This window comes from Haemaphysalis longicornis, unplaced genomic scaffold, assembly GCF_048455015.1.
Source record: "Haemaphysalis longicornis isolate Haplotype H1 unplaced genomic scaffold, Haemaphysalis longicornis Haplotype H1 scaffold_6, whole genome shotgun sequence".
Classification (NCBI taxonomy): domain Eukaryota; kingdom Metazoa; phylum Arthropoda; class Arachnida; order Ixodida; family Ixodidae; genus Haemaphysalis; species Haemaphysalis longicornis.
In genome coordinates, this window is record NW_027526407.1 from 30,618,953 (window position 1) to 30,763,131 (window position 144,179).

The following is a 144,179-nucleotide window of genomic DNA, read 5'->3' on the forward strand; positions in this document are numbered from 1 at the left end:
TCAGCATGGTGGGGGTGTTTTGGATTGGAGTCGTGCAGTTACCATTTATGCCTGTCGAGAATTGCAGTTCAGCGACGATAGATGTACTAGCCGCGACGATCATTGCCGCACAGGAAAGGCAAACGACATTTCCACTTGTGTGGCTTAAGATGTTTGCGAGAAAGGTTGCGGCTGCGCTCTGTTGATCAGTTTGAGCAAGAAGGTGAGAGTGTCAGTGTCTCACCGTATTTATTCTTTAGCGTTGTTGGCTAACTAAATGTTTTGGTTTATTTATAACACACACACAGAGTGAGACAGAAAGAGTGAGAAGGAGACCGAGAAGGAGAAAGAGTCAGAGCTTTACTGAGTGAAATTTATTTAAAGTTGTTCGCCCCTGTGCATATCCTTGAATATGACCACGTAGCGTAAAGAGGGTGGGTGTTTGCCCTTATTTAGCACAGCTTAAGGTTATGTCGCGCGTTTCGTGCTTGAAATGTTCTCCCATCTAGACTTTTGAATACATGTATTTGGTTGTATTGTCACGAAGACAAGGACGACGCAGTTATCTTGTAAGAGAAACAAGTTTATTGGAGCGAACCTGTGCTCCCCTAACAACTCAAAAGAATACAGAGGCGGCGAAGCAGCGGTCAACAAAGTGACTTGCGTAGGCGAGCGTCGCAGAATCGAATGCCACGGCGTCTGCTGTGCAGGCTTTTATCTTTCGGCGCGAGAGTTTCTGGAACCGTCGATTCGCATCCAGAACATTGTAGATCACAGAAGATTATTCTGGGCTAGCGGCATTAGGGCGATACACTCTGCTTATCTGAAATGAGATAGCCCGTGCGGCATAAAAATAAAGAATGGAACACGCGCTTCGCATGGGGCACAGATAACAGAGCCGGGCGCGGCCGGGCATTAAAACAAACAATAAATAAACAAACCCGTACATGGTTCGCGGCACTACCCCCCTCTAAGAGTGCATCGACCCGATGCTAAAATAAAACGACAGTCCGAACAAACCGCCACAACAAAACAAGAACAAAAAGAGTTCGTCATCTTGCGAAGTACGGTTTGAGGCGAACCACGTGGACGACTTCGGGCCGCGTGCGTCGTCGTGATGTGCCGGAATCACCACTGGGGATCACTTCGTAGGTTAATTGGCCAACACGTCGTAGAATCTGGTAGGGCCCGAAATACCGTCGCAGTAGCTTCTCACTGAGTCGGCGTCGTCTAATGGGAGTCCAAACCCACACACGATCCCCTGGTTGGTACTCGGCGTCTCGGCGACGGAGGTTGTAGCGGCCGGCATCCACCAGCTGTTGGTCCGTTATACGAACTCGAGCGAGCTGGCGGGCCTCCTCCGCACGTTGAAGGTATCCTTGGACGTCGGCGTTGAGGTCGTCGTCTTCTACATGCGGAAGCATCGCGTCGAGCATCGTAGTCGGCCGTCTTCCGTAGACAAGCTCGAACGGTGTCATCTGCGTAGTTTTCTGCGTCGCTGTATTGTAGGCAAACGTGACATACGGGAGGACTTCGTCCCAAGTCTTATGTTCAACGTCGACGTACATGGACAGCATATCCGCAATCGTCTTGTTCAGACGTTCCGTTATTCCGTCGGTTTGGCGGTAGTACGCCGTCGTTCTTCGGTGATCCATGTTGCTGTAGCGTAATATTCCTTGCATCAGCTACGCGGTAAAGGCCGTTCCGCGGTCCGTGATTAGGACTTTAGGGGCTCCATGTCGCAGCACAACCTGGTTTATAAAGAACTTGGCGACTTCTTGTGCTGTGCCCCTCGGAAGAGCGGCGGTCTCTGCGTAGCGCGTCATGTAGTCTGTCACTACGACAATCCCCTTGTTCTCTGATCGTGACGTAGGGAACGTGCATACGTGCCAAAACTAATCATCAGAGCACAAGCGAGCGACCCCTGGTTTACGCATGAAGTTAAGGCAGTTTTAAACGAAAAGAAAAGGTGCTATAGAAAAGCAACGCGGTCTGGGAAGCCGGAGGATTGGGTGCAGTACAAAGAAGTAGCAGGCTGACTGGAAGCCAAAATTTCGGAAGCCGAAAACAAGTATTTTAATTTTACTCTTTTTAGCATGCTTCAAACTAATCCCAAAAAGTTCTGGCGCACCATAAACCCTAAATGCACAGCCAAAATTCCCTCTTTAGAAAGCAATATAGTTACCTCTTTAACAGATGTTGAATGTGCTGAACGTTTTAACTTATATTTTAGTGGAGTATTTACCACTGAACAGCCATTAGGAAATTCTATAACCACTGAGCAAATTCCGATAGCCTTCCAAGATGTTCCCGTCGTTGTCACTGAAAATGGTGTAGCTCGGGCGATTCACCGCCTACCTCACAGCACAAGCCCGGGTCCTGATGGTATCAGTTCTAAATTGCTAACATTTACGCGTCATCTTTCGGCCCCTATACTTACTCTAATCTTCCAACAGTCAATCGACACAGGATGCATACCTGAGGACTGGAAAATCGGCCATGTAGTCCCGATTTATATATCTGGTGATAGCGCCCAACCCAGTAATTACAGTCCTATATCACTAACATCGATCTGCTGCAAGCTACTCGAGCACATTTTTTATCACCACATCATGGCTCACCTGAACAAAAATAACCTTTTGTTTGAAAACCAGCATGGGTTTAGGCGGGAGCGATCATGCCAAACACAGCTTTCCGAGCTTTTGAATGACCTTCACCGCTCTTTACATTCTTCACGTTACGTCGATGCTATATTCATTGATTATTCTAAGGCCTTCGACCGTGTGCCCTATAAGTGATTACTGCTGAAGCTCTCCGCTCTTCAGCTGGACAGCCGCACAACAGAGTGGGTCGAAGGATTTTTAACTAACCGTTTTCAGTCAAACTCGATAATCATGTATCTAATCGCATGCCTGTAAAATCCGGTGTACCACAGGGTTCAGTTCTAGGCCCTCTACTCTTCTTAATATATGTAAATGACATTGGTCATAATTTAGCCTCAAACGTCCGCCTTTTCGCAGATGATTGCGTTATTTATAGAGAAATAACACATCCGGCTGATATAACTGTGCTCCAAGCAGATTTAGCTGGTTTGTCAGAGTGGTGTTGCACCTGACAAATGGAGATTAACACAGATAAAACTAAGCATGTAACGTTTACTTCCTCTAACGATTTCACCCCAAATCAGTACACTATTTCGAATACCCGTATAGAGTCAGTGCTGTCATTTAAGTATCTGGGTATATTTCTTAGTTCAAACTTGACCTGGAACACTCATATAGAATACCTAACATGTAAAGCTTTTAAAAAACTGGGCCTTCTAAAACGACGCTTACACCTTGCAAACTCCGAAACTAAACTGCACGCATACTGTTCTTTAATTCGTCCTTCGTTAGAGTACGCTTCTATTATATGGCACCCGCACCAGGAATATCTAACAGCCTTACTCGACTCAGTACAGAACAAGGCTGCTCGGTTTATTCTTTCGTCATATTTCCCGCTATACCACTGTTTCGGCAGTAAAAGCGTCCCTCAAACTTCCGCCTCTCGCAATTCGAAGAAAATACTGCCGCTTATCATTTTTCATGCTCTTTATCACAACGGGTAATTGCCTTCAAGCAGTCATGTTCATCCAGCAACTTACGTATCAGCACGCATCAATCATGCGCATAAAGTCAGGCCCATATTCGCGAAAACTAACAAATACCAAAATTCACCATTACCGCTTAGTATTGCCGAGTGGAATCTGTTGCCTGCCAGTGTGGCAAACCTAACCGAGCTGTCCTCGTTCCAGAGTGCTCTGTTAGCGTTTTCAGAAAATGAACATCCGCTCTAGTTTTGTATCCATATTCTCTTGTACTTTTCTCTTGTACGACATTTATGTTTTGTACTGGCTTTTCACCCTGCAATCATTTGACACATGTGACTTGTATGCAATTTTTTGGTTGATGTGCAATCCCCCCCTATGTAATGCATTTTCGGCCCTTAGGGTATCTCAATAAATAAATAAATAAATAAATAAATAAATAAATAAATAAATAAATAAATAAATAGGGAACGGGCTTAGAAGGTCCATTCCAATCAGTTGAAAGGGCCTCGGCGGGACGGCGATCGGTTGCAGAAGTCCGGCGGGTCTTGTAGGCGGCGTTTTTCGTCGCTGGCAGTCACGGCAACTCCGAACGTAGTGGGTGACGTCCGATGTAAGAGGGGGCCAGAAGTACTTCGCCTTGATTTTCGCAATAGTGCGAGCTGTGCCGAGATGTCCGGAAGACGGGTCGTCGTGGGACGCTTCCAAAATTTCGTCACGAAGGTCTGCGGGGATGACAAGCAGATAATTCGTTCTCGTTCCGGGGCTGAGATTCTTCTTCACGAGGACGGAGTTTTTAAGGCTGAATGCTGGTAAGTTCCGCTTGAACGCTCTAGGCACGACGACGTTGCGTCCTTCGAGGCAGTCGATCATTATGCGCGAGTCGGGGTCGGCACGCTACTGGGAGGCAAGGTCGCTCTCCGTAACAACTCCGAAGAACGCGCTGTCTTCATCGGAGTCTTGTGGTGGTGGGTCGACAGGGGCGCGGGAGAAGCAGTCGGCGTCGGAGTGTTTCCTGCCGGATTTGTAGACGATTGTATTGTCGAACTCTTGCAGGCGCAAACTCCACCGCCCAAGACGGCCAGAGGGGTCCTTCAAATTGGCGAGCCAACACAGCGCATGGTGGTCTGTCACAACCTTGAAGGGTCTACCATACACGTATGGGCGAAATTTTGAAATGGCCCATATGATTGCCAGGCACTCTTTTTCGGAGGCAGAGTAGATTTTCTCCTCCTTCGACAGACCACGGCTTGCATAGGCGATTACCTTTTCGCACCCGCTTTGCTTTTGGACGAGGACGGCCCCAAAACCTATATCGCTGGCGTCCGTGTGCATTTCTGTTTCGGCGTTTTCGTCGAAATGAGCGAGCACGGGCGGGTTTTGCAGGCGTTGTTTCAGCTCGCAGAATGCTTTTTCTTGTGCGTTTTCCTAGGCGAAAGAGGTGCTATCTTTTGTCAGGCGCGTGAGTGGCTCTGCCATGCGTGCGAAGCTTGCCACGAAGCGCCGGTAGTATGCGCACAGTCCGAGAAATCTTCGCACGCTCTTTTTGTCTTTCGGTCTTGGAAAGTTCGCTATGGCTGATGTTTTCGCCGGGTCAGGCAGGACTCCCATGGCGTTGACGACTTGTCCCAAAAACTTGAGTTCCTCGTAAGCGAAGCGGCACTTTTCGGGCTTCAGCGTTAACCCCTACGTACGGATGGCCTCGAGTACAGATTCCAACCTTGCAAGGTGTTCGTCGAAAGTCCGGGCGAATATCACAACGTCGTTGAGGTATACGAGGCAGGTGTGCCACTTCAGGCCAGCTAGCACAGTGTCCATGACTCTTTGAAACGTTGCTGGCGCCGTGCACAGCCCAAACGGCATCAACTTGAACTCGTATAGGCCGTCCGGGGTTATAAATGCGGTCTTCTCTCGGTCTCTCTCGTCGACCTCAATTTGCCAGTAGCCGGTCTTCAGATCCATCGATGAGAAGTACTTCGCATGGCAGAGGTGGTCGAGGGCATCGTCGATTCGTGGCAGGGGGTATACGTCCTTTTTGGTGACTTTGTTCAGTCGCCGGTAGTCAACGCAAAACCTTAATGTGCCGTCTTTTTTCTTCACCAGTACAACCGGCGCAGCCCAGGGGCTTTTCGATGGCTGTATAATGTCGTCGCTGAGCATGTCGTCGACTTGAGTCCCGATGGCTTCCCGCTCGTGGGAAGAGACGCGGTACGGTGACTGTCGGGTAGGTCGGGCTCCATCTTCGGTTATTATTCGGTGCTTCGCTAGAGGTGTCTGACGTAGTTTTGAGTTCGACGAAAAACGCTCCCTGTAGCGACGCAGCAAAGCCAATAATTTGTTTCGTTCTGCTTGCGGTAACGTCGGATTCACGTCGAAGGAATTGGGAAGCTTGAAGGTATCTTCGCGTGCGCGTTCAAATTCGGCAACCGCAATCACGTCACTTGCTTCTTGCGTTTCTTCGAGGAACGCAATTGAAGCGCCTTTGTTTAAATGCTGGTACTCCTCAGTGAAATTGGTGACCAAAACGTGGCATTTGCGCTGCTTAAACCGCGCAATGCTTCTTGCGACAGACACACTGCGGTCTAGAAGCAACCTTTGGTCACTCTCCACGATAGCGTCAACGTCAGGAGCAGCACCTTCACAGTAAACGCTGATCATTAAACTTGCGCGGGGTGGCAGGGTGACATGATCATCGGCGATCCTTACAGCTGCACGGTGTTCGGGGTTCGGTTCCGGCGGCATGGAGTGATCGGAGGAAAAAGTTATCGACTTGGTCTGGAGATCAAGTATTGCGCCGTTGTCCGTCAAAAAGTCCATGCCGAGAATTACGTCGCGGGCGCAGTTAGGCAAGATGACGAATGCGGCAGGGTACGTCGTGCCGTCTATGGTGACGCGGGATGTGCACGCTCCACTTGGCGTCACGAGGTGCCCTCCTGCTGTGCGTATGTGCGGACCGTCCCATCTGTTCATAACTTTCTTCAGCTTAGACGCAAATGGTCCGCTCATTACTGAGTAGTCGGCTCCCGTGTCTACGAGGGCGACTACGTCAAAGCCGTCGATGGACACCTTGACGTCGGATGCCGCCTTCCTCGAGTTCCGGGTTCGCCGGGGCGTCGCATCTCGGCTTGTGTGTGTTGACGGTCGGGCACTGTTCGTCGTCGTTGTCGTCGTCTTCTCAGCGGGTGTCTCGGTCAGGTCGGGTACGCGTCGCGCCGTCTAGCTGTCGTCGTGTTCGGGAGTCTCGTCAGGGTTAGGTCGGGTCGTCGGGATGTTGGCATGTCGTGAATCACTGTCTTCCGTGAGTCGTTGCGTCGTTGGAGGGTTTTCATTTTTCCGCGATCGTGCAACTTTACCTCCAGAAGTTGCTGCTTTTAGTTTCCCCCGCGTAGGCTGGGGGACCTTCCACGTGCGAAATCAGCACTGCTACGGCGGTTGGGTGACTGCTATGGGTAGGGCGACGGCGATCGGTTGAAGCGGGCAGGGCCTCGGTTAGTGTTGGACAGGTATTCGTCGATCTCAGTAGGGCGCTGGCCGGGTCGGGGGCGTGGGGCGTCGACGGAGAAACCACGCAGTCCGAGTCTCCTGTACGGGCAGCGACGGTAGGTGTGATCGGCCTCTCCGCAGTGGTAGCACAGCGGACGATTATCGGCGGTTCGCCATACGCCCGTCTTCCTCGGCGCCTGGTTTTGGCGTGCAGGGGATCGGGCGGGCGACAGTGGACGGCGGTACGGCGGGACTTCTTGAAGACGGGTTGGAGCAGGGCGGGGTCGTCGAACAGCCGCGGAGTAGCTCATAGCTTGAGGCTCATGTGGTACTTCGGGAGGCGTGGAAGTCCCTAAAGCGAGTTGAATTTCTTCCCGAATCACGTCGCTCATAGAGGTGACTTGGGGTTGCGGCGTTGTCGGGAAGAGTTTCCGCAGTTCTTCCCTGACGATAGCGGGGATTGTATCACGTAGTGTGTCAGAGCTAAGAGCCCCGGCATCGATCGTGTCCGCAACTAGCGTATTGATGGGACGGTCGTACTGCCTCGTGCGCATTTCCAACGTCTTCTCCATGGCAGCCGCCTCGGATACGAATTCGGCCACCGATTTGGGGGAGTTGCGGACAAGGCAAGCAAAAAGTTCTTGCTTTACTGCTCGCATCAGAAACCTGAGTTTCTTTTCTTCCGTCATATCCGGGTCCGCGCGACGAAATAGTCGCTTCATTTCCTCAACGAAGATTACGACTCCTTCGTTCGGGTGTTGCGTTCGAGTTTCCAGTAAAAGCGCAGCTCGTTCTTTTCTCACCACGGTCGTGAAGGTCCTAAGGAACTCGCTTTTGAATTGCGTCTAGTCGGTCAAGGCGCTCTCGTGGTTCTCGAACCAAGTTCGAGCAGCATCCTCCAAGTAAAAGAAAACATGCCGGAAGGTTTCTTCATCGTCCCACCTGTTGAAGGTCCGCACGCGCTCCAGCTTCTCCAACCATTCCTCGGGGTCTTCAGCGGGGGCTCCTCGGAACGGTGGAGGTTCCCGGGGCTGCTGCAGGATGATTGGCGACGTTGTTTCTTGCACCATGGTGTTGGTTGCAGCGTTTCTTCGCTTGGGCCCTTCTGGCATAAGACTGAACTCGGGTAGCAATCCTTGCAGTCGGCGGCTTTCTCTGGTTGTACTGGCTTGGCGGCTTCCAGATGTCGTAGGGAGCATAAAGGGTGAGTACTCAGCACCTCCACCAGATGTCACGAAGACAAGGACGACGCAGTTGTCTTGTAAGAGAAACAAGTTTATTGGAGCGAACCTGTGTTCCCTTAACAACTCAAAAGAATACAGAGGCGGCGAAGCAGCGGTCAGCAAAGTGACTTGCGTCGGCGAGCGTCGCAGAATCGAATGCCACGGCGTCTGCTGTGCAGGCTTTTATCTTTCGGCGCGAGAGTTTCTGGAACCGTCGATTCGCATCCAGAACATTGTAGATCACATAAGATTATTCTGGGCTAGCGGCAGTAGGGCGATACACTCTGCTTATCTGAAATGAGATAGCCCGTGCGGCATAAAAATAAAGAATGGAACACGCGCTTCGCATGGGGCACAGATAACAGAGCCGGGCGCGGCCGGGCATTAAAACAAACAATAAATAAACAAACCCGTATATGGTTCGCGGCAGTATCGTGCGCCTACTTTGCAGTTATTCGGCGCTTAGATCCTTGTGTGGCACCGGAAAGGATGGTGTCCCTAGGCGTAGGGCGAGGAGAAGTTGGAAATATTTGTCGGCAGGGGAAGTGTGGGAGTCGGGGTCAACCTGGAGCACTGTATGCGAGTTTGCGTGGATCATCGTCGGTTGCATCAAGCCCTTCCAGTCCACTGTGTGCTGGTTGGAAGTGACGTTAACTTTCATCTTCGAGGATTTAAGAATCCTCCTCAATTGTTTAGGTGCTCTGCCTGCAGTCAAGAGACTAATTACATTTTGAGAGTGTTACGATGTTTATGCATAGTTCTGTTAGGCGGATTGTAAAGACAATGTCCGCTTTCCCTTTCCTGTGTGTGGAGGGTAACGAAGTCACAGCGACTGAGACCGTAGTGGAGTACGACAATTGTTGCCTTCATCCTTTCAAGCGTCCCGGCGCCGGCGTTTACTGTGTTTTTATAGTTTTCGACCTTTCCTCGAAACAATTTGAACCTAGCTTTTCGTCTTTTCTTTTGTAGGTCTGGGTGTATGTTGTTCAGTAGAGGGAGGGCTTTATAGTCACCGCTGGACATATCGATCACGGCGTCCAGATCTTTTCTGACTGGAGGTGCGGCATATTCCATATGTTGGCCGGTCCCAATTTTTTCCCAGGTGCTCCTTCCGTGCTCGGATAGTGTCCTGTCAGATATATTCAAACCTACTACAAGAAAATTCAGGACCTGTGCGGTGATCTTGAAAATGAAGATTCAGGCTAAGACCAAAGCCTATAGTATCGTTTATTATACCATGGCGAAGTTTTCTAATGTGAGTACTTCAAAAGGCGCTGGCAGGGGCCTGCTGGCAGCACTATAAAAATGACCGTACCCAGGAGCTCGCGCAGGGGCATCTCACCGGCATCACTTTACTCAAAAAACAGCATGTATTCTACTCTTCCCAGCAAACCACTAACATCTCTGCGACGTACCAAAAATATCTGAACGTGTATGTCCAAGCAGTATCTCTATTAGACATCCGTAAAACGTGCAATTTTTTAATGAAAATTTGTGGATGTTAAGATAACGTTGCTGGTACCTTATATTCGGACGTTCTTTCAGCTATGCTAAAGACGTACTCTCGATATTGCTGCTGCTTCATTTGTGGACCCTATTTAGACATATTTTGCTGACGTTGTTCAGATGTTGCTGGTATGTCAGTTTTTTACTTCGTACATGTCTATCGCAGTTACATTTATTTTAGCTATATCTGCTATACTTTCTTTTCACTCCCCGCAGGCGTACTGTTTTGAAGTTACCAAGGGGTTTTGTGTGTGTTTTGTATGCGTTTTGTACCGAAGGGTTTTCCGCGAGTTTTGCAATCCACCAATACTGCTTTTACGGAAATATAAATGCGGAGGACATAATAAATTAATTAGACTCAACATATGCCTGAAAAAAATTTGATGGTCATAGGAGTTTTTCTTCAGTGAAACCTCCATTTTACTTGGTCGTTCGACCTGCGTAATGAAAATACAAATGCTGGCCTGACAATTCGCTGGCGACAATATTCAGCCACATATGTCAACAAAAAAAAAATTCCCCAGCTTGTACAGATGGTGAAAGGCTGGAGGAACATGAGAGGTGGCGGGCTCTCCCGCGGTCAGTTTCCTCAGAATACGGACATCTTACCCCGCAACGGCGGAAGAGGCGGCAATAGCACTTGTCCGCATCACCAGCATGCAACCACACATTATAATCACTTATTCGAAGACGGCCATTCAAAACTTCATTCGTGGTAGCGTTTCGGCTACGGCACTCAAGATTCTCCAAAACCCCCTACTCAACCAGTCTACATCGTCTGGACCCCGGCCCCGACTGGGGAGGGAGGCAACAAGGCGGCCCACAAAGCAGCACGAGAACTAAATAGCCGTGCTGGGCTCGCTCCTGCTCTCTAACACAGTGCCCGGTCGGCCCGCGATCGTCTGCTCTCGTACCAAGAAGCCACGGAGCATTATCGCGTCTCCCGGCGCCGTTATCTCACTGCCCACACATCCCTCACCAACGCTCAGGGGCGCCTATGGCGACTCCTTCAGACCAACTCCCTCGCCCGTCTATCCCTCCTCCACAAGACCTATCCCTCTGAGTTCCCGGCGCCAACTGTCCCTTCTTTGACTCCCTGGACGCACTAAGCTACGCCATGTGGGCCTGTCCTCTTTACCCATTCCACCGAATCTCCAGCACCGAGCAGTGGGAGGACGCGCTTGGCTGCTCGCAACTGGGGGCGTAGCTACTTCTGGTTGACCGAGCCGCCACTGCCGCCGCCAGCCTTCGGCCGGCAGCCACCACGCGTTCCTACCCAACTTGCTTGAAAAATAAAGTGATTTCTCTCTCTTTCTCTCTCCCTTCGTCGGAGACCCAGCTGTTGCACCTGACATGGATTTCCTAACTTGCCCCTGAAAGCTCTCCATGAGTGGCCGACGGGGATCGTTTCGTCCGTTTTCTTTAACATATTTAACAAGGTGGACCGTGTTAGCACGCGCTCGAAACGGCGGCTACCGGGTTCGCGAACTCAGCGTCTGCAGCGCGAACTGGTCGGTGCTGTCCACTTCTGGTCCGGGCGTACGTGAACTGGCGAGTAGAACAGCACGCGAGAGATGACGTCACAAACGCTGGGCAGAGTGTTCTAGAAGGGCAAGTTGGATGGTGCCGTGTGCTCGTCCCGAGGCGCACGATTGCGTGCACTCGGTAATTTGTTTTCTTTTTTGTGCGCCCCTCACGTGGCGAAAGCCCACAAATGCCTGTATGATGCCGTGCGCTCGTCACGTGATTCACGATGACATGCGTGTATTTTCTGCGCTCAGTATTTTCTTTTTTGTGAGGCCCTCACTTGGCGGAAGCCCACAAAGGCCTGCATGATGCTTGATTGATTGTGAGGTTCAACGCGCCGACGCAACGCAGGCGATCAGGCGCGCCGTAGTGGAGGGCTCCGGATTAATTTTGACCACCTGGGGATCTTTATCGTGCGCCGAAATCTCGTACACACGGGCGTTTTTGCTTTTCGCCTCCATCAGAAAAGCGGCCGCCGCGGCCGGGAATCGAACCCGCGACCTTGTGCTCAGCAGCGCAACGCCTTAGCCACTGAGCCACCGCGGCGGGTCTGTATGATGCCATGCCCTTTCATGTTTTGAAAGTAACCATGTTTTGAAAAACGCTTTTTCATGTTTTGAAAGTAACTCCAGCAACACCCAGCCGAACCTACGGGCTTGAAGGCAGGTGAAATACCCTGTTTGAAAAAGGCACGGCTGAATTTAAAAATTCGCAGACCTTCAAGGTTAGCAGTTACTTTAGAATTTTGTAACTTCAGAGCATTTATGATTTGTTGGAGTTAATTGTAGTCCTCAGCTTTACTATCCCACTTCTGGAGCCTCACAATTCATACTACAACTTTGGAAAGCTCATTGTCCTTAAAATTGTTCCGTGTCCTTAAAATTGTTTTGACCACTAGGTCAAAAGTCTCGTTGTTTTCTTCTCCACCTCGGTGTAAGCTACAGGGATACCGTTTATCTTATGGTGATGTTTTGGAAAAACTGAAAGAGATTTTGTTAGTATTCGCCGATTTATATCATGCAATTTTGGCGAACAATAAAAATAAAGCTTGAAATCGTATCACATGTCGATTATCCGCACAGCATACTAGTGATAAAGCTACAAGAATACAAGTAATCATTATCATAGAAAGCGTCAGAGTTTATATTTATATTTGTACCGACAGATGTCAATAGTTGAGGGCTTTTTAGTTCTTCAATTGTATTTTGACTTTTTATTAGGGAAGTAAGGGACGCGATGTGATAAATATAAATGGAGAATAAGAGGAGTGGATGAAACGTGTGGCAATAAATAAATCATGCTCTAAACAACAAACAATACCTGAAGTTTTGGCATCAAAGAAGCCCGTGATTCCGTTAACCATAGTTATTTACAGAAGGTAGAAAAGTATGTATTTAGAGGAAAATGTTTGTTTCTCCGTAGCTTTCCTAGCGGGCCGAAGCAATTGCTAAAAGTAGGCAACACTGTCTCAAAATTCCAACCAATGACCTGTCGTGTGCCTGGGATGTCTTTCAGACCAATAATTTTTCTTTATATATCAATATTTCTTTCTTAACACCTGTACACAGCCAAACTATTATGTTCTAAGATGATTGTTTAATTTGTTCAGGGGTAATCATCGAACAAATGAACAAAAAAGGGGGAATGCTGATGTATACACACCAAAGTATTGGTTAGTGCACGTAGAGGATACTGCGAAGTTAGGGGGAGAAAGCCTAACAACAATAAGCAATGCATTGGATCCGCATCGCTTTCTCGGATAATAATGGTTGAGAGGCAAACGACTAACATAAAGTCTTCCAATTAAAATATATATTCTCTACTCTTTATAAATTAGGAACAAACAATCTGAAGTGTGCTTAAATGGCTATCTTGTTAATAAAAAGTAGTTAAACACAATTAACGATGTATTGCTTTTGATCCTGGTTTGACTTCAAACAGCACACCATAAACATAATCAAAGAGTTTAGTAGTGCATGTTATGATTAATTCAGAGCCCGGCGTTGTTGTCCTCTACAAACAGCAAAAATGTTGAACTCAAAAATTACAAAGTAGCTTGCATGCGTGAAATATTTTCCATCACACGAATGTGTAAAAACCATTCAGTTATTTCATGTGCCCCATAAAACACCAAATGTTTCACGTTTTCGTTTCCTTGTTGCAGTTGTGCACAGATAATGTGCCAAACGAGCTACCGCTTATTTTGGATCCGCTATCATGAACTATTTGGCTGGAAACATAAGACTGGATGCCGATTTCAAAGGCAGCATCAAACAATGAATTTGCTACAACGTGTACATATAAGCCTTATAATCAAATATTGCATAGTTTTGAGATGACTGGGTTTTAGCTATACGCGGGCAAATTATGTGTTCTAAAATTTCTTTGTGATTGCAAAAGTTACTGGAATTGACCATTCAGGGTCACCCTTACACTCAAGATTTTGATCAGTCTGCAGCTTTCCGGGGCCGTTACCTCTTTCAACCTTTTTGTGTAATAATTTTCTCTCGTAGAATGAATTCGAGATCAATTCTGAATTGACCTGACTCTAAAGACAGATGTGATAGAGCCCACATGATTGTTGTTTTCTGCAAATCATCTTAAAAAGTATTTTCTTCTTGAAGGATGCGTACGAACTGCTAGACCAGCAAAAGAGAGGCCCGGTAGGCTTGTATAGCTTTGCACGACAGCCCCCTCATACGGGCACGATTGCATTCGCCCTTCCTACACATATAAAGTTCACTTATTTACGGTAATGGCATACGATGGAACCTGGTGCGGATTAAGTTAGTTGTAAATATATTAAAAGCATGAGCTTTAGTAACCCTGGTTGGGAGCACGGGACGAAAGTTTGTTATTTGTGATTGATGGACACACTGTTTGAAGTCGTTTTGAAAGGCGATCTTGAACGTTCGTTCTTGCGTTATGCTAGATCTCTTGCTATCACACTTTGTACAATGTGCTTTACTAAGCACTTATTTACTCTTCAGTAATAGAACGACCCACTGAAAGTATGCAGTTGCCATTTCCTATCGGCGTTGAGATGTTTGGTCTGCTGAACCCTTTGTCACTTTTTTGCTTGATCTCATCCTTAGGGTGTTCTTCTCTTCTCTCACGTTCATTCTTAGCCCTAGTCAGCCTAAATTATGCATGAAGCTAGCTTATTTGCAGCATGGATGGGGAGAAGGTTTACATCACGTGTTGCATACCTGGTTAATGTTGTATTTTGAATACCCCAGAATTCGCAAGCGGTTTTTGGCCTAACAGAATTTTGACAACTGCATCGTAAGTCGAAGCTGCCCGGCATTAATCTTCACCATCTCATGCAGGTAAAGATTCAAAAACCTGGTGAAGTATTTTAGGGTCTCGTGACTATCTTAACTTTATAACGTAATTTATGCCTATTTGCTTCAGTTTCTCACGCACAGGATGCTTTACTGGAGGCAAATTTTGCCTTTCAGCAAACTGTGGAGGCATAAAACCCAAATGCGCATTAGGAATCTCTGCACAAAGTAAAGATTTTGAACTAGCAATGCTGGCTTGATATTTGTTTTCTAATGATATATAACAGTATTTGTAAAACAAACAAATGACGACAAGATGCTAAGAATATGGGTCGCACTTATTTTCAACCCCCTAACTCATAACTAGTTCCCATGTGCACGACCGCACTTCGGTTGAGTTGCTAGTGGCCTTCACTCTGATGCCACTTCAACCCTACAATAGTGAGGAACAGAACAGAAAATTGAAGCGTGCACACGACTGTGACGGACTCTTCCAGACGAGTATAGCAGGTAGAAGAGAACACACTGTGCTGCCTTCTTTGAGCAGCGCGTTCACGATCCTTTTCTTGAATGCGGCAATGCAGGAACCATTTTGGTAAAATAAGTCGACAGCGCACACCATCAGTAAAAATTGGAGGAGATATCTGATTCGGTTACATTGTGGTTCCTTAAAGGCCGATCCACACGGCGGACCAAAACGATTATTTGGACCGCGGTCCGCGCATCACGTGTTAGGACGTCACTAATTCTCGCGGACTGCCCTTGGACCGCGCAGGACCATGGCGCTCGCGGTCCAAATATTCGCTGAGGCTTTTCGGTCTGCAGTCTCGACGATGGACCGCGACATCAATCAGCGTGGCCTGGCAGATCCAACGTCGCGTGAGTGGAGCCGGGTCCAGTTGCGCCAATAGAGAACGGCGCGGGCAGCGCGGTTGTTTCGAAGCGCTCGAACGAGCCTGTCAATCACCCCCGGTGGGATAGGCCACGGACTAGGCTTACAATCGCGACGGATTCTTTATCCGCGCTTTTACTAGCAAATACTATGGCTCCTAATAGTGCGATGCTAGCCATCATTATCACATTGTTTCACGCATGTGGACCCCACTTTACGGGAAGAGTTCGGTTCCAGTGAGCGGTCGGTGACGGGCCGTATGCAACCCGGACCGTCCCGCCATCGCCGCTCGTCGAGTCGCCTTCGTGCGAACGACGCCGGCAGCTGCGCGAACGCGCCCGCCAGGTTAGCATGCGGGTGGCTGTTGTGGGGATGAAACGTTTCGTGCAGGCTTGTGCGTTACAACATGTTGTCGCAGCCAAACGGCGCCTGTGTTCAACCTTCTAGCTTGCGAGTTCAGACGGTCGGCCATTCGCGGTCCGCTCAGCCAGCCCGCTGCGTGGGTGCGCTCTGCTTTGGATCGGACCGCGGCGGACCGTGACGTTTCATCACGTGACCGATTGGACCGCGGGGACTCGGTCCGTCGTATGGATCGGCCTTAATGGGGGTCCGCGGACTTCGAAATCTTTTGGGTGTGCGAGTCTGTTATGGTTACTCCCTTTTTGCTGCCTTTATCCAAACCTTGACGCCAGGACGTAAAAGAGGGGACGCTTAAGCTTTGCGTTTAAATGTTGAACTCGATACCTTTGTCGTGCTCAGCGACGAGGAATACTCTGTAGAACGTTCGGTAGAGCTCTACGGCTGCGTATTCATCCCGCGTGTCAGGCAGAGTTATACCGCTGGACGCCGGACTTTCCTCTATCTACCCGCCTATTTCTTCTTCTTTTTAAGGAACTATATCTACCTTATAACCGGTCATGAACGATTTGCTCATTATTTCTACTGTCTTAAGATTATGGGGCTCAGCGCGCCGAAGCTCCTTCTTTTTCTTTTTTTTAATTTTCTCCGCTGCACGTATTACTCCGATAATCCGAATTAGGACATTTTGCTTCCTGTTTGCTTACTTTACCTGCATTTCTTTCCGACATTGTAGACAATTCTGCGACACGCAACTTGCTTGTTGTCGAATGTATTTCTTACCCTAAAACTTGCCTTTTCTTTTAAAAAAAAATGACTGGGCTTTTTAGTCCCGTTAGTTTTTATTGGCTTTTAACTGCCACACTTTTACTGAAGCTAGTGTTGTTCCCCACTTCATTTTAGAGCGAAGCTGTTAGCCTCTAGGTGGTCGGAAAATATAGTGTCGTAAACAAACATCTTTGGGAGGACCCAGAAGTTCTCGCATAAGAATGCAAGAGCATGGGTTAGGCTAATCAGGCAGACATATAGAGGTCAGAATAGCTTAATGGAACCACAAAACAAGCACAGATACCGCATTATGGATCATAAGGTGTCTGTATAAAATGGGAACACACCAGCATTCGTTCCTGGTAAAGACTGTGTCTGTAGAATATCTTTGAAGGCTAGGCAGGACTATTGTCACTAAGTAGCCAGGACGCGCAGTGCATCCTCCAGGCCAAGCAGAGCTTAGCATTACCGCCACAGATGCCGAGCGGAAGCGACAATCCTGCCGAGATGACCAGAAACATTACATACCCTCCTCTATCACTGTTTGTAATGGTTTACAACAGCTTCGCTGGACATTCACTTTTGCGGGGAGCGATGGCGACCATTTTTATCTTTTTATGGAGGACACAGATGTTTAATATGCATGGAAAAGGCTGCGCTAAAGTTTCATTTTCCGGTCGACCCATTACATTTAGGTGGTCTCCCGCAGAAACCATGTGAGCTTCCCAAGCGATGTCTCGCCGCACAAGTAAAGAACAACTCGGCAACCGCCCGGAGCAGTACAGCGACCACACTGCCGGGGAGCCCCACGATATAAACAAGGCCCAGCGGCTCTTCGGATGCGGGAAGATAGCGTTCCAGTTGTGAATACGCGGATTCACGCCCTGTATAATCCGCCTGCAAGGCGCTTGCTGTATCCCAGCGCTATCGGTGGGGTTCCTTTGTGGCTTTTTATAAGAAAACAGGAAAATAATTCACAGTGGAGATGTTCCGCCGAATGTGGAACTTTTTATTTCCCATTGAGGGGATATACATCCATGGTTTCTGCTCAGCAATGTGCATAGCCTAATGTAAGAAATCTCTAATGTTACGAAATCTAGTCTCACTAGGATTCTCACTTTATTGTTTTCTTTTCCTTTGTCTCCTTTGTAGTTGCGGTTTCATAGTTGTGTTTTTGCACACATGGCCGTAAAGAATTTCATCAGTATTGCCTTGGCACTGTCCTTCTTCGAATTCAATTATGCAGTAACCACGAGCCCGAAGCACTCTATATTGATCTGCTTTCACCCATACTTCACACCAAAGTCGTCTTGTGCCATCTGAAATATTTGTATACATAAGTATCACTGATATGTCAACAACAACACCCGAATGTCACTACAATGTGTTCTAAAGCGAAGCTTTGTGTGGCTATGTTTGTGTAAATTTTTCATGCATACGAACAAAACCTGCGGAGGCTTCATGCGTCTTCGAAGCATCAGGTGTTTCACAGCATGAGTTGTTGGAGAAGAAATGCCCGCGTTCGTGTTTTCCAAGCGTTAGGGCACACCCTTTCCGCAGGCCGTTCAAAACATAATTTCTTACTCAATCTCGTACGTACCATCACTGTCTGCTTTCGTACCGCCTGTTTCTGTTGTAACCCAAGCGCATGCGTGTCCAGTTCCTTACATTTATTCGTGAGCGCGGTCTACTTTCGCACCGGCCTAGTTTGTTTTGTGTTTTAAGCAGCTGCCTGTCTAGTTCACTCTAGCTCTTCAAGGCGGCGTTCCCGCCTTCATAAAAAGTTACCATTCTCTGTTTTGAATTTCGCGTTTCTCTCGTCTAAATGGGAAGGCCCCGTATACGTCGTACTACAGACTCCGTGTTTATGTACGTCCCCATACTGGAATGCCTCATTATTTTTTAGCGCCTTTTAAACATTTTAATGATGTAACATTGCGTAACAAATGTCCGCACATGAGGGGTTGGTCGTGAAGTAATGGTTACTTTAAAGTGAAATAAGGCAGTGTGCCACAAAATAATTGTTATCATTTTGTAATGCTAAGCATATTCTTGCCATAGACTGACTGGCTAATTCTACCAGTGTATAGACCAGCATTGAAATACAAAAGATGTCGGCTGCCTAGTTCAGCAAACCCGGGATACGCAATTCGAAAGCCTGGCTTAGCCTGGCTGACTCACTTGGTTAACATTTGATTTAGATGTAATTCCTACACTATTATACCAAAATCTGACTGTGTCAACGGTTGTGGGCCGCTTCCGGAGTTTTCGAAGCCCAGCGGCTTGCTCTTCCACAGTCTCCGACACAAGCTTCCCACGCCTCGCATTCCATTCAGGCAGCACGCCGGGCGATTTTAGCCGTCGTCTCGAGGCGACGCCATTTGCGACAATTGCCCCAAGCCCCAGCTCCCACGAACGCTCAGAGAAAAGCAGGTGGCCCAGCACCGAGCCATCTGTGGCCAAGTTCGAATGCACGCGGGAGAGTCACGTGGCGAGGCGGCGACCCAGCTGCAGAAGAGTTCACAGGCTATGCCGGGATTGGCGTAGGCGCCGGGTGGCTAGCGTACGCGGCTGTCAGCGGAGCGCGGCCCGGCGAGTCACGCGATGCATTTTAATATGTTTCGCGCAGCTGCGAACAAATGAAGGTCAAATTCTACGCAACGGTGAAACCGCTTCACGAGATTAGTAAAGCTATGCTCTAAATGTTTGTTTCCCCAGTTGAAATGCATTTTATTGGGCTGTGTGTTTGACATGACTGAGGAAATAACAAATTGCCGTATGCAATAGTTTATTGCAGAATACCAAGCACGCTCTTCGCTCTGGATATTTCACAAATCACACATTTTAATAGACACAAAAAACAACTACAAGAATAAATAACCACCTGTGAACAGTTTATATTGTCACCAATGTTCTGCTATGGTAGTAAATCAAACGTAAAGTTAAAAATGTGTTTTTTCGGGGACACCAGACTTTTTCTATATAGCCTAATTACCACATGTGGTTGATTTTCTCCCTACCAGATTGCGTGACAGTTGGAGTTTTTTCTGCGGTGACCCCATCCCTTTCCGCCAAATTCGATGACTTCCGGATCTCGGGATACCGCTGATACCGCAGTATGCAAGTTATCCCAGGGCTTGCCATGCGCATGCTGGCATTTATCTTTGTGCAACATGCTTAAATACGGAAGTGTACCTTGCTGCGCGCAAAAAGGTATCCAAGAATTATCAAAGAAAGAGTGTAACTGTGCTAGCTTCGGGTGCTTTTTTCTTCCTCAGCTTAAGCACAGGGTCAAGCCTACGACAAGCCGTTCGCTAGTGCCGAGTGCTTTTCGCGGAGAAATAATTATGTCGCAGGCGTAGTCCCAAAGTAAATAACATCTGAAAGAATAAAAGGCCCAAATGGGAGCAGTTTTTTGCCTTTGTTCGCCGCAGAGCTCTCCTGTCTGCTTGTAGTCGCGGCGCCATGCATCTGCGATGTTGTGAGCTAGAGAGAGAGAGAGAGAGGGGGGGGGGGGGCTCTTTAATGTCAACTGATGAGATCAGCCGTGCTAGTGATAAGGCTTGCTGCGCCAGATGGGGAATGGCTACAGGGATGAAAGGTGGATGCTGGACATCACAGTTACAGGAGCGAAAAGACAAACAGGAATTAAATGTTAAAAACGAGAAACAAGGAAATGCTGTTAGCAAAGTTCAGAGATAAAAATAAATTGGAACAAGAAATCGTTAACGTGAGCTCTGAATAAAAAAAATTCCGCCATCTCCACGAAGTGAACTATGATGAGAGGGGCGAAGCTCCAATGCTTATCGGTAAAACCGTGAAACATTCGCTCGCACATCATTTGAAGAGTCGATACGTTGTTGTACGGGTGTTTTTATGCACACCTATATACATGGTGTTTATTATTTCCATATCGATGCAATTATACAGACTTATATAAACGAAAGATGCAATCATTTACATATTGATGAAATTATATACAAGGATTACATTACTGATTACAAAGCTGTGGAAAGCGCTTTCCTTTGAAGATTATAATTTTGTGGTCGGTGAAGTACGTGGCGAGAGGATCTTGGATGAGAGGTTGTATTTGGAAGTTGGAGAAGGCGTCGATGTTTGCGGTGGTTATGTAGGGGTTATTTTAGACGATGAGAATCTCCATGGGTAAGTTGGCGAATTCGGTGTGTGACATTTTAGCCACCTTTGCGTCGCCTTCTGCAGAGCGTCTTGTGTCGTGTACTCCCGGTACGTGTCTTGAGCTCGCAGGCGATGAACGACAACCTCTTCCTCTTCCTGTTCTCCTTGTTGGGTAGCAACGAACGTGTTGAACGTTTTGTCGTCTTCGGCCAATCTTTGGTTGGCCAATCCCCAGGGGGATCCTGCCACAATCATCATTAATGTGCTGTGCCGTATAAAACGGCAACGAGGGACGTGACAGGGCCAGAGCAAGGGGAGCTTCGCCCCTAAAATACAAAGTAAACGGGGACGCCATAGAAAGGACACCAACCCAGGAAAAAGAAATAGATAAAGACCACCGCTCGAGAAAGTACATTTCTTGAGACACTCGCACTGTTTTCGATCCAAAGGGATTTGTCCAGCTGAGAGTCTTGCAAGAATGGGAGCAAAACTCTTGTCCCCATTGCGAGTTTCTGTGAACACGATTCGCCCAAGGCCACTGAAAATAACAAATGTCGAGCCTGCTGCATGCCCTACATTTAAGAGGGAGCTCGCTGCAGTTTTTCGCGCAGCAGGGAATCGAGGGCAGGCGCTTTTGTAACCGGGCATCCTACCGCAGTCCTCAAGGTTGTGACTCGCATCCTAGCTTTTCATCGATGTTGGGCATTAGCCATTCCGACGCTGTCCCCGCTGTTGGGACTGGCCATATCACCACAGCCACCATGGTTGTGACTGGCCATCCGAGCGCAGTCACCGGTGTAGCGGCGTTGCCTTGCTCCGTCCGCAATTTACGCGGCACAGAGCAGAGTGATGAAGTTATCGAGCCGAAGAAAACTTGAAGTAACATTTATATACAGTATGATCAAGGGTAAGCAAATGTTACATGACTCGCAAAAAGGCGACAGCACCTCTCCACTCGGTGCCGCCAAAAAGTGCCGCCGCAGAATGCCGCTGAAGAAGGCCGACTATAAGTGCCTCCAGGGTTTTTATACCCACGGAAGTTCGTTGGAGTCCCGAGAAGTTTGAATGGCTCCAATCAGGACTTTTGATGGCCGAAGCTTGGAATCCGACGAATGTAAACGAAACGGTTTCGTCAACCGAGAAGTCACGATGGGGAAAGGGACGGCGACGCCCACGCCGTCTCCGCGACGCCGCCTTCAGGCAAGTAGCAGCCTGTCGGTAGCCGGCCATTCACCCGATGCATGACTCGGCCGAGCCGCCGCGACGCAGAAGGATGAGGCGACTATGCAGCGGTGCTTGTTTAGCTTCCTTCCTCTCGGGAGAAAGGAAGCTGGGTCATGTTCCGCAGAAAATGGCTTTCGCTGGCGCGTGCGTCGGATATAATGTTGCTACAGACACATCAGAGCGAGAGGCTGGAAGCTCCGCTTTAGTGAATGAAACTGTACCAAGTGCAGAATGTGCATGAAGCTTAAGTATTGTACACGAGGCAAGGCAGTGAAGAATTGTAGGATAAATCCTTGTCAAGCAAGATCACAAAAAGTTCAAGTTGAATCACTCAGCTTGTAAAAGAGTGAGATCTAAACTTGACAATTTATTGTACCTGTTTTCCATGCTCAGCTGATGATTGGTGGACAAGTGGGGACAACAACTGGCAGAAAGGGCCGTTAACATTCAGTTCATGTGTGTATGTAAATAAAAGTGCTGGAATGAAATTTTCGTGTTTCGTTTTTGTCATTGCTGTGGGTGCTCACCAGCCCAGGAATCATTCAATGGAACATTAGGTGGTCGAACGCAGGGTGAGTAATTATATTGAAACTTGTTGATTAGTGCAAAATATGTCTAACTCCCCCATTTTCATTCCGGTGTCATCGATTTACTCGGCGCCGCTCAGGGGCTCCTCCTCACCACCGCTGACAGCTCTTTCACAATTATCTTCCGCCTCGCCTCCACCAATGCCCCCTTGCGAAATCACGCAGTCGGCAGCTAAGGGCGGTAATCGGTAATCAGATGATTTCGAAAAATAAACAGAAGCATGGATGAGTGTAGAAAACGCACTGACGATTACTACACTCCGTAATATTGAATTTGTGCGCAGCACGAGCGGCAGTCTTCTCGGTCACAGCTCATTTCTGCTGCGTCTCGGGAAGTGTTCGCGTGATCAGCGAACTTACGGCGGCGTGCGCTATTCTGCTGCTACCAGCCAGAATGTTGCAATCGTGTTGGAACCTTCCACGCAAATGTCACGTGGTTCGAATTAGCCCCGTACAAAGAAGCAGCAACCATGTTGTAGCATATCGTGTTGGAACCTCCCACGCAAACGTCACGTGGTTTGGATTAGCGGAGAATGGAACAGCTTCAGGAGAAAGTGTTAGGGGGAGGGCGTTCCTTGCTGGCGAAACATAAAACGTGCGAGGGCAAGGCAGTGAGAGCGATGACGCCGTAGCCGCACGTGTCGTACTCCACTTCACACTTCACTAGACGCTCCTCTCGGTTTTCTTTCTTTCGTCGCTACTGCGTTCGCTCAATCGGTTACGTGGACATGAACAGACGCCGCTCCCGCAAAGCCCAGGTAACGGCTGCCAAAGGGCTGCCCCCTAAAACGACCTAAACCCGCCGTCGCCGTTTCAACTGAAATTCACTTCGCCAAGTATCTGCGAAACCCTACCCGTAGAAGAGATATTTTCCCAGTTGGAACGCCGGCTTGAGCCCATATTTATGTGTCTTCTAGGAATGCCTTCCGAGCGACATTTTCGCCGGTGTCTTGCATGCCTAAGTATTCGCTATCACCTGTTACCGGTTTATGCGTTCACGGTTTGTGGGGAGAAAAAGGGGGCGTGCACGCACAGCTAGAACCGGCATTTCACCACTACCGATGAAATGCCGGTTGTACTGGTATTTATTTGTCGAAATTTACATGGCTCAATGCGGTTAGTTGGCAGTCTTCCTTAACCGAGTGTTTGGTGTTTGGCAGTCTTCCTTAACAGTAAGATACATACGAAGGGAAGGAAAACGAACATGTTTGTATGCGAGAATAGAGCTCAAGGGCTTCCAGCTTTTAAATCGTTATGGGACCGATGCATGCCGTTCGTTTGGAGGAAAAAGAGCCAGAATCCAAGCAATGGCCCGAGCGCAAGCGCGAATGGATGCAAAAACAACAGAAAGCTGCTGGCGCCGCCGTTACCGCCTCAAGTGCAGCTGGTGGAGTAGCGGCGAAACCCTCCCGGATGAACAGCCCGCTTGTAACGCTTGCGTGAGTCAGTATCACTTCTTCAGAGGGCTTTCAGGGGATATTTTGGATGGCGTCTGTCAATTCTAGGAGCGCGCACATGACCGGCTGCCGATTTATACGTGCCCAGGTGTAGTGGAGAATAGTGGGAGGAAGCAGGCGAGGCATGCAGGCGCAGCTATACGTTTCATGCCCGTGCTGGTGGATGGCATGTCCGTTTTACTGGTACAAGATTCAAACGCAAATGTTAAACGTCCCAGTGGGACCCGTCGGGAGTCGTTAGTGGTAGAGCGGATTAGGTTTGTGTGTTAGGCTATGGTGAGATTACTGATGCAAAAACCACATCGTGATATATGGGCGTAAAAAAACAGCAATGTCACGCAGTTCGGGTGGCTGAGACGTGAAATGACGTCATTCTTTAAAGTTATTACGACAGTTGTCGCAACAGTCTGAACCCGGCCTTACACAAACAAGAAGATGCTTACGACGCATTAGAGACACAGATTGTTCCATGTTTATCTGAAAAAAACAAACCTTAGATTCATCAGAGGTTCATTCAGCTGATTGTCAAAGAAATATGGTCCATCGCAAATTACAATAAATGTATTTTATTTCGTGCACCCTTTGGAATGCATCCAGCTTTGCAGGTCATCCTTCTTCATAGATTGGAAGGGCACTAATTTTTTTGACATTTTTGGCTTCAACAAAACGAACACCAAGACGGCCGTCATTAGAGAATGGCGCTTTCGTGTGAGTGTTCTCGTTGCATCATGGTCAGTCTGGGCGCGCGCGCTAGAATGAGCAAGTGCGCCCAGGCTGGCCCTGGTCACACGCGCCCGAGCTACACGATATCAATCCTAAAACTGTGACGTTACTCACAAGGAAGTGCAGCGTGCACCATCAGCAGCCAGTGTGTTGGCTGTCACTGGAGCCCTAATGTCAGGAGGTTGGGGCAAATTGCATAGCGAGGCACTCCACGCGTCTTGCATATGCCACTCTCAAAAGGCTATTCATCCGGAGCTTTCTTGTGCATGCAAAGATTAAATTTGATTAAAAATATGTTATACTGAATGGCTGCAATTAACGTCTTCATATACAGAGGTAACATTTTGCATAATATTTCAGCTTTTATATTTCGTATCAGTGTTCCTTAAAGTAGAGCCTAATCATGCTATGAACGTTTAATAGTGCTACTCTTAAGGCATTTTTTACATGATATAAGCTGACTTGTTTTGAGTTTGGAGTTAATAGAGACCATAACATTCTGTCCGCCCATTCCTGGCCATCAGTATTTCTAAGTCGTTCTTCAAAACAGCTTTTGCTCTGCACTTCTCCGAAATGTCCACGACACCTAAGTGAACTTAGTCGTGATTAATGCAGTATCATGGAAAGGTCGAGTAATCTCCACCCTTGCACTACACTGGCAGAGCATCATCCTGACATCAGCACAGGGTTTTGTTTTGCCGAATCTTTGCCACTTCGAACCACTATAGAACTTGCTGCCCACATATGGGTGCTCTTCAGCTAAATGAGCCTTAGGTGTCACAAGAGTGAGAGTAATAACTTTAAATAGTGTTTAGAAATAAGCACTATGCAATAGCTCTCTTGTTTAGAAGGTCGACCGACCTCATGGCGACTGTAGGATGTGACTTGTTTCCTTAGGGGCAAAATCATAGAAAGAGACGGCCAAGTAAGTCATCGCTACACGACAGCTTCAGCGACGCCCAATTGGGGTTGCCCGCAATTTACGTGCAAGCAAAATTGTATGCAAGATGTTTACAGTAGTTTTGCCCGGTTCAAAGAGACTACTGCTATACAAAATTTTGAGGAAAGCTAGAGTTGGTCGTATTTTCATTGGTATTAGGGTTTTTAGTGAAAATGTGCCAATTTATTATTTATTTTACACATTTTAACTGCTACACGAACGTTAATTTGTAGATGCGGCTTTTTCATGTATTTTATGTGCTATATTTATTTATTCAAGATACCCTTATGGCCGCCCGGACATTAATGGCGGGTGTGGGGCCTCAGCATATTAAACTAAGAATAATAACATAATAGAATTCTGCCATATGCGTACAAGAAAAAATAAATGAAAACAACACAGCAGAAACATCACTGTCCATACGATTACTAAAAATGTACACACAAGTAACACAATAACAGTATACTTTGTTTAAGCTATTTGGTAATTTGAATTTTGAATTAAGGTCTCCTAATGAAATAAGTGCAATGCTTGACCGGTTTTCAAACCGCGATTTCTCAGAGTTCTCAAAAAGCTTCTGGATGCACTAGAACGTTTGTGCTGGGCACCTCTGGTACCTGTCATCTTCTTTAGCTGTTAAACTGGGAATAAATAAAACTAAAAACTTGCCCCTTCATTTGGTATATTCCTTTCACATTTTGCAAATAAAATAGTGCAGGAACGTTGAAATATAGTGGAGGACAATATACGAGCACTTGCACGTCGTCATCTCCTGGTCACTTACCTGGTATTTGTGCTGTAGTTTAAACAACTGCCGGGTAGTCAACACCCACAACCATTTCAAGTGGCACCCCTCAAGCTAACAGTTTATAATTCGTTTGCCCGAGGAACATTTCAAAGGCTATCACAAGAAGACATGATAGATTGGTATGCAACACTGCAGGTTTTTTTACAAATCCAGTTTCTAAAAATTTTGACTTATTTAGTACTGGTCTTGACATCTGCTCTTGAGGCGTGTAAGTTGGAAGGAATCTAATGCTTCTCTACATCGGTTACTACAAAGTGCTATAGTGTCACAGCAATCAAGCATCTTGTAATAACACAAACTTGGTTAGGTCATCTATAGTCAATAAATGGGCATTTTGGAATGACCAGATAAGGAAACTGCCTCGTCCTATCTCATCCTCATCCTACGATTTTTTAGTTTATATTTGACACACTGTACAAGCAAAACTGCTATTGCGATTACTGTTCTCCCCGGTATACGCCCGCGCTTCTAGAAAATCTCGCAGGTCTGCAACGACTTTTCCTTCGATTTTCTCATTGTTCTCGGAAGAAGCAAGGAACATAAAATATGATTCACTGCCGGAGAAATAATGAATGAAACGTCCTCCAAGTCTGATGATTGGTTGGTGTGGCAGCAGCAATATTATGGGGATATGAAGGCAAAAACTAAAGGCATAAAGGAACCACCAAAGGACAAACTCGGGCAGGCACGCTCCGCATTCGTAAAACAATATCGTAAAACAAGAAAGGCGTCAAGACTGAATTAATTACAAAAAGAAGCTTTATCTCCAGCTGTTTCTTACGTAGTCTGCTGCTAGACGCCGGTATCAGCTCCTTACAGGGAAATTCCTAGGAGGCGACGCCCGAGGCTACAACAAGCCCGCTCGCTTCAACAACAAATTCCCTAAATGTCCCCAACTGTTGTTCCCAACTGACAGTGGTTTTAGGAGCCAATAAAAACTTGGAATATTTTCCTCCTTTTAGCCGCATGCCCACTGAGCTATCTCACCCACTTATAAACGCCCGCTAAGAATTTGGTATACTTACCTAAGCGTCAACGAATATTGTTGCGTGTGTCTTGTTTTGGCTGTATTTTACACATTCCGGCAGTTAAAGCGCTTGTTTCTCACGCAGCACTTTTGCTGACAAGGCCAAATATGCTAGTGCTACAAGCGATTTAGCCATAGCTCCCTATTTGACTGAAGAAAAGCTATCGCAGATCATCCCCGATCTCTTCTACGCAAGTCACGGTAGCCACAAATGAAATGAACTACGCCGCCAGTTTAGTAACACTTGTTTGTAATGCACCGATCTTGTCAGGCCACATCACGCTAATTAACCCCTTGTGTAAAACGACTGCTGACAGCAGCGAAAACCTCTGTAGTTGTATAGTACATGCGTATATTGCAGGGCAAGCGACGAGCGAAACGAAAACCGTAATGGGCACATCAAACAAGTACTTGGGCAACAGCGACGAGCGGAAAAAATGTTACAGGCCGTTGCCAGCAGCCCATGTAAAAATAGAAGATATAAATCCTGCCTACACGCCCTCAAATACATCTGTACAGCCTATTAAGTTTGTTTCGAACGAAAAGCAAACAAGGCTGCAGCAATCAACTGTGCTTGCCTTGGTATGAGCCAAAGGATATGTTGACATCGGTATTTGGTAGGGCTTCTCTGATGGCTGTTAAAGGAAAAATACAGTGTGAACAGTCAGGGCACAAACGTGTGCATCTAGCGTCTATCATACACTGTTTGATAGCGTCTATCAAACCTGCTGTTATCAGGAAACAAATACTTCACAGTGAACAGTTTGGCTGTGCATGGTACCGTTCATTAAAAAAGAAAGCAGAAGGTATGGCTAGTCCCTTCTTGTTATGTTTAACAGTTTGTTGCTTCACCCCAGTGCTTTTATGTATTAAGCATGTCCCATCAGCCCCTGTTTTCAAATACTGAAATTCCTGTTGGAGCGTTGAAAGTTTAAACTCAGGGATTTCTTCAACTCCCCAACACTCCACTAGAAGAATTTTTAACACCCCCAAAACAACATTCTGGATAAACTCTTGTTTAAACTCAATTTAGGCATCTTCCAGTAAGCTCCATAATAACATTCGCTGAAGAAACAAGGGATGTTAGTTACACTGAAAATGATAAATGGTGCATTTTAGTTTTAATCTGTTGTTAACTTATAACGTCCTCGATCAACACACACCGGGTTTGCCCCCAAAAACGGCATAATGCATAGTGCCCTGTGGCGGTGCGCACCGGCACGGAGTGTTGATTGGGAACAAAGTGAGCGGTTCTAACCAAGTGCCAACTCTTAAACTAAGAAAACAACTCATAAAAACGCTCAAAAGTAGCAATACAGCAGCGTAACATGACACAGAGCTACTCGAAAGTGATATTTTTGAAGACCAATTATTATGTGTACATACAACCCATATCCGTCACACATGTGCGACAACATACTTTCACCGCTTCCACTAAACCTCTACATACAAGCTGCCTGTCATCTTCATTGCAGCCATAATACGAGCGCCTGTTTCGTTCCACCCTTCCGCAACAGCAAAGCATGTAGGTCTTCATGGTCTAGGCACTCCAGTGACCGTTCATGATAATTAGGTCTTCATGGTCTAGGCACTCCAGTGACCGTTCATGATAATTCAATCGAACGAAGCGAATGCCAATCTCCAACTGGCTGGCAATTCATTCAGCCTTCTTTGCAGTACAAGAAGTTCGCGTCCTCATTTACAATCTCTGGCCGTTGTTGCCACCCATTCGGAGCTTGTCGCATCGTTGCCCGATGAATTCGGAAGCAAGTCATCCTTCTCAGCAACAACATACAGCTCCGTCCACCTTCACACAAGTGCATGGATGCGCCGTCGCCACTGTCGCTGCAGCAGACGGCAGATGAAGCCGTTCTCCGGCATCGTTCGCAATGTATCTGGGGATTGCATCCCGGAGCCCCGTCGACTCCCTCAGTGTGCGGCAGAGCAACCAAAAACTTCCCCCCCGATGGTGTGCCTCAGTTGATTGAGGACAGATGGTGCACACCAGTGCAGTTTATCGACGATGAAAAGACGCACTGTTGCACCCCGGGGTGAACTGGTGCAGTTCATCGAAGATGTTGTTAGAAATCCCTGAGTGTGTTTTTACGTGTCGTGTATAAATGGCAGCTAATAATGCTGTCAGTTCACTTTGCAGCAGAGTGGAAGTGCTGTGTATTTACATTGCCCAGTCTAACATAGGGTTACTGAACGGTTGGCTAAGCAGTCTAACAAATAGTCCAAGTACCAGTTCGTGCCGCGTGGCAGATATACAAATACCTGCTGGTGTGTATGTAGGGGGGATAGGGTTAACAGATTGAAGAAGTAGACGGAGAGGGTATGAATTACAACCTGACACACACACAATAATGACTAAGAAACAAAAATATCTCACGGCTAACACGGTGTGCAGCAACCCCAGCAACACTCGCAAAAGTCATTGTGCACAAAATTTCTTTCAAGAGGTGCGACAGAAAAAAGAGGTGTAGAGAATGTACGGTGTCATCTACCAGAAATTTGTAAGCAGTTGTGAACGGGTACAGCAACACCGCAAAAGAGAACTTTCCAAAGGAAGACATCCACCTTTCCTCTAGCTATGCACACTATTGGGTGGGCAAGCTCTTTGTGCGAATAAAGCTATCACAATGACTATGGCTAAGAGATGCAACAGGAAAAAAAACAAAGAGTGTAAGGGGGGGGAGATAGCATCGCGACATTTACAAGCAGGCTGTGCGCAGTTGCTGACAAGCACAGATGAACACATACCCAAGAACGAAAATAAAGGCAAACTTAAGCACCGCCCTTATTCCGAAGGGCCAAAAAGGTTACCCATGAGGATTAAAAAGTTTGGTTGCTCAGTATCTTTTTTTTTTGTTGATATGACAAAAAATGCTGTATTCAATGACCATATTTTGTACAGAGGGCAACACCCTTGTTTATAACACAGCTTTGGTAATTATAAGCTTATCTTGCCTCGGCCAAAAATCATTTCAAGAAAACTACTGTGTCATTTTGAAGTACTGAACATATATTTTGACGTCAACTTTTTTTGGGAAAAGTTTGAGTTCGCAGTTTCGAGAGGTAACCAGTTGAAGTTGAACTCAGTGTTATAGACAAGGGTGTTGCGCACTGTACATACTCAATTCTCATTGTTGCAAACTGGACGGGGCATTGGAAGTTTGTTTAATGAGCAGAAGTCATCAGCTATCTCTCTGGGAAAGACAGAAGTTCACCGTATGTTTGGACACAGATTTTAATGACATTTTCTAGTATTTTTACGGCTAAACTACACAAAACAAACTTTAAGCAGAGGAGAAAAGTCCTCAAACAGTTAAGTGGTCTTCTACTGCTGACCACCCCTTTCAGGGCCTATAAACAAGATTGGTCAGTTTCAACTAATTGGGTAACGACCAAAATAAGGGTTTTAGAAAATGACCGAACCTAATACGGTCTGCTTTGAATACTGAGTAAGGCTAAGAACAATGCTCTACAATAACGTTTTTCTTTATTTTGAACGTTTGTTTAGTAGCAAAACCTTCTTTTATGAAGCCTTGACATTATTATGTTAAATGTTCAACCGTTTATTGATATTTGGACACAAATCTTTATCTGTTGGTAATGAAGCAGTAGATATTTTCTACTGTGCACAAGCGAAATTTATGAAATAACTGAATGACCGAGTTCGAATTATGCATCCTGTACAAACATTGACAAAAGAACAGGTTAAACAAGAATTTGAATTTTGTTTAAGTAAAGCCAGAGTGCAAGGTGTCAGCGTTTGTACTGTGCATTTTTTGTACTTGTTGACAAGGCAGAACACATGTTGTATGCAATATGTTACAGAAACCACAGGGCACACTGGGCAGATGTGTGCGATATGTCACACGTCATAAGAATACCTTTAAGACATACTGCAGATATTCTGCGACTAATCGTTGAAATCTTTATATTATAAACATATTGTCGATTTTTTTTACATGTCGTTCGACTTTACGCGATATCAGACCTTTATGATGTTGGAGCACATCGACATGTCAAAGAAGGCCTTACGATATCAGACATGTCGTAACACTTATTTCTTATGTCGTTGAAGTCTTTGTGACATCGGACCTTAATAATGTTAGAGGACAACGATATGCCATTGAAATCATTTCGATGTCAGTGACATGCCATAGAGCTTCTTAGACATGTCATTGAAATGTCGGCGACATCGAAGACGTATCATTGAAGTATTCACAATAACATTCATGTCGTATTGATATCGATGCCTTATTTTAAGCAGGGATGATGATGATGATGACAACAAGAGGTTATACCATTGTATCTCAGGGCACGAAAACACTATACTCGTAATCAATATAATGATGGTCAGATTTGTAAGCTGTTGCCAAGTTGCTGTTTTCATGCGCCGAACTTTATAGGAGCGGAGGGCCTCAGCCGTTTCAAATGTTACAGAGTTGGATGTAATAACGACCTGCGTGAGATCAAAATTATACCAGACACGTCTTTGTCAACCGCAACCACCCCTCATAATCAGCATCAGACCCAGCTTCAGCCTCAGCGGCCCATTTCCTCGGGCCGGGAGAGAAGCGCTTTGCCTAGCCGCAGCCTGCGGGCACTCCCTGCAGGTACACGGGCCTATACTGCCATTGAGTTGCACATGCAGTATTAAGTACGCGATGCCACACTGCCTAATAGGCCACCAATAAAAAAAAACAAAGCACCCTGCTTATCTCCATGTTTACACAAGCAGAAAATTGTATTTCGACAGTGCTCAAAGGTGGTCTGGAAACATATCCATGGCACCGAATATTATTTGATGGCTGGTGGGACATAGGGTATTGCACGGCTGTGGGAAGCACCAAGAACTCCGCAAGAGACATTTACCGGGCATTATTTTCCTTTCCATCTACAGCTTAATACCATTGAAACCATAAATATGCTGTAAATAACTGCAAGCAAAGCTTACATTGCAGTTCCAATTTTTTTCAGCCTACCTGCATGTCCTGGTACCAACTTTAGTATTCATGAATACGTCAACCTGGGGGAGCAGAAAATGCAGGCAATTTTAGACAGTTGCCACCTAATACAGGCGCATTCATACCCCGCTCCTCTTCCGAAGGTTTTTTGTACGAGAGTTGCGATGTTTAGTAAATCTAGATACTTTTGTCCTATTTTAGGATACTTCATGAGGCCTGTCTTTGCTGGCAATATTATTTACTTGCTTTGTCTTTTGTTAGGAGTAATTTACATTTACACTAGTATAAGGATAAATTTGATAGCTTTACCAATAAGGCATTCTGGTGCACATCCAGTACATTGCATGGTTGGTGGGGGGCGGTATTTGCCAAAGGATGTTTTCGCATGTACATAAGTAATAACCAATTGAATATCCCTATCCGTACTAAGGTAGGATGCGGCATTGGGTTATCTTAATTCGGGTGACATCGCCACTTGAACACAAAGTACAATAGCAATACAAACGTCTCAAAGCAAGGCTGAGGTTTAAATATTTTTTCATTCCAAGCATTCCACTTTCGACAGATACCCGCATTGGAAATCGAGAAGAAACACAACATCGCCTGTCGTGTGCAAAGCTCCGCGCTTCCTTTTATTTTAACGTTGTCACTTTATGCCACAGCTTGTAAATATTCGATGCACTGAGCCATACAAACATTTTACGTAGTTCTGAGAGAAAGTACTAAGAGACGCACACAATATGCGCCTATATGGGGATGCTCCGTGAGTAATGCAGGCGTCCTCCATATTACAGCCGGTTATTTATTGAAGCAACCGACACTGGAGGTACTGCAACATACTTCACCATGTGCAGTGCTGAACTGTTTCGTTGCTCATCGTGTGGAATTGGGGGGAAGGGAACTGACACAAAATACAAAGGCCCAAAACTATGAGCAATTGTCTACTGGGAATTTCGTTCAGAAAACGGTAATATATAGTACAGGTTACCCCGATATTTGGTTCATACAAGAAATAACAAAGTATAGACAAGAATATACATCGTGCACTGGGCGCCGTTACTGATGACGACGATGATGCTTAGCGGCTTCCCCTTTGTAACGGGGTGGCGTTGCACAGCGGCCGTAGTCGTAATGCCACTGTACAATCACTTCGCTAAAAAATATAAACGAAAAGTATAAAAATACAATAAAAAGAAAAAAATCAGTGCCCTACCACTCTGTGAAGAAGGATGACGTGCCAAACTGGACGCATTCAACGGAGTGCATGAAGTAAAACACATTTATCGTAATTTGCGATGGAGCATATTTCCTAGCCAATCATCTGAATGAACCTCTAATGAATCCAAGCTTTGTTTTTTTATATAAACATGGAACAGTTTTTGTCCGTAATGCGTCGTAAGCATCTTACTGTTTTTGTGAGGCCGGGCTCAGACTGTTATCCCTACTGTCGTATTAACTTTAAAGAATACATCAATTCACGTCTCAGCCAACCAAACTGCGTGACAAGGCAGTTTTTTTACATCCATATATCATATTGCAGGTTTTGCATCGGTAATCTGAACAGAGACTAACACACAAACCCAATCCGCTCTACCACTAACGACTCCCGACAGGTGCCATTGGGCCGTTTAACGTCCACGTCCAAATTTCAGCATAAAACATATAGCTGCGCGTGCACGCCTCGCCTCCTCCCTTCCACTATTCTCAACTAGAAACCGGCGCACGCATAAACCAGCAACCGGTCATGTGCGCGTGCTTAGAATTGACAAGCGCAATCGAAAATATCCCCTGAAAGCCATCTGAATAAGTGATATTGGCTCAAGCCAGCGTTCAAAGCTGGCTGTTCATCAGTGAAGGATTCACCGCTACTCCAATAGCTGAATTTGAGGCGGCAACGGCTCCGCCAGCAGCTCTGCGTTGTTTTTGCATCCATGGGCGCATGTGCTCCGGCCATGCTTCGATTCTTGCTCTTTTTCCTCCAAATGAACCGCATGCATCCGTCCCTTACAATTTAAAAGCTGAGAGCCCTTGAGCTCTACATGCCATGCCATCGTTTCTCTTCCTTTTCGTATGCATCTTACTGTGTGTGTAAGGTGTCTGTGTAACACATCAACCCACACACCAAACACTCCAGCCAACTGTCTGGCTGCCCTGCTTAGTTGGCTGTCCTCCAGGAGGAGAGCCAACTAACCGCATTGAGCCATGTAAATTTCGAAATTAAATACCAGTACAACCGGCATTTCATCGGTAGTGGTGAAATGCCGGTTCTAGCTGTGCGTGCACGCCCCCTTTTTCTCCCCACAAACCGTGAACGCATAAACCGGTAACAGGTGATAGCGAATACTTAGGCATGCAAGACACCGGCGAAAATGTCGCTCGGAAGGCATTCCTAGAAGACACATAAATATGGGCTCAAACCGGCGTTCCAACTGGGGAAATTTCTTTTCTACGGGGAGGGTTTCGCAGATACTTGGCGAAGTGAATTTGAGTGGAAACGGCGACGGCGGGTTTAGGTCGTTTTAGGGGGCAGCCGTTACCTGGGCTTTGCGGGAGCGGCGTCTGTTCATGTCCACGTAACCTATTGAGCGAACGCAGCAGTGACGAAAGAAAGAAAACGGAGAGGAGCGTCTAGCGAAGCGTAAAGTGGAGTCGACACGTGCGGCTACGGTGTCATCGATCTCACTGCCTTTCCTGTGAAACATGGTCACGTAGCGCGGCAAAGACGGCACAAAACTAAGACCACACAGGACTAACGCTAGACATCAACTGAATTTTTTACTACACACATCAAAAGATATACGGGAAGGGCGCATACGTGAACATGCTTAGAGCACAAACAAAAAAGGCAATGTCAAGTGTGCATTTTTTTACGCATGTGGCAAGTTCGCATACAGATAATCTATTTCTTTTTTGGTTCCACTAATAGATGATGTGCTTACACACTTTTCACCGGCTTTAATGATTCGCCACGCTTCAAACTATTCACGGCTGGCTTGGTCCTTAAAACAGCGCAATATTACTGTCTTCTCGTGGAACGCACTGGCAAGCGGCGGCAGTGGTGGCAACGGCGGCAGTAATATTGCCCTGTTTTAAGGACCAAGCCAGCCGTGAATTGTTTGTAGCGTGGCGCATCATGAAAACCCGTGAAAAACCCGCCGCGGTGGCTCAGTGGCTAAAGCGTTGCGCCACTGAGCACGAGGTCGCGGGTTCCATTCCCGGCCGCGGCGGCCGCTTTTTTGATGGAGGCGAAAAGCAAAAACGCTCGTGTGTACGAGATTTCGGCGCACGATAAAGATCCCCAGGTGGTCGAAATTAATCCGGACCCCTCCACTACGGCGCGCCTGATCGCCTGCGTTGCGTCGGCGCGTTAAACCCCACAATCAATCAATCAATCAATCAATCAATCAATCAATCAATCAATCAATCAATCAAAACCCGTGAAAAGTTGTGTAAGCACGGCATCTGTGAGTTTATCAAAAAAAGAAATAGATTATCTGCAGATTACTTGCCACGTGCGTAACAAAATGCACAACTTGACCTTGTCTTTTTTTCTTTTTGTTTGAGCATGTTCACGCATGCGCCCTTCCTGTATATCTTTTGATGTGTGTAGTACAAATTTCAGGGGATGTCTAGCGCTAGTCCTGCATGGTCTCTACTTTTGTACCGTCTTTATCGCGCTACTTGGCCATGTTTCACAGTTCGAACCAACTAGCCCACATTTACGCGTTGACACTGCCTTTCCCTCGCACGTTTCATGTTGTGCCGCCAAGAAACGCCCCCTTCCCCACCCCTGACACTTTCACCAGAAGCTGTTCTATTCTCCACTAATCCAAACCACGTGACGTTTGCGCGAAAGGTTCAAACATGATAGGCAACAACATGTTCGCTCCTTCCATCTGCGGGGCTAATCCGAACCCCGTGGCATTATCGCGGGAGGTTCAAACACGATTTGCAACATGCTGGCTTGCGGCGGCGGCGTACTGCGAGGTAGCAGCAGAGTAGCGCACGCCGCCGTATGTTCTCGGATCACGCGAACACTTCCTGAGACGCAGCAGAAATGAGCCGTGACCGAGAAGACTGCAGCTCGCGCTGCGCAGAAAATTTCATATTATGGAGTGTAGTAATCGTCAGTTCGTTTCATATTAGGGAGTGTAGTAATCGTCAGTTCGTTTTTTTACGCTCATCCGTGCTTCTGTTTATATTTTGCAGTCATCTGATAACCTCATACCAACCTTAGCTGCCGACGACGCGATTTGCCACAGGAGCATCGGTGGAGGCGAGGGGGAAAATTGTTGTGAAAGAGCTGTCAGCTGTGGTGAGGAGTACCCCGGAGCGGCGCCGAGTAAATCAGTGACACCGGAATGAAAAGGGTAGGGAGGGGGGGTTAGAAATTTACTGCTTTGCAGTAATACCTTTATAAAAATTTTTGTGCTAGTCTGACTTCTTCGCATGTACTCTCAGATTGTTCTGTGCTCTTTCCCCACAACATTCTAACCCTCTTTTACTAACCTCTACAGCTGTCCAGTTCACTTTTCCGTAGCTTCCGGTAGCTGGATGGCTCCAACACTGAGGACTGGACGGATACTTTTGCACTCCGTTACAATATGTCGCATGGTTCCTGGCTTATTTCCGCAGCCTGCACACAGTTCTTCCTGTACCGGCTCACAGACAATCCTTTTTGCCCTTAAGCAACCCGCCCGGACTTCAAAAAGCAATGCACTCCCTTGGGTATTATCGAAGAATTCTTTCCTTGTGATCTCGTGCATTCCGATCTTGTAGATATCTAGGGACTTCTTCGTGTCCATTCTCTTTTTCCAGGTCACTGTCTTTGAGTCTTTCACTTCATTTTTGATAGCCTTTTTCGTTTCCCCTGCACGTCCAGGTTTTATATAATTTGTCCTGGGTCTGCTGGTTCTTCTCCTCCACTGTGCGTCCACGCTTTTTATGTAGAGATACCGTACCACTTTGGCCGCGCATCTCTGGTCATAAATATTTCTAAGACGCCCTTTAACACATATTTTGCTCTTTGCTTCTGTCACTTCAAAGGAGGCCCATTCCATGTCTTCCTCTACGGCCTCATTTGTTGTTTTACTGTGTGCTCCTAATGCCAATCGTCCTACGGCCCTCTGATTTACTTCTAGCCCTGATTTAATCTCTGATTTGACACACACTGCTGCGTTTGAAAAGGTGAGTGCTGGTACCATTACTCCCTTTCAGATTACCCACACTACTTGATATCTGCTATATCCCCACAGTGCTCCATGATTCATGATAGAGGCGTTTCCTTTGCCGTTCATTCCTAAATTCTCCTCATGAGTTTTCAGATACGCATGACCTTCCTTAATTCATATGCCCAGATATTTGTATTCCTTTACCCACGATATTGCTGCTTGTTGAACGAATACCGGTTCGTTTCAAGCGCCGTCATTAAATACCGCAACTTCCGTCTTTGCTGTGCTAAAGTCTAACCCCACTTCAGTGGCTTCTTCCCCCCATATATGTGCGAATTGTTGCAGACACTGCTATTTGCTAGTAGTACTATGGCATCTGCATATATCAGTCCCGGGATATGTTGTTCCACTTCCTGTTCTTTGCGGCTATAACACAGATTGAATCCTATAATACTCTCTTCAAGCTTTCTTTCTAGTCTTTCCATGTACTACATGAACAGCAATGGCGGCAGGGGACAATCCTGCTTTAAGCCTCTATTTGTGACTACCGGTTCCGGGCACTTTTGGTCGTCCTCGCAGGTAATTTCCACCTCGCTTTCATTGTAAATTTCCTGCAACAGCTGTATAAAGTCCCGGCCTAATCCTTCCCGCTCAAGTATGCTCCATTGAAGTTCTCTATCTACATTGTCGTAGACTCTCTTTATGCTATCCACAGTGGTCGCTTCTGAGCCATTTACACCTCTATGCATTAGGTTAGGAAAAATAAATTGTCCTCTAAGCGCCTGTCTCGCCGGAATTCATTTTGTAGTTCTCCTTGTATGCGATTACCCACTATCCACGCCTGCTATTCCGCTTTTATGGCTTGCATTGCCAGCCTGTATGGAACTGAGGTAGCTGTAATAGGCCTGTACGAATTGGCATCAGCCCTATCTCCTGTACCTTTATATATCATCTTCATCCTGCTCTTGCGCCAATTGTCCGGTTCTTGCTTAGTTTTTATCACTTTTTCGATTGCTCGAATCAGTTGTGCCTTGCTTTTTGGACCCAGTAGGTTGACCAACTGTATACGAATTCAATCCGGCTCTGTTGCCGTATTAGCTGGAACATTTTCTTCGGCTTTTTTTCCAGTTTAGATACTCCAACTTTCTCTCTCTATCTGTACGCACCTCAGTTGCCCCACTCCCTAAATGCTGTAGCCCTCTCTCGGTTCTTCTGAATTTCTCTTGTATCATTGAGTATATGTGAAAAACCGTCTCTTCCCCTTTTAGTACCTGGCCTTTACCGTTTACGACATGACGTTGTACTTGTTCGGTCTTTTTCCTTAGTTCCTTTACATGGTTCCAAAACTTTCTCGGTGCACCTTTATCCTTTGCCCGTATATCCGAGACCCATCGCTCACTTTCTCGTTTAAGTTTTTTTCTGTACAGGTTATTGTACTTCCAGCCTTTTTAGGTGGTACCAATTCCACTTCCAAGGTATTTCCTCTGCTTGCATTCCCACTCGCATGGCTTCCCTGGGCCCTCTCGATGCTTGCTGTCTTTGTGTCATAGCTTCCTTCGTTTTCTTGTTCTACTAGCCTATTTCTTATCTTTCGTTGAATGAAACCAATCGGTTCTCTGTATTCCCAATTTTCCGTAGGCTGCTCGATTTGCGTCTCCAGGCTTTTCGGAATATTAGCCATTTGCTGATCGTTTAATTTCACGTCGTGTACCACCATTTTTCGGTTTTGACCATCCATTTTTGCAAAAGTCAAAGTTATGCGTTTATGGTCACTTCCTAAGCTGTGGGCACCTATTTCATCTATTTCCATTAGAGCCAACCTTTCATACTCTCCTTCTGAAATGAGGCTGTATTCTATACTGGACTGCTTTTCCCCTCGTTCCCAAGTAATTTGCCCCTCACATTTATTCTCTATGTTTACTACAATGGGAATATGTTCTTCACACATATCTAGTACGAGTTTGCCGTTGCAGATTGTGTATCCGTCTAGGTCCCCAATGTGGGAATTGATGTCTCCCACTAGAACCCCTCTCCCGATTGTCTTAACTGATCGAGGTCCCGCTTGATGCAGCTTACCACTTTTTGATTCTTTTCTCTAACCTCACTATGATCCCCTGAGCACAGATAAGCGACTCCAAACAGCGTTTCTCTTGTCGCTATCGGGCCCTTAACCGACATATGCTCTTCGCCGTTTTAGTTCACTCTGTGCCAATTTGCTCCCATTTGAATTAGCATGCCGACCCTCCTCCTTTCCTAGCACCTACGGTTCTGTTACAACCTTGCCGTATATATTCATGCATTAACGATGGCTCTTTTAAATCTCGAAGAAAAGTTTTCGTATAGGCATATATTTCAGTTTTTTTTTTGCTAGTTGACTGCGAACCTCTAACCATTTTTCCCGTGATCTTCCCCTGTGCATATTTATGTAGGGTAATCTTAGCCACTCATCGCTTTTTCTTTCGGTTAATTCTTTTCCAATGTATGGAATAAGTGTCGGTCACCGGGGACACGCCGCTTGCCTCTTCGCTCGCCTGCATTGCTACCACATGCCCTTTTCTAAGCTTTTGTGCATCATCTGGGCTCACTTCAACACTTTCCTTTGCGCTGTACCTCTTACCTCGATCGAAATCGCTTGCCCTGCCGCATTTTCACTCTACCTGTTATTTAGTCGAGCTTCCCGGTTGCTCTTGGCGCCCATAAAACGCTACCGCCCTAGTCGCCTCCCCACGTGGTCCGCTACACACTCAGTGAAATGTACTCCATCCCTAACAAACGCTTGGCCCGGTCCGCGCGATGCACTTCCCGGGTGAGGTCACCCACTTCAAAATTCATTGTTTTAGCGAGTGTCCAAGTTACCTGGGTTCTCTTCTACCACTACCTTTTATATGTGGTCTCCCGTACCCTCAACCTCCGGCACCATTAAGACCACGATTTGGACGTCGTCCGAAATCAACCTGTGTTCATTGAGCCCCTTCAGTGCCTGCTTCGCTACTCCTCGTCCTCGTACCTGAAACACGTCATTTATTCATCCCATTATCATCGCTTGGGGTCTGTGTGTCACTGTCTCTCACACATGTTCTTTCGCTTTCGCCATCACTACGTTAATCGTCTTCCTTCCCCTACCTTTTTTGTTATCACCTGCTCTGCCCTGCACATGTTAGAACCGCCAACAATGGTGACTCCACGCGGCCTTGGTTCTTTTGGCTGCGCAAGTGCTTTTGAAGCCCGGGCTTACGCGCTTAGTCTCTCTGCGTTGCTCTTGCCCAGAGGCGACCCTTCCCTTCTTCCACAATAGCGTTAGGCGCCTCTCTATGACCAGCGCCGTCATTTCCGCCACCGGCCTCACAAGCAGCAGCCCTGGCCTTCCGCTTTCCTGCCTCGGAGCCAAGCACACTCAGTGGGCTTGCCCCGTGGCGTGCGCCATTGCTTTCTGGAAATGGCATCCTTCTTCATACGCGCGCTCTCTAACTGCGCTAACCATGCTTCTAGCACCTCTCGCTGCTGGCTTTTGGTTTTTCGGTCCTCCACCAACTCGTCAACCTGTGCTCTAAGGTGCTGCTTCTCCAATAGCCGGTGTAGACACGACTCTGTCACACAAATCCCTCACATGAAGTCCTGCCCTTCCACCTCCTCTAATGAATGTAACCTTGTCTCCTCGAGGGGCTACTCCAACAACTACAAGAGGACACTAGGACAGCCATGAAAACAATGCCAGAAGAGGGCGACCTGCAGCAAGCAGACGCCCGACTCTTACACATGGTGGAGGCAAAGAACAGCCTACACAAAAGACTGGGCTCCAAAAAACACAACATAACTTTCGGAAAGAAAATAGCACCAATAAACAAGCAAATGGAAGAGCACGCAAACAAACTGTCGAGACAAAGCTGGCACGTCATTTGCAACAGCATGGACTCGCAGATGAGCTCAGCAAGAACCTGTTACATTTTCAGGCGCCTAATTAATCCATAAGGCAGCAAAAAGGCACAATGAGAAAACATAAAGAAGATTATTCACCTGCCCGCAGGCACAGATGAGGACCTAATCAAAGGCATCCAAGAGAAATATTTTCAAGGAACCTATCAACTCAAGAGCCACGATGGAAAATACCAAGGCGCACCGAACTCCACTCTCCCTAGACCAATTTCGGAGAGTGAGGTCAGGACGGCCATCCAGGAACTCAAGCCGAAATCGGCGCCGGGACCGGACGGCATCACGAATAAGATAATAAGAAGCATGAATGACGGCTCCATGGAAGCACTCACCTAATTCTTCTATCAAGTTTAAAACCAGGTACAACTCAGGGAAACGGAGAAGATAGCCAACATATTATTGATTCCCAAACCCGGGAAACAGTTACATCTCAACAACAATAGGCCAATCTCGCTGACATCGGGCCTCGGAAAGCTCTTCGAGCACATAATGCTTAACAGACTCAACAAATACATGGAGTCAAACGGCCTTTACCAAGACACGATGAGTGGCTTTAGAGCAAACCTCTCGGCGGAGGCCATACTCTTACAACTAAAGCAAGGAATCATTCAAAGAAAAGGATAATCTATCTTGGACACGAGAGCCCTTTTAGTATGCGGCATCACCAAAGCATTCGACAGGGTCATCAACGAGGCGATACTAAATTCCATCGATAAACTCGAACTTGGAGAAGAGACTTTCAACTACATTACAAATTTTCTCAACAACAGAACTACCAGCTAAAGATTGGAGAAATTGAATCGAAAGGACTTCCACATGATTAACAGAGGAAAACCGCAAGGCTCGGTGTTATCACCTATTCTTTTTAACATGGCGATGATAGGCCTCCCTGAGAAGGTTAATACAACTAGAATCTCAACCACACCATATATCCGGATGGCCTCACATTATGGGTGGCAAGAGGCAGTGATAAGCACATACAGAGCTTCATTACAAGAAGCTATAGACAAGGTTGTGGAGTTCTTGCCTTCGAGAGACCTGGAATGCTCCCCGATAAATCAGAACTACCGGTTCAAAAGTACCGAAAATCGAATAAAGACACGCCAATGGAACATGAAATGATCATGGTCACTTTACAGAACAGACCCCTTCCAAAGGTGAACGCTATCAAAATATTAGGCCTCGGAATACAAGAGAACGATTAACACACCGAAGCGGTGAACGCGCTGGAGAGGACCGTAAACCAGACCATCACGCTCATATCCAGGGTAACCAATCGACAGCAACGGGTCAAAGAAGGCAGGGAAATAAGACTCATACAAGCATACATAATATAAAGAATTGCGTACACGACTCCCTTCTTCAAACTGAAAACAGGATAACCAAGGTAAACAACCTCATTAAAAGAGCGTACAAAAGGCCATAGGAAGACCGATCAGCACCTCAAATGAGAAGCTACAGGCCCTTGTAGCACACAACACGCTGGATGAGATAATTGAAGCGCAACAACCAGCACAGAACAAGAAACTCTCAAGGAGCAAAACAGGTGGATACAACTTAGACGAACTAAACATCGGAACCAGAGTGCAGCAGGAGGTACCCAAACAAGAAATGGACACAAGGATCCGAGAGACCTTCATCATAGCCAGTAGTCCAACGAACATGCACCCAACTTAAAACCAAGAAAACAAACATGAGAGATCGAAGGCTCTCCAGAAGAACTATGGCAAACTAGAAGGTATCCAATACACAGATACGGCACTGCAATAAGGACCTCAAAGAAAATCTATGATATGTGTGGTCGTGAACAATACGGGATCTCTTGTGACAACCTGCACGGTTGGGACCAAATTCCGGAGATCGGAGAGAGGCAGCAATAGCCCTCACCATGGCCACCCGAAAGGCAAAGAGAATAATTAGCGATTCGAAAACAGCAATCCTAAACTTCTCAAGAGGCTAAATCTCGACCACCTCATACAATATTATTAGAGACATAAAACGAGCCCCCGAAGCCAAAGCTGCATTATTATGGACTCCGGTGCACTCCGGAATGCCTGGCAATGAAGTCGCACATGAGGCTGCTCGAGATCTCGTCTACCCAGCCCCCCTACCCCATGCGGACACACTGCCAGATGAAATAGCGAATGACAGAGACCCGCTCACAACATATAGAGAAATCTTGTACCACTAAAGATGCAGCGGGAAAAGGTACCCGGAGGCACGCGACAACCTGAATAGATCCTAGGCCATCGCTTGGCGACAAATACAGACAGAAATTTTCCCTAACCCACTTCTGTATTGCTACTACAACCCCGGGACAGTCAGCAAAACATGTGGCCAACGAACAAACCTCAAACACATAATATGGGTACGCACAGAAAAGCGAAAATCAACAAAAAGAATAAATATCTTTAATCAGGAGCAATGGAACACAGCGCTGCTAAGCTCCAAAGACGTACTTCAGCAAATACTGATCCAAGAAGCCCAAGAAGCCGCCAGAGGTCAAGGACTCCTGGCCGACGACTGAAAATAAGGGCAGATGAATCCCACTCCTCCCCCTTCTGGCTTTCTGGGGAAAAAATAAAGTTGTTTCTCTCTCTCTCTCCAACTCGCACCTCATGCACGCAACTCCCGGCTTCTTCATCGGCGGCATGTTTCGGAGATACCTGACTGCCGTCCACAAAGTTAGTACTGCCACTTTCTCCCGCACGTACTACTCTCGAAAAGAAAGGACAAACACTTTGCGATGCTTGCCTACAGCCTGTTTCCTTGTTTGTGCGATTTCAAAAAGTTGCTTTAACTCACTACTACCACTAACTAAACGTTGCTTCTATTTGCTCTAGGACATTAGCTCCCTAAGACAAGAAAAAACTCAGACATCGCTTTCGTCGTCTTGCCGTCATCGGTCAGCTGAAAAAACACGTCCGTCGTCCACCACAACTCAACTCAAGTTAACATTCTGCGAGAATTGACGTCGCCTTGCTGTGACCGCACCCGTTTCCGCCATGTTGGGGAATTTCCTGATCTCCTGACACTGCTGAAACCGAAGTATGCAAGATACCCTAGGCTGTACGCTGGCATTTATAATTGTCCAAGATGCCCAAGTACTAGGGTGTACCTTTCTGACACCAAAAGAGTCCAAGAATAACGAAGGAAACTAGGTGAATGGGCTACCTTCGCTCACTTCTCTTATTTCCACACCGAAGAACTGGGTACGGCCGAAGAGAAGCCGCTGGCTCTTTGCGAGATCACTACGACAGTAAATATTTCATTGCACAGTTCAGTGGCAGGTCACAGCGGAAAACCTCCTCAGCGACCATTTTCTGATTCATCTTTCCATATCCGTTTCCCACATCCCGCGACGTCGCCTCGTCACTCACATTGACTGGGACACCTTCCGCACGGCTCTGGCCTCCCACTGTTTTGCGTCGTATGAGAACTGGACGTCGGGCATTGCCGCTGCGCTTTCGAGCAGCAGTCGTCGTGCTCGCATCCGTCATCCAATCCAAGACCCTGACCCTCACTTTCTCCGTTTATGGCGCCGGCGTAAACGACTGCAGCGCTCCTTCCGCTCTCAACCCCAAAATACTCAGCTCGCTTCCAGAATCGCTGCTCTACGAGACGAGATTGTTGCCCACTGCGCTTCTCTCGAACATTCTTGATGGAGTGCTCTCTGCGATAATCTTGACTCTGCTTTGCACTCACGATCGCCATGGTCTCTTTTTAAATCTCTCCCAGGCACTAAGCCCACGCTTGCTCCCACTTTAGCTAAAGCTCTTGCTCAAGGAACAGCCTCCGACCTCTTCAACCAACTAGCCTCTCTTTATCTCCCGCCCCCTCTTACTTCTAGCTATATGGACTACTCAGGTGAACCTAATTCTGATCTGGACCGCCCTTTCACTCTCCGGGAGCTCGAGGCGGCCCTGGTTGGAAATGCTAAGCGTTCTGCTCCTGGAGAAGACGCCATCACATACACGGCTCTCCGCAACCTCCCCGACAATGCGAAAGAGTTCCTCCTCAAGATTTTTAATCAAGCTTGGGACAGTGGCAGCCTACCTAGCTCCTGGACGTCTTCCCTTATTACCATGATTCCCAAACCTGGAAAACCTCCTTCCATCGCTAACCTTCGGCCTATATCCTTAACGTCATGCGTTGATAAGACCCTTGAGCATATGGCTCTGACTCGCCTCTCTGAATTTCTCGAAAAGAGGGACTTCTTCCCTCATTCTCTCATCGAATTCCGTCGCCGTGTCGGTGCTCAGGATATGTTTTTGCTTCTCCAGCACACCTTTCTCTCTTCCACTCCCACCCAAATCCACGCTCTGGTGACCGTCGATGTCCGTAAAGCCTTTGACGGTGTATGCCATGATTATATCCTGGCACAGCTTGCCGCAATGTCCTGCGGCTCCCGTATGTACTCCTATCTCCGCTCCTTTCTCTCTCACCGAGTGGCTCGCTTTCAAGTCGACTCTCATCTGTCCGACCCCCACCACATCACTCGAGGCACTCCTCAGGGTGCTGTTCTTTTCCCCACCCTTTTCAATATTGCTGACTCCTCTGGCTTCCCAACTATCTGAAATCCCTGATCTTCATCACACTTTTTACGCCGACGACATCACCCTTTGGTGTTCATCTCGCTCCCCGGGCCATGTGCAGAGCACCCTGCAACGTGGCTTGGATCTCACCGACTCTTTTTTCACCGCTGTTGGTCTTTCTCCTGCTCCGGAAAAGTCCGAGCTTCTCCTTCTCAACCGTTCCTCTTACCAGCGCGCCCACAATTCCCTCATCTCTCTCCATATTTCTGGTTCTCCCATTCCTGTCGTCACCAAATGCAAGGTTCTTGGTTTTCCTTTGCATGCAGCCAAGAACATACAAGCCCTACACAGCGCCGTCGCGACCTGCCACTCGGTAACCCACCTTCTACGTCGTGTGGTCACTCGACGTGCGGGTCTTCACGAAGCTAATGCCTGCAGGGTTGCTCACGCCCTCGCGCTGAACAAGTTCTTATACTTTATCCCTTACATCTCCTTCACCAACAGTCAACTCAATACCCTTGAGACCGCCTTGGTGGGACTCTACAAAGCAGCACTGAACCTCCCTATCACCACTTCTACAGATAAGCTTTTTGCCACGGGCCTCTTTCATTCCCTTCGCTCTCTCCTCAATCTCCATCGAGATTCCCAGATTTCTCGGCTCTCCCTTACCCGTCAGGGTCAATGGTTACTGGTTCAGGCGGGTATATCTCCGATTCCCCTCTCCCCCATTAGCCCTCCCGACGCAATTTCGGCGCCCAACCTTCGTATTCTCCCTCTCCCATCAGACATGTCCCCTGTCCTTCATGCAGGTCGTCGTCATGCGGCCGCGCAGCATCATTCTCCTCTTTTCATGACCCAAGGAATTGCTTACACAGATGCCTCCTTTGTGGCGCCTCGAGGCTCGTGCGGTTACATTCTGTACCACCCTCACCTTGCTGAAGCAGAAACCCACACTAGCAGCCCTTACCTTCACCCTCCGGAAGCAATGTCTCTTGAGGTTCTCGCCATTGCCCATGCCCTTCAGTCCTTTGCTTCTCTCCCCCCCCGTCCCCGAATACACAGTCTTTTCTGACTCTCACGCCGCTATTAAACACATACAAAATCGCTCACTACCTTCTATCCTTCAACAGGAGGTCGAACGAGCGGTGTCCGCTCTACAGCCATCCATCGTTTTCCTCCGTTGGGTCCCTGGACATTCCGGGATTGACGGAAATGAGTTGGCGCATCAACTCGCCCGCGAAACTCTTCACCGGGCACCGTTGATCCCCTGGCCCGGGCCCTCGGAGGACGGTGCGAGGCTCTCCCTTCGCGGTACCATCAAGGAGGTCTACCTTCAGCTCTGTCTTGACAAACGCCTCTACCCGCCTTTTCACCCATCACTCACCGTAACGGAGGCTCGACTCCTCCGGCACATCCAAATGAATGCCCTGATTACTCCCTCCCGCCTATTCCTCTATCGCTATAGACCAGACCCCTCTTGTCCCAACTGCACCACTGCCTACGCTATTCTACTGCCCGGTGGCTCAGCTATCCGACTCCTATCCCTCCCCATCCCTTTCCATCACCACCTGGACCGACTGGCTTGGCTCTGAAGGAGAAGAACAGCGCAGACTGGTCGCCGAGGCGGTGGACATGCTCGGCCTGTAACTTCGGCCGAATAAAGGTCTTTTCTCTCTCTCTCTCTCATTGCACACGTAGTCACGGTATAAATACCATGTAAAAAAATAAAAATGCCCCAAATGGGACTATTGCTTGGCCTATATTTCCCACGAACCTCTGCACTATGCCGTGGTTGCACCACAGCTTCATTGCTGCTGCTTCCGAGGGAGCTTAGCATCAACGATGGCCACGCGGCCATCTAAACTGAAGCTCTGGGCTAGGATTGCGGCAATGCGTGGATTCTGCATACGAACTCTCTGTTCACAGTCCTGCTACAGTTACAAACCGAAATTACATGAAAAAAATCTTCGGTATAGCCCAGGAATTTAACCATTTTTATTTTCTGTTTTGAGGTGAAAATTCTACGTAGTTGCCTTGTTACTTTTACCATTCATAAATATGAAGCTAATATTAATAATGCACAAGATGTGGCCCCCCTACCATATGATTATAACTTTTACACGCTATAATATGTCGATTATATTTCCAATCCCATTCAGAGGCACAGCGTTGGGTGAGTGACTCCATTTGTAGTTATATCTCGCCAATGCAAATCCAGCCCCGTGTTTTAAAACGCGCGAATGTTGCACCTATAAACAAAATCGGGTTCAAGAGGAAGTACACAAATAGTAGTCGATATCACTAACAATACTTAGTGCTAGGCATATCCGGACATTTGTTTTTGTCTGTCATGAAATATATTGAAGGTGATGCTTTTCGCCATCGCAGCATGGTTTTCGTTCTGGATTATCATATATGAAGTAACCAACGGAGTTTGTTTCCGATGTCTTCATTATCCACCCAAACCTGTCCGAAGATGCAGTTTTGTTGAGGTTGGAAGGCGTTTGACTCATTATTACTACACAACCTCACATTGTATAAGGTATGGCTTTCGGTCAATACTAGTCTCGCTCTTGGCCAGTTGAAAGGGTATGTCATCGCATGTGAGGGACGTGTATTAAAAAGTAGTTCTCATCATCGCCCTATAAATATTCGTCCGGCGTGCCCACAGATCAGTATTTCCGCACTTTTTACGTTTTGTAAATGGATGGTTTAGGGGTATTCGTTGAAATGTTAGGTTCAACACCTCTTACCTTGTGTTATACTTTTCTGTCACAATTATTGACAACTCATGCGCGTTGATATTAGATTTGTACAGGTGCGGTGTCAGACTTGTGTACGCAATGTTAGAGAATTTGAACATAGCTAAATTCTGCCCCGTAAAGTTCAATAATAAGAAAAAACTCCGCATTGCTCTTATCTGTAAAGAAATCTTGTATTACTAACTGTAGAAGTGAAATCACTCGCGGTAAAAGTTACCTTTACGTGAAACTTGACAGACCATGTTCATAAAACCGCTGCGAAATCCTCTAGGCTGTAGTTCTTTTTCAATAAACTGCCGGTGGCTTCCATTTCTTCATGTACAACTTCGAGCTGCTGCTAGCGACAACTCGCAAAAAAAATTTTGTGAACTTGATAATTTACTTCTTGCGTAAGTTTAAAGCCCCCAACATTACACGACCCATTGCTGGGATAATAATATTAATAAATACATTAATCAAGGAAACATAAACTACATCACCCCGATTAAACCTTCCATCCGCTCTCATTACATACGTATATATGCTGGTGTTGACGCACTCTGCGAGTGAGAAAAAGGTCCCGGTGATATTATTTTTTGTTAAATAGAACTGTGATTGCTCTTTGTAAAAGTGCAGGAACGCACTGCAAGAAAGCAGAAGAAATGGTTATAATGAAAATAGGCGTGGTAAGGTTAGGGAAAAGTGTCCATTGGTACTACAGCTTTGTCATTGGGCTAGTTCATGCTGCACCTTATGAGCAGAAAAAATGCGCGTAAAACACAGCACTAGGACAAAGGGAACAGGACGGGCACAGGTCCGGTACGTCTCCTTGTTGTCAGAGCCCGTCCTGTGCCCTTTGTCTTAGTCCGTCTTTTTACGCGCAGCGTTTCTACTGATAAGATGTACGTGATTAACCGAGGCGTCAGGTCACAATGTCCAGTTTTTCCCACCGATGGTGCCAATTTGCTTTTTGCTCAAGCATACAAATTTAACACGCTACATCGTCGTTATTATCACAATCGTAAACAGCCCATTTAGGTCCAGGTCCGCTGCATGAAGCAGTCCTCTCCAATTGTCCTCCACCCGTTCCTGTCCTGCGGGGCACTCTACAATGACAACAGCGTTACAATAAGGGAGTAAATGTATGCATGGTATTTAGGCTATGCTTTGAAGGTGCAACGCATTTTCACTGGCTTACCGGCGTTAGAAGTAAACTTGAGCACACCGCACCGGTCTGCCTTTCCAACGAAAAGTAGGAAAACAGAGTATACAATTCTTGCATCTGAAAAAAAAAGAAGTTGTGCATGTCACATCTTGCAATTAAATACGTGAACACGAAAAAGCAAGCATTTAAATTAATAAATCAATTTTTAATTCTTATAAAATTTAGGGTCCGTCGCAAGAAGTTATATCTTATCAGTTTGTAGGTATTAATTATTGTCATATTGTTAAAGAGACGGTAACAAGAAAATGCGGGTTTTCACATACTCTTTGCACCCTGCAAAGGAAAATTGGAAATAAAAAGTCCTGTAAAACCTTTTTCTCGTGTGCGAAAAAAAGTACCGAAAAGTTTCAATTTAAACGTGACCCACATTAGATGACTAAAGCGCTAAGTTGGGCGAGCTGGTTACTAAAGAATTCACTGTAATAGCGAACATCAAGAAGGGACAACAATAAAGAGGAGGAGAAACGCACGCTCGAACTTTCACTCAGTTTATGCCACAAAAATAGGGAAACACAAATTTTCCGCTATTTCAAATGGTTATGATAAAAACTCACCGAAAACAATCAAAACTGTATCGCTCATATCAATGGCCACATTGCGGAGCCGGCCCATATCACATGGTGTTAATTGAACCCACACTTGGGTACAGAAATTTACCTATCGCTCATAAGCAACCACGTTCCCCTCTCTCGAAAAAATTGAATTCCTTTGCGGACAGCGCCAAGGACGGTGCGCTGAAGCACATTTCCCCTTCTCTGCCTATCAAAAAAGGCTCAGCGATTTCTCGGTATGTTAAGAAGGAAGACCTCTACACCATGCGTGTCTGGCAGAAATCTGGTGTGCAACCCATGCACATACGGCAATAATCAGCCAGGTGCCCTGCCCCCATCTGCGCATTCCCAGCCGTATAGGGCTCTTTGAGCCTTACATTAAGGCATATGCCAGTTTGGCCAACGCAGGACTTTTTGCATGAAAGGGTGATCCTGTATACCACCCCAATCGCACATTCCCCAAACCTACTTGTGTGCTTTTTGACACAGCTGGGCTTGCTGCAAGAGTTTTTGACGGATTGGAAACCAGCGAAAAAAGGACGCAACACACAAGGAGAGGTTGGACAACACAACGCTGGACTAGCAACTGGAATTTTACAGAAGATACCGATAACCCGTTCGAATAACAAAATCAACGCATGCGCCAACACGTATGCGTTATTCGATTAAAAGAAATGCTATTGTTCAGCTAACTTCTGCTTCCGTATTATACGCCTCGAGCGCGGCCTGTAGGGGCGCCACTGAAATCCCCCTAGCGGCCCGTTTCGAAAGCAGGCGCGGGAGTCCCCCGGCCCGCTCTCTACTGTCGCCGTTGCTTTTGGGGCTCGTTCAAGACAGCGATTTAACGTTTGTCCGCGTTCGAAATACCGAATAACGTAGAGCAGACACTGTTTGCAAGCGTGCTGTGTTCACGAGAGTATAAACGTTTATGACGCGATCTTAGTGAGATCTATATGAGCGCCGGGCATGTGTCACAGGCCGGCGTCCCGAAGCCAGCATTTGCATCAGCTGATTGCAATTCCGCTGCCCTGAAATTCAGTAAGCAGTGTTTCCTCCGATGGTCATGTTGCGGCCATACACACTATGATGTAAATCGACTTTCTGCACTTACAAAATCCAGCGGAGCACTCATATCTGACAGCACGCAAGTTACGCCTGCCAATATCACATATCAGATATTGATCAGTACCATGAACAAGCCAATGCGGCATAAATTTCACAAACATTGTACCAAAGAAGTACGATGGATAATGCAAAATTACACTCCGCAGTCAGCAAACGACGACAAATTTAATGCTGGGTCGCCTTGTCCCGAGGTGAGCGCTCGAAAAGATTCATCTGTTACATTTATCCTCCACGAGAAGCGCGAAGATGGGCTTATAGAGTAATCCGTGTCCGTGACCAAACTCTTCTTCGAAACATCGCCATATGACACAGGGAAACTGCAGAATCTAGCATAAACCGAAATTAGAGACCCTTATCAGATACGACACTCTTCCAACGAGCCCGTGTGTACGAGATTTCGGCGCACGTTAAGGATCTCCAGGTGGTCAAAATTAATCGGGCGCCCTCCACTACGGCGTGCCTCATCGTCTCCGTTGCGTCGGTGCGTTAAACCCTGCGATCAATCAATCAACTCTTCCAACGACACCTCGTATCGCTTGTGAACTAACTGCCTACCTTGTATTCATCAAAAAATGTGTCCGCCGAGTGATCAGCCGTTCGTTGAAGGCGAAAAACAAACAAAAAGTGAACACGGAGCTTGTGTGTGTGATTACTAAAACATTCATTCGCTGATTTCGCTCCGAATTTGTAAACAACGATAGTTGAGCGTCCTCCTCTCCCCCCCCCCCCCCCCCCGATGTTGCGAAATATCAGTGCATTTCGCATCTAGTTGGTCTGGTGAATAGTACCTTGCTCAAGAAAACGTCTTTAGCATTTCAGAAGCTGCACTCGGTTTTTTTTTTATTCCAGTACGACTATTCTATTTATGCCTGACTTGCAGACCATTCATTTTCCCCTGGTTTCATTAACATATACCTTGGTTCTTACTATAAGGCATGAGTCGGCAGATATCTGACAATGCACAGCCTTTGAGTGTACTTAACATTTTCACGTGGCTTATGTTCCCATAAAAGGCACAAGTTTTTGTCAGCTATTGGGTTATCACATCCCCGAAACATATTTTTCTACGACGTACATATTCGAAGCAAAGCCGCATTTGTTGTCTGCGCCGCAAAACGAACCAACCTATTACAGTGCCAATATCAGGTCTAAACGAGGCGACAAATAAATAGAATTCACTTGTGCTGACGTGTTCGAAGTTGACAGCGGTGACTGCTGCCGTCGCCGACGCCCGCAAGAGCGGCCAAGAAGCGCGCAGAACCGCCTCCCCGGGTAGCTCGTGTTAGCGTTAGAGCACTCTACCAATACGCAACTGTTTTTTTTAAGTGCCCTAAACGTGCAGTTAGCTTACAGACGTTACCATAACAAGTTGTTTAGTGCGCGGAAAGGCAAAGAGAAGCGAAAGAGAACCAAAACACTGCATGACCACCTATCAGCCACGCAGCGCTAATCCCGCAGACGCCGCGGAGAAGCGGCGGCAGGCGGCGCAGCGATCGCGAATCTCGAGGCGTATAACCGCCCAATTTTGTAGGAACCCGATTTCTTCATTGCTGATGGAAATAGACGGTGCGCTAACGTAGTCGCCTTCCTGCTGTTGTCTGATGAACAATCATTTAACTATTTCTTTTTCATTTTTGGTTGATTGATTGATTGTAGGGTTTAAGGCGCCGACGCAACGCAGGCGATGAAGCGCGCCGTAGTGGAGGGCTCCGCATTAATTTCGACCACCTGGGGAACTTTAACATGCACCGAAATCTCGTACACACGGGCGTTTTTGCTTTTCGCCTCCATCAGAAAAGCGGCCCCGCGGCCGGGAATCGAACCCCCGAACTCGTGCTCAGCAGTGCAACGCCTTAGCTACTAGACACCGCGGCGGGTTTTCATTTTTGGTTCTGCCTTTCCCAAGGATCCTCACACTATCAAATACTGGTTCGCACTTCCGCTGTCGACAGTTATAGCCCAGGTGCACGCTCATTGAGAACTAAGGCGCAATGCTCCCTCATTTGCTCATTGATGCATTGGCCCGGTTTATCGATGAAAAGCTTTCTGCACTTCACCGGAATTTTGTAAATGACCCTATGCTTATGTAAATTACCCTGTGCCAACTAGAAAGTTGCGCCAATTTTCTCTTCTGCCCTCTCTGGGTCACCTCGACTAAGCAGCCTCTTCAATTCTTTATCGAACAAACACCTTTGTAGGGATGTTGCGTGCGCGTTTGCACCAAGTTCGTAGGTCGTTCATCAACGTAAAGTAAAAAACTGCGCAAATTTTGGACGGCCACAAAAATGGGGGTGAGACAGGACAGGCGCAGACTTGCAACTAACATTTATTATGCCAACGTCACGTATAAGTACACCAGGAAACACCCCCACTGCGCATGCGCAATACAAAAACCGATGTCACTTCGCATAACAATAATTAAAAGCAACAAATCAAACACCCTAACTCTGGTCATCAATAAATTTCATCTCACTATTGTGCAACCACATCGACGTTTCGCTGACGCACTGATGACCCAGCTTTTTTATGTAATATGCTTCGCGTATCTACCTCGCCCGGCCAACACGGCAACGACACATTACCTTAACCTCCTTGAAGAGTGGCTTACACGGTTTACACGTGCATGCCAAGGAGGGAGTGCGTAGATACCCGCTCGCGCTGTTCTGTAGCGATAATTCATGCTCTCGCAATCTCACATTAACGCCTCTTGCAGTTTGGCCCACGTAAACATTGCCACATGTCAGCGATATTTGATAAACTACCCCGTGCATCAATCAACGCAGGCATATGTGTGCTTTTTTCTGCACCCTTTTAGTCCAGCTCGACTTTCGCCGATGCGCAAGCATATCCCGCCTAGCTTGACCGGTGCTGAAGATTCCACCCGAACGCCATACCGTTTCATGACCTTCTTCAAATTGTGGGACGCTATGAGCACATAAAGCACAACTTCCCATTTGTTATTCACGCGTTCTCTTTCAAGTTCAAAATTGGTATTCTAGGCTTTCGTTTTCTTTAGCACCACCTCCACCACTGCTGACGCCACCGAATTGGAGAATCATGCCTCCTCTAACCTTGCAATCTGTGCATTAAAGCTTTCGTGCACTTTGTGCGAGCAATGATCTTTTAACACCTAACACGATGCACTGGGTAGCATCGCCCGTTTCACCGTTTTCAAATGTGCCGATTCATACGGCAGCAATTCATTTTTGGCCCTTGGGTTATATTTCCAGCACAAATGACTGTCACAGTAGGTTATGGCGATGTGTACACACTGAATCATGCTGTCTTTGTTAACTCATGCGTAAAGGTTAGACCTTTCTCATGTCACTGAAAGACATGATAAGCATCTGTGATGGCGTCGTCATACTTTGAAATGTCTCGCTTTTTAAAAGTACAAAAAATCATCAACATAACGAAAAACAGTAAGTACCTGGTCACTGTCTAGCCCTTCGCTGACTGTTTTGTCAAATTCAGATAAAAAGATATTGCACAACAAAGCAGCAACACGGAAACCTATGCAAATACCTTGTTTCTGCACGTGATGGGCTTCGTCAAACTGAAAAAAAGTAGATGTGAGTAAAATTCTAGCAGCTCTAAAAACCTATCTACCCTCATCCCGGCTAAATTCTGAAAACTTACTTCTCCTTTGAATTCAATACATCTTATAAAAGCCTGAAACAACTGAGCATGATGGGACAGTGCAAAATAAATCTTCTACGTCAATGGAAAAGCATGACCAATGTCATCATTCGACTGAAAGAAACTAATAACACTCTCGGAGCTTTTTTTCAAACGGGTCGTACACGTCTAAGTCCTTCAAATACTTCTGCAGAAACCTGCTAACCTCGTACTGCGATGTGCTTCTTTCGCCCACAATGGACCGGAATTCATCTTTGTGCATCTTCGCGGTAAAAAACACATTCAAGCAGTCTCCTTCTATTTTTCTGACCACGGAAGCAAATTTCTGCAGTTCCATTTCCTTGCACAAGGGAAACGGCCTTTGCTTTTATCGTTGCAGTCTTCACCGACACACGATTGGAGTTCTTGCTGACGGTGGCCGAAGCCTTGTCGTAAAAAATCTCCGATGGCATTACGGCAAAACCTCCTTTTTTATCTTGCTGCAGTAATTTGAGGTTGTCGTGTTTAAGAAATTGGACGATACCTGAATGGGGTCGTTTCGCTTTGACTGGTCGCCAGACTTCCTAATTGTCTTGGAGAGGCTGTCCACGCCATCCAGTAAGCACATCTCTTGGGCCTCGGCCTCTGCTTTGTTGACCAGTGTCCGGTTGAGGTTCAGCTACTAATGAGCTTCCAGAGAGATTTCAACGTTGAATTTGGGACCTTTCCCTAATGTGGTAAACATTTTGTCGGGAACCAAGGCACCACCAAGCAGCATGACGTTCCCAGCAGTGTCCGTCTTCACCTTGCCGTGCCTTACGTGCCTTAAATGCCTTCATCTTACGTGCAGAAACAAGGTATTTGCATAGGTTCCTGTGTTGCTCCTTTGTTGTGCAATGTCTTTTTATCTGAATTTGGCAACACAGTCAGCGAAGGGCTTGACAGTGACCAGGTTCTTAATCTTTTTCGTTATGTTAATGATTTTCTTGTACTTTTAAAAAAGCCAGACATTTCAAAATATGAAGACGCTTTCGCCGAGGCATTTCATGTCTTTAACCGCCATGGCAAAGGTTTAACCTTCACGCATGAGCTAACAAATGACAGCACGATTCTGTTTTTAGACATCGCCATAACCTTCTGTGAGAGTCATTTGTGCTGGATATATAACCCAAGGTCCAAAAAGGAATTGTCGCCGTATGAATCGGCACATTCGAAAACGGTGAGTGATAGCTACCCTGTGCATCGCGTTAGCTGTTAAAAGATCATGTTCGCACAAAGTGCACGAAAGCTTTAATGCACACATTGCAAGATTAGAAAAGGCAGGATTCTCCGATTCGGTGGCGTGAGCAGCGGTGGAGGTGGTGCTAAAGAAAATGAAAGCCGAGAATACCAATCGTGAACCTGTAAGAGAACGCGTGAATAACAAATGGGAAGTTGCGCTTTATGTGCTCATTGCGTCCCACAATTGGAAGAAGGTCATGAAACGGTATGGCGTTCAGGTGGCATCTTCAGCACCGGTTAAGCTAGGCGGGATGTGCTTGCGCATCGGCAAATGTCGAGCTGGACTAAAAGGGTGCGTTAAAAAGCACACATATGCCTGCCTTGATTGATGCACGGGGTAGTTTATCAAATATCGCTGACATGTGGCAATGTTTACGTGGGCCAAACTGCAAGAGGCGTTAATGTGAGATTGCGAGAGCATGAATTATCGCTACAGAACAGCGCGAGCGGGTATCTACGCACTCCCTCCTTGGCATGCACGTGTAAACCGTGTAAGCCACTCTTCAAGGAGGTTAAGGTAATGTGTAGTTGCCGTGTTAGCTGGGCGAAGTAGATACGCGAAGCATATTACATAAAAAAGCTGGGTCATCAGTGCGTCAGCGAAACGTCGATGTGGTTGCACAGTAGTGAGATGAAATTTATTGATGACCGGAGTTAGTGTGTTTGGTTTGTTGGTTTTTATTGTTGTAATGCGAAGTGACATCATTTTTTGTATTGTGCATGATCAGTTGCGGTGTTTCCCCATGGACTTATATGCGACTTTGGTGTATAAATGTTAGTTGCAAGTGTGCGCCTGTCCTGCGTCTCCTGCCTTTTTAGTGGCCGTCCAAAATTTGCGGTTTTTTTACTTTACCTTGAAGATGCACAAACTCGCCCAGAAACCACTATCTTAGGTTTTTCTTTTCAAACAAACGTAGTAAAGGTTCTTAGAAAATTTGTCTGGAAGAGGCTGCAGGATGTTAGTGTACTCTAATGTTTCTCCAACCACCCTTGAGCTGAGCCTTCTACTTGATTGATAGTGGGTTTTAATTCGAAGACGCAACGCAGGTGATGAAGCGCGCAGCAGGGGATAGCTGAGCCTTCTAAATAAAAATACAAATGTTCGAGCGGTTCTTCATCCAGTCTGTTAACAGTCCGGCTTCCTGATTCTCCTACAACTTTTCCGGATCATCCGGAGGGGGTCCTCTGAACATTGGAGATTCCTGTGGCTGTTGCTGGACCATGGTTAAGGTTCCTTCTAGCAGCATGGTGCTACTTGCGGTCGTTCTTGTTCCAGATCCTTATGGAAGGAGACCAAACTCTGGCGGTAGATCTTCGAGTCGGCGGCCCCCTGACGTTAGTGTGTTGGCAGAAATCTCAAAACAACTTAGAGCGGCGCCTTCAAAATAGCATATCGCATTTTTTAGGGGTTCTTCTAATGGAGAAACCCTACTTCAAACACGATTATTCGAGTCCAGTGACGACGTGGTTCACTGAAATACACTCCATATCAAATAACATAGCCTGTGCTGCATACAAAGGAATGAGAGGGGGACACGCCCGTCTCTTCGAAAACAAATAAGACAGCCAGGCGCTGCCAGATGCTGGAAAAAAGACTTCTGTAAACCACAATCAACAAACTGTACGCGGTAATACATTGTACCCTCTTATCTGCAATTAGATATTGCGCTTGCTTCTCATATTTATAAATTGGTTGCATTGTACCCCTTGTTTTCTTTGTAAAAATGAGAAGCAAGTTTTTTCTGACTTCAGGTAAGAGGTGAACCACATGAACTGCCTCTTGGGATATTTAGAAGACTCTTAACTGGGCGGCTATAATAGGCTATAAAATGCTTTTGATTGTAAAACAATGCAATACTTTTTGTCAAAATGGCAAAAGAGGGTCTTTGAATTACCTGACAAGTGTTTTTTCTCAGACATTCAAATTGTATAACAGAGGTTGGATTTTCTCCTTCGAAATATTGAAAACTTTCCATAAGTTGGGCAAAGTGTTCCTCATAACCTGCTTGGCCACAGTCCCTAATCCCTCTTCCCCAAAAGCATTATACCAAATCTTTAATCCGCACCTCTGAACACTACTCTAAAATGAATAAATAAATAAATGGAACCCACCGTGGTGGCTCAGTGGCTAAGACGTTGCGCTGCTTCGCACTAGGTCGCGGGTTCGATTCCAGGCCGTGGCGGCCACTTTTCTGATGAAAGCAAAAAGTAAAAACGCCTTTGTGTACGAGATTTGGACGCACGTAAAAGATACCCAGGTGGTCAAAATTAAACCGGAACTTTTCACAACAGCGCGCCTCATGGCCTGCGTAGCGTCGTCGCGAAAAACCCTAGAATCAACTAATCAATCAATCAATCAATCAATCAATCAATCAATCAATCAATCAATCAATCAATCAATCAATAAAAAAACAAATGTATATCACTTACCACGCAAAAATAAAACAGCAGATTTCACGGGCACTTTATTCTTGTTAACAAAGAAGCTGTAGCGTTCTCGATACGTGATGTTTGCTATTTATTTGGACAGTGGGCTGTGCTTGGTCTTTTGTTTTATCCTACATGACAAGGGGTATTCCTTCTAACCACCGACTTTATAGAACAAACCGCTACCCTAGAGATTACGATGCATGAGTGATACAATATTTGAACTGAAACACCACTCTAGAGAAAACAATGCACCTGTAATAATATATTTAAAAGAACGTCTCTTGGAATTCAAGGACGCTGTCGTTTGCTCAGTTTGGAAGTGCTTCAGAACTTTCTGTCACTTGTGCAGGAATACGTATATCCCAAAAAGGTTGAAAGGTGCAAAGGTATAACGATTTAAATCGCATGTAGCCGTAAATTATGTGATGCATACTTCATTTGAAACTCAAAACAGAAAGGTAAAGATGTAACAGGCGCATTGAGGACTAATAAAATCTTTTTGAACAGTCTTCCAATTCTTATAGGCAATGCCAGAAATTACATCAATACCTTTAAAGTATATCTCTCTGTAGGTTCATCGAATGTAACCTAGAATAATTCTCCACTATTTACTAAAGGAAAAAACTGCTGCATCGTTAATATACATATTCTATAGCAAAACCATCACTGAAAAGAAAGGCATTTATTAGCACCTTGAAAATACACCACCACTTTGTCTCTCGTCTGCGATATGCTATTTTTACAACGGTGCAATATTTCTCCATATCAGAAAATTTTTATACTGGTGTATTTGTTGCTCAGGTGAAAGTCTAAGACTTCTTGTGTGGATAACATTGCAACTGCTTGCCTTCGTCGGTACGGCGAAAGACTTGTAAAATATACGGTTGTTGCTTAAAGGTGTCAATTAGATGGGCGCATTTTTTAGCTGACTGAAGAGATCACGTCTCCGAATAAATGAGCACTGTGCAAAGAAGAATCAGTGTTATGTTACTCATCCAACTACCGTTATACATAGTATACACATGCCGTCGACCATGAGGGCAAACTCAATTTTTTTAGATTACTGCTGTGCCTTTCAGGAAGCTGCTCACGGAATAATACCGTAAAGCTTAAGCATAATTTCTATCCCAAACTTTCTGCATCTTGAATAGCAACGTATTTAACTAGCTGCAAGAAGTGTGTTGATGCTGACGGCCAGCATTAGAGCTGTCTCCAAGCAGCACCTCAACTGCCACATGGAAGTGTATTCGGTTTCTAGCTTTGTATCTTTTAGTTTAGTAACATGCACGCTCAGTGTCAATCGCGTGTTCACCTTTGGCGCAGCCAAGAAATATATCCTGAGAAGGAAAACTTGATATCCACCAGAAATGCAGCCGTACAGATACAAAGAAAAGCCTTACAACTTTCTCAGAAACTTTGCAGTTCAAAAAGAAATTTGTCCTGGCCCGGGATTTGCACCCGAGGCCACTGCCCCTCCAGAACCGGCGCTCTACCAACTCAGCACACCAAGAAGCTGGGCTGTTAAAGCGCGAGACCGAGGAGATCAATAATTCGAATTGAGGGAACGTGCTGCGGTAAGAAAGGGTGGATTTCCGCTAAATCTTGTTGAATAACGCATAAATATACCTGGCGTATTGATAATATTCCTTGCGCTCATGAAACAGCCGTAATTATACCAAACATAACGTATAAGCTGGCAGAAGAATGGAACATTAAACGTAATACCTACAACTCGGCCGCCCTTCCAGTACCTCGCAATCACCCCTTTGTGAGTGCCGAAACCAAGTTATTTGCTTCTTGAAGAGTTATTTAAATATGGTTACAGTATTTAAAAGGGATGGTTACTAAACACCTGCTCTTGAAACTATGTATTAGTTACATCTGTTTCTCTGCATTTAGAGACGCACTGGTACTTAAAACATGAACTTATAACTTTCACAACCTGACGCTAAATTGCGTGGATGATTAGCGATAAGACGCTGATGCTTGGGCGAGTTGGTCTTCCATATTCTTGATTTCACAGTGCACACAACCAACAAGGACGATAGGGAGAGCGAGTCACACAGGCGCTGACTTACAACTGAAGTTTAACTGAAGTTCAACTGAAGTTTATTGCTGTTACATCTCGAATATAAATACAGCAAAAATATGGGGAACAAGGAACGGCTGAAAAAAAAATAACGAATCTGCCACGACATCACTACCACAATGTGCTTACACACTGTCTAGATAGATGATTTCATTTGCTGATAGCGCGACAGAAGAACGCTTACACAGTTTTCTTCTTGTTTTCCCTATTTCGTGAGCAGTGGTCAGGTTATGCTTATTTTTATATAATATTGAGGTACTATTAAAGATAGGCTCGCACCCAGCACAGTCTCTACAATGTATTTGTAGATGACCGCTTTTCCACATTTATACGTGTTAATTGTGTTCTTTCAACCTACCGTTAATGCATCTCCACGTCCGCTCGATGTATTTTGTGCCACACAATAAAGGGAAACAGTAGGCTACGTTTGTTGCCCATGACCTGAACTGTCGTAATGCTCCTTCCTACAAACTGGAAGACAATCGCTATCACTATTACGCGCCTACAAAGACTCGAAAACGAATCAGGAGCAGAAAAAACAACACTCACATGGTCACGCTGAGCAATCGTTTTTAGATTATGTGAAACCATATGTATGTATGGCAATGCTGCAATCTTCCCTTTGTTTCGTTATTACCATTACTTTTTGCGTGGTCTTCATTTTCTTCAATAAACCTTAGGCAACGGACGTGAATAGATGTCTGGGGTAACCTGCATTAATCAGGCGATTAACTTGGTTCATGAAATGAAGTCGCATCATATGGACGCATGACTTAGCAAGTGAATTTTTCAGGCACAGGTAAGCACTTACTATTTAAATAGATTAGAATGCGCCGAATCATACGCAAGGAGCGACTTCTTGCCTCGAGGTTCGTACTTCCAGCAAATGTGCTCGAGATTAACAAAAAGGAAACGTGAAAACACCAGCATACCTGAAATTTTAGCTATTGATGCCCAGCGTAGTAGGTCCTAGTGTTCACAGTATGTTATCAGTTATACTAAAGTAATGGAAACCGGAGAAGACGTAAAAACTTTGCTAACAAGGGCTCCAGTGCTTCGTCTGTATTCTTGTCTTTATTGATATTGACAATTTCTGTCTTTGAATTTTCATTTATTTTATATTTTTACTATCTTTATGTTGTCCCATTTTGCATGAAAAAAAAACGTTAACAAGATATTTTTTCAGCATTGCTGAATGGCGCGCTACATGTTTTGGTATTTCTTGTAATGAATCCCTGAAAACTCCCGGAAAGAGGTTTTGCAATAGGTCGGTGTTCACATTTTCAGATAAATCAATGTTGTAGGAACCACCCCCTTGAATAATTTTCATTAGCGATGCCGGTTAGGACATATGGAGCGGAAACGTCGTGCCTTATAAACAGCGAGAAACCAAACTTAGGTCGGTTAAACGGGCTATGGAACGAATCATTATCGACAGGAAACGAGCTTCCTGGATTACGGAGCAAGCTGAGGTAGATGATTCCACAGTTTAAGCAAAGAAAAAGGAATGGACTTGGACAGGCTATGTAATAAGACGTAAGGAGAGCCGTTCGACCTCGAGGGCTGCAGAGTGGATACCAATAGACGGATCTACAAGGCAAAGGCCAATAACGGGATAAAGGGACGGAATAAGGAAATGTGGGGCAAAAAGGATTCAAAGGAAGGAAGGAATACATTTTTTCGTTCATCGGGATCAGGTATTGGGGGTGAATGAGGCCCATAGGGCCGCCGCAACCGCCCGGGCCTCGGAGGTGGTCAGGACATGGCCTGAATCCTCCGGGTCGCGCAACATCTGCTCCTGGAGGTGAGGGGAGGGAACGGGGGGTACGGGTCTGCGGGGCATTCTTAGATGGAATAGTAAGGAGCGTCGAGTGCCCCGCAGGCTGGACAGGTGTGGATTACTGTGTGTCCATTATGTTCTGTGTGGGAAGGTGTGTGTTTGTAGGACGCGCAGCATGTGGCCTGCCTCCTGAGAGAGGTGTGGGTGCGAGGGTGGGTATCGGCGTTGGAGAAGGCGGTAGTGCAGGGCAATATCCCTGTATTGCAGGAGGGAGGTTGGCTTGCCTACAGGGGCATCGCGTGGAGGCATAGTGAAAATGGCTACCCGTTAAATTAGTTGGCGACACGGTGTAGGAAGGAGAGGTGACTGAAAGCGGCGGGCGAGCGCGGCGAAACTTGGTTCGGCGCGGACGTATGCGCTCGTAGGTGGCGCTGCTCGAACGAGGGCCATGTACTGCGGGTTTTCGGTAGCCACGGGCATGGCTTGGATGTCAGTGGCAGGAATTTATGTTCGCTTCAAACGAAAATACCGTTTCGAAAGAACAGAGGTTCTTAGGGACGTCTCGGGTTAGAATGTGAATTTTAGGGCCGAAGCGCATGAACACTATTTGCGACGCGACAGTGACCGTAGCTTCAACACTTCTTTGCGAAGACGCAGCCACCTCTGCGAGTAATTTAAACAGCAGTATGGGCAAAAAAAATGTTGCGGTGCACCAATGCTATCCACTACGGTCACGGTGACAAAGGCATACGAAGGCAATTTTAATTTCGCTGAACTCGGGCACACATTAATCAGATATCTATTTTAGTTTTGCGTTGTTACTTTTTGCAACATGTTTTTACAATAATTCATGCCTAATAAGCTTGTTCGAACATATACATGTTTATTGCACTGTTTTACACAAAAATGCCCCCAACAAGAAATATTGAGGAAATCACACACCATCAAACAGCAAACTCTGTTTAGGGCGCTTCCAACTTTTCCAACTTTTGATTCATAAACACAATAAACCCGCCGCAGTCTTTGCTAACTATATATATACGAATAAATCGGGATGGAAGCGTGCAGCAAGATACAATACTTGCCTTCCATATAATGCATTGCTAATAATGCCTGAAGTACTTGCGTTATCAGAAGAAAGCAACGCACACAAACGCAGAATGCCAAGTAATTGCAACGTCTTCGTCATTACTTTATAAAATCACAGGTTCCTTTCCATGTGCGGTGGCACTCATTTACGCAGCCGTTCTCGCAGGGACTCCGCAAAGTGATAAAAAAAATTCTGTTCTCACTGATTTTGGAAGAAAAAACAGGGAATAAGAAGTCGTCAAACACGAGTGAAAAACACAATGATACTGTCACTGATTTGTTACATAAGATACGGTGATAAAAAAGTCGCTAAAAAAACAAAATAATGAACAATTATGTTGTTTAAGTGCTGCAAATATCTCAGCCAATATTTAATACATAAACCGATGTTTTTTTTTTCTAGCAAGGCTATAAAACCACCGCCTTGCCTAAAATAACGCAGAATCGCGAATAAGGACATCTGTAATAAATAGGTACGAATTGCGTGCTTGCAACCACCCCGTAAACAACGCGCTCCGCCTAAAGCGCTTGCCGAAATTCGTCTTTGTACCAAAACACCCGTATCCCGAAAGGTCCGTGTCCCGAAACGCCCGTGTCCCGAAACGACCGTGTCCCGAAAAGTCCGTGCACCGAAAGACCGTACCGAAACGCCCCGTACCGAAACGTCCTGTACCGAAAAGACCGGAGCCGCCCTAGCACACACCGTCCGCGGCTCACATGGCCCCGATACTCCTAGCACCCTCTGGTAGAAAGAAGGCGAACCCGAACAAGTTCTCCATGGAGCTGCTCTGCTGCGCCTCCGAGGCGATCAGTCACCTCTCCTTCGTACACCGTGGTTGGCGAGCACGTACGTGCACCACTTCATTAGCGCCTCTGCCTGTGTGGGCTAGTGTCCACACGCCGAGCTGCATGGAAAGTTGGGTGCATGTGGGGAGGAATTGAGCGGATTCGGATACTTTTACGGATGGGAGGTGGAATGGGGAGGGGGGATTGGTATGGTGGGTGGAAGTACGTTTATAGAGTTGAGTATGTAGTGCCATGTAGGGGAGGACGCAAGGCGCGTGAGTTGGGAGATGTGGTGGGCGTCTAGGTGCTCCGGTATGGTGTTGTCTATGCCGAGGTCGAGTAAGCGGTGCGTTGGTGCGTATGGGGAAACCAAGACTGCATGCCTATACGTCTTCCGGAGGAGGACGTCAAGGGAGTCGAGTTGTGTGGATAAGGTATGGTAGGCGGAACAAGATACGGTTGAGTAGAACACTGTGTACGAGACTGAGCCGGTCCTGTTCCGTGATGCCATGGTGTTTGCTCGCGATCCCTCTAATGAGATGCGTGGTTTGGGTAGCGCATTTCTTTACGTGCTGGGGGGTGAGTGCGGGTGATCTGTTGTGAGTTAGGGTGAGGCCTAAGACTTCAAGTTTCGGTGTGTGGGGTATTGGGTCAGAGTGTATAAAAAGTTGGATGGCAGGGGGATGTTAAGAGGCGGTTCGCTGCGAGGGGGCGGGAAAGTTAAGACTGCGGATTTTTGTGGAAAGCACTGGAGCGCCAAAGGTTCAATGTGGTCTAAAGCTTGGTTGAGGCCGTGTTGGAGTGTTGTTCCAATGTGTTGGTCGGAGGCAGAGTGAACCCACAGTGCAATGTCATCTGTGTACAGTGTGCTGCGTAGTGTGGGTTTAGCGAAGAGAGCAGGAGAGTGGGATAAGGGCGAGGTTGAAGACTGTGGACGAGAGTACGGCTCCTTTTGGCGTTCCGCGGTCTGACATGTGGAAAAGATCAGACTGGACATGGCCAAAGCGGATGGTAGCAGTACATTGTGTAACAAAGTTATAGATATAGTGATAGAAGTGTAGGCCTAGGTTTTGGAATGGAATTCCTGAAGGTTGCTATGATGTGAGACATTGTCAAAGGCTTTTTGAGGGTCCAGTCAGAGAATAGAGGTGTGGTCTTGTTGCGGGGGGTGTTGGTGGAAATCATGATGGTACTGTATAAAGGCGTCGTGAGTGGATACGTTGGGTCGAAAGCCGATCATGTTTGGGGGGGCGGTAGGCTTGAGTGTGTTCAAGGTGTGCATTAATACGATTCTGCAGTACCTGTACGAGAAGTTCGCAAAGGCAGGAAGTAAGGGAGATAGGGCGTAGATTGAGTATGGAGGTGGAGGGGGGTTTCCAGGTTTGGGGATGAGGGTGATGTTGGAGTGTTTCCAGCTGGAGGGGAGGGTGTCGTAAAGGCAGTTTTTTCTTAAAGTAGCACAAGGCCTGAGAGCCTATCGTCTAGGTGCCGTCAGAGGGTGTTTGTGATGTTGTCATGTCCTGGCGCGGTGTTACATTTCAGGGCTTGGATCACCGCATGTAGCTCTGCAAAGGGGCATCAAGGTCTGGCTTGGGGTTGGCAGTGTATTGTGGTAAACCAACAAGGTGTGGTGAGGGCGGTGGAATGTAAACGGAGTGGAGGCTGTCACATAGGGCAGTGGGCGAGAGTTGAGTGTCCGCTATAAGTTGAGTGTTTTCGTTCCGAGATTGGGTCTTAGTAGAGCGCTGGTTTGTAGACACTCACCTAGTATGTAGAGATGCACCTCCGTAACCTTTGGGAGGCTTACACCAGCATAGAGGAGCGATGGCGAAAACATAAACACCGACGCAACATTCGCTTCAAACTACAAACCCTCCGTACGACGATCGACGCACACCCACTCACCTTAGCCAGGAGCCAATGGAATAACATTTGCGACGAAATGCGCGGCCAGCTCTCCACTATGAAAGTTTGGCACATCCTCCGTGCCTTACTCGACCTGATTGATTGATTGTAGGGTTTAACGCGCCGACGCAACGCAGGCGATGAGGCGCGCCGTAGTGGAGGGCTCCGGATTAATTTTGACCACCTGGGGATCTTTAACGTGCGCCGAAATCTCGTACACACGGGCGTTTTTGCTTTTCGCCTCCATCAGAAAAGCGGCCGCCGCGGCCGGGAATCGATCCCGCGACCTCGTGCTCAGCAGGCCTTACTCGACCTGCGGGCAAAAGAATGGACTCTAGCAGGGCAGGACCGAAGCGGTTGGAAGTCAGCGCCAGTGGCCTTCATCGTGCAGTGGACCTAAGTAGCCTGCTTCTGCACTTTATGATGATGATGATGAGCATAAAAAGCTCTATTGCAAATTAAAACAGCGCATTTTCGGTCACGGCTTTCCGTCTCTTTTCGCTTACTCGTAAAGCAGCGCGAATGCTCTACTCGGATACTGCCAATGATGCCTCGCTTCCAGGCAACGTCTGCCCCAACATCCCGTTGCACGCATCTACAACTGCGATAGTACTACGCAGCAAGCGTCGCTTTGTGGCGGGGTGGTCTGACTTTGTTCGTTCACTTTGCGCCGTTTTTATTTAAAGTTCCTCTTATGACTCACTCGGCTCACGACTGGAAAAGCTGATGGAAGGAATGAGCCGGAATTTTTATGTTGGAAAAAGGGTTCACAGCGCGGGAGACAGCGACGACGAAGAACACAAGACAAGCGCGGTCCTGTGAATGGAATGGATGACTTTATTATAGGAGGAGGCCAATAGGTCCTGCTGTGGGATACGGGGAAAATGGGAGGGGAAGATTGTTCATATTGCCGCGAACCATGCATTTGGTTTATTTATTTGTGTTTTGCTTTTACCTCCCGGCTGCGCCGGTCTGTGCTATCTCTGTGCCAAGGGAAGCGCGTGTTCCATTCTTTCTTTCTGTGCCGCACGTGTTATCAGTTCTGATAGGGAGAGCATTCCGATCTAACGTGAACAGCCCGGAATAATCTTCTCGGATCTACAATGTTCTCGATGCGAATCTACGGTTCCAGAACCACGCGCGCCGAAAGATAAAAGGCCGGCAGAGCAGACGCCGGGGTATTCGATTCTGCGACGTTCGTCGACGCACGTCACTTTGTTGGCCGCTGTTTCGCCGCCTCTGTATTCTTTTGAGTTGTTAGGGGAGCACAAGTTCGCTCCAATAAACTTGTTTCTTTTCCAAAACAACTGCGTCGTCCCTGGCTTCGTGACATCAGGTGGAGGTGCTGCGTATGAAGGGTGCTACCCAGCACCTACCAGATGTCACGAAGCCAGGGACGACGCAGTTGTTTTGGAAAAGAAACAAGTTTATTGGAGCGAACTCAAGTGGACGAGAGAGACCGAGAGAAGGCTGCATTTATAACCCCGGATGGCCTATACGAGTTCAAGGTGATGCCTTTCGGGCTGTGCACGGCGCCAGCAACGTTTCAACGAGTCATGGACACGGTGCTAGTTGGCCTGAAGTGGCACACCTGCCTCGTATACCTCGACGACGTTGTCGTATTCGCCCGGACTTTCGACGAACACCTCGCAAGGCTGGAGTCTGTACTCGAGGTCATTCGTACGTCGGGGCTAACGCTGAAGCCTGAAAAGTGCCGTTTCGCGTACGAGGACCTCAAGTTCTTGGGCCACGTCGTCAACGCCGCGGGAGTCCTACCTGACCCAGCAAAAACTTCAGCCGTAGCGTACTTCCCAAGACCGAAAGACAAGAAGGGCGTGCGAAGATTTCTCGGGCTATGCGCATACTACCGGCGCTTCGTCGCAAGCTTCCCACGCGTTGCAGAGCCACTCACACGCCTGACAAAAGATAGCACCTCTTTCGCCTGGGAAAATGCCCAAGAAAAAGCATTCTGCGAGCTGCAACAGCGCCTGCAAAACCCGCCCGTGCTCGCTCATTTCGACGAAAATGCCGAAACGGAAATGCACACGGATGCCAGCGATATAGGTTTGGGTGCCGTCCTCGTCCAAAAGCAAAGCGGTTGCGAAAAGGTAATTGCCTACGCCAGCCGTGGTCTGTCGAAGGAGGAAAAAAACTACTCTGCCTCCGAAAAAGAGTGCCTGGCTATCATATGGGCCATTTCAAAATTTCGCCCATATGTGTATGGCAGACCGTTCAAGGTTGTGACAGACCATCATGCGCTGTGTTGGCTCGCCAATTTGAAGGACCCCTCTGGCCGTCTTGGGCGGTGGAGCTTGCGCCTGCAAGAGTTCGACGTTACAATAGTCTACAAATCCGGCAGGAAACACTCCGACGCCGACTGCTTGTGCCGCGCCCCCGTTGACCCACCACCACAGGACACCGATGAAGACAGCGCGTTCTTCGGAGTCGTGACAGAGAGCGACCTAGCCGCCAAGCAGTGTGCCGACCCCGACCTGCGCGTCATGATCGACTACCTCGAAGGACGCAACGTCGCCGCGCCTAGGGCGTTCAAGAGGAACTTACAAGCCTTCACCCTCAAAAACTCCGTCGTCGTGAAGAATTTCAACCCCGGAACTAGGAAGAATTATCTACTTGTCATCCCCGTAGACCTTCGTGACGAAATTTTGGAAGCGTGCCACGACGACCCGTCTTCCGGACATCTCGGAACAGCTCGCACTTTTGCAAAAATCAAGGCGAAGTACTTCTGGCCCAGACTTACATCCGACGTCACCCACTAGGTTCGGAGTTGCCGTGACTGCCAGCGACGAAAAACGCCGCCGACAAGACCCGGCGGACTACTGCAACCAATCGCCGTCCCGTCGAGGCCATTTCAACATATCGGAATGGACCTTCTAGGCCCGTTCCCTACGTCACGACCACAGAACAAGTGGATTGTCGTAGCGACACACTACATGACGCGCTACGCAGAGGCCGCCGCTCTTCCGAGGCGGACTGCACAAGAAGTCGCGAAGTTCTTCATGAACCAAGTTGTGCTGCGACATGGAGCCCCGGAATTCCTAATCACGGACCGCGGAACGGCCTTCACTGCGGAGCTTATGGAAGGAATCTTACGCTACAGCAACACGGACCATCGCAGAACAACGGCGTACCACCCCCAAACGAACGGACTAACGGAACGTCTGAACAAGACGATCGCGGATATGCTGTCAATGTACGTCGAAGTTGAACATAAGACTTGGGACGAAGTGCTCCCGTATGTCACGTTTGCGTACAACACGGTTACACAGGAAACTACGCAAATGACGCCGTTCGAGCTTTTCTACGGAAGACTGCCGACTACGATGCTTGACGCCATGCTTCCGCATGTAGAAGACAACCTCAACCCGGGCGTCCAAGGATACCTTCAGCGCGCGGAGGAGGCCCGCCAGCTCGCTCGAGTTCGTACAACGGACCAGCAGCTGGTGGATGCCGGGCGCTACAACCTCCGACGCCGAGACGTCGAGTACCACCCAGGGGACCGTGTTTGGGTTTGGACTCCCATCCGACGACGCGGACTCAGTGAGAAGCTCCTGCGATGGTATTTCGGACCCTACAAGATTCTACGACGTGTTGGCCAAGTTACCTACGAAGTGATCCCCGATGGTGACTCCGGCACATCACGACGACACACGCGGCCCGAAATCGTCCACGTGGTTCGCTTAAAACCTTTCTACAGATGATGAGGAACTTTTATTTTTATTTGTTCGGACTGCCGCTTATGTTAGCATCGGGGTGATTCACTCTTAGAGGGGGGGTTATGCCGGGAACCATGCATTGGGTTTATTTATTTGTGTTTTGCTTTTACCGCCCGGCTGCGCCGGTCTGTTATCTCTGTGCCAAGGGAAGCGCGTGTTCCATTCTTTCTTTCTGTGCCGAATGTGTTATCTGTTCTGATAGGGAGAGCATTCCTATTTAACGTGAACAGCCCGGAATAATCTTCTTGGATCTACAATGTTCTCGATGCGAATCGACGGTTCGAGAACCACGCGCGCCGAAAGATAAAAAGCCGGCAGAGCAGACTCCCGGGTATTGGATTCTGGGACGTTCGTCGACGCACGCCACCAGGCATGGAGGAAGAAAAAGTTAGGAGACGGCGCCGCCGGAGAAACGTGAAGCCTATACATAAAAAGTAAAATCGAAGTCGGCCCAGGCGTCACTGCACCACGTGACCCCACCGCACCGCCTCTGTATGGGCCGCCGCGCTCTTCAATTTCGTCTGCTCGAAACTGCTCTGCGGCCCGTTGTCGCGAAGCCTGCTATATGTTGGTTTTTTTTCCCACGGCTTTTGTCTTCCGCACGTACGCGGCACTCCTGCCCGCACACGGGCATGAGATCGCCGAGCAGACAAATGCAGGAAGGACGGGGAACAGCTACCGCCAACGAAACACGAGAGATTCCCCGGAGTCGGAGAGCGCCGCCGCCGCCGGCCCACCCGACCTTGGAGGGCCGACTGCGGCGGCTTGAGAAAGGGAAACGGCGGAGGGAGCGGCTTCAACGGACCTGGGCTTGCGAAGGCTAGCTGCGTGACGTCATGCCGTCTCCTAACTTTTTTTTCCTCCATGCCACCAGGCCTCTCAAGCTTGGACGTTCCTTGGTTTCCCTATAGGCGGCGTAAAAATCGACACCAACCTACAGCGGCAGTTTTCCTAATCAAGTCCACCAAACGGCGCAACCGAGAGGTTACTTTTGGTAGAGAATACAAAACATTCATTCCGTGACTCAGAGAGCCAACAAAGTTCGCTTACAATGTGTTGTTTAAAAAGATTATTAACAAGTTCCGCATCAAACATCTGTTGAGCAAAATGTACGCAACTTTTTACGAACAGCCGACTGGTGCACCACCTCGCTTGTGAATTCGCAACCACAAAGCCAAGCTAAGCCAAGCTGGATTGCGGTTAACTTATTCTCTGTGGTCTTGTCAAATCTAGTTTTCTTGAGTATTTCTGCGCTGTGAACATGCAGTAAGTGTGATACGTGCCACCGGGAAGGCTCAGCGACCCGCGTGAGCCTGTTGGAGCCCGTGTTAGCGGGGCCGCTGTACCGCCGCATCGACTTGTTGTGATGGCGCATCTAGGCCTATAGCCAGGCTGCGACTCATCACTCTTCGTTTTACGGACTCGCCTCGGTCCAGACCTCGCCAAACGTACGTGTTGCTCCTCACGACGGATGCGCCCGTCTGAGCGTGCTCGCCACTACAAGTCTGTCTCGCGCGCTGTGCACGGAGTTGGTTCCCACCACCTCGCTGAAGCATCGCCCCAAGGTATGCCGCCACATGTGCGCACCCCTTCCTGGCCGCCCGACAGTCACGTTGTGCCTCTTGCTCGCTGGAGACATTGCGATCAATCCCGGCCCCAAGCGCACGTCGTCACGTCCTACTTGCAGCCGCTGCGAAAAGGTTGTGCATGACAACGTCGCCGCTCTCCAATGTGATGGATGCGGAAGGTGGGCACATCGCACGTGCGAACTGATGACGCTCGCTGTATACCGCCGCCTTTCATCGTCGACTGAGTGCTGGTTGTGTGCCCTTCGTTCGAAATCTTAGCGCAAGTGAACGAGTTGTTATGGCACAAAAAAAAATGTCACGAAAGCGACTGCCCCTGTAAACTTGCAGATGTCAATAAACGATTTATTCTCACTTGCTGCTCACTGTGGTCTGTGCCAGTAGAGGCCATCTGGTCACCTGGCGTAACATCACTTCACTAGCGCGGCGCAAGTAAACACGCGGCCAGCCAGCAACCAGCAGGAGCAGCAAGCCGGCGGCTGCCGTGCGAGAGCAGCCATGTTATTAAGGAGCTCAAGCGGCCTGTGCAAAAAGCATCCGCCATGTTTACAAAGCCTTGTTTCAGCGGCACCAAGCGGGCTCCCACCGTAGTTCACGACGCCGCCGCTACGATTTTTCTGGCACTACAGGCAAAGCTAGACCTTTGCTTCTCTAAAATCCTCCCTGTTCTGTGACGCAACTTTGTTGACCGCTGTTTCGCTGCCTCTGTATTCTTTTGAGTTGTTAGGGGAGCACAACTTCGCTCCAATAAACTTGTTTCTTTTCCAAAACAACTGCGTCGTCCCTGGCTTCGTGACAATATAAAGTCTGCACTGCACTGTGAGCATTCACTTAGCACGATATGGACAGGTGAAGTTGTGATGAGGACACTCTAATACGACCATGATTGGGGCATCCACAAGGAGCCGTTCAGGAGCCACAAAGGGTGTGTTTGTGGGGATATCTAGAGAGTGGGTGAACGATCCGCCATCATACTACTTTGTAGAGACCTGTTTTGAGACCGAATTCTGTAATTTTGTGCAAAATGTCGGGGTTGTTTCTGACGTGTTGGACATGTTCTTCAGAAGTCGTCGGTCGTACTTGCGTTGTAAGGAACTGTTCGCGGTCAGTCGAGTAAGCTGAACAAGCCCAGATGAGGTGGAAAAGGTTCGGTGTATTGTTGCTGCCACAGTGGGGGCATCGAGAACTAGCAAGGTGCCTATATATGCGTTGTCCATTTGGAGACGACGTCCGGAGTTGTTGTTTCGGAATACGAATTTGAAATAATTGTTTTTTTACCATTGCTCCCATTTTTAAAATGTAATAAAACAGTTTAAATATCATGCTCACCTTCGTCTTTGAGAAGAACTCCATTTGTACTTTCCACAAATTCTCCTTGAAATATACCTAAGCTGTCGCAGAGGAAAAATTTGGCATAAACTGTTGCAAATGTTTGCTGCGTTCAAGGTTTTACTTCAATTATAATAACTGCTTAACTAAAGGCAGTTGTACTGGTTTAATTTACTTCTAATGGTACTTTTGAGAAAGGCAGATAAATTTATGAAAATGAAATGGTTTCTAGAAGTTTGATTTTTACGAAAACAAACGCGGAAATTGCTTTACCTTTTTAACACCTCAATGCCGGCAGGCTTCTAACACGCACAGGTGTATTTTCAACGATAATAGGAAATGTGTAAGTACGCACTAAGACGACAACACATTGCAGATTTTGGGTCACGGGAGGGTACTGGTACTAGAAAAAGATAACAGTTACTCAGTTGCTTAGATTTGATGAACATAGCCGTTTATATCGTATGAAGACGACACGGGTAACTAAGGTGTAAGCTGGTTTGGTTGTAAAAACCCCAAAACATGCACATGAACCCCTCCTCTACAGGGAACAGGGTTGCAAGCGAAACGTGCAATATCGTATTACCGCAATCCAGTCCCTCCTAAAATCTCTGTCAAAACAGACACCCAATTCCTGCTTGCCGAACTCCTTCAGTGACACGCAGTTGGCGTCTCTCCTGGCTTTCCAATTGCTGAAACTCAGGGTCGGCTTGCCGAGCACGTGCACGTTAATGAGCCAGTGCCCGTTGCCATTCTCTTTGTACTGCCCGCTCATCGGCGGAGCGGTCAAAGCGCAGCCTCCACATGGGCAGATTGGCGGCGAACTAGCGGCAAACAGGGTGCGTGCAGGGAGCTAGACTCCCTTACCCTCTTTAGATCGAAAAAAAGAGCCGGTGATTGGCAGAGAATATATCGTCAACTGACCCGCCACCTCTGTCAGCGGGTGGCTTCCGCTCACCATCTGCTTGTGAGGAAGTAGAAAAGGAGGTGCGAAAGGTGTTTTGGGGAACTACGCCAACAGCAACACGGACGGCGACATGATTCAGCCAATAAAGTCCCGCTTGAAAAACGCAACAACTAAACCTGGAGTGTAGTCGGGATTTTTCAAGATTAATTTATTGTAGACTTTCTGAACGAATAGCACGACTAGTCGTTTTATTCAGCTTCTCTACGACGCCACAAAAACTGGAATTGTTTGACTACCGGTTTGATTACCTCTCTTTCACCACCAAACGAGTCAGCCCGTGTGTTTAAAAGGTGAGGCAGTGCGAAATTTTACAAGCCTACAACAACTCCCTAGACACATGCAGGATTCTGTGTTTCATCAGTTTAGTTTGTCTCCAGGCCGGTTGCCGAAATAAATAGCGCGAATTAATGAGATTAAAGCGTTACATTAGTATTTACTTGGCTCTGAGGTTAGATTAGGCCTGGTAACTCTGTATATTTATCAAATTAATTGCTGGGGTGATTTCTATAAGGAAAAAGTCAGAATTCCGCGCCGCCGTTTAGAAAAAAACCTTGGAAAGGGTCGAAAAACCAGGGACAGCAACGACAGGGCATATGGGATAACTTGTCGGGATAAGCGAGAATTGAAAAATTGGGGTGGGTGGCTTGATATTGGGTAATTACTTGACACAGTGAGAAAGGTTTTCATCACGTAGCAGCGGAGCACAACCGATTGGGCAACAACGTCAGAACTATTCAGAACGGGCGTCATTGAACCCAGTTTACATATCCCTCAAGTTTGGTTTGGAAATGAGTAAACTATGAGTGGAGGGGCATTACTATTTCGCCGAACATGTGAGAATTTTTTTAGAAGTGGGCCTAATCCACAAAGCGGCACTGAATTGTATAAAATTGCACTGGCAAGAAATCCTCGGCAACTTTCCCGTAGAAAAGAGCTTGCCACAAAATAGGTCAGACAACACCTCAAAACATGTTATGAAGAACGTATTTGTAACGAAAATGAGCCTGTTCCTGCAGTGGCATGAATCAAAACGAGCCAAATTCATTTGCTCAAAGGGAGTTCGCCTTTGGTGTGACTGTACGACCTGTTTTGTGGGTGTTTTGCTGAGTGCGTTTGCTTCCTGGAGCTCGGTTTAGGTGAATTTGGACGGCAACTGAGAGATCGGCGAAAGATCTGTCCCCAGATGTCAATGCCAAAGTGAACCAAAAAAGGGAATGAAGTAAAACAGAGATATAAAATAATAATTTATTCCCGTTTTTCCAGCCTCCACGGAGTGAATCAGGTTAATTTTTTATTTGTTTTGCCACTATATTCTTCATTACATTACTAAACAGCGCCGTTTACAGGCCCTCACAAATCACCCTCCGTTTGTCTGCTGGTACGGGCCACTTAATTACAGTGAAAAAGAAGAGGATATGACCAGCCTTGTTGTGGAGTGTTTTAAAAATTTATGGCAATACAATGAAGAGCTTGCTTACTTCGTGATTCTCTTCGGGCGTGCCAGAAAAATGGTCCCGAGGAAGAATTCAAACAGAATTACTTATGCTGCCAAGAGGACTAACCAGCCCTTTATGTACACTGTTAGTGCTCTTGGAGCCTTGTTGCATATTTTTATAGGCTTCCACCAAACCTCCATCACACCATTCTTGAAAGTCATTTAAAAATCAGGCTTTAAATAAACAGATTTAGGAGAAACCCCCAAGATGGAGTAAGTTTCTGCGAAGCAAAGTTTTACATCCACCTCAATGCCGCCATATGCCATAAAAGGAAAGCTATACAGGCTCTTCAGAAACTTCGCAGTTGAAAAAGTCGCCCTGGTACAGAATTTGAACTCGGGACCACCGCTTAACCGCAGCAGTCGCTGTACCAACTGAGCTAACCAGGAGGCTAGTCGTTCGTAGCGCGAGAGCGAATTGATAAACAAGTCCAAGTGATGCACACCAAGTGCATTGAAGTGGATGTCAAACTTTGCTACACTGAAACTTACTCCACCTTGAGTGCTTTCCTTAAATCTGGTCGTTTAACACCTGTCCAACTCTTCGAGTTGTTGGTCAATTCGCTCTCGCGCTAAAAACGACCAGCCTCCTCGTTAGCTCAGTTGGTAGAGCCGCTGCTCCAGTTAAGCGGTGATCCCGGGTTTGAATCCTGGACCAGGAAAAATTTTTGAACTGCGAAATTTCTGAGGAAGCTGTATAGCTTTCCTTCATAGCCGTACCGCTGCATTGGGGTGGATGTCAAACTTTCCTTCACAGAAACTTGCTCCACTTTAAGGGTTTCCCCAAACATCTGGTCGTTTAACACTTGTACATCACTTCGAGTTGTTGATCAATTCGCTCTCGCGCTACAAACGACTAGACTGCTGGTTAGCTCAGTTGGTAGAGCGACTGCTCCGGTTAAGCGGTGGTCCCGGGTTCGAATCCTGACCCAGGAGGAAGTTTTCAACCGCGAAATTTCTGAGGAAGCAGTATAGCTTTGCTTTGTAGCCTTACGGCTGCATTGAGGTGCATGTCAAACATTCCTTCGCACAAATCTGGCTTCTAAGAATGCCGCCTCAAATTCTGTGCTTCAATTCAATACGAGCCAAATCAAAGTAATCGTCCCAATATAGGAGAAATCCACCGCATAATATTTAATTACTTGTGGCCGTAAACTTTCCCTACCTGACATTGAAAACCACCATGTCGTGTCTGCGACAGCATCGCATTTATGCCCGGTAATAAGCTTTGGCTTTATTCACAAATTTTGCTTCGGTGGACGTGACTCACTTCGAAAAAAACTCCTCCTATGGAGGCAAAGGAAAACTTGGTATTCCGAACAGTCGATAGCCACAGAAGGTTCAGAAGGGAAACATGTCTGATGAATGATGTAGTAGTTTAGTGATGCTGTCAGGAAAATCAAACTAGGATAGGTAATCTCCGACGCTACGCAGAGAGAGAGAGAGAGAAAAAGAGAGACGGGGGGGAAGGAGGAGAGTGAGAGAAATAACTTTATTATGTTCATTGGGTATTGCGACGTGGTGGGTACCCCTACTCAAGGGGTTTAGCCACCAGAACGCCGGTGGCTTCTCTGACGAGCGTTCGGCACTGCTCTTTGTAGTCGGGGCTAGAAAATGCCTCCCTCCACTGCTCCTCTGGTATAGAGTGTTTGCGAATTTCGTGGCACCCTGCGGCCGTATGGTAGAGGGCGGCTAGTTGGTTGTACTCGGAACACAGTTTCGAGTGTATGGTAGAAGGCGGCTAGTTGTCTGCACTTGGAGCCCAGCTTCGGGTGTGAGGTAGAAGGCGGCTAGTTGGTTGCTCTCGGAGCACAGCTTCGGGTGTATAATGCAGCGCGGCTAGTTGGTTGCACTCGGAACACAGCTTCGGGTATGTGGTAGAGGGTGGCTAGTTGTTTGCACTCGGAACACAGCTGCGGGTGTATGGTAGAGGGCGGCTAGTTGGTTGCACTCGGAGCATAGCTTCAGGTGTATGGTAGAAAGGGGCTATTTGTTTGCACTCGGAGCACAGCTTCGGGTGTATGGTAGAGGGCAGCTGGTTGGTTGCACTCGGAGCCCGGCTTCGGGTGTATGCTGGATGGCGGCTAGTTCGTTGCACTCGGAGCACAGCTTCGGGTGTATGGTAGAACGCGGCTAGTTGGTTGCACTCGGAGCACAGCTCCAGGTGTAAGGTAGAGAGCGGCTACTTGGTCGCAGTCGGAGCACAGCTTCGGGTGTATGGTAGAAGGCGGCTAGTAGGTTGCACTCTTAGCACAGCTTCGGGTGTATGGTAGACAGTGGCTAGTTGGTTGCATACCTGGCACAGCTTCGGGTATTGCGTTGGATAAAGTATGTGTAATCGGGAGAATTGTGGGAGGTCTTCGTTTGAGTTGAACGGAATGCTGTTTGATCGCGCCTTTGCAACTTGGGATGAGGAGGTGGGAGTTTTATTCGGGTTGCTTTGTAGTAGTTTAGAATTTTAGAATATACGGGCATAACAGGGTTAGGAAACTCTGCTTTAGGGCTTGGTGGGGGAAGAGAGGCGCCAGCCCAGGCGGGAGCCTGCTGATTACCCTCTAGGGCTTCATGGCCAGGGGCCCATATGATTTCGATTGGATGATTTCATTTGTAGCAGATTGGTAATGTGTTGAGTGTTTCCCCGATACCCCCTCTCTTCCATTGCCTGGCGGCGTTTTGGGAGTCAGATAGAATGTGCATTCGTACATACTGTTGACTTGAAATGATAGCTAGAGGAATTGCCGCTTCTTCTGCTTCGAGAGATGATGATGTGCGCAGGCTATCAGTTATGGTACGTTGCTGTATTGGATTGTGCGCACAGGTGGCGGCTGTGGCACTGGTTCTTGTAATGCCAGCATCGGTGTACCACGTGTACGTTAGAATTCTCCTATATTCTTCGATATTAAGGCATCTGTCTAACCTACTGCCGTGATTGTGGTGTAGTGTTCATGGTTTTAGTTTAGTTCATAGTTTAGTTTAGCTGGTACTTTCATGGCCCTCGATATGCAATTAGGAATCTCTTGGGTGGTTGTATGAATGGTGTCATGTATTCGGTAGCCCAGTCGCCTTAGGGTTTCTCTGCCCGTGTGGCAGGTTTTGATTTTTCAAACTGGCCGATTCTATGTGCCTCGAGTAGTTATTCGACTGTATTGCTGATTCCGAGTTCGTTTATTCCGTGTCGACATTCATTCTGTTAATCGTAGCGCTGTTTTGATTGCTTAAGTGCTTTGTTGAGTGTTTTTATTTTAGTGGCTGTTACAGTATGTTACTAGTTAAATTATGAGAGCATTGAAATTTCTAGAATGTCCCCTTCGTTCATCCTGTTCCTTCTGTTGGTTACTCGGTAAATCACTGGTACTGTTTGTTCTTTTTTTTCATTAAATTCTATAGGGCTGTTGCGCAGCCATTGTCCGGCTGTAGTCTAAGCCCCAGCACTTTTAGAGTCTTTACTTCTGGGAAAGGTTTACCGTCTTGGTTGATGGTAATGTGAGTGGGCGGTACGTTAGTTTTTCCCGCCGTTCTTTTTAGGATTTGGAGTAACCCTGATTTTTCTACCGAGCATTGTCGTCCGCACTAGGAGGCATGATCTTGCACGGCCGTTGCTGCTTTTTGTAAGGCTTCTTGCTTTTGTCCATCTGACCCCATGGTTGTCCATATCGTTATATCATCGGCACACGAGAGCGGTGCACATGCAAATGAAGAGACAGCGTAGCTCCCTCCGAAACGCGGAACCTACGGGAGCGACAGCTGCGCGGATTTTGATGACCCGTTGGAAAAGACAGGCACTCATTACATGAACGTGCCAGATTCTGTCAGTCAAGGGGTAAAGCGAAAAGGTTGGGTGAGGGGAAGTGGTCTTTCGAGGTACGTACGTCATCAGAACGGGGTACTTCTTTAGAAATGGTATATCCAGTATCTATAGTGAACCTGTGCAGTTTAATCCACTTATAACAATACCATGTATGATATATCGGTCATTACGACAAGAGTTTTTTTTATTTTTCATTAATTGTATGTAAAATAAACCATGTGTAACTACAATTGTCGGTGCCGATAATGATGCGATAGCCTTCTGGCCACGTAGCCGCAGTCCGCACCTAAATTGGTCAGAGCATTTTACAAATATGGAACACTTTGGAGAGAATGACACCAAAACTTGTCGCAAGTACCATTCACGGACCAGGGAGGAGAAATTTGCAAGGAGGCTTTGAGTGCACGCGTGGGATTCAAGCGGAATGGTATTTAAATCGCGGGGAAGAGGGGAGAAAAAGGACTGCTCGGAGGCAAAAAAAGTTTCACCATAGGAACGGCTCGTGCGGCAGCCGCAGTGCAACACCTAGAAACACTTCCAAACACGAGTTTGCGCTGGTTTCTACGTGAAATCTACTGACGATGGCCATTATTTTAGGCGTTGGCTCCCATGTCCTAAAAACCATTACGCGGTCCCTTCTTTATGTCATTGGCTTCGTGCAGAGGGAAGGACAGCTGCACGAGTACGCGGAATAGTGGGAGGTACTGCACACAGCGATTGTGAAGCTACAACTGCCGCTACAACAAGAGTTAATTTCAGACATTTAGCGCTAGCTTAATCAGTAATCAGGCGTTATGTGCATCCCGTAGTATATTGTTCCATACTATGACTAGAAATATTCGAACGGATTCACTCGTTGCCGGCGGGAAGCTAAGAACATTAATGAGGAAATAGGCGTGTTCTTGTTTATTGCCACTCGAGGTGAAATGACAATCGGTTGTACCGATCGTATCTTGTGATTGGGTCAATGTCGTTATTGTAATTTTTTTATTTCACGATAATACGGAAGGCCCTCTGCCGAGGGTTTTATACGGGGTCAGGAGGGTAACATTGGTGTCCCAAAAACTACAAACAAAGCAAAATAAACAGGCCTAATAACGTCAAACAATACATTGCGTGAGTGTAAAGAGGAAGAAAAAATCAATAGGACAGTAATCACCCTCATCGGTACACTAACGAAAGTAAGGTACATGGAGTATTACCACATGGCATATTAGATGTCATTTAATAGCGCAAAAACTTTGTGAGACTAGGCAGTGAAATGATATATATCATACAATGATATTTGTGCTCTAAGCATTAGTAAATTTCATGTAGTTCGGTCCAGTAACAATGCGTGATGGTAGATTATCCAAGTCTATTGTGGTTCGAGGAACAAATGATTGGGCAATTGCAAGAGTGCGACACATGATGCGTTTCACTTTGCATGAATGTTCCCGATGTGAAAAATGGCTGTGGGTTCACAGATGTAGTCGTAATGAAGGGGCACATGATATTAAAGGAGTACTGACACCAAATTTAGAGGCCTAAATAACGATATAATTGGCTTCAGTAGTTTGTACAGATTACCCACAGAAATTTTTGGAGCGATCCGCGGCTGGAAACGCATCAAAAATCGATTTTAATTGCCCTGGCCGCGAACTATTACAAATCGGCAGCACTAGCGAAATCGCTTAGGGTGTGACGTCAGGCTATCCGCGATTTTGCGGCCGATTCAGCATGACGTCATACAGTTGTTTCCGGAACCGGAAGCGATAGCCTGCGCTGTTGTTGTGGGCGGTCTCGCTTCGATAGGAGGTTTGGCTTGGCTGCGGTACCGCTGTGAGCAAGGCTTGCGAAGTGCGCACTTCACGTTTCCGCGCAGGTATTGCCATCTCTCGACCGGTCGGCGCACCGCCCGCCGCGCGCCGCGGGGGGCCGGTCAGCGTATACGCTTGCATCGCGGCAGATATCTGATCGCCGCTTTTAAAATAAGCCCTGATAACAATCCCAAGCACAATTTTTCACCACACTAACACCTACTTTCTCGCATGTGGAACTTCATTTTAACGATCAGATTGATTCAGAAGAGCAGCGACAAGCGGTTGCTACCGTCTTGCTACCGTGGTCTGCGCCGGATCGAGCCGCTGAGTGTCCGAGCTGGCAGGCGCGGCCGGCGTGTGCGCGAACTGTTTCCGAAGGCAGGAAACGCTTCACGATTGCCTGCTTTATCCATTTTTTGCGATTAAACGCGCGGGATCTACAAATTCAGCTCAGCGATAGTCGTAGTTGACCATGGAGCAAAAACGGTGGGCGGAGCGACGCCGACGACGCATCGCATGCACGCATCGGGTCATGTGTCTCAAATTCACGCGTACGACTAGTCGTGGTGACAGTCGTAACGATCAGTCGCATGCGAATCGAGTGTACAAATCGTACATGTGTCCAGCGCTTTAGTGTGAACCGCGTGCAATCCGTAGCAGACGATGCAGCGAACGTCCCTGACGTCACGGAGACCATGACGTCACGGTCCGACGTCACGGAGACCGTGACGTCAGGCAGTCCGCTTGCAGGCTCTCCTTCGAACGGCCATTTTCCCGCGCGGCGACCGAATTTGAAAGTGGTTGCAATAAACGTGCTATAATTAATTATATGTTGGTGGCTGACGCCTTTCGGTTCGATTTTCGTAATTACTGGGACCATAGGTATTCTTTACAGCATAAAAACTGAAAGCGAGAAATTTCGTGTCAGTACTCCTTTAAAGTTTATGAAATGGTGTTAAGCGAGATACGTTACCGCGATGCGATAAGGCTTCTATCTGAGCACTATCAATAATGCGGTTACTCTGGTATAATTTGGGAAATTAGAAAAGATGAAGTGCACAGCACGGATTTAAAAGGCTTCCATGTCATTAATTAGATATGCCTGATAATTGTCCCAAATGGCCGATGCGTACTATAGTGAAGGACGTATTGGCGTTATATATGCCAACTTCCATAAACATACGGAAACATATCTGAAGTTGCGCTTGAGGAAACCAAGAGAACGGTTAACAGACGCAATGTTATGGTTATGCGATAATTTCATGTCAAGTTCCGTTTAGATGCACGCCATGGTATTTATAGGCAGAAAGTTTCCCCACCGGGCTGTCTTTTAATATGTAAGATGCTGCATTTTGGGAGGCCTGATCAGTAAAAGACACTAATTTTGTTTTAGCAAGGTTTAGAAGCATTAGCCAGGTTAAGCACCATTTGTATAAACTGAAGTTTGCGGTATAATACGAACTCATCAGACAATAGTCTGGTATTGGATTTAATGCAGTCCTGTAGATTGTTCATTATGTGAGCAGTTTGTGACATTAGTGAGAGTGACTGCTACTACAGTTAGCTAATGGTCGCCATCCCACATCTGATCTTCCTCTCATAGTCGTCCTCACTTTCATCTTCTATCTCATTGCCTCGTGGTCTTCCTCTTCACCTTCGGCGTGTTCTGTGATGGCTGCTACGCCTAATAAACGTCTTGCCCGTAAAATCCCGTACACTGGTCCCTCAATGCTGGTACTAATCAAGTTGTGCTAGAGCCGTCGGGATTTTGCACAGTGGGAGTTTTAATATAGGGAATCCGGCACCACATCCTGTGCGCCCTATTGTATTGTTGCGTGCGCTCACGAACTCATTCTAGGGAGGGGTTTCCTCTCGCCGGCATCTGCTGTCGTCTCCTGCCAAAACCAGGACATTGATATCACCCCCACTAAGCCTACAGACAGCATCCGCGACGTTCCGCTGTGTCACTTGGTGGCGAGTGAAGTTTTTGTTCTTAGGCCTGGCTGTGAGACCAGAATTTCGATTTGTGGTGGCCATTTCCCCGATGTACACACGCTCCTAATTCCTAGTGGTCTTTTTTCTCAAAAGGAATCGTTGTCAAAATTTGTCTTGTCCGCTTCTCGCATGGGTCTGCATTGCTAGTCGCCATGAACAATATGCCGAAAACCATCCTCCTGTGTCAAGGCACCAGGATCGCTACCGCTGAAGACTCCGAAGCGGTCTTTGTTCTTCTGCTTTGGTCTGTTTCCTCCACTTCCCAAACCCGCGCTAATTAAGTCCACCCACCATGACCTTGCAGGGACGATCAGTTCCGACTTCTCCCAAATGCAAACCGATTCTTTATTGATTGTCCTGCACAAGCACAAAGATATATACCATTGCCCTACACTTGATCAAACACCGGTGCCAACGCATCAAATTGCGCCAGACGGAGCCCGTACTATTCGCCGCCGCCCATACCGGGTATCCTCATCTGAGCGGAAAATCATCAGCGAAAATGTTGCCGAAGTGCTACACCACAAATATATACGTCCATCTAAGCGTCCTTCGTCATCCCCGGTTCTCTCGGTACGAAAAAAAGAGAAGTCTGTTCCATTTCGCATTGGTTACCACGCACAGAATAAAATCACTCGGAAGGATGTACAGTATATCCAATGCATCGCACTAATAATGCTTTGTGTTGTCTACAAGGAGAAAAATATTTTTCTAGCCTCGATCTCCGGTCTGGGTATTAGCAGATTCTAATTCACGAGTCAAAAAAATAAAATGTAGCCTTTGCCACCCCTGATGCACTACACGAGCTCAACATAATGCCATTTGGAGTTTATCAAATATTTTTTCTGTTATGTCTAGGCCGAGGTGGGCAATATCGCTTTTTCAAACAGAGAGAGAGATAGAGAGAGAGAGGAAAGATCTTTGTTCGGGAAGAAGTAGCTGATTAGAGGAAGTGAATAAAGAGATGCAGGGAGCTCCAAGGTTTAGTATCAGTCTACGCCACAAGATGCTACCGATCATTTTTTTGCCCTCTCAATCAGCTCGCGCTGATCTTGAGGTGACGATGTGGTAAAAGCTGCCTCCCATGTCTCTAGAGAAGTAGAGCATGTACTGTTTAGGTAGTTCTCCCCTGAGAATAACCGCGGGCTTGACTAGGTTACAAGCAAGAGGGTGGATGTTTCCCCCATTTTAACAGAGTTTTATTTAATCTCTGACGTTCCCACCGAACAAATTGGCACACATAGATTTTCAGATGCTTATGTTGGTTTTTCGTCCACCGAGTTCGGGATTCTTCGGAACTGCAGCCTTGTTGTAAACAGAAAAACCTTGTCCGGCCTTATCAGCTCTTCTTGGGTGGAATTGCATACATATTTTTGGTAGAGGAGACATTTAATGCGGAGTCGCTGGATTGTTGCCATGTCAATCATGCCGTGCAGAGAAAGATGAATGCGGTGGAGATCAAATTAGGAATAACCGTCCAATGCCCACTGCCTGTTTCAACCGACATCATTCAGTGTACCAACGTTGTTGTCCATCAGACATCCTGTGAAGATCAAAAGGTCTCAAAACTTTTGAATCCTTTCTGGGATCCTTAAATGCAGCGGAGTCAACACCGAAGTAGAACGAGCGATGAGCAATGATTTAGAAGTGACAAATTTTGAAGACATCTGGAAGAACGGCAAGCGGTACGAAGTCGCGTTACTATGGAAGGAGAGGGTCGATCTGACCGATAATTACGCTGTTGCAACCAAGCGTCGGCACGCTTTGATGAAAAGCTCAGCAAATGCCCTGAGCTTGCAGAACGATACGACTCGAATAATCGAGAGTACCTCAAGGAGGAATCTGCGGAAAGGGTACCACCAACAAAAGAGCCCTCTTTTGTTGGTGGTACGCTCGTGAACGGGCTAGCAACGACCCTGTGGTAGCTGAAGAGTTGAGCAAGGAATAACTTCGGCGGAAAAATCCATTTGCTCACCCTCTAGAACTCTTAAAGCGCTGAGACTCCATTGGAACAAGCAGTCGGACACCTTTTTTTGAAGCCGTAGTGCATCCGTCATTTCATCTAGGAGCATCAGTGCCCCAAACGCTTCGTCCTTCAGGCGATGGCAAGGATCTAAGATACCCTTTGGTTTTGTCATGTTTTTCAGTGGGGAAAAGCTTCCTACAAGATTTCTGGAGGGAAAACCTCGACTGGGTTGGCCCTTTACCACCGAAGGTGTCTGCTGTCTTGCTTAAATGAAACAAGGAGGTCGCCATGCTAGAAGACCTTCAGATTCCTAGGCTCTTAGCATCCGGTAGAGAAGGCCCTTGAAAGAAATAAGACCTTCCCATCTTTTCGGACGCAAGTCAGTCAGCTTACGGGGCTGTAGCCTATCGCCGCACAGTCGACCCCACCGGTGCCCTCAGCACAACGTTACTGTTCGCGAAGACGAGAGGTGCGCCGTTGAAGCAGGCCACAATGGCTAGGTTGGAATGAATGTAGGCTTTGCTTGCGTCGGGCATGTGCGACTACATCGTCAAGAACTTTGACCTCGGCATCGATGGCACAGCATTTTGGTCAGAGTCACAGGCAACCTTTTACTGTAAAAGCAAAGATCCCACAACATGGAAGGCGTTTGTGCGAAAGCGCATGCCACTAATCCAAACGTTAGCAGATAGCACAGGGTGGAAACTCACACGAGGTTCGTCGTCGCACAAACGCAGCCGGTCGTAGTTGTGGTGGCATGGACCTGGATGTCTTGCCAGTCCTTATGCTTTCTGGTCGGAGTTTAGTGAGGAGACATACCTCGAAGACGGAAGCTTGAATGAAATTGAGGCGTTACCAGCAGTAATGTCTACGCCTCTACTTGCAGACTGAAGGCGCCATCGCTGATTGATTGTGGACAGTTGAGCAGTCGCCAATACTTTTACGGGTAACAGAACAAATAACGAGATTTGTCAAGAAGCTAAAGGAAGTGACAGAGGTTCGGATCGGTCTGTGGAAAAAGTTCAACAAGCGGAGCGCTACTTGCTTCGCGTCGAGCAAAGAAATCACTTCAGCATTGATGCACACTCCATCTAAACTTGAAACCGTCCCTCGCGCAAAGTCCCATCGAGCAGTTGAGAGTGTTTCTCGGCGATGACGGGCTACGTAGGGTTTAAGGAAGGGCAGAGAATGCTGACGACTGTTAGTGCTCTCGACATTCAATTCTACGACCGAAGAACTCTCACCTGAGAAAATTAATAACTCATCAATTTCACATAAATGTCTTCCATGGAGGACGCCGATATACTTTGACACATGTATGGGAGCAATTTTGTATTCTGCACGCGAGGCAGTATGTGAAGAATAGAATACGATGGTGTGTCATCAGTCAACTCCCCAGAGCTAAACCAGTCGAGCAAGTGTTTCCGTCACTGCCCAAAGAGCGCTTTAAGCAAACTCCTCCGTTTCTGGTGACCGCATTCGGCCCTGCGGGACGCTGTACCCCAAATCATATTGCGGGAAACGCTCTTATGTCGCCATTTTTTGTGCGCTGTAACAAGGGCTCACCTGAACAAGGGCTCACCTAGACCAAGGGCTCACTTGGACTTAGTGGCAGACATGACGATGGAAAGTTTTCTGTGCACGCGGTGCAGCTTCATACCCCGACGTGGTCTCTGTCAAGCATTGTATACAGGGTGTCCTAGCTATCATGCACGAAGATTTAAAAAAGAGCAATGGCGTTACTCAAAGAAAACCTAGTGCGTAATGTTTGCAGTAATCTGAAGAAGCGGACAGTATTTTTTTCGTTATTGATATTTAACTAATTAATTCCAAATAATTATCCAACTCAAGAATTACTGCCCTAATCACTAAAGTGTCAATGAGGCACTTGTAGGTACCCACGAGGGGCATCTAACTGCGGTATTTTCCGCGCGGAAATAATTGCGTACTTATTTATTCTGACTGATAAAGAAACCCGGTGAAAAAATCTTCCACCTCCTCTCGCGGGAACCCCTGTGTAGATGCGACGCATAGGGGGTTTACGTTGCACGTCGGACAGCGGAGGAACGGCGCTGGAACGATGGAGCGGAGCGGCGCAGGCACCGCGTTTTATAGCGCGCATAACGGTGAGGGCACGCTGCGTCTGTCGCGGCTATGACGCAACACAATCCAACACAATCCACTTTAATCCAAATCCAATCCAAATCCAATCCAATCCAAGCCAAGCCAAGCATAGCCAATCTAATCCAATTCATTCGAATCCAATCCAATGCCCCTCGCGAGAGAGTGTTCGCTATCGGAGAGGAGAGGGGGTGAGCGGCGGAGAGCGCAGCTCACGCGGCGAGGAGAATGGGGGAGGAGCGGATGCCGACAACAACGCCGACGCCGGATGCAGGGACAAGGCGAGTGAACGAGATGCAGTCGCATCTAATATGAAAACTACCACGTGAAGGCGCTTCCGCGCACATTGTAAAGCAGCGTCCCCAAATAAGCTGATTGAAAGCAAGTGCTTCGCCTGTCACTCGTCCGAAGAGACAGCGCATCACCTTGATAATGACATGCATGGAAGGAGCAGCAACAACAAGATTCGCGGGGCAAGTGTGCAGAAAAGGTAGAAACTCGGTCGGGATTTCTTTTTTCTTTCTATTGTTTATTTCATTCTGGATAACTCAGAGGCAGACTGTTTGAGGGCATTCCTTTACGATGCGCGCTAATGCGCGCGCAGGTACCATGACATGGTAGTTTTCATATTTCTCGGGTTTTCTTCATCCGTCAGAATAAACGATTACGTAATTTGTTCTTCGCTGAACATACCGCAGTTAGATGCCCTCGTGCGTATCTACAAGTGCCTCATTGACACTTTAGTGATTCGCACAGTACTTCTCGAGTTAAATAAGTATTTAGAAATATTTATTTAAGTCTTATAAACGAACAAATTGCTGCCCGCTTCTCTACAGTACTGCAAACATTATGCACTAGGTTTTTTACGAGTTGCGCCTTTAATCTTTTTTTAATCTTGGTGCATGACAGCTGGGGCACCCTGTATAGTAAAGCAGGAGCATTTGTCAAGACGTCCAATGAGCTTCAGAAGCTTTATAGAAAGTTTAGAAACCCTTTCGTGCTTGCCTTCTTATCATCGACAACTGAGTGGAAACTCCAATGCCCGAGTGCTCCCTGGTGGGTGGTGTTTACTAAAGGTTCCTGCGGTGTGTAAAAACCGTTTAATTGAAGAAGCTTGGACGACGGCTTGTTAACAGATAGAGTTGGCTACGCTACTAACAGAAGTTCAGGCCTTCGTGAATTGTCTGCATTTACCTTACGGTTTCAGTGAACTTGAGCAGCCATATCCTTTGTCTCCAGCAGAATGTCTCGTCGGAAGGCCACTGACAGTGTTACCACCTTACGACCCAGCGATCAACACCAACTCGAACACCCATCAACTAAAGAATCTTTGACGTGAACGAGAAGATGATCTGCAATCCTTCCGCTCCCTAACTACTTCTTAAGCGCCAAAAACTACAGGGACATAGAATGAGACAGGGACACGCGCTTACTTCCAACTAAATTTTATTGAGCAAGCGTGAAATATATACATGAAAAATAGTCTATAGGAGATACAGAAAAAAATTACACACAAGGGATAACAGATAAACTCGGTGCTGTTCCACACGTGTCAGGCACTACCATGACCAGTTCTTTTTCAAGAACACTGCTTCCGTTAGTTCAAACACCGCCTTAATGAGCTTCGAAATTTTGCATCCAACAAAGCCACAAGGGCAGATTTACTGAAGAACAGTATTGTTCTACTAGGTCAATGACAGCATCCAGGACAACTATGAACCTTGGCACGAATCGAAGTGTTCATCGGCCGACGACAGGGTGTTATAAAGTCCTCTTATCTGCGTTAGCCCTGCGGCACTACAGCAAGGCGTCACGTACAGATATTGTACCCTTTTTAATCCACCTAGCGTCATCTGTCGGTGGGGAACACTGTTTGGACTTTCTTTTCCTTACCGAACCCTTCATCCGAACAAGACGTGTCGCTATAATAATTGAATGTCGCGCTTCAGCTAGAGGACCCATACGTTCAACAGTGCTGCTTGCGGCGAAGCGGGGACCCACGCAGCAGCCACGGCCACTTTGAGGCGAAATGTTGCGGCGCTGATATCCAAGACGGGGATGAACACACCGCACTTTCAGCCAGCAAGATACAGGGCACCTGTATAAGTGACATGAAAAATGCCTGAGATTAATGGGATCTTTTTAACACAATGTCGGAAATAAGAATTCTCGAACCGCGCTACGTCCACGCACATCCTTGCTTGCGTCAGAGGCTTGATCCACAATGGTATGCCTCATGGTGTCTTCATACTCGTGTTTTTACACTATCACGCCATTATCAATCCGATTTTGGTCTTCCAGGTGTCATAGGGAGCCACCTTATAACCTGTTTGTTTTAATTGGGATGTTTATACCATGGAGGTGTCGATATGCGATAGGCATGCCAAGCAAATTGGATCGATCAACTCGGTTTTCTGAGAAACTTCTGCGTTTGTAGTTGTGGGTATACTTTTTGGACTAACCTCATTAGATTGTATCTCTTTTGAACGATCTGTGCGTTTGCCCTATCTTCAATGTAATCGCGCGGACCCAATTTTCTGGTATTTTCTTGTCTACAATATTATGTAATGTACTCGGCCTGTCGTTGTTTGCGTGTGCTCTCTTTTTTTGTTCTCTTCAGATTGTTTAGCTTATGAAAGTATTGCATGATTGACTGGAATGTGGAGGAACCTTAGGGAGCTAGGGGAATATTTCGCAAACAATGTGCGCTCATATATAGTGTTGATGGGGCACAATTGCAGCCTCCGGACTGGTTGCATTAAAGCGGGCTTGCGCCTGCCTGGCTTCTAAGGTATGTGTGAGAAATCATTGCGTCGTTGTGGATAAGGTGTGACCTTAAAGATTTTTGGCTAGTCTTCTATGCAATAGAGAAAAAAAAGGGATACCACAGTTGGTAGATCACTACGCAGTTACTACGCAGACCAATGTTTTACATCTCAAGGGATCAAAAATGTATTAATTATGATTTGCAGCATCGAAGATTTTGTTAGCTGGACAACAACAAAAGCAAAAATAAGCGGGGCTTGTTTGCAGAAAAGGTACTTGAGCTTTTGGACTATAGTGTGAAGTAAAGGAGAAGTACGCCAATATTGACCGTGCAGCCCTATTACTGAGTGTAAGGTCCCTTTTTTCGACCTTTAAGTGGTGGAATACATTTTCTGGAAAGAACAGAGTTGCAGACACAGTGGCGTACTGCTCTAAGTTCTTTATCTGGCTACAATTCTGTCAGGTGTACAGAAACTCCAGTTAAACAAACCACGTCGCATGGTGACTTCAGCAAAGTTTCCTGAATATTTTTCTGCGTTTAATATCTGCCCATGTTTTCTATGTGTAGGACATGGCGATTGAAGACTCATAAAAATCATCTAGGATGATTTCTTTGCCCATCATAAAACACTGTTGGGCTACATCAGTACGCCATATCAGAAGAATCGAATTTCAACAAAATAAACTGTTTCTTCCTGTCGAAAATTACTTGCTCCACTTACCCCTTACTCGTGGAGAGGCGCACCAATTGAAAGTCACTTGTGGTGTCGCTTGGATAAATATAATACAGTCTGCATTTGTCGGGATTTTCCTCAGTGGTGTAGTACATGGAGAATATGCTAGGTATTTTTAGAAACTGGAAAAAAAAATAATTAATAAATTTTCAGTAGAGGGTTTTTTCCCAAACAAATTACTATCCAGTTGTTTTTAGGCGTTCAATCCTGCACAGCATGCAGAATCAACAGGATTCTTCTTCGTTGTGTTTTTCAACCACATGCTCCGTTTAGCCGCATTGCTCAGTGTGCTGTGACAGCATGCAGATTTTTCTGTCGTGATTCTATACCTGTCATCCTCGAAGTTTTTTAAAGTTTCAGACATTGGAGAAAGCCCCTTGGGGGTGTGAACGGAAATACGCTTTATATTATTGATATTCATTTCAATACGGTATGTTTCTGTCTCTTCCAATACGCGCATAATCACTTACAGGTACTAATATAAAAACGTTTTGTGAAGTTGCAGCATTATATGCAATTGCTGAAGGCTTTCGATAATACATTCAGTATCTATAAGCATGTATACGTTAAATCGGTAATATGGCAAAAAATATCATCTCTTCCAGTGCGTTCACTCTATCATTAGTCTTTCCTGTACCGAAAAAGAAAACCAAAAATTTAGTACCATTTTACTCAGTGAACAAAAGTGACCTGCGAAGCCGGACAAGGTCCCTAGAGTACAAAAAAATACGTTTGTTTGTCACTTGCGATCGAGAACCCTTTCCAGTCAAGTAACTGAATCAGGAGTTGAGCTTTTCTCAACCAGAAAACGTAGAGTTGCCTGTTGCTCTCAAGCATCCTGGATATCTCACTGTCTGTGTTCTTCACCAACCCAATCCGTGCGACCACTTAGAACCCCTGCACGGGGCACCTTGGGTATTCTTGGTGACAATATTGGTGACACCGCGGGCCCTGAGACCCGATACGCACGCTGTAACCAACCGTGGTAATGAGTTTTAATGCGAAGGGAAGAAACCAGAAACGGTGGCCGTGGGAGGCGTGGCGAAGCTCCGGCGAATGGACTCACCCTAAAATTACAAAACACATCTCCTAATCCTACGCATAGTAACACCATCCTTCCCTATACCAACATAAGCATCTCATTGCTTAAGGTTAGGAAAATCTGCTCAGGGTGCAAGCTGTGACGGTCGTGTGTGTGCCCCGGCTACTCCAAACCAGATAGATGGAGCAACTTTCGCCGCAGTACGTTTTCCCGAGGGAACGCGCGGCCGCTTCGCTAAAGACATAAGGTTCCGTTTTGCCTCGGGGCGAGCCAGGCTTCCCCCTGCTCGACGCTCCCTTGGCGGGTGCAGACAGCCGCGTCTTCCACCGCCGCTTGAAGCAGGCCCATCTCCCCCTTTTCCCCGCCGCTGCTCAGAAGTGGGAGGGAAAGGAGATAAAGAGGAGCGAATGGAGAGGATCAGGCCAGCTTTGCGGTGACCGTCTTGCTATCCGCAAGCAGCCGTAGGAGCAATCCGAAAGCGCGTCCCTCCCAAGAGCCCGAGCTCGCCGAGCTACCGGTCCCGCCCAGCTTTTCCTTCCTGACCGCGGCCTACAGCTCGAGGTCGCCGAGCCACCGGCCCCACACTGCCGCCATCTCCGGGCCCCGAGACCCACTTGGGCCGTCGGCGTCCCGTCGACGATTCACAACCCCTGCAACCCGAACGATTCCGTCCAACCTGGTGAGGAAGCCGGCAACACTGAGGCACCCCACTGAGGCACTAATTGTTAATGTTTTTCGCCCGCCTCAGTGTGTCTCATTTACTCCAAGCTCTGCGTTGACCCACCTTAATATAAGTTGTGACACCAATTAACGAGCGTTACACATAGTGGCAGCGGTGGGATGGATCCTTCCTTCACGGGAGACGGACACATGGTGAACATCTGTGACATTTTGCATGTCCTGGAGGCAGTGGGACGTCTGGGCGGGTGGTCTGACGCGCAGTTGGTAGGCATTGACGCTGTAAGATGGTCGGTGCAGCATATGATTTTGCATAGCATGATCAGGCCACGGCCGCGGCTAAAACCTACGCTGACTTCAAGGACGGGCACAAAAGCGGTTCGACACTGAGCCCGAGTGAGGAAAAATTGCGCAAATTTATGTGCGCTAGTCAAAAAGACGCTGAGGACGTGCAATCGTTCGCGGCGAGGCACCGCACGTTGGGCAACGCGGCTATGGGCGGACGTGGTGGCGTCGAGCCCGAATCGAAGCGCGAAATCCGCAGAGAGCTCCTCGACGAGCAACTCCGAACCCAATTTCTAAACGGGCTCAGCGATCCGATTAACAGGTTCACGCTCTCACGAGACCCCAAGACCAGGGATGAGGCGGTCGACGCAGCCGTACGAGAGGAGAGGGACGAACGGGCGGTGAATAGCGGTCATACGCCCGTACGCAGCGTGCGGGAATTCCACAGGGAGAGACGAGCTGCGTGCGCGCCTTGAAAGGGTCGAGCGGCTTTTGGAGACTAGCATCAAACTTCAAAACAAACAAATGCGTGACTGCAACACCCGTAGGGGGAGTGCTCAGCGACGGGGGGCCTGTTACAACTGCGGGAAGTACTGCCACTTTTCGAGGAACTGTAAGGAGAACAGGCGCGCTGACGGCGGCACCCAAGCAGGGGGGAACCCAAACCAAGCGCTTCCGAGACGAATCAGGGAAACTTTAGGGCCCCCTTCCTGAGATAAACGCGTGGAGGCGGAAAACAAAGGGGGCGCTCAAACTGCTGTTATAAACATTTGTGGGGAGGCACGCCCGATTGTAGAAGGCGGCTCGAATGGAGCTATGTTGAAATGCCTAATGGACACTGGTTCCAAGGTCAGCCTTTTAAGATATAGCGCTCTCGATGGGGCTATGCCGGACTGGAAGCAGAAACTTAGGCGGGTAGAACAGAGAGCGAACCTAGTCGGCATCACGGGCGATACCTTAGAAACGGTCGCCTGGTGTGAAGTGCCTGTGTCGTTCGGAGATCGCCATTTCACCGCAAGGTTTTTGGTTTGCACGGAAAAAGCCATGTTGTCGGTAGCCGGCCTATCAGAGCAGGGAATAGACCTGTTGCAGAGCAAGGGGACACTAAGCTTAGACGGTGTCGAAAAAGCCCTTGTTAATTGGGCTGGTAAGGTCGACAGGACCAAAACTCCCCGAGATTGGCTCACGACGGAGAGAACCAGAATCCGCCTTGCAGAGGAAGGCATACTACCACCGTTAAGCGAGTGTGTGCTGGCAGGCAAGGTCGCCTGTGAACCGGCGTATGGGCGCTTGGGGGTCGCAGAAACTGACCTAGTAGATGTATCTGTGCTCGCCGGAGCCTACTCCTTAGATGTTCCCAAGATGGCCGGCTGCCGGTGCGCATTGTAAACACTACGCTTGAAGAAGTCAGATTACCTCGCAACAAAGCGGTCGGGGTCCTCGCTCCCGCCGTCTTGACCGAACAGCCGGTGGAGGAGGCAGTTTGCAGGCTTAGCACGGCCGACTTCTGCAATAATTTGACCTTTCCCACGTCAGCGAACCCGAGAAATCCCGCATTCAGGATCTGATCTCTGAGTTTAGCTTGGCCTTTTTTACGGGAAACACAGATATTCGGCAACTGCGAGGAGGTAAAGCACCGGATTCCTACTAACGACGCCGCGCCTGTCTATCGTAGGGTCTGTCGTAGGGTACATTTTTAATATTATTTTTTTTTTCTTCTCTTTTTTGTGTGTCCGTACCGGCGAAGCGATTGGCCTCGGTGCTGCCAACTGCCGGGCACTGCCCTTCAAGCCTTCTGTGGCTTCGGCAGGCCCGCAAATGTACTTTGTATATTGCAATAAACATATATTATTATTATTACTATTAGTATTATACCTGAATTCCTTATGCAAAGAGAGACGATATGGACAAGCAGGTTAACGATTTGCTGGACCAGGGGATTATTGAGCATTCTACGTCTCCGTGGGGTGCGACGGCGCTGCTGGTCGAGAAACCGGACGGGTCATATCGTTTTGTCATTAACTACGGCGATTAAACCGTGTGGCTCGCGTCGACCCGTACCCGCTACCGAACATTTCTGAGACGCTGTCAGAGATAGGCTCCGCAAAATTTTTCACAGTCGTGGATATGGCTTCCGGCTATTGGCAGATAGAAATGCACGAGAATAACAGGGGAAAGACCGCTTTCAACACGCCGTCGGGGCATTACCAGTGGCGACGTTTGCCAGAGGGTTAGTTAACAGCGCCGCCGTATGGCAACGCCCGGCCAACGTCATCTTGGCAGGACTGTTGGGAAAGGGCTGTCATGTGCATTTCGATGACATTATGGTGTACAGCAGCTCATTTGAGGGCCACCTGACCGACCTGCGGAACGTATTCCAGAGAATACAGGAGGCGGGCCTTAAACTCAAACCTTCCAAATGCCAGTTCTTTAAGCCACAGTCAAATACCTCGGACATATTCTATCGGCAGAAGGCGTGCGTCCCGACCCGGGTAAAGTACCTTGCGTGCGTGAGTTCCCGGAGCCCAAGGCAAAGACCAAGGAGCGGCAATTCCTGGGCCTTTTGTCCTACTATCGGCGGCACATTCCCAAATTCGCAGCGCAGGCTCGTCCGTTGACACAACTTACCACCAAGAAACCGTTACACTGGGGTGAAGTAGAGCAGACGGCCTTCCATTCTATGAAAATGAAGTTGACCGAGGCTCCAGTGTTAGGGTTCCCAGATTTCAGTAGACCATTCACGCTCGCGACAGACGCGTCGAAGGTGGCTGTAGGAGCGGTGCTGTCACAGGAGTTTGAGGGGAAGGAACATCCGATAGCATACGCTAGTCGCCAGCTAAGCTCCGCGGAGCAGACGTATGGAGCCACGGAACAGGAATGCCTCGCCGTAGTATGGGCCGTCCGTCATTTCCTGTGTTTTCTGTATGGGCGGCACTTCCGCATTGTCAATGACTGCTAGCCCTTAAAATGGCTGATGAGCGTACGCGACCCGAACTCGAGGCTAGCGAGATGGAACCTGCTCTTGCAGGGGTACGACTTCTAAGTCATTCACAGGGCAGGGACAGCGAATCAGAACGCCGATACATTGAGTAGGGTAGTCGGGTAGTCGAGGGTTTCGCGCCGGTAGTTGAAGATGCCTGTATAACGCGGGAACAGGACGACGACCCGCAGCTGCAGCCCATACTCAAGTCACTTCAGGCTGGCAGTCGTGATACAGAGTACTATGGGGATGACAGAAGACTACTCCGGTTCAGAGACAAACCAGACGATACTAAAGGGCGTCTGGTGGTACCGGCCTCCATGAGAGGCGAGCTGTTACGACTTCACCACGATGCTCCGTAAGCGGGTCACCAAGAGGCGCGTAAGACGCGTCAAAGGATTAACAGGGCGTAATTGTGGCCCGGGATGCGACGAGACGTTGTGTAGTTTTGTCGCAAATGCCTCCCCTGCGCCGTTCATAAAATTCCCAAGAATCTGAAGCGTGCTCTTTTCTAGGTGTTTGAGAGGCTTAGCACCCCATTTCAGCGCACGGCGATGGACATAGGGGGTCCACTGCCGACTACCTCAGCGGGGAGCAAGTACATATTGGTCTTCGTGCACCATTGGAGCCGCTACGGGGAAGTTGTTCCTTTATTTGACCAGAAAGCAGAAACGGTTACGAGAGCATTTGTAGAAAAGGTATTACTGCGACATGGTGTGCCTGAACAGCTGCTGATCGAGAAGGGTACAAACTTTGTCTCCCGGGTCATGAAATTGTCTACGATCTCCTAGGTATAAAGAAGCTACAAACGACCGCGTATCATCCTGAATGTAACGGCCCCGTAGAAAGGCTGAACCAAACGTTGGTGCGTTGTCTCATTTTGTCGCTCATGACCAACGAGATTGGAATCAGTGGCGTTCTTTCGCGATGTTCGCTTACGACAGCGCGGTTCATGAAGGCACCAACAAAACCCCCTTTTTCCTCCTTCACGGGCGCGATGCAATGACGCCGAGCGTCGACGATGAAGCGGCTAAGGTTCAATACAACACCATGGAGGACTACTGCGCGGAACTGGCTCAACGTCTCTTGATATCACACCGGCTGGCGGCCGACGCTCTCATCAAAACAGCAGAAAAGAGAAAGGCGCGCTCTGACCTAAAAGGCCAACCCAGCTGTTTCGAGGTAGGCTACAGAGTTTTCGGGAAGGTAGAATTCCGGACACCCGGACTGACCAAAAAACTTTCGCCGAAATGGAAGGGTCCGTTCCACGTGGTCGAGAAGCTCTCTGACGGCACGTACAGAATCCGTGGAATTCAAATGAAAGAGAAAATTGTGAATGTAAAGGAACTCAGAATTGCTGTGTGTGAAACCGGAAATGAGGAACAGCCGGTAACGATGGCTGACATGGACAGGCCACGACCCCCGTCCCATGAATGCAGTAGCCCAACGGCGAGCCCGTTCGGGGACATGCCGCCCAAAGCTGTGATCGATTCCATCCAATCGTTCCTTCCAGCCGCGGTAGGCGGCCGCCCTCAGCCATTCCACGATTATGCCTTGCGAAGCATGGGTGCTGCACCATACCCTCCCTAACACGCGATGGTGGGTGATGCTTCTGGGACAAAAACGCGAGCTTCCACAACCCGTACTTTTTGTTTAATTTTTTTTTGTACTTGTACAGTTGAAGTTTTTGCGACGATCGCTAGGGTCAAGTTTATAGAGGCGACAATGCGCCTTGTTATGTGCTTTAGTGGCGCCTCTTCCCCTGTGTCTTTATTGCCCGACCTGCAAACTGTGCCGTGCTCCACGACTGGACTTTGCGGTTCGTATAATGTGTATGCCTACACGGCTGCGATTCAAGACTTTTGCAGTGGCAAAACTCTTCTCCCAGAGAGGGCGGATGTGACGGTCGTGTGTGTGCCCCGGCTACTCCGAACCAGATGGAGGAACTTTGACCGGAGGAAGTTTTCCCGTGGCAACGCGCGGCCGCTTGGCTAAGGACATAAGGTTTCATTTTGACTCGGGGAGAGCCAGGCTTCCCCCCTGCTCGACGCGCCCTTGGCGGGTGCAGACATTCGTGTCATCCACCGCAGCTTAAAGCCGGCCCTTCTCCCCCTTTTCCGCGCCGCTGCTCGGACGTAGGAGGGGGAGAAGATAAAGAGGAGCGAATGAAGAGGATCAGGCCAGATTTGGGGCGACGGTCTTGCTATCCGCACGCAGCCGTAGGAGCAATCCGAAAGCGCGTCCCTCCCAAGAGCACGCATGCTGCCAGCGTTTCCTGCCCCGGTCTACTTCTCGAGCCCGTCGAGCTACCGGTCCCTCCCAGCTTCCCTTTCCTGACCGCGGCGTACAGCTCGAGGTCGCCGAGCCACCGGTCCCACACTGCCGCCATCTCCGGGCCCCGAGACCCACTTGGGCCGTCGGCGTCCCGTCGACGACTGACCACCCCTGCAACCCGAACGATTCCGTCCAACCTGGTGAGGAAGCCGGCAACACTGAGGCACAGCATTAAACTAATTGTTAATGTTTTTCGCCCGCCTCAGTGTGTCTCTTTTCCTCCAAGCTCTGCGTGGACCCACCTTAAGTTGTGACTAACCAATTAACGAGCGTCACAAAGCCAACACTCTTATCCACGAATCTACGTAGATTGGCGAAGATGCTTGGTAGGAAATGTCCGGCATCCTAAAGACAGCGAAACACCCACTCTCTTCAGCGAAACTAGTCATATCAAAGGATTTCCTCAGGGTTGAACAACTCAAAGATAATATATTCAACGTATATCAATACATGAGAGGCTGCTCTGATTAGCTTGACACCTCTAAATCATCGTGAGCTCGGGGCCCGGGGATTCCGTCCACCTTATAGGGTCTACCATCTCTTTATCAACCTTGCCTACACTTTCAATAAATCTTACTCAACAAATATTTTCCTACCTTCCTCCCGCGCCCCTCCTCCTGTCTGTCTTATAAAAAACCGAATTGTTATATCAGGCCACAGGATAAACACTTTTAAACTTTGACGCTGTCCTTTTCTCTGGAACGGAGCAAAACTCCGCCGCACAACTTTTCATGCCCATATAATTAGCCAACCAAGCTTAGATGTCCTCCTAGTTTCATGTGCAGCGGTGGCTAAAACCACTGCGGTTAGCCTAGCTCTCGCCCTGAACTTCACTACTTGGAAAGCATAAATGATAAATGCAGCATCTACATTGCAAAACGATCCCTTGACAGTGGAGTGACGCTATAGGGTGTATTCACAGGGCTTTAGGCCGCCCGGCGGCGCTACCTGCGCGGCGGCGATGACGCCATATTTGAGGTTGCACTCCGCCGCGCGGGCAGCGCCTTTCCCGACGCGAAACGTGGTTTGCAGCGTGCTGCTGGCAAGAACGTGCGTGTGGACGGCGTTTTTTCTGCCTGATTCGGGGGTTTGCGAACGCCTCTTCCTACCGAGTAGCTAGCATTGTTCTCGCTTCGAAAATCCAAACTGCGGTGGTTTCCTACAACCGCAGACCCGAAGCAGGCCGTACGACAGAATAAAAAAACGTGCCGTGTATTTTTTTTTCTTTTCGCTGTTTCGAAGCGATGGCTAGGGCAGTGCTTGAAGGCTATGTGTCTTCATTCGATGAATTCCCAAAGAAGTTATCGATAATATGGCTAATCAGTATCGAATCTGCTGGACCCCGTTTCATCCAGGTGGGCCCCGGGACGATGGGCGCCGGAGCTTTCACCTCGAACCTCGTCACACGTTTGAAACATTCGCAAGCTTAAAATGTTCACAAATTACGTACTTTCTGGATGAGACGAACCATACTGGCCTCTCAGCCTCAACATGGGCTATACTTCGAGTGTTGAGGTCAACGCACGCGTGCATGCAATATCGCTTCCCAGGTAATTGCGGGCATCCAAATTGATCCAATTCTTCTTCCTCGCCTTCGACTGTTCTCTAATGACGAAGCGTGTTACGTGATGTGACACTAAAGCTTGACGCTTGGTACACAGTTTGACTACTTCAAAAAAAGCGCAGAGACTAAAACATTAACGTATGCAGGGACAAGCTAGAGCAGCCTTTGTCACTTGTCTCTGCGCTGCTTTCGAAGCAGCCAAAGCGTACGTGTTCCATAATCTTGTTCTGCTTATAATTTCCGCTTCATCTTTACCGAAAGGAAAAGACATTAAAATCATCGGCGGGATCTTTGTCGTCGCCACCATACCTAATTTTATCACGTATTTGCCTCGCGATGGTTTCCACCCAGACCCTGTGCGCAATTGTTCCGCTTCATTAGGAGCTCAAATGGACGACCTTCGTGTGTTCCACGCACAGAATACTGTCACCAGAGCACCTCACCGTCTCTCATACTCCTCAAGAAATGCGCCACATGCCTGATTGGCACGGTAATTCTCTCACACGCCACCACCACATCAAATATCCTCGCAGCCAGGGGTGAAGAAATTTTCTAAACTCGCGCCATGGTCGCTTCAAGCAACGGATGAAATAATGAAATCGGCGCACGGGGATGACACCGAGATAGCGCGAAATCACCAAAACGGACCGGGTTATGCTCGCCGCTGGCCGCGCCTGTCAAACCATCAGACAGTTGCATTCGTCACGCGAAATCATAACGTCTTCAAGCATTGCCCTGGCCTTCGCTTCGAAACAACAACAACAACAACACAAAAAAAAACGCCGCGCTTGCTTTCGTAGTTCGGCCTGCTTCGGGTCTGCGGTTGTAGACGTGAACAGCGTACCCGGAATTTCGCAGCGAAAACAATGCTGGCTACTCGTTACGACTCGGCATTCTCAAACACACGAATCACGCAGAGAAAAACACCGTCCACACGAACGTTCTTGCCAGCACCACACCGCAAACAACGTTTCGCGTCGGGAAACGCGCTGCCCGCGCGACGGAGTGCAACCTCAAATATGGCGTCGCCGCCGCCGCCGCGCAGGTAGCGCCGCCGCGCGGTCCAAGGCTCTGTGAATACACCCTATAGCGCTTCATACATCTAAAGACCTAAACGCAAAGTTCTGCTGCAACGTTTTTTGCATTATTTCAAATAATAAGTTCTTTGAGTAACTTAGAAATGTTTTCGAGCATACCGATGAAAACGTCACTTGCGTGGTTCTTTGCACCACACCGCAAACAACGTTTCGCGTCGCCGGTGCACCGACGATGAGCTGTTTAGAAAAAATTGTTGCTGAGCGAGTTGGTTCATACTTAGACAAAAAGAAAACGTGGCGTTAAACAGCCCTCGACGAAGACGAGATAGGACGGATACAGGTGCTCGTATCTGTCGTATCTTGTCTGCGTCGAAGTAGGTTTCGTTTCTTTTTTTCGTGAGCTACAACTTTCGCGGCGACAAATTACCCGCTTAGTCAGTCATACGTTCTTTCGACTCAGGCATGACGAACGTTAGGTTCGATCACGCAATGCCGGCTCATTCAGTGAATACCCAGTTGCCACGGCTCACAGCTACTGCAGAACCGATAGTGAAGAGAACAAGTCTGACAACCGCCTAAGAATCTAATTGTCATTGCAAGCCGAAGCCAGAAGCTGTGCTCTTCCCATTACCCCCCACTCCCCCTCCCAATGACACGGATTTCCGAGTGGTGTTTTCTTTCTAGTATACTTACTGAGGAGCTCTATGACACCGAGTACAGCGACTTCTCCAGAATCAAAACTGTGGTGGTCAGCGATATACTGTTTCACAATAAGAACGGCCCCATGCGAGTACTTTTCGCGCACAAAGTAAACGCATCTTCGAAATATCCTAATGTATATATTTACGTGGTTTGTTAGATAAAGGTAGAGTATTGTTTTTATCCTTCATGTTTGATGGGTCTGTTATCGAAGACCTTTCCTTATTCGTGATTTTTAAGCAGCCGTTTTGACACCACAAAACCCGCTTTCACGCAAGCGCCGTCTGTCCAGAGATCATATCACAGGTTTCCTGTGAGCTAAGGGGTCTATGAAAAAATGCAGCAAATTTTTGACAGAACGCCATTAGCCCCACCAAAATCTATCGCTTTAAAAATTAACGTCTCTGACTTGGGCGTCCTGCAAAAACTTTACATCAGCATTATACCTGCGTGGGGGTGTAAAACGAACGAATAACGACTTACGAAATCCTCGGTCGGGGAAAAAACAAAGAAAAGCCGTAAATTAGTGAACATGAGAAAAAGCGCACCAGCCGCATCCCAAAACAAACGTTGTAGACGCTATCAGTTACAGAATAATTACAAACTGAACAGATAAGGCAAAACAATGTGGAGGTTAAAGGCTGCGCCGCAGACCAAACGAAAAAAATCATGCACCCCTCCGTCAAACGACGACGATGGTGGAACGCGAAACTTTCTCGTGACGGATTATTTGGTTGTCATCTAAATGTTGCAAACAGCTTCGAGCATGACGAAATTGTGCAACCGAATAGACGCCGGCTTTATAACGCGAGTGGAACCATGTGCGCTTCCGGCCACCGGAAGCGTTTTTTTCTTTCACGTTGGTGTATTGGCGTTACAGACACCATCAGCGAGAATCCTAAAGCTTCGCTTTGGAAAGGGAAGTTGTGATCGAACATTTTTATCTGTCGGATGAGAACTCACCGCATTTTATTTATGTGGTTGGAAAGTTACCAGCGAATCTCTTGAACATTTCTGAATTTAACAAATTCGGAGCGTATAGGCGATCCTCTGCCGGAGCGCTATTTAAACGCCGGCGGGGAAAGAGCCAATGTTTAGATAACCTAGTCGGGTGGAGAGTGTAAAATTTAAAGCCGGTAATAACGACACACGTATACGTCGTGTTTTTGTTCTAGGCGATATCCACACGCTAAGCTCATTTCGAGAAGGCTCAAGCTTTAAGTAAGGTTTGACTAAAAAGAAACGGGCGCTAGGAGAGTGGTTACGTACCTTAAAAACGTACTGAATTCTTTGTTAAAGCGCTATTTACATGCATCTGCTGGTTTGCCCTAAAATTTATAAAGCCTGCTTGCTAAAGCCATATTTGCAAAGCCCTTTCCGGGAAGCTTGGTGACACCGAAATCTCTGGGCAGACTGACGTGACATAGGAGCTCAAAGATCCCTGTTTCGGTGTGTATAAAGTTATTTCTCTCTCTCTGTCTCTCTTGGGAAGCCTCCTTCTTGAAATCACCTAGTTTGCAATCCTTTTTTACATTTTACTTGTAGAAAAGTTAACGCGAAGCACATGGAGGCACTGACGCGGGCTTGTGAATTAACGCTTAATAGCCCGCTTTGATGTTTACTTCTTCAACCCGTAGTCGCAGATTGCCGCACAGTAAGAAGCTGCATGTCACGTCGTAAGCTCATAGTGACAGTTGCCTCACACGCGAAGGCGAGATGTCACCTAAACTTATGAGATAAAGATAGGCCTGATGCTAATCTTTTACGTCTACCTTCGCAAGCGCGCACCCTTGCACAAATAACACGCATTGGAGTCACGTTACAGTCAGCAGTTGACGTCGTAACACTGTCACAAACTCCTCCCCCGAGTAATTGCGTCCGCTTGCAAATACCAAAGGAGGGGCGCGAGACAACAGTTATTTATATTTTAGCAGGGTGGTCGGCCCGTGAGTTTTCACGTGTGCCGAGATTGCTGGGGTGAAGGAAATCACAACGGAGATGCTCGGCTACGTTTTGGACTGTATAGGTTTACTGTACAAACAAAAAGACTACAGGGCAACGCCCGACACAAGAAGAGAAAAAAAACCCTTCACAATGCCATCGGCCTGTGCGCGCAGGCACTAATCCGCCGTGGCCTACGACTTAACCTTCTACCTCGAAAACATACTCAGACAGCCGTACGCGACACACTCTAGAGGCAAACACTTGTTTTAACCTCGACAACGCAACTACAACAAAAGTACTAACAAGTACGCAACACGCAAAAACACTCTACAGGCAAACACTTGTTTAAACCTCAACAACGCAACTACCAAAAAAATACTAACAATTACACAACACGCAAAACCCTCTAGGGGACAAACATTGTTAGTTACGAGTGACGCTAGAAAAGAAACTGAAGGCGGATACCTTAACCCGATACGACAAACAATTCCGAAGGAGGGGGCGCGGGAAGAGGAAGTCTCTACGAGACAAGTAGAACCCGCCGGTTGAACGGCAGAAAGTCACGACGAGGTGGAGACGGCCTCGCCGGGCAGCAGCTCACGTGTTTCGGGGCTCCGGGGTGCAGAAGCTGGTCGGCCATGGGACTCGCGGCGACGGGCGAACTCGAGCGCTGAGCCGAGGCGTGGAACGGTCCGTCGCGAGCCTACCGATGTGCTTCTGCTAAAGCGCGTCACCCCCGGGCCTTTCCCCGCGTAGCACGTTCTGAAATCTTCGCCGACTGCCCCAAGCGATCGCTTGCGTCCGCTTAAATAACCTCCGCCGGCCGTCCCGTAGCCCCACTTCGGAGTATTCCCATTGTTCCTCTTTTCCCCCTCCTGGGGGCCCTTGCTTCCTTCGCCACGATCGCAAGCGCGCGTCCACGCCAGCGACCGTGACGTCACCCTCGGACAACAGCGCTGGAATGCGGCAGCTCGTATTGTCATCCGAGCAGGCAGGGCGAAACAAAGGAGGTGCGCACAAAGCCGAAGGGGGCACCCGGAATTCCTCCGCGCGGCGCAAGATGGCCGACTCCGTCCGGGAGGCCGTCCGAAAATAAAAAATGGAGGGTCTGGCCTGCAGTTTGTGACAAACACCTACAAACTAAATGTTAGGCCTAGCCTGTGCAAACACAATATTTGTGTGTGTACAGGTCAGCCAATGCGCCCCAACAATTTTACAAGTTTGGTATAAAAGCCAATAAAAGGTCGAGCGGGATTTTTAAAATCGCACCACTCTGGAAGCAAAATTCGGTGAAGTTTTCGCGCGTTGGTATAGCGCTCGCCGTCTGCTGAGAGTTTGTGCGACTGAACACCACCCGTAGAAGCCAGGTTATTTATTAGAAAACTGTGACTGATAGGTATCTCTCACGTGCACTGAAGCAATAGGTCAACGAGTGTGTATCCATTAGTGTCATTGCTACAGAGGCCCACCCGGCCATCACCGGATATTACCGCTAGAAAACCAAAAAATAAAAATTCATTTCTTCCTTCGTAGCGTCACTGGCGTCAAAATATTTCTTTCATTGCGTAATGCCGAAATCTGAAGCACAAAATTATTCCTCAATAAAATATACAACTTGCACCATTTTCGCTAGTATACTGAAACGCGTGATACTCGATGTACACAGAAATAAAGTACGTGAAGTACCATTTTGATGTTAGGTGGATTTTCTGTGGTTTTTGCCTTTATCACGCTGCTCCCAATGGCAACCACATAAAAAATCCAGAAATGGTAACTTATTTTCTTGTACCTGTTCAATTCAAGGTACGAAGATTTGGCTGTTGATCCGTCATTTAAAGAGAAGCCATGTGTGTCCATTCCTATAAAAAATAGAAGTGAACGTGATTAAACTCCGACTGGTGGAATTCTTGGATGCAGAATCAAAGGAGGACTTTGAGAAGGGAACATTTTTCGTACACTTTTCTTGAAAAAGATTTTGTTCAAACAAGTGGTCTAGACGCTGTTGTAAAAAAAAATACATTTTGCTACGAGGTTATTAAAACGATGTCAGTCTTCACCAGAAGTCGGCGGATTCAATTCCGAGTCCCCTCAATCAGACTAATTTGGGCTCGAACTCACGCGTGAGTTTGCGCCCAATTTGAGAGCTTTCTAGCTCTACCAGCCAACGGTTCTTTCCCGGCGTGCGGGACATTAAGCTCTCAACGCGGCGGAGGCGGTAGCGGGGGGGAGGAAGAGGGACGGAGGTTTTCACTCACGGAGCACACTGTGGATGGCACGGCGAATTTACCCAGCATTCCCCGCGGGAAAGTGCCTATTCGCCGGCGTCGGCGGTACGGCTTTGTCGTCGGCTTTAGGGATGGTTATTTTGGGCCTGCTTTACGCAGCTTCGCGTCCATTGCACGCTGCTTCCGCACGGCTTTATTCACTTGTTCGACAGCACCTCCAGGGTAACCCACACCTGACGGAATTAAGTGGTCGTACGGCCAACATACGTTAAGTATTGGTTTGCAGGGCCGGAAAACAAAATGTAAAAACCACATGCAGACATCTGGCCGATAGATAAACGCTGCTGTTTCAAATGAGGTGTTAACTAAAACGCTCAAAAGGGGTCAACGGACACATTTTCACCGTATAATGACGGCATCATGACATACTGATGATGAGTAAAATATTGAGAAAAATCGAAATGGAAGCCACTAGTGAGTAAAGTATCATAGAGGTCCCGATGAAGGGAATCATGCCGAATAAGTAAAAAATGCCTCCAGTGTATAGTCACACAGGCATAATGAGCCATACTTGGGCCTAAAATTCAAAATCATGCCGCAAGGGCATGTGAGGTATCAAATTAAAAGTCTGGATGTAGGGAATCACGTGGGAAAAAAGCGTTATGGTTGTGTAATGAGATTGTCATGAGTAGTCATAGTAGATTGGCTTGAAATTCAAATTGATTCCACTGAAGGCACATCAAATAAACCTTCCAGCGATGGGATTCACGTGCGACAAATAGAAAAATGCCTCATGATGATTATATTGACTTAGACATGATTGGTCATGTATTGGTTAACATTCAAAATGGTGCCCATGGGGTGTGTGTGGCATAAAAAATAGGGTTGCCATGAGGGAAATCACTTGGGACAAAAATGGGTTAAAGTGATATGCGATGATCAGGGTTTGTCATTGATGGAGTTAACATTCAAATTGAGGACCAGAATCAGCATCCGAAGAAAAGTTTATTCGTTTATTGATAATGAATACATGAGTGACAATACAGAAGGAGGTCCCAGAGCTAAGGGCTGAAAGGGGACCTCCTGTGAGCACACGCACAGACACTAGTACATAAAATACCAGCAGTACATCAAGTAAATCAACAAAATTAACACATAGTCAAGGCTAACGGAAGACAGGCAGTTGCACATTGAGAATATAAAAAGTGCCAATGTGGTTATGACTGCAATAAGAAGTCAAGAACACTTGTTTTAAATACCCGCAACGGCGAAGAGAGTTTAACGTTAGTTGGCAGAGAATTGCAAAACACGAGAGCGGCATAGTCGGCACTTTGCTTTCCACAATTAGAGTGTCAAGACGTGATAGTAAATTATGATTAGAGGAAAACCTAGTTGAATTTCAGTTATCAAGACTTGACCGAGTGAAATAATTCAGTGGTACCATGTGCTGTAATGCCTTAAACAACAACAATGTGATGTTATAACTGAATCATTCATTCATAGATAATATTCTCAACCGCTGAAGCAGTGATAAAACATCGTTGCGGGATTGACTTAGAGTTAACTTGCGAATGGCCTGATTTTGGATATGTTGCAGTGGTGTAAAATGAGTCGGGTACGTGTTACCCCATGAAGATAAGCAGTACGTAAAATGGCTACGAATAAAAGCATTGTAAAGGGAAAGTAAAGTTGATACACTAAAAAAATGGCGTGCTTTGAATAATATCCTGACGCCATGAGTAGCTTTTCTTGTCCTTAAATATGAAATGTGCTGAGTATACTTTAAATGACTGTCACGAACAACTCCAAAAAACATGCTTTCGTTGACTACTTGAATGGTATGATTACTAATACTTTATATTGGTTCATGTGTAAGTTGTCCCTTACTCGAGTGGAAAATTCAAGCCACTATGTTGTGTTTGGCACAGGATGTCGAACCTGAATTTTTTCGGGTTCGGTTTTGGTTCGGCTTCAAGCCCTTAGCCTTCGGTTATGGTTTTGTTCCGGAGCACCATTCTGTTCCGGTTCGAACTGATTCAAACGGGTTAAAACGGGTTCGAAGAATAAAAGCAGGCTTGTTTTTTTCTGTTAATTTTTTTGGCCTGGGTTTTCGTTTTCTTGCCAAGTCGGCACAAAAACAGTCACAATTTAGGTTTTTTTGTGCAAATGTTTTGTCTTTGCCAAATTTAGGCAAACCTTCAACAGTTTTTTTTTCAACTTTTTTTCAGTCTTGAATGCTGGCAGAGCGTAGTCAAACAACACATCCAGTACATAGATAAGGGGGTCGCTAAGGCCTCAGCCAAAAATTACTGATCTGTCTCCATCAATAACTTAAAAGCTTCCTTAAAATATTTTTCTCTCCTTCCTCGTCTTGGCGTTCTTCTACGGCTGTAATGACGTCAATAAAGAGGTGTAGTGGCTATTTCCTGGTTTTTCTTAAGTCGCAGCAAAAAACGCATTCTATAGCCACTTTAAAAAGAAAGCAACAAAAGCCACGCATAAAGCGAAGACGCATCTGCTGTGAGGAGCAAATCACGCACCGCTGCTCTGTGCTAGCACTAGCTATAGCTTCCGCAGTATTTCCAGATGCGATGAAAAGATGAAAGCGTGTAATGAAAGTGTTGGAGTTCCTCTAAATGTAATATCTACTGCAAAATCTATATCTACTGTATCTAATCTGTATCTAATATCTACTGTAATATCTACTGCATTTTTGATGGAGACAGATTTTGGCAGCAGCGGAAGCACCGTGCGCACATCGTGACCGCTCCTCTGTAACTTTTCAGTGCACTTGGGCCCCGGTTCCTGCTTCTGGCTAACGTCTACAATCACCGAATTCTACTGTGCTGCTCCGGAGTTCCTGCCTATTCCACCGTTCTTCGGTCGACATGCGGTGGCCTGCACTGCGCAAGCGCCAGGACAAGACCAGCTGCAGATAAACCCCGGCCTTCAGCTAGGCAGTCATTTGGCAGCAGCGGCAGCACCGTGCGCACGTCGTGACCGCTCCTCTGCAACTTTTCAGTGCACTTGGGCCCCGGTTCCTGCTTCTGGCTAACGTCTACAATCACCGAATTCTACTGTGCTGCTCCGGAGTTCCTGCCTATTCCACCGTTCTTCGGTCGACATGCGGTGGCCTGCACTGCGCAAGCGCCAGGACAAGACCAGCTGCAGATAAACCCCGGCCTTCGGCTAGGCAGTCATTTGGCAGCAGCGGCAGCACCGTGCGCCCATCGTGACCGCTCCTCTGCAACTTTGCAGTGCACTTGGGCCCCGGTTCCTGCTTCTGGCTAACGTCTACAATCACCGAATTCTACTGTGCTGCCCCGGAGTTCCTGCCTATTCCACCGTTCTTCGGTCGACATGCGGTGGCCTGCACTGCGCAAGCGCCAGGACAAGACCAGCTGCAGATAAACCCCGGCCTTCAGCTAGGCAGTCATTTGGCAGCAGCGGCAGCACCGTGCGCACATCGTGACCGCTCCTCTGCAACTTTTCAGTGCTCTTGGGCCCCGGTTCCTGCTTCTGGCTAACGTCTACAATCACCGAATTCTACTGTGCTGCTCCGGAGTTCCTGCCTATTCCACCGTTCTTCGGTCGACATGCGGTGGCCTGCACTGCGCAAGCGCCAGGACAAGACCAGCTGCAGATAAACCCCGGCCTTCGGCTAGGCAGTCATTTGGCAGCAGCGGCAGCACCGTGCGCCCATCGTGACCGCTCCTCTGCAACTTTGCAGTGCACTTGGGCCCCGGTTCCTGCTTCTGGCTAACGTCTACAATCACCGAATTCTACTGTGCTGCCCCGGAGTTCCTGCCTATTCCACCGTTCTTCGGTCGACATGCGGTGGCCTGCACTGCGCAAGCGCCAGGACAAGACCAGCTGCAGATAAACCCCGGCCTTCAGCTAGGCAGTCATTTGGCAGCAGCGGCAGCACCGTGCGCACATCGTGACCGCTCCTCTGCAACTTTTCAGTGCTCTTGGGCCCCGGTTCCTGCTTCTGGCTAACGTCTACAATCACCGAATTCTACTGTGCTGCTCCGGAGTTCCTGCCTATTCCACCGTTCTTCGGTCGACATGCGGTGGCCTGCACTGCGCAAGCAACTGGAAAAGACCAGCTGCAGATAAACCCCGGCCTTCAGCTAGGCAGTCATTTGGCAGCAGCGGCAGCACCGTGCGCCCATCGTGACCGCTCCTCTGCAACTTTGCAGTGCACTTGGGCCCCGGTTCCTGCTTCTGGCTAACGTCTACAATCACCGAATTCTACTGTGCTGCTACGGAGTTCCTGCCTATTCCATCGTTCTTCGGTCGACATGCGGTGGCCTGCACTGCGCAAGCGCCAGGACAAGACCAGCTGCAGATAAACCCCGGCCTTCAGCTAGGCAGTCATTTGGCAGCAGCGGCAGCACCGTGCGCCCATCGTGACCGCTCCTCTGCAACTTTGCAGTGCACTTGGGCCCCGGTTCCTGCTTCTGGCTAACGTCTACAATCACCGAATTCTACTGTGCTGCTCCGGAGTTCCTGCCTATTCCACCGTTCTTCGGTCGACATGCGGTGGCCTGCACTGCGCAAGCGCCAGGACAAGACCAGCTGCAGATAAACCCCGGCCTTCAGCTAGGCAGTCATTTGGCAGCAGCGGCAGCACCGTGCGCCCATCGTGACCGCTCCTCTGCAACTTTGCAGTGCACTTGGGCCCCGGTTCCTGCTTCTGGCTAACGTCTACAATCACCGAATTCTAAAGTGCTGCTCCGGAGTTCCTGCCTATTCCACCGTTCTTCGGTCGACATGCGGTGGCCTGCACTGCGCAAGCGCCAGGACAAGACCAGCTGCAGATAAACCCCGGCCTTCAGCTAGGCAGTCATTTGGCAGCAGCGGCAGCACCGTGCGCCCATCGTGACCGCTCCTCTGCAACTTTGCAGTGCACTTGGGCCCCGGTTCCTGCTTCTGGCTAACGTCTACAATCACCGAATTCTACTGTGCTGCTCCGGAGTTCCTGCCTATTCCACCGTTCTTCGGTCGACATGCGGTGGCCTGCACTGCGCAAGCGCCAGGACAAGACCAGCTGCAGATAAACCCCGGCCTTCAGCTAGGCAGTCATTTGGCAGCAGCGGCAGCACCGTGCGCACATCGTGACCGCTCCTCTGCAACTTTGCAGTGCACTTGGGCCCCGGTTCCTGCTTCTGGCTAACGTCTACAATCACCGAATTCTACTGTGCTGCTCCGGAGTTCCTGCGTATTCCACCGTTCTTCGGTCGACATGCGGTGGCCTGCACTGCGCAACCGCCAGGACAAGACCAGCTGCAGATAAACCCCGGCCTTCAGCTAGGCAGTCATTTGGCAGCAGCGGCAGCACCGTGCGCCCATCGTGACCGCTCCTCTGCAACTTTGCAGTGCACTTGGGCCCCGGTTCCTGCTTCTGGCTAACGTCTACAATCACCGAATTCTACTGTGCTGCTCCGGAGTTCCTGCCTATTCCACCGTTCTTCGGTCGACATGCGGTGGCCTGCACTGCGCAAACGCCAGGACAAGACCAGCTGCAGATAAACCCCGGCCTTCAGCTAGGCAGTCATTTGGCAGCAGCGGCAGCACCGTGCGCCCATCGTGACCGCTCCTCTGCAACTTTGCAGTGCACTTGGGCCCCGGTTCCTGCTTCTGGCTAACGTCTACAATCACCGAATTCTACTGTGCTGCTCCGGAGTTCCTGCCTATTCTACCGTTCTTCGGTCGACATGCGGTGGCCTGCACTGCCCAAGCGCCAGGACAAGACCAGCTGCAGATAAACCCCGGCCTTCAGCTAGGCAGTCATTTGACAGCAGCGGCAGCACCGTGCGCACATCGTGACCGCTTCTCTGCAACTTTTCAGTGCACTTGGGCCCCGGTTCCTGCTTCTGGCTAACGTCTGCAATCACCGAATTCTACTGTGCTGCTCCGGAGTTCCTGCCTATTCCACCGTTCTTCGGTCGACATGCGGTGGCCTGCACTGCGCAAGCAACTGGAAAAGACCAGCTGCAGATAAACCCCGGCCTTCAGCTAGGCAGTCATTTGGCAGCAGCGGCAGCACCGTGCGCCCATCGTGACCGCTCCTCTGCAACTTTGCAGTGCACTTGGGCCCCGGTTCCTGCTTCTGGCTAACGTCTACAATCACCGAATTCTACTGTGCTGCTCCGGAGTTCCTGCCTATTCCACCGTTCTTCGGTCGACATGCGGTGGCCTGCACTGCGCAAGCGCCAGGACAAGACCAGCTGCAGATAAACCCCGGCCTTCAGCTAGGCAGTCATTTGGCAGCAGCGGCAGCACCGTGCGCCCATCGTGACCGCTCCTCTGCAACTTTGCAGTGCACTTGGGCCCCGGTTCCTGCTTCTGGCTAACGTCTACAATCACCGAATTCTACTGTGCTGCTCCGGAGTTCCTGCCTATTCCACCGTTCTTCGGTCGACATGCGGTGGCCTGCACTGCGCAAGCGCCAGGACAAGACCAGCTGCAGATAAACCCCGGCCTTCAGCTAGGCAGTCATTTGGCAGCAGCGGCAGCACCGTGCGCACATCGTGACCGCTCCTCTGCAACTTTGCAGTGCACTTGGGCCCCGGTTCCTGCTTCTGGCTAACGTCTACAATCACCGAATTCTACTGTGCTGCTCCGGAGTTCCTGCCTATTCCACCGTTCTTCGGTCGACATGCGGTGGCCTGCACTGCGCAAGCAACTGGAAAAGACCAGCTGCAGATAAACCCCGGCCTTCAGCTAGGCAGTCATTTGGCAGCAGCGGCAGCACCGTGCGCCCATCGTGACCGCTCCTCTGCAACTTTGCAGTGCACTTGGGCCCCGGTTCCTGCTTCTGGCTAACGTCTACAATCACCGAATTCTACTGTGCTGCTCCGGAGTTCCTGCCTATTCCATCGTTCTTCGGTCGACATGCGGTGGCCTGCACTGCGCAAGCGCCAGGACAAGACCAGCTGCAGATAAACCCCGGCCTTCAGCTAGGCAGTCATTTGGCAGCAGCAGCAGCACCGTGCGCCCATCGTGACCGCTCCTCTGCAACTTTGCAGTGCACTTGGGCCCCGGTTCCTGCTTCTGGCTAACGTCTACAATCACCGAATTCTACTGTGCTGCTCCGGGGTTCCTGCCTATTCCACCGTTCTTCGGCCGACATGCGGTGGCCTGCACTGCGCAAGCGCCACGACAAGACCAGCTGCAGATGAACCCCGGCCTTCAGCTAGGCAGTCATTTGGCAGCAGCGGCAGCACCGTGCGCACACCGTGACCGCTCCTCTGCAACTTTTCAGTGCACTTGGGCCCCGGTTCCTGCTTCTGGCTAACGTCTACAATCACCGAATTCTACTGTGCTGCTCCGGAGTTCCTTCCTATTCCATCGTTCTTCGGTCGACATGCGGTGGCCTGCACTGCGCAAGCAACTGGAAAAGACCAGCTGCAGATAAACCCCGGCCTTCAGCTAGGCAGTCATTTGGCAGCAGCGGCAGCACCGTGCGCCCATCGTGACCGCTCCTCTGCAACTTTTCAGTGCACTTGGGCCCCGGTTCCTGCTTCTGGCTAACGTCTACAATCACCGAATTCTACTGTGCTGCTCCGGAGTTCCTGCCTATTCCACCGTTCTTCGGTCGACATGCGGTGGCCTGCACTGCGCAAGCGCCACGACAAGACCAGCTGCAGATGAACCCCGGCCTTCAGCTAGGCAGTCATTTGGCAGCAGCGGCAGCACCGTGCGCACACCGTGACCGCTCCTCTGCAACTTTTCAGTGCACTTGGGCCCCGGTTCCTGCTTCTGGCTAACGTCTACAATCACCGAATTCTACTGTGCTGCTCCGGAGTTCCTGCCTATTCTACCGTTCTTCGGTCGACATGCGGTGGCCTGCACTGCGCAAGCAACTGGAAAAGACCAGCTGCAGATAAACCCCGGCCTTCAGCTAGGCAGTCATTTGGCAGCAGCGGCAGCACCGTGCGCCCATCGTGACCGCTCCTCTGCAACTTTTCAGTGCACTTGGGCCCCGGTTCCTGCTTCTGGCTAACGTCTACAATCACCGAATTCTACTGTGCTGCTCCGGAGTTCCTGCCTATTCCATCGTTCTTCGGTCGACATGCGGTGGCCTGCACTGCGCAAGCGCCAGGACAAGACCAGCTGCAGATAAACCCCGGCCTTCAGCTAGGCAGTCATTTGGCAGCAGCGGCAGCACCGTGCGCCCATCGTGACCGCTCCTCTGCAACTTTGCAGTGCACTTGGGCCCCGGTTCCTGCTTCTGGCTAACGTCTACAATCACCGAATTCTACTGTGCTGCTCCGGAGTTCCTGCCTATTCCACCGTTCTTCGGTCGACATGCGGTGGCCTGCACTGCGCAAGCGCCACGACAAGACCAGCTGCAGATGAACCCCGGCCTTCAGCTAGGCAGTCATTTGGCAGCAGCGGCAGCACCGTGCGCACACCGTGACCGCTCCTCTGCAACTTTTCAGTGCACTTGGGCCCCGGTTCCTGCTTCTGGCTAACGTCTACAATCACCGAATTCTACTGTGCTGCTCCGGAGTTCCTGCCTATTCCACCGTTCTTCGGTCGACATGCGGTGGCCTGCACTGCGCAAGCGCCAGGACAAGACCAGCTGCAGATAAACCCCGGCCTTCAGCTAGGCAGTCATTTGGCAGCAGCGGCAGCACCGTGCGCCCATCGTGACCGCTCCTCTGCAACTTTTCAGTGCACTTGGGCCCCGGTTCCTGCTTCTGGCTAACGTCTACAATCACCGAATTCTACTGTGCTGCTCCGGAGTTCCTGCATATTCCACCGTTCTTCGGTCGACATGCGGTGGCCTGCACTGCGCAAGCAACTGGAAAAGGCCAGCTGCAGATAAACCCCGGCCTTCAGCTAGGCAGTCATTTGGCAGCAGCGGCAGCACCGTGCGCCCATCGTGACCGCTCCTCTGCAACTTTTCAGTGCACTTGGGCCCCGGTTCCTGCTTCTGGCTAACGTCTACAATCACCGAATTCTACTGTGCTGCTCCGGAGTTCCTGCCTATTCCACCGTTCTTCGGTCGACATGCGATGGCCTGCACTGCGCAAGCGCCAGGACAAGACCAGCTGCAGATAAACCCCGGCCTTACCTACGCGTTGTGTGGGCAACGACAATGGCTCGGCAATTGATCATGCCCTTAGCAACGTTTTTTCCCCCCCAGAAGCTTTCGTTATTCGTAATACCATTACGGATCATTACCCTGTAGCTTTTCTTTTTAATCGTACAAAATGTGCCCAAAACACCCAATTCCTTAAATTCGTTTTCAACAGGCAACAATTCACTTGCCTCATTAACAACGCAGACTGGTCTCCAGTTATTGGCTCCAGGGATGCTCAAGTAGCTTACAGTGAATTTTCTAATATTATCACGGAGCTCATAGGATCGTGCACCACATGTACGTTGCAAAAAAAAAGTAACTTTTCCCCTGTGAACCCGTGGGTTACTCAAGGATTGTTAACAAGTTTAAGAAAAAAGAACAATCTATATCGCAAAACAAAAAAAGCCCGCTACAAAAAGTATTCCAACCTTCTAACAAACTTGCTAAAAAAGGCCAAGAGATACTTCTACGAAAACAAAATTCTGCAGACTGGTAGCAACACCGCTAAGCAGTGGCGTATATTAAATTCTTTCCTTAACAGCCATTGCGAAACTGAGATCAGCGAAATACGCCTTGGTTCTAGATCGTGTTCTAATCCATCTGACATCGCAAATGCTTTCAGCACTTTCTTTTCTGAAACTTCTTCCGTATCAGCACCAACGCACATAGTCAATAACATTGCACGCGCTTCGCATTCTTTCTTCTTGTACCCGGTAACGCCTATCGAAGTCCGCACAACAATCATTAATCTTAAAAATACCAGCCCCGGAAACGATAAAATTCACGCAACTTGCATCAAAGAGAATGTAGATGCCATAAGTGATATCTGCACCCGTGTAGTTAATCTTATTTTCAAATCTGGAGTATTTCCCCGTGAACTCAAAAAAAGTTTGATAATTCCTGTTTTCAAAAAAGGCGATACGGCAATAATGAATAACTACCGCCCGATTTCAATCTTACCATTTTTCAGCAAAGTCATCGAAAAAATCGCAGAAAAACGCCTCTCATCATATCTAAATAAATTTAATTTGCTAATACCTAGGCAATTCGGTTTTAGGCCTGGTTTATCCACCAACCTTGCACTGATAGCTCTGACAGACTATATTAAACACAAAATTGACCAGAGCAAGTTTGTGGGGGGTATTTTCATCGATTTTTTCAAGGCGTTTGACACCATTAATCATGACATCTTGTTTTCGAAACTCTCCTTGTACGGTATTAACGAACCGCCGTTGCAACTATTACGAAGCTTCTTATTTAATCGTGAACAAATTATTAATATTTCTGGTACACTCTCTGACACTAAAACCACTAACGTAGGCGTTCCGCAAGGTTCCATTCTCGGCCCTCTTTTATTTTTATTATACATCAATGACCTTCCTACCTGCCTCAAATTGTCTAATTGCCTAATTTGCTCACGGTCTCAGAACAATGGTCTATTAATCAATCCTTCCAAAACGACATTTGTCGTATTTTCGTCTCGTTTGAAGACTCTAACTTCTATTGCTGCTGTTTAAATTAACTCTGATGCTATCCCACCGTCTGATCAATGCTCATTTTTGGGGGTTGAACTTGACAGCTCCTTAAAATTTATTAACCACATAAACTCGCTAAAAAAGAAGATGGCTTATGGGATCAGAGTATTAATTAAGGCAAGAAATTATTTCCGCCTGCCTACGCTTCTAACGCTTTACTATGCTTTTATTTACAGCCATATAAACCATTGCATTTCATCCTGGGGTTTAACTTACGATATTCATTTAATCCCTTTGAAGCGCATTCAAAACTAAGCCATTCGAATCATGACCTTTAGCTCTTTCAACTCCCATGTCACTTCTTTATATCGGCACCTAGATCTCCTCCCGTTGGATAAACTTATTTTATATAATCTTGGAATGAACGCCCATAGATTTGTTACTGATAAGAGTGTGTTTTTTATAATCGGTAGAACTGATCTGACTAAGCACAACATGACGCGATTTGCATCATAACACAATTTCTTACTCCCAAAAGTTAGAACAAACTATGGTAAACAGACAGTTGAATTTGCAACCATTAAATTATGGAATAACTGGCCTGTTAATGCTAAAAATCAATTAAGTCGCTCATCTTACAAACAATCAATTCTTAAATTTATTCTCGAAGACCCCCACTTCTCATTTGATTAGTTCGCACGACTTCGATCTTTTTTTTCTTTTTTTTTATGCTCACTTTTTTTTCTTTTGTAATTCTCACCATTTTTTTGCCTCTTTGGTCTTTGCACTTTTTTGTATAACTGAGACGTGTGCTTGCTTTGTGAACAAAGTTATTCTGTGTCAGTGTTGTGTAATGTTGCAATAATCCTCGCGTAAATTCTTTTTTTAAGTTCCTTCTGTTGCGATTGCTTGAACGTTATATTGTCATACTGTTCATTTACAAGAGGTCCCACCGCAGTGCCGCACTTCGGGACCTCTTTCTGTAATATCAATCACCATGCACTGTACCTTTGTTATCGATTACAATAAACTGAAACTGAAACTGAAACTTAAACCCTAACACGACAGCAGCGAACTCTCTTCCATCAAGCACAAGCCGAAACACTCGAGCATCGAGCAAGGCTACAGCTCCTGATATTTAGTAATGCAACACCTCTACGATCAAGCTTTCAGCGTAAAATTATCATAGAAATAACGCAGAAATACACTAGAAAGCAGCCGACCTTACCTAGAAGAGAAGAGGCCTGCGACTTGATCGTGACCCTGGATCGAAGCATTTGAATCTTGCAACGAGCCTAGCAGTCTTTTATGCCTTATATATTTTAGTACATTATTCTTTTTCTCTCTCTCTGTGTTTCTCACCCAGTTTGTGACTGCCGAAGCAGGATGTAGCATAGCATACAAAAATAGCGATTGTGTTGAACCTGAAAGGTTGTTATTTTATCTTTGTTTTTGTGTTTCTGCAGAAATGACACAAAAGACAAAGTACCGATGTCTAGAAGAGCGGTTAAAATGATGAAGCGCTCATTTATACTTTAGGGTTTTATTTATGTGTGCTTTGTGCTATATTTCGACCACTCCACTTGTGCAAGTCAGCTGTTTGGAAAAGTGAGTTCAATCAAATCAAATCAAATCTGTTTATTTCCAACAACAGTGTTGGGGATCCCTCAGGCGAAAATCGGCTAGCTACCGCTTGAACGGTGCCTGAGGGCGCGCATACATGACAGCATCCCGTGAAAAAGGATAATATAAATACATGAACGCTTGGAAGATTTGAAAATGCTCCATGAAGCAAACATATCCCTTCAAAACCAAGTCAAAAAATGAATAAAAATATCAGTACATGGTGACCCTTATCTGACGCACACAAACAAAGAAATATTACACGACGCGCCCACACACACTGCACGCTACTTCAAAGATTAAAGAAGAAGAAAAAAAAGAAAAAATGAGCAATATCAACAGTCGCTACACTATGTTTATACAAAGAATATAAAGTTACATTTTAAAGAGATAGCTGGTTCACAGATAATGCACACACAAGGAAACGCAGGCATATATAACCAAATAAACACGTGCATACAAGTCACAAAGCCAATAAAACCGGCAATCATGACGTAATGTATTGTAATGTAACTGTAAAAAAAAATAGCCATGCTCCGGCTTATCTTTACAAAATAATCACGCATTGCTTTGCGCGTACACGCATCAGAGTTCAGTGCATTCTCATATCTGTTAAGCACAAAAGGCATGTTATTTTTAAGGGCCTGCAGCATGTAGCCCGTGCGTCGGCGTGGTACAAGCCACCTATCGCTGCCACGTGTACGATAATCACTTTTACAAATTTTCTAATCCGAGGACGCTTTAAGAAATGTTTTAATCTTTTCATTTGAGAACAAAAATGAAAAGAATAGACGATAGTTATAAGTGTGTTTTGCGCTTATTATCTGATGGCGAGAGAATAACAGCTGTGTTGAGTGCGTGTACGACACATTCTCAATATAGCGCAGTGCTCTTTTCTGGGCCATCAAAACTGTGTTAATATTTTTAATTGTTTTTGTGCCCCAGACAAGCGCACTGTAGTTAATGCGTGAAGAAAACAAGGCATGACAGATCTGCAACTTCACCTTTACAGGAAAAAAATGTCGACATCGTGATAGCGCCCCTGCCACTTATGATAATGATTTGGTTAATAACTCGACATGACACGTCCATGTCGTATCAGCAGAGAAAGTCACGACTAAAATCTTATGCTGGTTTACAATGCTAAACCAGCATAATGCTGGTTTAGCATTGTAATCTCTAGCATTGTAATCATTCATATCTCTACTATATATATCTACACCAACCTTGCGCTTTCCCTATACTACAATATTCATGCTGTTACTATACACAACTTATTTGTAAACACTATACGCCTCGAGATTCGCGATCGCTGCGCCGCCTGCCGCCGCTTCTCCGCGGCGTTTGCGGGATTAGCGCTGCGTGGCTGATAGGTGGTCATGCAGTGTTTTGGTTTTCTTTCGCTTCTCTTTGCCTTTCCGCGCTCTAAACAACTTGTTATGGTGACGTCTGTAAGCTAACTGCACGTTTAGGGCACTTAAAAAAAACAGCTGCGTCTTGGTAGAGCGCTCTAACGCCAACAAGAGCTACCCGGGGAGGCGGTTCTGCGCGCTTCTTGGCCGCTCTTGCGGGCGTCGGCGATGGCAGCAGCATATCACCGCTGTCACCTTCGAACACGTCAGCACAAGGAAATTCTATTTATTGTCGCCTCGTTTAGACCTGATATTGGCACTGTAAAAGGTTGGTTCGTTTTGCAGCGCGGACAACAAATGCGGCTTTGCTTCGAATACGTACGGCGTAGAAAAATATATTTCGGGGATGTGATAACCCAATAGCTGACCAAAACTTGTGCCTTTTATGGGAATATAAGCCACGCGAAAATATTAAGTACGGAAAAGAAAATGTTAAGTCAGATATGTGCCCACTCATGCCTTATAGTAAGAACCAAGGTATATGTTAATGAAACCACGGGAAAATGAATGGTCTGCAAGTAAGGAATAAATAGAATAGTACGGGAATAAAAAAAAACGAGTGCAGCTTCTGAAATGCTAAAGACGTTTGTTTGAGCAAGGTAGTATCCACCAGACCAACTAGATGTGAAATGCACTGATATTTCGCTAGACATAGGCGGGTGGGGGGGGGGATGAGCAGGAGGACGCTCAACTATTGTTTACAAATGCGGAGCGAAATCAACGAATGAACGTTTTAGTAATCACACACACAAGCTGCGTGTTCACTTTTCGTTTGTTTTTCGCCTTGAAAAACGGCTGATCACTCGGCGGACTCATTTTTTGAAGAATACTGGGTAGGCAGTTCACAAGCGATACGAGGTGTCGTTGGAAGAGTTGATTGATTGATTGCAGGGTTTAACGCGCCGACGCAACGGAGACGATGAGGCACGCCGTAGTGGAGGGCTCCGGATTAATTTTGACCACCTGGAGCCTTAACGCACGCCGAAATCTCGTACACACCGGCTCGTTGGAAGAGTGTCTTATCGGATAAGGGTCTCTGATTTCGGTTTATGCTAGATTCTGCAGTCTCCCTGTGTCATGACTCATATGACGGTGTTTCGAAGAAGAGTTTGGTCACGGACGCGGATTACTCTTTAAACCCATCTTCGCGCTTCTCGTGGAGGATAAATGTAACAGATGAATCTTTGCGAGCGCTCACCTCGCTCGGGACAAGACGACCCAGCAATAAATTTGTCGTCGTGTGCTGACTCCGGAGTGTAATTTTGCATTATCCATCGTACTTCTTTGGTACAATGTTTGTGAAATTTATGCCGCATTAGCTTGTTCATGGTACTGATCAATGTCTGATATGTGATATTGGCAGGCGTAACTTGCGTGCTGTCAGGTATGAGTGCTCCGCTAGATTTTGTAAGTGCACAAAGTCGATTTACATCATAGTGTGTATGGCCGCAACATGACCATCGGAGGAAAGACTGCTTACGGAGACACAGTCACTAAATTTCAGGGCAGCGGAATTGCAATCAGCTGCATGCAAATGCTGGCTTCGGGACGCCGGCCTGTGACACACGCCTGGCGCTCATATAGATCTCACTAATATCGCGTCATAAACGTTTATACTCTCGTGAACATACCACGCTTGCAAACAGAGTGCCTGCTCCACGTTATTCGGTATTTCGAACGCGGACAAACGGTAAATCGCTGCCTTGAACGAGCCCCAAAAGCAACGGCGACAGGGGGGGGAGCGGGCCGGGGACTCCCGCGCCTGCTTTCGAAACGGGCCGCTAGGGGGATTTCAGTGGCGCCCCTACAGGCTGCGCTCGAGGCGTATAGGTCCTATTCCTTTCCAAGTCAAGTCCATGTTTTCCATCAGGTTCGTTGACCTATGGCTTCATCTTCACCTTCTCACGCATCAACCACTCTGCACCCTTTGCTACCTGGTCGGCTCGGTTCAGACAATCAACTTTTGTCACCCCGCTGGATTTCCTTGGCACGTAGCCTGGCTGAATGTGTGGTTTAGGCCCTCAAGCCGTGCAAGATCACCTCCTACTATGCAACCGAGCGCATTTCTTTGACTCCTAGCTCGCAAGCCTCTTAGCGCCTCACCTCTTCTCTGCCCCGAGCTACCTGGCTTTCCGTGCTCATTGTGGGCGTTTTTCTCACCCTATCTCATCTATGCGCTCCGTCTGCTCATTCGCCCCTCTACGTGCCTCATCTGAGCGATTTTTGAGACAGAACGCATTTCTATCGGGTATTTCTCCTGTATTTTGCACCCGGGCTACTGCTGGACGACTCTGCTTCTCTGCACCGGTTTCTGTTTCGATTATGTGCAGGCTTTTTCTTACAGCGGTGTGCCTCCGCTAATTTCTTCTAACCTTTCAACGCCTTTTTGTCTGAGATCACTCCCCCTGCACTTCCTTACTGTTCCACTGCTCTGGTTGTAGCCCTTCATCAACAGCACAGAGCTCGGACTGAGGGAACAGTACTAGTTGGTCTGAATTCCCGGTACTCGGCTGCGCCCTAGTGACCGCGTTGCGAATCCCTGACGCAGAGCAGCCCGCTTCACTATCTAACCACTCCACACTGGCCTTTTAGAGGATGGGGCTGCTATGATTATTCATACGAATTTCTAATGGGCCAGTACTGAAGCCTTCAAGCCTGACGCTATTCCTACCAGTGCATGGAGCGGCAGGTGCCTCAACCTCAAGTAATCTTCTTTCGGAGACCGTAAAACCAACTGAATCAACAGAGCCACTGGGCGGCAGCAAACTGTCCTCGTCTAGCGTGTTCTCCGAGGGCTCATCGCCAAGCGCCTGGCCTGCGGTTGGGCGACGCCCGGCCAGTTCAATGTCTCGAGCTTCGAACGTGACGGTCTCCTCAGCAGGTTGTCTGAAGAAACAATCGTTTTTAAAGCAAAGCTTTTTACCTATACCCCCCATGGGTTCTTTTGCGACCGTTGGTGTCATCAGAAAACTCTTGCAAACAAATAAAAGAATTTACTGCACCGCCAGGAATCGAACCTGGAACTAACAGAGTAACAAAGCAAGAGCCCGTATTCTTACCGATTTAGCTACGAGCCAAGCGGAGATGGGGAAGACAAGTGGTGCACTGACCAAGCACATCTACGGGTTTAACCCCTAAATTCTCGCTAAATGCCACGCGATAGCGATTAAACGAAGCTCAACCAACCCCTGGCATCTCAATTCTAGTACGCCAATGGGCCTGTGGCTTCCAGTGGTCGCGAAAAAAATCTCAGTTCCTTGTCGTCTGACCTCACGCCAGACGATACCTCAGGAAACACATTCAAATACTCCTTGATGGCCAGGCCATCACTTGAAACCCCAGCATAAAATCCTGGGCCTACATCTTCAGGCCAACACCAAGAGTAACGTATCCTTGCAGTGCCTAAACACCGCATCAATAAATCATACACATGATCGGGCGAGTTGCTACCAAGAAGCGAGGCCTAAAGGAATCCGATATTTTTCGATCAGTTCAAGCTTTCGTCCTCTCCAGAATCACTTACGTCAACCCCCTGCCTTCTTGTCGGCAAGGAGGACATAAAGATGCTTTATATGATGATTACAAAGGCGGTTGAGCAGGCCGCTGGTCCTCCCATGAGAGCGTCCACAGAGAGGCTGATTAGCACGGGGCTCCACAACACAGTGGAAGAGTTCACAGAGGGCAATCTTTCTAACCAGCAGCTCCGAATGAGCAGACCTGCAGCGGGTCGCAGCATCCTTCACCATATTGGCTTGGCAGCACAGAATGTCACATCGTTGAGTACTCCCGGACTCTTGAGACAAGAGCTAAAGATGCTCCCTTTGCTTAGAAATATGCACCCCTCACACGACAAGGGTCGCCGACAAGCACGGGCTCAAGCGCTCAACACCACCCTCGGCGGGGATCTTGCAGTTATCTACACAGATGCCTCCAAACATCGATGGCAGCCGTCCGCCATATTCGTGGCTACCTCCAGAACCAACCTCCTTGCGTGTGCCTCCTCAAGACCGAAGACATGATGGCAGCAGAAGAGGCAGCCATCGCCTTGGCTCTCAAACAGGGATTCGTAAACTAGTCACCAATTCTAACAAGCCTACCGGAACTACATGTCGGGTTTGGTGTCCCGACCTTCACTGTGTGTGCTAGAAAAGCACTCCCTAAATGGTTCCATTCAGCTCATCTGGACACCCGCTCACGCTTCAATGGAGGATGACGAATACGCCCACCAAGCCTGCACTTTCGCCCTCGGTGCTATGGAGCTGCACGAGGACAGTCACCTGCTTGTGGCGTTCAGGGACATAACCCAGAATTATCGCCTTCTGAGGCATACCCTACCTTAGCCTTACCCTGACCTTTCCATATAACAACAAACTACCTTACGGCTCATACAATCCGGCTCCTCCCCACGCCGGACGCGTTTTCGCTTAATGCACCCGAATCGCTACGACGCTGCAAGTAAATTTTGCTCATAAGTAGGAAATCTCTGCCACATAATCGGGGTGTGCTAATTTAGCCCTGAGCACCCTCCTCGCCTTCTGTCAACTACCTAACAAGAGCAATCGGAGATGCTGCTGTCCAGCCCCTCTCTGCCTACCCAGCTTCACGTGGTGGACAGGGCACGGGCGGCGCGGACTGAATATGGGCTACAGTGAAGAAAGAACCACTCTCCCAGGCCTCACTCTGGGCTGTTCAGAAATCTGAATAGAATTATTTCCTCCCTCTCCTTCTTTTCCTCCTCCTCCATCGTCTCTGCCACTGATCTGATCGCCTCCGTCCGCGACGGCAGAGACGGGGAAGTCAGATCGTCTGACACCGGGTTTGAGCTTTTATTTTATAAAGAAATTTCCACTCATGTGCTACACCAAAACAACTCAACGAACCACCGTCCATGCCTCATGCAATAATTTAACCTGAGGAAGGATATCTCTTTTAAGTAATACAGGGTGTGGTTAAATACATTTCACTTTTCTCTGGTTGCACGATTTGTAGAGCGACGTAAGTGAGTTTATGTGATGTTTCATGGGTAATCGTTGTGGGTGCCGAATGCAGCTTTGCTTTCCAACCACATTCACCGAGTGGATTGGCGCGAATTTTTTTTTTTTTTTTTGTGCTCGCTTTTACTCGCGGTCTCATCGTGACCTGCGACCTGCGTTCTATCAAGCGCACGTGCTCCTTCGCCATCGCAGATTTTCGTGCTTTTCTCCTCACGTACCTCGTAGAGCTCAGCGACCCGCGTTCCTTCAGGCTCACATGCAGCGCGTTCACCGTTTCTTTCCCGTTCCTTTTCCGCGACGCGCCGAGTAATTCTGCATGCTCACGTTCAAACTGTACCATTTTAAGTTTGCGCTCCCTTTCCTCAGCCTCAAACCTTCTTTTCTTGGCCTCAAGCCTTTCCCTTGCTTTGCGAGATTGTTCTATCTTAGTATCCAATCTGGCATGCACTTTGCGGCTCTCTTCATCGAACAATTAAAAAAACTGCTCTTTGTTCAAACCTCGCGTTTGGACCAACGTCAACAACCTTCCAAAATGCATTCTCACAGCTGGTCAGACACGTGACAGGGCCCGATGGAAATATCCTGGTTTAGGATAGATCAATCCTGGAAGGCTCGTCAATTGCTTTTATTGCCCTATGAAAGGGTGGGGAGGTTGCCTCTACCAGCTCAGAGAGATGGACGCAGCAAAGCCGTTGGCAGGTTTAACATCACACCCATTTAATGCACACTTGAAAAACCCTAACGCAAAGCATTAAATAATTAAACTACACACAAATGATAAACACTGAAACCTCTAACAATCCCAAAACACAATTCAAATGTCAACCCAAAAGTCTCTACAGTAACGTTCTACAGAATTAGTTCATACCCACTCATTACATCAACTCCTAATTAATGCATTTCGCACCACCACTCCCTATCTGTGTACTACGACTGCGTCTCTAATGAACTGACCTACCCGGTCGTCGGCGCTGACTTGTAGCACCCGTTGCGTGGCCGTGACTTGGTGATCGCCGTCCTCGTCTGACTTCGGTGCCGGGGTTCGATGCGCGCTCACTCCTTGGACGGCGTGGGCTCCGCGTGTCCTGAAGTTTCCTCGGTGGCTACCCCCTCGTAGTCGCTGCCGCTGGAGGTCCCAAGTATACTCGGAACGAACGTAGACTTTCGGGACCGTCGAAGCGCAGGTCGACGGAGCGTAGTCGTTGGCTGCTGGTGCCCGACCGATGCCACTGGGGCCACGAACGCACAGGTTCGTGGTGCACCTAGAAAGCCGGTGCGTATGCGAAGTCGACCCGCTCCCGCCCAAGCTCGGCAGGCATGGTCGATGACCTTCCCCCTGGCTTGTTCCTTCAAGGCCACGTGCTCCTACCGCCCCCTGGTTTCTTGCCTCTCGGTTTCTTGCCTCCAGGTTTCTGGCGTCCCCCTTCTCTTTGTGCGCCCCGCTTTTTTCCCCTCTGGGCTGTCTCGTGGCGCTCTCTCATTGGCTCCCTCCATTTTCTATGTCCATATGCGGTCATCACGCCACTGGTCTCCTACGCGGCGTTGCCAATTGGTTGACCAGCGCGCTGCTATATTGAACCATAAAGCTTCGGGGTTTAGGCGCTGGTGTTCTCTCATTGGTGCGCTCCTGGTGTGCCGTTCAAATTGGCATTTCTTTTTTCCTTTTTCCCTTTTTTAAGGGTTTCGATGCATCCCCTGTCAGGGGGTGCCCTTGACACATGAGACATGGTGTGCATAATGTTTGAGGTGTTGCTAAAGACATTTGCCTATGAAGCATTATAAGCAACTGAAATTCAGCTGCTTGATATTTTTTTGTTTTTTGCCGGATAAAACTTGTACTTTCAGTCAAGCATTTGCGGGAAGTTGTGTCTTTAACCCGCATTTCGTGTTTTTCATTTGTGGTCAGCTCCCTAGCCATACTTTGTTTCTTTTTATTTTCCGCTTCTTAAGAGAAAGAGGGAAACGTTTGACTGAGCAAAACAAAAATGCTTAATGGCATCTCCAGTTCAGGAAGCTGCGAGCTTCCACAAACCATGCAGAAGATGGTTGATAACGCGTCGCTGGCTCAGCGGTTGCAAACTGCTCAGTGCGCATTCCTACCGCTGCTCAAGGGTTGGGGGTGCATGGCATCGGGATGTAATGGAGAGAACCCTACTAGATTAGCCGTTCTGATACGGAGATAAAGGATTGGAAGAAGTATGATAAGTTGTTGAGGGAGATGAGCAAGGGTCTAGTGCAGTTGAAATAGGTTGCGGCCTGTAGCAGGCGTCACGTTCGGGCCTCTGCAGTAGTGAGCGACAGATTTAAGAAAGCGAGTATGCCGGTAGTGAGCAAGAAGTGATAATATCTGGCCGATATAGGGTGAATGGCTTGTAGAGATGCGGAGTCGTCTGTTCTCGAACGGGAAGCCCAGTAGCAGAGAAGACAACTTTCGGCTGTCCTTTTTGACCTGAATATTTTTTTATAAAACACAATGATTACATCGAGTGCTCAATAAGTTCGGGGAAGAATCTGGTGGTCAGTAGTAGACCGCAACAGCACAACTCATAGAAGCAGATAGGCGGATTATCACCCCAAATGATCTCTATACCCCAAATGGTGTGACTAAAGGGGCTTGTAAATTCCTTGTAACGTGTAAAATGACACAACCACCCCGAGACCTTCTTGTATTTTTCTTAAATATAGAAAAATGGTTAGCCAATGATAATTCGCAATTACCAACATCAGAGGAAAGACACATTAGTTACAAGCACAATGTCCGCCGAACATAATTCAGTGAACGAGCAAAGGCGGACCTGTTTATAAAATAAGTTACGGAAATTTGCCAGGAGTATTGGCAGTTTTCAAGAGGAACGATTTTTCAGTCAATGTTCTTTAGCAGCTGTGGCACATGACTCATTTAGAAGTACCCTCACTCTGTTCCATAGCAGGGATACCTCGCCCCGGCAGGGGCCCGATAGTACTAGTTGTGGGGCTGAGATGGTAAAGTCGGTTATTGAAGACAAGTTTATCAAAGAGCACCTTGTATTTTTCACCAGGTTGCTTCGTTGCGTGAGAAAAGTGCCTATGCTGTTTTCTGATTAATTGAATTCTTGGCGAAAACTCTTCTCGATGTATCCACGTTCCGACTCTACGCCTTTGAGCTTCCATGCAATCTTCAATATAATATTATTGTCTTTAATGTTGAGATGTACGACAATTTTTGGGAGGACAGTTTCCGCGTTCTTTTCACCGATTCTGTGTGCATACTCAATCTTTCCAACCTGTATGTACAAGATTTTGATCAGCAACTTGGTAATCATTCGTTCAGTCTCTGCCCCCTTTCCCGGTCTGCCATTAGGAAGGCCCTTTTACCCTTTCAGCCGTGAATCCGTGAATGTTTTTTTTTTGTGTGTAAGAAAACTGTATGCGGGTTTTCTTCATTATTTGGCTTCTACAAGCTTACAAACAAAAAACTGAGCTTTTGATGCAAGTAATCAGCTATCAAATAGGACACCTAATTAGGTGACCAAGCACTTCAGATTTTATATGTACAGCAGAAAAAACTCTTTTGCTTGTTGCTCTAAACATTCGAAATCAGTGAGCCCACGTGAAAAGGATAAGAATGGTAATGCAAGTATTATAAGATTTACAGCCACATCATCAAACCTTCGGTCCTAGGGGTCACCCAGACGTCGCTTTGGTCTTCAATGCAATGCCTTCCTCTTTCTAGCGCTCATCTTGGTAACGAAACAAGCAATGGTTTTATTTATCGAAAAAGGCATCCCTGAACAACCATTTCCTAGAAACCTATCTGTTACTTTTGTTCTTCAATTGCTAGAAACATTTTCGTTCATGTTCTGAATATATTTTACACGGGCCGAAAAGGTTACGATAAGGTTATTCCAGCGCATGCGGTTGTTTAGTCCGCCAACAACGGTCGACAGCTGTGTTTGGCTTGAGTCAATGTTTGTGCGCTGATTTCATCATTCTTTTAGCACAGAGCTGACATTTCTGACGTCTACACGGAGGTTTAGGCGGAAACATCTTTCGGTGTGTTTTCCTTTATTTCTAAACACTATTAGCTGACATATGAAACGTTGAGCTAGCTGTCAAGTACTTAGCGGTTTACAAGCATGAAATTAAAGTAGGCAATTAAAATAAAAATTTAAATATAACGCACTTCTCGTTTTCCAAACTTTTCCAAAGCATGGAGCTCTTATACATTAAAATAAATCCTTGCAAGTATCCTTAGGTTTACAGATATGGCATCAAACTAGGTCTTCGGTCCGTGGGGTCACCCCGACGTCGGCCTGGGCTTCAGTCCAATGCATTTCTCTCCCTCGCGCGGAGCTGTAGAAAAATGCGAACTTTGGTGATACCTGCCGCAAGAGGCGTCTTTGGAAAACTATTTAAAAAAAATGCTGTTTTAGATTGGTTTTAGATTTTGCAAAGGAATCTCGGGTGGTATCTTCAATAAATGCCGCCAGGGCTTAAAGGATTAACCTAATTTAGTCCTACTTCGTTCCGCAATGAGGATATTTTGCTTTTGTTTTTTTAGTGTTCTTCAAATTCGAGAGCGCCTACTCTCTTTCCGTTCTCAACTTGCCTGTCGTCCGAACACATTGGAAGTAAAGTGTGTTTTACGGCGCCTCTTCGCTTTATTGAGAAAATGAATTTGCTTTCAGCCGAGCTTTTTGTTTGTTGGCATTGAACCTTCTATAGCATTTCTGCAGCAGGTGTTTTATAGGGACCAGCGCCTTTGGTCCCACCGCTCCGAGAAGACGACGACGAAGGCGGCAGCGCCCCACATGGGGCAAGCCGTGTGCAAGCCTTGGCAAAGCCGGGCACTCCTAAGGATGCGCATGCTCACGAACGCTCATGCTGGCTGAAATAAAATCAGTTTGAGCCCAAACGCTATCGCAGCTTGTTGTCTCTGCACCCGTTGGGACAGTTCGTACTCTTTTTTCCCCTTTTTTATAGGGGTTAAGAAAACACGTTATTTTTCAAAACCGTTTGAAAAGTTTCACTTCAAAAAATAAGTAACGTAGCGCTATCTGGCGCCCCATTCTTTAGGCATGATTCGGCGTACCAGCCCGTTCAACTTTCCGAGCGTTGTCTTCCCGCACCATTGCTGAGCGACCGACCGTAGAGCCACTTGCACCTATTTTACCGGGAGGTGACTCTTGCCGCCAAGGCACATGAATATACACATGGGGCCTTATAGAGCTGCGGTGGACGCTAAACGTCGTAGGATTCGTAGCCACCTGGGGTAGGTCACCCGTCTCCCTCTTTAACAACCTGGAGGATGGCTTAGATGGGTGGGTGGCAGGTGGCTGGCAGATATGACATGAATGGTAAACACCTGGCACCAGGATGTAGATGACTGGGCGACCCGCAGCATAGAGAAAGAGTGAGGACCCCTAGCAAGTGTAAAGGCACCCTGATTTCCATTTGGTAGTTTTCCTTCAAAGGTACGCACACGACGGCTAGCTGAATCCATTAAAGACATCAATGTGTGACCGGCAAGTGCACGGATTCGACTCCGGTGCCATCTGTATACGAAGCGAGCGCTGTACTTCTGAGGTGTTGTTGCTGTTCCTGTACCTTTTTAACACCTGATACATAGAGAAACATTTCCCAAGAAAAAATGTTTTTCTTTATAAACGGTAACTTAATTGCCATTGTAGGAGATACCCTGGCCCTGAATTTGCACCATTCTACATTTTTCTGTTCAGAAACCTGAGTAGCTCGGCATTACAATAACTGCATTGACAAAGATTGTTCGTGTTAGCTTCTCAAAGAAGTGTTATTTGTACTTCCGGTTTGTTCTTACTATTTCAAATTTAATATTTGCACAACCAGCGTAGGGTGATTTATCAGATGCACTGTGGCTTTTCTTTCCGTCGAATACGTCTAAGCAGCAACAACAAGGGCGGCTTATCTATTTCGTGCAGCTTTCGCCCAAAGTTCCCACTAACGGTCTCAGTGTGCAACAACAGCGCGTGGACTATTTTAAAAGGCGTGGTAATGTGACCAATGTGCTCTGAAAGAGATTGAGAAGCAGAAAAAAGTCTTGGAAGTTTACTTCCATGCTCTCCTTTCCGAGAGCCACCAGGGTGCAATTACAGTTCGTGAAACCCTTTTTAAAATTATGCAATCTTCTACAAACGAAGGAATAGGACATAGAGTTGTAGAGTTGTATTAACGGTTTACCTAAGTACAACTAAACTTCTTTCTCAGTGACCATCCTGGTAATGTGTAGGACGTTGAGGGGCTAGGCAGTGTAAATGGCATTGCTACCGGGCAATTGAGGTGCAGTGCAATCTGAACGTCAAAAGAAAAATATTAGAAAGGCAGCACAAAGAGATACACCGTGCTCGCACGCGTCAGACACAGGACAGGAGTTTGAAAAAAAAAAACACTTTCGAAGAAATGCTCGGCTCACACAGAACAAGAGAAAATACATGTTTTCTTCAGTAAAATGCTTTGTTCCGTTAACAGTGATATCTATTTTATTGAAAGCTTGAAAGAAATAATTAAGATATGAACGAAAACAAATGACGCAGCAGCCACTACCCGCTATTTTCCTTTGGTTTTGCACGACGGCACAGAGTCTTCTTTGCTCGACTGGCGATTGCCGATCTAGACCACTTTTAAATAAGCAATCCAGGAGATTGTAGCAAGGCCTAAGTTTCCTTGACTGTGTCACCTGCAATGAGCGCCCTAGCAGCAATGTTTGAAAGACGATAGTGGTTATTGGGCCACTTGAACGAAAAAGAGTTTGGTCTGTCTCTCGGTCGGTTTCTCAATTTATTTTTTTAAACATCACACGATGTTGGGAGGTACGGGCAAAAAGCCATAACGAGGCTTGACTGGGCCCGCACCCCCTGCTTTGAAAACAGTGCAAATGTTACACGTGATACATTATTAGCACGTCTGCGGTACAGTGCATAAATGAATACAGATTCGGATTCCGAACCAGAAGAAAAAAATCTATACAGTCCGATTGCTGAAATAGGGTGAACACATACAGGGGAAAATGCGCAACTTAATCTGTACGATTTTCAGCAATATACATAATAACTGACTCAGCAAATTGCCATGAACAACAACTCAAAGACCGAAAGGAATGAAGCATATCAAGCGAAAAGAAAAAAAACGAAAAAAAAACGGACAATAAAAAAGTGAGAGAAAAAAGAGAGAGAACAGCTCAGACACAAGAAAAAGTACGCACAGGGCAAAGAACTTGGCGCAACGCAGATTCATTACAGTCATACGTCGCAAATAGAAACAAGTAAAAAAGTACGTTTTTGCGCAAGTGCAAAGAAACTACAAGAAATTTTCCCGCAAGCGTTTGAATGAGATGAAAGCGATATCTGAGTTGCTTTCACGTGATAACGTATTAAGAATCGAATCGAAGGAAACGCCCGTCAAAAAGTTTAAGAAGTCTTAAATGATACTTTCAGATAGATAAATCTTTCGTAAGCAACTAAATCTGGTTGGAAGACTCCCACTCGTCGATATTTTTGTGGAAAAAGAAAACAGTAGGCATATTTAAGGCAAGACAGCTATACCTAAGTAATATGTGCACTATTCTTGTATTAAGAGCGGAGCTTAGGCCCAGCAATATGCGTCCGTCGCACCAAAAAGCCGTGAAGTATAAGGGAAAGTGTTGGACATGCAAGCAGCCTATAAGCAGGTGTTGTGAGTGTGTGCCTCGAGTAAAAAAGCGGGGTTAGGAAAGTGCCGCAAATTGAACCCGTAACCTTTACGCCGCGAAAAAAACCTAACCACTGGGCAATCCTGAAGGACCTAGGTTTCGTGGATAGCAGCGGCGGGGAACAATAACACGTGCAGCCAATTGAAATGAAGCGAAATCGCGTCATGTGGTCAAAACTGAACGCGGGTCCCTCGCGTTATGAAACCGACTTCTACCCGATTGGGCTATCACAACCCCCAGGCGCAAACAATTTGCTTAGGGTTTGTAGCGCCGACGGTGGATTGGGACTTCGCCGCGGGTTGTAGCGCGGGCTGGCGCGGACACGGACCAAACGATCCGGTCCTGCCAGTCATAGGGAACGTTCTGTGGTAAATTTGGACCAGCAGCTTTGCTGTTTCTCTTGCCTTGCACCACTAGCGGAAGCTGCGATAATGCTTAACGTACAATACATTGTTGCTGATTTTTTCTACAGGCGATACGCAAATGTTCCCGGAAATGTGTTTTGACTCGAAAATATAAAAAGCGTTCGTGGCGCCATATGGGGGATGCATTCCAATAAGTCTAGAAGTAACACAGGGTGCCAGTGAATGGTGCGGGAGGAGTGAAAGGTGGTAAATTGATTTAATTTGAGTAATCCTCCTATTTGTTAAATGCGTCAGCAGTGAAACATGAGGGCAGTGAATGAGAGGTGGGCCTGACTGCAAAACACTGCGGAATTTTTATACCTATTAAACCTGAGAACTGTACAACACATTAAAGTATGCATACAACTTCATTTCCCCGGTCCAGTTAATTAAAGTAATATTTGCTATAAAATAGAGACGACATAATTTACGAAGAACACGCTGAAAAGGCATTTAACGTGTACAATAAGTGTTATGACGCTGTTTCGTCGTTCGAATCCGCATACGGGACCTGCAAACGAGATACTACGCAGAAGATTTTGCGATAATACCCCAGCTCATGGCTGTTCATACGCAAACATAATAGCCTCCACAAAAAAGTGGAACTTCGTTCCTTTCACACCACTCTCACATCCCGGTTTCAAAAATCCTCTTACCTGCTCTCTGAGCTAATTAGAGGGTCAAAAAAACCTACTTCAATTTTTTTAAATAGATAACAATGCACTAGGTTTGGAGGGGTTAAATTGCAGTAATATTCCTTAGCTCGTTTTCGATTTTTTTCAGTTCTGCAACTGAATTTGTTCTCGCTCCAGGTTTCGTATCGCGGCCTGGCGTGACCTCTTTACACGACGCTTCGCATGGTTGACGTACGGAGGTATTTATCTGCTGTTTATGTTTGGTTGCTTGTGTTTGCCGGTACGACGTTGTTTATACAGTGCAGTACAATGACCCTAAGCGGGAGTCATAAGGAATATAGAGTGAGGGGAGCATCGGGCGATGTTAAAAATAGGCTGAAGCTTATGCGCAAGGTATTCTATGATGCTTTCGTTGTTCGGTTTCTCTTAATGTAAGTTGTTACACCGGAATAAAGAATTTTTACTTTACACTCGAGTGGTAACCGGTATTTTATGGTCAGACATCTTGTCAACGATGCTTCTTCTAATTTGGTCGCTTGGAGAGTGGTTACTAAACAGTATGCGGCCAAGAATATTGGCGGGGGTAAATGCACGCGCGTAACACCAGATACTATACGATGAAAGTTAAGATTCTCCGCAGGGGCGCCTTGTCTATTCAAGGTGACGGTAGTGGTGACACCGCGGACCCCGAGCAAATGTGGGTTAGACCCACTCACGCCCTCGGCTGTGCGTGGCTTTGCCGTGTCCGTTGAAAAGGGCATCCTGGTGGTTGAGCCAAATCCAGGGTTGTTTTGGACCTTCATGGCCCCCTGGCAGAGGCAACACACCACTTCGGCCCCCGCTTCCCGTAGATGGTGACCCCAGTCTGACCCGACCTGGGGGGATTCAGCCAGTCGCCTATTCCTGTCTTCTCCATTCTTTTCCTTTCCTATTTTCTTTCCTTACCCTGTCCTGTCATCTTCTCTCTTCCTCATTTCTCCGTTTTTTCTCCAGGCGGCGAGGGTTAACCCTGTGCGAAGGCTTCACCCTAGATTCCGAGCATAGGGTTATAGTGGCAGCGTACAGTTAGCATGGGCTGAAAAGCCATGCTCCCTTGTTGGGCTCTGTGGTTGGAGACTGGCCGTGCCACCGAATTCATTACATATTTTATGGCTTCCTTCTCCATCCCACCTAAAAGAACTGATCGGCCCCCGAAACGAGGCCGCACCGAAGAACTGTCCAAACCGATTTCTAACCTCGTTTTTCAGAACCCTGACAACTTCCCACACTTTCTAATCATGCAGTCAGCTGATAAGGCAACCCCTGTCACCAGCAAATCTGTGTTTTTAGTTGCAAAGTTTATTCAAAGTTTGATAGGCAAAAACTATGAAGCGAAAAAGCTCACTTCTGGGGACCTGCTGATCGAAGTCAAGAGAAGAGAGCAGTCCTACACCCTTTTGAAGCAAACCAAGCTAGTTGGCTTTGAAATAACAGTGACTCCCCACCGTACCCTTAATAGCTCCCAAGGTGTCATCTCCGAACCAGAACTCATGAACGAAACAGACAGTGACCTGCTTGAAGGTCTGCGCGAGCAGGGGGTAACCGCTGTGCGACGAATAACCATGAGACGAGACGGAAACGAAATTAAGACGAAGCACATAATATTAACCTTTGATAGCTGCACTTTGCCTGAGAACGTAAATGCAGGATTCCTGCACTGTAAGACCAGAGCATACATCCCGAATCCGCGACGTTGTTTCATCTGTCAGAGCTATGGGCACGGAAGCAACTCGTGCCGAGGAGAACAAAAAAATGTGCGAAGTGCTCTGAGCAGGACCACGCTGTAGACGACTGCAAAAGCAAGCAACGTAAGTGCAGCAACTCTGGAGGACCCCATGGAGCATACTTTCGCTCTTGCCAGGAGTATAAGAAAGAAAAAGAAACCACCAAACTAAAAGTGGTTAAAAGTCTTTAATTTCCAGAAGCCCGTAAGCGTTATGCTCTGCTTCCTTCAGGGAGCTACCCCAGCGCGGCCCGCCGGGGGGTCGGGCGGCGTCTGGTTTCCGCAGCCTCTCAGGTCAGTGAAACTGACTTGGTGGCGCACCCACCGCTCGGGGCACTGCCCCTGTCAGGCCAAACAACTCGTGCATCGCCAGCAGAGCCCGCATGCGTTGCACCTGACCAGAATTGCTCTGGGAGTGGCGTTGCTGTCGCTCCTTGACAGACTCCGGCCACCGAAACTGCGGTGGCAAAGGTAGTGGATACAGGAGGCCCCTCTTCTGCAGCCATGTCCAGCCCATCGAAAAAGGTGGTGGCTGAATCGTCTGCCATCCCATCAAACGCGTTCGGGATGGGCGCCGTAAAACCTCCTACCCGTCAATGCCTCAAAACTCGGACGAGGACATGGATGTCACGCCATCTCGGCTTTCATCGCAGTCATCCAAAGAACAGCGCGGCACTCTTGGCCGCGGCAAAAAACCACAAGCTCCCCGAGTCACTAGCCCTAATTCTGGCTCAGTGACATAGGGATCTCCATCCAAGCAAAACCTATGCTCAACATCTTTCTTCTAACCTTTTATGGCAGTTCAAAGCAGTATCCAATGGAACTGTAGGGGATTAATTAGAACCCTCGATGATGTCTACGAAATCCTTCATAAGTACCATCCAAATATCCTATGCCTACAAGAAACACACTTAAAACCTACACAAACCAACTTTCTCAAACACTACTCGGTATTCAGGTGAGACAGGGACTGCTGCACGCACTCCTCTCGTGGTGAAGCGATTGTCTTGCAAAAGTCTGTGCCCTGCCAACCGCTTCAGTTGCTCACTGGCCTCGAAGCTGTGGCAGTCCCAGCAATCCTCTTTAATAGGTTACTAACAGTTTGCTCTCTATGCATTCTCCGGATTACCGTCTATCGAGCTCAGAATTCGAGTCCCTCATAGATCAGCTCCCGGAACCCTTCTTATTGGTAGGTGACTTTAATGCTCACAGTGAACTCTGGGGGTTTCCACGGACAGATGCCCGGGTCCGCCCGTTAGAAAAGTTTTTATTCTCTTCCGGAGTTTGTCTACTCAATAAAACAGCCGACATACTACGGCACTACACACAACACATACTCACACAGAGACCTGGCAATCGGCTCTCCTTTCCTCTTTCCATCGATTGAATGGGGAGTGGACAGGGAAGCGACCACTTCCCAGTCATCCTGAAAAGAATTGCCAAAATCCCTAACAGTTCCAACTCTCATAAAAGGTTTAAGGAGTCTGTTGCAGATTGGCTGAAATTTAAACAGACATCTCAGCTTTCATACACATGTTTAAGCAATTTGGGTATTGATCAAGCCTGTGATCTGATTACGGCCCATATACTTCATGCCGCCGAGTGCTCAATTCCGCAAACATCTGGAGCCACACCTAACACTACGAGGCCGTGGTGGAATGAGGAGTGTCGACATGCACGGAAGGCTCAAAATAAGGCATGGGGTGTCCTCCGCAGGTATCCCACTAATAAAAACCTCATTTCCTTAAAACGTGCGAAAGCACAATGAAGGCGCATTTGCCAGCAAGCCAAAAGGGAGAGCTGGCGCTCTTTTGTGACTTCTGTCAATTCATACACAGATACAGGCAAAGTATAGAATAGAATTTAACAGCTTAATGGACGTAAAACACACAGCCTACCCTTGGTTAGCAGTGCGGGTGACACACTGGAGGACCAGGCAAACGCACTTGCAAAACACTTTCAATATGTTTCAAGTTCTACTCTCTACACGAATACTTTTTTACGACACAAATTATCCATGGAGAAAAAAACGATTAGAGATAACAAAACATCCGACGAATCATACAACTCGGAATTTTCTCTAACAGAGCTTTTGGTTGCCCTAAGAACACGTAAGGCATCAGCTCCAGGGGCAGATAGGATATCATATGCAATGATACAACATCTGCACACAGAAACTCTCCAAACACTTTTGCACTTATTCAAAAAAATTTGGGCAGCAGGATACTTTCCGAGAGCTTGGAGAGAAGCGATTGTAGTTGCCGTATTGAAAGAGGGAAAAGATGCCTCACTACCTGCCAGCTACCGGCCAATAGCTTTGAGAAGTTGCCTGGGAATGCTTTTTGAAAAAAAATGGTAAATAAGAGGCTAATGTATTTTCTTGAATATAACGGCATCCTGGACAGTTGTCAGGTGGGTTTTCGATTAGGTCGAAGCACAACTGACCAGCTGGTAGCCTCGAGTCGTATGTCAAAGATGCCTTCATCCACAAACAGCACTGTCTTTCTGTTTTTTTTTTACTTAGAAAAAGCATATGACACAACTTGGCGCCACGGCATACTGTTTGATCTCAAGGTTTTCGGTGTGTCTGGGTGCATGTTAAACACTATTGAAAGTTATTTGTCACAGCGAACATTTAGGGTAAAAGTAGGGACAGTTGTATCCAGAGCGTACACACAAGAAAACGGTGTTCTTCAAGGGGGAGTATTAAGCTGTACTCTATTTGTAGTTAAAATGAATTCACTTGGGAAATCCTTCCCACCCACAATCTCCTACTCAATGTATGCTGACGATGTTCATATTAGCTTTAGGTCTTCCAACCTGTCCATATGTTAAAGAGAAATACAGTTAGGTGTAAACAGGCTCGCGAAATTGACAGAGGAAAATGGTTTTAAACTGAATCCTCACAAAAGTACATGTGTTTTATTCACAAGACAGCGTGGAATCCATCCAGAACCCGAAATCACGCTGAATGGAGAACGGATTCCCGTCAAGAAAGAACACGAGTTTTTAGGTGTTATACTTGACGAAAAGCTAACATTCATACGGCACATAAAGACACTCAAACAAAAATGCCTAAACACCATAAACATTTAAAAAGTTTTGTCGCATCAGTGTGACGGTGCTGATAAAGGTTGCCTTCTACGCCTCTTTGTCAGTTTAGTTAGGTGCCGTATAGACTACGGAAGGGTAACGTACGGGTCTGCATCTAAAACTGACCTAAAATGTTGGACCTAGTACTACATTTGGGCCTTCGCCTTGCCTCGGGAGCCTTCAGGACAAGTCCATTTCAAAGTCTCTATGTAGAATGTGACCACTGGTGCCTAGAGCACCAGCGTGCTTATACAGCACTGCTCTATGCTACTAGGACAATGTCTGTGAAGAATCACCCATGCAGTTCATTTCTGAATGACGTCTCATCTGCCCATTTGTATTTAGCGCGCCCTTCGATCCCTGCCACTTTATCCTTACGTGTCAAAGGCTTTGCAGAGGTAATAGGGGTGTCTTTCGATGAAGGCATGAAGACCTCCATCGCCGACGTAGTCCCGCCTTGGGAAATGTCACCGATTCATTGCGACAAGTCCTTTAAACGCATTGATAAGCACTCTGTACCTCGTGAATTGATCTTGCAGCATTTTTTACAACTACAACACACATATCCATACACCTCATTTTACACGGATGCCTCGAAATCTGCTTCCGCTGGGTCGTGTGCTGCACATGGCCCGCATTTCGCCAGCACGAGGACCTTGAACAAAAATACCAGTATCTTTACAGCAGAAGATTATGGTATTTTAATCACAACGGAGCACATTACACAAAACAAAATACAAGAATCAATTATCAACACAGACTCCCTAAGTGTCGTTACGGAACTAGATTCCTTTAAACCTACAAGACATGTTGTCCTCAGTTACCTTTTTAAGAGCTCTTGTGACTGCTCATAAATTACAACTAAAAATACTTGTTTGCTGGATCCCACCACACAGTGGCATTCATGACAATGAAATTGCCGACCAGAACGCCACTTTGGCGGCCCTCCATAGTGGTGTTGACGTCGCGGAAATCCCTTACCTTGATTTGAAGCCAGTGATCCGAAGGGGAATCTGTAAATGCTGGCAGGACACCTGGGACACACACACACAGACCACAAGTTCCACTCAATAAAACCCCACCAAGTACGATACACAACAATACACCTTCATTAAAGTATCGATTTGCAGACTACGCATCGGTCACACTTACGCTACACACGCATATCTTTTAAATAGCACACTCCCACCGGTTTGTGACAAGTGTGAGGACCGGCTCTCTGTCCTCCATGTGTTAATTGACTGCGCATCCTGCAATGAAGCCAGAAAACGGCATCTCCCTAAAATCTATACCTTCAACATCCAGCTACCCCCGTCACTGTTTTTAGGAGGTGAACCTATGTTCACAAACAAATCTCTTTTAAGTTATCTTCGGGATGTCAAGTTTTTAAAGCTCATTTCGTACAGTGCGTGACCTCAGAGTCTACAAGCATTGAGCGAAGCCTTGATGTTTTCATTATTCGCACGAGGGGCCCGCTGACGTAGCGTGCTCTTCGGCTCGAGATACAGTCACGTTCCATCCATAATCCCTTTCATCTGCCATTATGAACATCCTCATTTTTATTAGTCTACGGGCCCTCTACACCGATATATATAGTATTTTAGGATATCTCATACTCATTTCACACATATTGTAAGCTCAAACCTGACTATTGACGGACCACTTAACATAGTTTTCGCGCTCTGTGGTTCTAGACACCCTTGCGCCAATAAACACAAACATACAGAAAGTTAAGATTGGACATTCAACTATTGCAAGTTTTTTATAAGTGTGACTTGTGGTGCAGAATAGCCCAGTTTAAATAAGCGATGTTGAAGTTACGATTGGTAGTCACAAAAAAGCAACGTGCATGCTGCAACAACAACAACAAAAAAACAATGCACGGACGATGTAGCATCGCTACGACAAAACGGGCTGCGATACTTGCTTATAATGAATATAATGGGGCTGTCGCAAACAATCTGGCAAAAAAAAACTTGCGCACCCTGCGAATCAGGAAAAAGTGCGAAATGAATGCAGTTTTGTAGTAAGTGAACACGAGCTGTGCGATCCTTTCTTATGCCTGGGTATTTCCAAAGACAGTTTTGTGACTGAGTATTCCTCAGGAACGTCTTGTCTGTGTAATAGCCACTACTCCAGACTCGTAATCAAGATAGACGTCCTTCGGCTGTGTTTGCATTAAGGTTAGTTCTTTGGCTTCAAGGTGCATGGAGTCACCGCCGGCGTCGGACTTTTGTTTGGGTCCCTTTTCATGGACCTTTGTTTTCTTTATTCTCGCTCCTTTATTGGAATCTTCTCTATTTGTTCACTGCAAACGAACGCGTGTTTATCCATGCAAAGTTTATAAAATGAAAATAAAACCTTTTTTTGTTTTCCCGATTTCCTTTCGCAATTTCACACAGCCTCTTCCTGATTCATTGTACCTTTGATGAGAAGTCTTCCTTGCTGGCAAGTAGCGGCATGTTTTTATGTTTCAGGCCTCTGTTTAGAATTTTTTGTCTGCTCTAATTCATCGTAATAAAAACTGGCCGCTATATATTTGCTGCGGCTATAGCTAAACGGTATATGCGCTGTATTGTAACCTTAGCTAACTGAAGTATTTGTTCAGTAATAGTCGTGTTCATAGTAACCGCATTGGGAATATTTGTAGCTTCCTCTTTTCCTGCGGGGCCGTTACGATGAAGACAATTTGCCCGTTACGATTGTTTACGTCATCAATGTTTTTTTCATAGATGCACTGGAGCAACCTATGCATCCAATTTGAGTTTGGCAGAATTATACCCATACTTCTAGCATAAACAGCGCATCTCATCCTTTTCTTGATGTTACTTTTGCTGTTTATTGCCTTTAATACTGGCCGTTAGATTCTTAAGGTGTTGACAACGGCGGCTAGCTCCGGCTCATGGTTGGGTTTAAAATCCTCAGCCAATATGAGAATCTTTTTTCGTGTCACCACAGTTTCATAAATAAAACACAGCCTGCAATGGCCGCCTTGCCAAAACGGGTCACTCGGATGGCGTTATTTATCCTAACAATTTCTCAACTGGACGACTAAAAACTGGATTAGACCCACTTCTGGCAGAGTGGCGGAGCCCAGTAGCTTCGGTAAAGGAGGTTTGACGAATCATAGGCGTGATGGATTGTGGCAGTGATGCGCCAAAATTCATTGGCACTTGTGATCTCGTGAGGTCACGGCAGAAGCATGGAATATCCAACGACTGTGAGCTAGCGACGTCAAAGTTTAGTGCTTTGGATGCCACTCCAAGCAGTTCCACGGTTCTAGCGGTGCCTAGAAGCGCCGGGTGAATGGCTTAGACCACATGCTGGCAGAGCCGCCCTTCCTAGTTTATATTATCGATTTATCTGCTTGTCCTAATTATACTTGTTGCGCATTTTAGGCCGACGATGGCACGCTATTTCTGGGGGACAAACACCGAAGCAACGCAACGTAAAGACTAAACAAGGACGTAAATATATTTCACTCACGTGTGAAAAAAAAGCTTCACATAAACCTAACTAAACCAGGTTGATTATCTTCCACACACATCAAATGCACTTTTCTTCTCTGTCTGTGACCCTTGGTAAACGTAGCGTATCCGCAAGAGAACCGGGCGTTTTTGGTCACTTTAGACCACAGTTTAAAATTTAACCTTCATTTTAAATCAATAACTCTAATTTGTGCGTTATACGCATGTGATGTCGTGGTCCTACTGTGGGGCTCTAATTCACATAGTTGATTGGCTGTTTTCCGTCGTCTTACCAACATGTATTATGATTAAACACTTATTTTACGAAATCCATCTATCTTCAACTCAAAATGCACAAAACCGATTAATTTTTTTTTCTTCTTTGGAACATATACTGCTGCCATACCTCATTAGCAATAGCTTAAAAAACCCGTTCACTTATGCACGTGCCACTAATAAAATTAGGCTTAGTGATCTGCGTCCTTTGCTGCCGTACCAGTCTTAATTACAGTATGAGCGGTGCTAAACTTATTGTTCTATTATTGCTAGATTTTCTGTCTGCCGTATCCTTCTTCCTCCAAAATCACTCAGTAATTATGGCAAACAAAAGGTTCTAGTTTTTGAGGCATACGATTTTAAAACACAATACGTTTTGAAATTAACTAATGTGGGTTCCAAATCCAACGATTCAAAGCTTTCTTTTTGAGAGATCTTTGGATGGGGTGTTGTTTCTGGTATGTATTTTGATGTTACTATGCAAGCCCTGAGCGTTCTAAGTTGCCTAAATGACCCACACGTCTTACTCGGCGGCCCGTAGAATGTTTTTTTTTTAGTTCTGCCATGTTTCTTGCTATTGCGGCATAATTATTATACGCATTTGTAATGTTGAGGTCTAAAGGGTTCTATTTTTTGTCTTCCCTTTCCTATTTACACGAAAATTCCGGCTGCAAATTTATATACCTTGACATTGTTACAGAACTTCCTTTGACAGTTCTAACTTTAAGACCGTTTTATGTACGTACCTATGAATGCATTTTATTGTACAAGCTATAATCCCAATGAAAACCTTCAAACCTGGCAAAACGATTCCTGTCGGTAGTGAAACGACACAAGTAGGGACTCTCTTGCGAAAAAAATATTTACAGCCCCCTCGGAAGGTAGATTAAAGGGCTATTGAAGTGCTTTTAGAATGGGGTAAAAATATATTTTTTGCAATAATTACATAGGTCAGTTGGTGTCTGTAAAGTTTTTTTTTGTCATTTTTAGCTTGGGGACAGAGGTATTTGTCGGTAAAGTTGACCCTACACCCCGCCCACTGCTTTCTCCAGTATCGCTGGAAGAGCGAGAAACCGAGAGGCAGCGACCGGAAGTAGCGTCATATTCGGAGGACGGCCAGCGGCTTGCGTTGCCGCTTCGCGGTGTACTCGTTTTGTAGGTAAAGTTCCGAGTTTAGCGGGCGTATAATCTGCATTTATTTAGTTTATATATAAGAGTTGCTTCCGCGTTGATTTCTAACGTTATGCCACCTGTGTTTTTAGAGATTTCCTAAAGCGACTCCTAGATTCCAGAGATTTCCTACCCGAGCGTCCGTAGCTACTACATTGAATTCAAGAGTAGTCGGGGCCGGCCGTAGTGTCGGCCGCGGTGCTCTGGGCTTCATATGCGAAGCGACGGGCTCAAACATATACGGCGGTGCCCCAAGTTCTCGATCCATTATTATCAGGGGATTAGAAAATTTGTGGGACCGCAAGGCTCTGGGTTTCCCGAACTTCTTGTTCGTTTTCATGATCAACGTTCTTAGCTATGACGACCGCTTAGCTAAGTAGGTAGATTTTAAAAAGAAATCAAGCAAGCTGGAAAGCAATGAGCGTTTTCTGCGTGTGGGAGTGCTCCGCACACTCGCCGGTCGTGCATTCCCGTACGGCACACGATGCGGTTCGAACCGCGCATGCCACGGCAGCAACCGCTCTTCGCTGCTGTCCATGAATAAGGCAGTCGCGAAATGCAAGGTAAACGTGCAAGAAAGTGGATGATAATGTGGTAAAAAACTGTGCTAGGGATTGCCATCCAAGGTGATTTTGAAAGAGGTGATCGAATTTAAATCGCGATGCGAAGCGCCGACCGGTCGCGGAGGCTCGTCGACGGCAGCAAATGCACCTGCCCGAGCACGAGATGTGGCGAGAGGCCGATCTATGGCGCCACGTGCGCACAAGAATGAACATATTACCGATCGCTAGAATGACTATCAACAGGAAATTATGGTTCCACATGCGAGAAAGGGGATGACAGTGTGGTGAAAAACTGTGTTACGGATAGTCATTCGCAATTGTGCAGATAGCAGCGACCAAATATCTACCTCGGTGCCACGGTGTACGAAGGAGAGGTGACTCAACGGGGCGGGCGAGCGCGGCGAAACTTGGTTCGGCGCGGACGTATGCGCTCGTAGGTGGCGCTGCTCGAACGAGGGCCATCTACTGCGGGTTTTCGGTAGCCACGGGCATGGAAACGCGCCTCGTACTGCGCCGTATAGAACGCGCGCTTGGATTTCAGTGGCATGAATTTATGGTCGCTTCAAACGAAAATACCGTTTCAAAAGAACAGAGGTTCTAGGGACGTCTCGGGTTAGTATATGAATTTTAAGGCCGAAGCGCATGCACGCTATTTCGGACGCGACAGCGACCGTA

General features: G+C 47.3%; 1 protein-coding gene across 3 annotated transcripts; it reads right to left on the minus strand.

Annotated features, from left to right (window-relative positions):
- Positions 1-17,604: 17,604 nt before the first annotated feature.
- LOC144141457 (uncharacterized) lies at positions 17,605-117,681 on the minus strand. Of its 3 annotated transcripts, XM_077673012.1 has the most exons (7): positions 117,632-117,681; positions 105,396-105,465; positions 91,032-91,165; positions 73,390-73,451; positions 50,060-50,143; positions 32,503-32,546; positions 17,605-17,924 (listed from the first exon to the last, which is right to left on the minus strand). In XM_077673012.1, the coding sequence occupies exons 4-7, from the start codon at positions 73,411-73,413 to the stop codon at positions 17,900-17,902; spliced, it is 177 nt and encodes a 58-aa protein (XP_077529138.1). In that variant the 5' UTR covers positions 73,414-73,451; positions 91,032-91,165; positions 105,396-105,465; positions 117,632-117,681; the 3' UTR covers positions 17,605-17,899. The 3 variants fall into 3 exon arrangements, 2 of the variants coding, with proteins under 2 accessions (XP_077529138.1, XP_077529137.1); XR_013316612.1 differs by lacking the exon at positions 73,390-73,451; XM_077673011.1 differs by lacking the exons at positions 17,605-17,924; positions 32,503-32,546 and adding an exon at positions 49,385-49,967.
- Positions 117,682-144,179: the final 26,498 nt, after the last annotated feature.

Coding starts and splice junctions, on each gene's coding strand:
- LOC144141457 (XM_077673011.1), bottom strand. CDS start 91,138: ATGTACTACACCACTGAGGAAAATCCCGACAAATGCAGACTGTATTAT. Junction 50,144..73,389: donor AGTTCTTCTCAAAGACGAAG/GTGAGCATGATA, acceptor TTTTTTTTTCAG/ATGCAAGAATTGTATACTCT. Junction 49,968..50,059: donor CAAGTTTACTTCTAACGCCG/GTAAGCCAGTGA, acceptor TTGTCATTGTAG/AGTGCCCCGCAGGACAGGAA.